The sequence below is a fragment of the Lagenorhynchus albirostris genome, chromosome 2 (assembly GCF_949774975.1).
Source record: "Lagenorhynchus albirostris chromosome 2, mLagAlb1.1, whole genome shotgun sequence".
Taxonomy (NCBI): Eukaryota; Metazoa; Chordata; class Mammalia; order Artiodactyla; family Delphinidae; genus Lagenorhynchus; species Lagenorhynchus albirostris.
Window position 1 is genome coordinate 91,101,023 of NC_083096.1, and position 144,179 is coordinate 91,245,201.

Consider the following 144,179-nt stretch of genomic DNA (forward strand, 5'->3'; position numbering starts at 1 on the left):
AGTTAGGAGGTTCATCAACGGCTCTATTACACCACAATGAACAAGGTATACGATCTGCTCAACTGTTCCGCCACGTGTATAGATGATCACAGCCCATACAGCTTCCTTCTGTGCCTTAAAGTCTGCCTTAGAGAGAACGCCAACAAGGAACGGGACTAATCTATGATGTACAGCTTGTTGTATTTGGTCCTGGCGGCCAGCCATGATGTTTGACATTGTCCACGTAGCTTCCTTCTGAGTATTGGTTTTGGAGTTTGTTCGCAGGCTGGGCAAGATGGCAAGTGCTCCTGCATCTGTTACAACTTGAGTCTGTTCATCTGTCCCAGTGACGATATTGTCTATGGCTCTTTGCGCGGGAGTCACGATTGGCAATTCCGTAGCTCCTAAAAGCTTCACAAGTTGGGGTACAACCCCGGTTTTCACAACCATTTCAATCTGTTCATTTGGACCATCGGTAAGGTAGGAAACAGACCAGCAGGTATCAGCTAAAACTTCTGGATCATCATGATGCAGGAGACGAACTAAAGTAGGAAGAACTTGCTCAACAGCGTCTAAGGGGGGTGGTGCAGGATTCTTGTTAGGACGAAGATTTGAAAGTGTCCAGGTGAGATTACGTAAGTAACCACGTGCTAAAGATGACAAATCAGGAACCTCCAGGAGTGCCAACAGCGGGTCAACTGCACCATACTTGATAACCAAGTCTTGGAAAACCAAGCCATCACCTGCAATGTTTCCTAGAGCCCATAGAGCTTGTTCACTGATGTGAGCGTGGGGAGATGCCAACAGAGAAATGAATGCTGGGATAGCACCTCCATCTACCACAGCCTTGGTCTGTTCTGATGTCCCGGAAGCAATGTTAGTGAGGGCCCAAGAAGATTCAAACTGAATGGGACTACAGTCAGTTCTGCCCAAGCAGGACACAAATTTTGGCATCAAACCCGCCCGGATTATGTTGTCTATGGGGGGCTGTTTTTCCCTAGAAAGCAGTTTCCTAGCAGCTTGAGTAGCTTGGAGCTGGCTTTCCAAGTTGTTGCTACTTATGCCTTTGACAGTGTCATCAACAGACCAATTTACAGTGCCCTGGTTGTTGTGGTTTTCCTGCCGTGGAGAAGCAGCATCATCTGGAAAAGAGCTGACATTTCTCCTTTTCAGCATCTGATCACCCTTCTTAGCTTTCCTGAGCCCCACATTAACTTCTATTCGGCGCTGCCTCATTTCTGTACTGTCTTTCCCCTTGTTCTTGAATCTGTTAAGGCGGGCGGCTGGTGAATTAGCATTCTCATTGGTGGACATGGTTATGAGACAAAGGGAGAAAGCTACACAGCCAGTTCAAGCTTCCACAAGAGGCAGCTCGGCTGCCCTCAAAGCATCCACCACAGTCAGCCCTACATCTCCTTTTTAATAAAACGGTAATAGTAATTCAAGTTCATGCTAAAAACCCAGACTGCTCATAAGGATGTAAAGAAGAAATTAAATCTCCCTCAACAGTTTGCCCCCAACCCTTCCATTTCACTTCCTAGAAAGCTATTAAAGGTTTCTCGTTCCCAGTTAAGTACAAGTAAATTCCAATTTTGCAAGAACTAGTGGCCTTTTGGGGGGCAGGCTGTTCCATTTTTTTGGAAAACCACCTGAATGGGCCACAGTTTTGTAACTATAAAGGCCTTACGAATAGCGAACTTTGCTCCAAGGAGTTAAAGTGCACTGTATGATGATGAAAAATGTGGTTCTGTAAGGGGGAAGAGTTTTATCTGCAGATTTTTGTGGGAAAATTACCACCACTGGCACCACCATGGCCCACCCACCAGAGCAGGTTGAAATTTGTGTTGCCAGGTATTAGGTGGAACTTCCCTCCCCCTTGTTCTGAGTAAGATTTGCCTGTAATTCCTATTTCCACGGTCTGGGCAATTCCAAAACCCCTTTAAGAATTTCTGAGAAGCTCACAGGACTTCGCTGGTGGCACAGTGGTTAAGAATCCACCTGCCAGTGCAGGGGACACGGGTTCGAGCTCTGGTCCGGGAAGATCCCACATGCCGTGGAGCAACTAAACCCATGTGCCACAACTACGGAGCCTGTGCTCTAGAGCCCATGAGACACAACTACTGAGCCTGCGTGCTGCAACTACTGAAACCCATGTGCCCAGAGCCTGTGCTCTGCAATGAGAAGCTACCACAACGAGGAGCCTGTGCACCACAATGAAGAAAGCCCGAAGACCCAACACAGCCAAAAATAAATAAATATAAAAAAAGAATTTCTGAGAAGCTCACAGCACTACTTCTGGTGCAATTGCCACACAACTGAGATGTGAAATCCCTTCAGTGTCTCCGCAAGACTCACGGAGCACTTCTACACAGCACCAGTCTCCACATCCTTCCCTTAGCTTCTCACCTCCCCACCCTCTCTTGCCTTTCTAACCCTCCTGTCTACAGCATACCCAGCAGTTCAGCTCTCTTTAATTGCTCTCAAGCCCCTGGGGCTCATTTCTGTCAGGAAATTATTCCAAATGAAATTAACGCCCTCAGCTAGAGTTTAGGTGCCAACCAAATCACCTCATTACAGCTGGTACTGTGGAGACTGAGCTGAGCAGCTGTAGACTGGAGGTCAGGGACTAAGCACTGCCAGCAGTGCCACGGTGGAATCTTGATTATATGTTCACGGGAGATGCAGGTGTTAACTATGGTCACCATGATTTATCATTGAATACGGTGCACATCTTTGGGGATATCCTGAAATAGGGAACATTTAAGAGTATTGGTGAGATCTAGCAAGCCAGCTTGTAGGAGCTGGAAGTCAAGTTGGTACAGTAAATGTTAATTTCACCTCTTTTGTGACTAGTTTTTGAAGCCAGGGGAAGGCTAGTTATACACCTGTCTTTTGAAAGTTAACTGTCAAGGGCCTCTGCCCATTTATCTGTTGGTTTCTAAGTTCCTGTCAAACTGTATGTACCCTGTGCCAGCATGGCTGCAGCTATTGGTACCTACTCCATTTCATCCTGTATGCTGTGACCCTACCTGGAACTAGTCAAATTAAACTCTGGTCATTCTATTCTTACCTGGAAACACCGCATTGCTCCCTACTTTCACACCTCATCCTTGACTCAGATACTTTGCTTTCATTGAATAGGCTGTGTTTTCCCATTGCTATGTCTTTGTCCAGCCCTGCCCCTCTGTCTGGAATCCCTTTATCATGCTGATCACCCAGTCTCTTCTGGGAGGAATCATCATATCACTGAACTTACAGCATCTTTCATTAATCCCATACTAAAAACAATTTTGCCTTATTTAAGCAAAGTATGCAATGCTTTAAAATCTTTTTAAGTATTTCAAAGTTTTAAAATTTAGTACTGAAAAAATATAAAATATGTTTTTCCTTTAGTCTTAATTCCAAAGAATATAAGCGAAAGAAGAGCCAGACACAGGATCATGTGGGAGAGGTAGATTTGAACTGAATCATTGAAGTTCAGTACCAGAAGGTGGCACACTTTTCCCACTTAAATGCATTCCTTTACTTTGAGGACTCCCTGATATAAATAAGATGCAAAAAAAAAAAAAAAAAAAAAATCCTAGTTGGGCTTCCCTGGTGGCACAGTGGTTGAGAGTCTGCCTGCCGATGCAGGGGATGCGGGTTCGTGCCCCAGTCCGGGAAGATCCCACGTGCCGCGGAGCAGCTGGGCCCATGAGCCATAGCCGCTGAGCCTGCGCTTCCGGAGCCTGTGCTCTGCAACGGGAGAGGCCACAGCAGTGACAGGCCCGCGTACCACAAAAAAAAAAAAAAAAAAAAAAAAAAAAAAAATCCTAGTTATGCCCATTTTCTTTAGCGGTTTGAAACTCTTTGCCAAGCATACGCAGGAAACTCACTGCTGAAATGGTTTAAAGATCTAGCGGTGAAGTCAATTTCTTAAGAGAAATGACTAAGGAGATATCTCAACCTAGCTGAGCTGTAATTGCATAGGAATGGGGTCTAAACTAATTCATACAGGATGGTCTCAGACGTTTCCTTATTAGGTTTGAGATCACTGACTCAGGAAATGTCTAAATTTAAGGCTTTTCTGTATGTTTCCTAAATTTGTGTTACATTTTGTGTAATGTGTGATGGATTAGCTCCATCAAAGATTTCATATCATGCAAATGGAAAGAAAGGTTTCATTTCCTTAAATGTGTGGCAACCAGGTATGTGCTATGTATGTTCAGGAAGGAAAAGGTAAACTAAGGTAAAGGAAGGGAGAGGATGTAGGGAGGAAGGGAGAAAAAACACTAGGTGTTGAAGAAAGATGGGTTAAGTCATGAGAAGGCTGGGCCTGGGAACCTCATGCCTGAGATGTGGGCAAGGTCTGAGGGGACAGGACACAAACATATGGATTGGAATAATATTGTTAAAATTACCACACTACACAAGGCAATCTTCAGACCCAATGCAATTCCTATCAAAATACCAAGGACAGGGACTTCCCTGTGGTCCAGTGGTTAAGACTCTGTGCTTCCACTACAGGGGGCATGGGTTTGATCCCTGGTCAGGGAACTAAGATCCTGCATGCCATGTGGCACCACCAAAACAAAACAAAACAAAACAAAACAACAACCTCCCTCAAAAAAAACCCCAACCAACCAACCAAGGACATTAGTCACAGAACTAGAACAAAAATGTAAAAATTTGTATGGAAACACAAAAGACCCAGAATTGCCAAAACAATCCTGAGGAAAAAGAGCAAAGCTGGAGGCATAACCTTTCCAGACTTCAGACTATACTACAAAGCTACAGTAATCAAAATAGTGTGATACTGTCATGAAAACACACAAACAGATTAAGGGAACAGAATACAGAGTCCAGAGATAAACCCACACACCTATGCTCAATTAACCTATGACAAAGGAGGTAAGAATATATGATGGAGAAAAGACAGTCTCTTCAACAAGTGGTGGTGTGAAAGCTGGACAGCTTATCTATCAACCAATGAAATTAGAACTCCCTCACACCATGTACAAAGATAAACTCAAAATGGTTTAAGGATCTAAATATAAGAAACGATGCCATAAAACTCCTAGAAGAGAACATAGGTAAAACATTCTCTGACATAAATCATAGCAATGTTTTCTTAGGTCAGTCTACCAAGGCAATAGAAATAAAAGCAAAAATAAACAAATGGGACCTAATCAAATGTAAAAGCTTATGCACAGCAGAGGAAACCATCAATGAAAGGACAACCTACGAATGGGAGAAAATATTTGCAAATGATATGACTGATAAGGGGTTAATATCCAACATATATAAAGAGCTCATAAAACTCAACATCAAAAAAACCCCAAACAACCTGATTAAAAAATGGACAGAAGACCTGAATAGATGTTTTTCCAAAGAAGATATACAGATGGCCAAGAGGCACATGAAAAGGTGCTCAACGTTGCTAATCATCAGAGAAATGCAAATCAAAACCACAATGAGATACCACCTCACACTTGTCAGAATGGCTATCATCAAGAACACAAATAACAAATACTGGAGGGAATGTATAAAAGGGAACCCTCGTACACTATTGGTGGGAATGTAAATTAGTGCAGCCACAGTGGGAAACAGTATGACAGTTTCTCAAAAAACTAAAAATAGAACTACCATACGACCCAGCAATTCCACTCTTGGGTATATATATATATGAAAAAAATGAAAACACTAATTTGAAAAGATAAATGCACCCCAATGTTCAAAGCAGCATTATTTACAGTTGCCAAGATATGGAAACAGCCCAAGTGCCCATCAACAGATGAATGGATAAAAAAGACATGGTATATATATATATATATATATATATATATATATATATATATATACAATGGAATACTACTCAGCCATAAAAAATGAAATCTTGCCATTTGCAACAACATGGATGGACTTGGAGGGTATCATGCTAAGTGAAGTAAGTCAGACAGAGAAAGACAAATACTGTATGATATGACTTATATGTGGAATCTAAACAATAAACTAGTGAATATAACAAAGAAACAAACTTACAGAGAACAGACTAGTGGTTACCAGAGGGGAGAGGAAGGGGGGAGGGGCAAGACAGGGGTAGGGGATTAAAATGTACAAACTATTAAGTATAAAATAAACTACAAGGATATATTGTACAACATAGGGAATATAGCCAATATTTTATAATAACTATAAATGGAGTATAAGCTTTAAAAACTGTGAATCACTATGTTGTACACCTGTAACTTACGTAATATTGTACATCAACTATATTGAAAAGTCTGAGGGGACAGATCAGAGGCTCCTGCTAGGTTCTGCTGTGATCGGCACAAAGTTGTCCCAGATGATCCCGTACAATCCTGTGTACTGGGGAGGAGGTTTGAGGGTTTCCCCTAGAGTGGCCATAACCCCACCCTGCTTCTGCCAGCAAGTGGGGTACTTTCTCCTTAACTTATGTAACCTTTCTTAATCTGCACTGTCCAGGGAAATCATGACAATCTACATAGAAAGATCAGGTTCAAACTCATATTGAACCATAGTTCTTTATTAACTTGAAGTTGCTGCTGTAATTTGAATATCAGCAGAGAGAATTTGTTGGCATTGTTTTTCCGCTCTGTGAGGACATTCTAGTCAAAAGGAAAAGCAGTCTGTACAAGGGTGTGGTGATTATGAATATCATTTAAGTCATGATTTTAACCTCTAATAGTGCCACATTTATTGACCATCTTCCATATGTCTAACACTAGAATTAAGGTATGTATGTAGATGCTACACAAAGACAAATTTTTGGCTTGATCAAACACTGAGTGCCTATGGCATATTCCTTACATTAGCTTTTGTGTTCTTCATCACAACCCAAAAGAGTTGGTGGTATTATCACCATCTTAGATTAGAAAACAGGTTCAGAGATGAGTTTGAATTCAGACTCAGGTCTGTCTTACTCCAAAGTCCATGCCCACAGGATGGCAGGGGCTGCCTCAGGTCTCAGAGAAAAGTCTTTCACTGGAGGCGTTCAAGCCTGTAAACTGGCTATACTACCTGGTCATAAATAAAGGGAAGCCCTCAGGGAGGACTTACACGCTGGTCTTTTCCCTTCGGTTTTCTTTCCTTGGCAAGCAACTGACAGATTTCTGACAGAATCTTAACTGAATTTTTTTTTTTTTTCGGTACGTGGGCCTCTCACTGTTGTGGCCTCTCCCGTTGCGAAGCACAGGCTCCGGACGCGCAGGCTCGGCAGCCATGGCTCATGGGCCCAGCTGCTCCGCGGCATGTGGGATCCTCCCGGACCGGGGCACGAACCCGTGTTCCCCACAGCGGCAGGTGGACTCCCAACCACTGCGCCACCAGAGAAGCCCCTTAACTGAAAATTTAAAGTATAAACAACATTCTAAAGTTAAAGATATGATTTTTATTGAACATGTATAAGATTCACCTTTACATTACTCAAATATTTTACAATAAAAAAATTTGGCAAAGAAAAGGAAAAAATTTCCTGGATTAATAGCTGGGAGGTTAAAATAAAGAAATATATAAATATGAAGGTCATTCTCCATGTATTAGAGATTAGAATACTAATGGAATCACTTCAATAAAAAATTTTTCATAAACATTTACATGATTACCCACAACTGTATCAATTTCCAGAGGACCAAATAAATGCCTAAGAGGAAGGTGATCCCCCAAGTAAGATGTATTTCCAAAAAAACAAACTGAATATACCGTAAATGTCTTCCTGTATGTGGGATTTGGTCAATGAATATCAGCAAGAGAATTCATTGTTATATGCATAAAAGGAACATAAACATTTGTAAATGTGGAGTTTGTTGTCCCCATAAATAAAAAATTTTGCCAGTTTTGTCATATGGAGAGTAGCTAGAGACCACCCACATGACCATTTAAAATATACTGTGTATATACTATCTTCTGAAAAGTCACATATATAAGGGAATAAGGCCTTTATATCTAAAGCAGTCTTAAAACAGGTTAATATAGGCATGTTTCATCCTTTGTATTTTTAGACTTCATCTTCTTTAACATCTCAGCTATTAAGACTATGTACAGTACCTAAGCCAACACATGGGTAACGGCACAACACAATTTCAACTACAGTACTAGGTTACATTAACATGACATACCATCCAAGAGAACTGACCAAGCATAATTTCTGAACTGCCCCAGTTAAAGGTCTGTTAAAATAAAATGCAACCCTGTCATATAAGCCCAGTATCTTTTAGAGCATTATCATATATAATGGAAGCCTAACACTTCAGAGAACTTCAACGAAGTATTTAATAATACCATCAGCTTGAACTTGTAAGGTAGTCTAGTTAGCATGGAAATCTTAAATTCTAAAAATACTTCTGGATGTTTTAATATATTAAAACTCATTGATACCTGAATGTGTGGGTGACTGGAGGCTAGTAGGAGATTTTTTTCCCTTCTAGCAACAAATGGGCTAAGTGGTGGACCTCTGTGGCTCACGGTTTCCATTTAAAAAACCAAAAAGCACATATACAGAAGAATCTAGTTAGGACATCATTACTCTGATAGTATTTTGCTGAAATGGGTTGGTGGACTTTAGGATTCTTGGCCAAGACTTTCTCAGATTATAAGTACCAGTCCAAATTAGTTGTCTGTATACAGAAGCCTTCACCACCACCATCGCAAAGGGGGAGTCAACCATCAGAGTGTAAATTAATGGCCCAGGGCCTTCTCTGCCCTCTGCTACCCTTCACATCCTCTCTAGTCTTGGTCACCAGCACAAGTCACAGGAAGTGGGCTCCTGACTGGTCTCTGTGTTTCCCCCAAACAAGGTATTTAAGACACTTCATTATCTGATCAGAAATACTTAGCTTTAAAAATACCATCAATCTTTTTCTCTAGGGTAAGATTAGAAAAAGAAAATGTTATATATCTGCAAATTCTCCAGGACTAGGTGATTTAAAATTCGACTTTAATATTAAAAAAATAAAATATTTAATATTTAAAAGTTGAAAATTTATTAAGATTTAATTTTTCAGATTTATTTTTGAAACTCAAAATGGAACCAAAAGTAGACTTGGTATTTAATAAGCAGATTTTTTTCAATAGCTATATGGTTAAGATATTACTAGTATATACTCTAAGAAAAACTAGAAAGTAAGACACTTAGGTCCTTTAACAAATATTTTCAAGGACTGTAATGAAATCTGATTGCAAAGTATTATGATAGAACACAAAATAGAATAAAATAAATCCAGACTTTCACTGAAGAAAGCGGACACTGTCATCTTTTTTCTTCCTAATGTTTCTACTTATCAAAACATATGTTATACTTACTAGTACCTTAAGCAAGATGTATCTGGTGGCTGCTCAAATTGTAAAGGCACGATTTTCAAAATCTCTCCACATTTTGTTCTTAAAAAATAATGCTATATCATCTTAAATACCAAGAGCCAGTCTTGTATAAAGGTATTGGGCCAAGGGCAGCCAAGGATGAGTAAGATGTGGGCAGTGCCCTAATCACAGCATCTTTTACATATCTGAAAAATGTCCTCACTGAACCTAACTTACAATCTAGTTTTTATTATCACTTTCAAAACTGCAAAATCATCTGCAGAAGTGCCAATAAAAAACATAGCCTAGAAATAATACTTTGAAAATAGAAAAATATGTTTTTAAGACGTCATAATAAATATCTCTCTAAACAATATCTTCACATCTCTATTAAAAACTTTCTTTGATTGTTTTTTTCTTCCCATGATATATAACGAATGGATCAATTCACCTGTTTATTCGCAGATGGCATGTCTTTACCATTAAGGTAATATTTTCCTTGGTTAGACTAAAATGTTCAGGTCAATTTTTTTTCTTCAAAACAAATCTTAAAAAATAAAAAAGCATGACTAATGAGTCAGAAAATCCTATCTTCCGACAGTCAAGATATTCTAAAACGGGGTGTTATCTCTTTAAAAAAATATCAGAATCTATTTATAAAAGTAGTATTGAATTAATTTGGAATACCCAATCCTTGAAATATTAAAAAAAAAACCCTAACATGAACTATTCAAAAATTTTCAAACCTCTAAATCTGGATATTAAAAATAAATTAAAAAAAATAATATATTTTTCCTTCTGACTTTGCCAACATGGAAATATTAGACCAAAGTAATTCTAACACAGCACATTTTTGGACATGGTTTTGAAAGTAAGGACTGGGAATGACTGGTTCTACAGAATCAATATTTTTCTTCAGTGACTGAGTGATTCCAAGAAAATTAAGATCTTTCCATACAGACACTGTCATGTAAGACCAGAAAAACTCTTAAGGTTTATCTGCTGTGCTATTTAACTGGATCCAGATCAGATATTCTTATTTTAAAAGCTCTATTTGATGTATGTTATATTCTATTCTTGCCTCAAAATAACTAATTTCTGATACAGTAAAGAAGAAAACAGAAAACCATGGGTCCACGTCAGTGATGTCAAGTGGCTGTCCCCTGTCCTTTATCCACTACCTCCTTGGAATAATTTTCAGTTTCATGTAAGCCTGAACTTACAGAGAAAAGGCAGCTCTGTTTCTGACCATATCACAATTTTCCTCCTGTTGTTCTAAATTTTGACTCCTGAAACCATCAGATATTATTCTGTTAACAGAGCTCTTACATTAGGGTGTCTTATGGTAGCCTAACAATATGGAGTCTTAAACTTCGGTCTCTCATATAGTGCTAGTGGGAGTTCTGTAGCTCATCTAATATTAACAAGTAATGATACATACTGCATAATAATAGCATTATACCCATTCACATATCTCAGACTTAAATAACTCACATTTGTTATTCAATTTATGACTAATACATTTAGAATTAAGCATTTTACATGTTTAAAATGTAGTATAACACCTTCCCAAATCACGAACACCCACATTTTATATCAAATATTGCATCAAAAAGAGTGAATGAACTTAGTACAATACCGTGATAGTATAATATGGAAGATTTCCTTCACAGGAATTATATCTATTCTTGGCAAAGCTTATAGAGTTTAAATTATTTTCACTTATTGTCTCTCAAACATAAAATTAAAAAATTAGAGCCCAAATCAGTCAAGCACTTCTGTCACACGTTTTACACTTCAACATTAAAATTATACTCAGATGTATAGTGCTGTTTTTCCCACTGGATGTTTTGAAAAAAAAAAAGAAGGCTTTTCATTATTATGTGCAGTGACAACAGAAGCTGTGTACCTATAAGCACACGCAGCACACTGCCCTGATACTACCATTCCGATGTTCCCTGTGGGTGGGTGAGAAGGGAGAGTGGTGGGCACCTTCAGAGAAGAAATCAGTGTTGGCTTTCCTCTTGATAGATGAACATGCCGCATTTTTTTTAATAGGTTCACTTTCTCATAAGTGCTTGAATAAAGTGCCTTGACAGCTCAACTGACCACATCTTAAACCCCTAGGGAAGCTTCAGTTCACCAGCTTGATTTCTAGCGTTTGATCACAACTTGTTCATAAGCTCCAGACCCCACCCTAAAAGTAGGGAAAAAACAAAACAAAACTTCAAACTTGTGAGCTGTAGTGTTTGAGATTGTTCCACTTAATTTTGTCCCCAAAGAGATAGTGCATTAGGCATTTTCTACTTGATTTGATATCCACAAGGTTTATATTAGATATCACAGAGAGAAAGTACTTGAAGTATTGAATGTTTATAATTGATACACTGGGATTAGTCTAGTCCCTGATCACCTCATACTTATTCCCACAGTAATCTAGTAATGTTTCCAAATTCTTAACTATCAACACACTGTGGCAAACATGTTTATATGTAAATCCAGGAGCATATATTGACTCTAGCAGTTCAGGTCTTGCGCTGACTTAATGGATGATAGTTTTTAGTTGCATTAGTATTGTGGCGTCTTAACGTACTTAACAAGGAAGCGCAAAAATTATTTTAGTCAAATGCAAATGCCTTTATAGGTGGTCAGTATTGTAAATTATATCTATGCTAATGCAGATTAAAAGGGAAAATGATCTTGAAGAGGGCTTTATTTCTTCACGAGCATGGTTTGTCAGACTGCTGGCTGTCCTCCCACATCTACTCTCCCCTTTTCCATGGTTTTAGCTAGGGACAGCCTGCTTGGTTAAAGACCACATTTCCTGAACTCCTTTGTCTACAGGTGTGGCCTTGTGACTAAGTTTCACCCCCAGGGAACGTGAATGGAGATATGCCAACTTCTGCCTCACTTGCTTTAAAGGGACATTGCTTGCCTCGGACTGGTAGCCATTTTGATAACACAGGTAAGGAGGATGGTAAAGGACAAAATGGAGGTACCTGCACCAGTGAATCATTTCTGGGGCAAAGCTGTCCCTCCAGGCTGGCCATTTTATTTTTGGGTCTCCTTATTATAGCAGCTTAGCCTTTGCCCTAATATGCCAGGTACTAACTGACCTCTATTAATGAAATATGGAGAATACTAAAAGACTTAAAATTTGCAAGCTTTGTGAATAAAGTACTTAGAAATACTTAAATTAAGTAAAGACCTCAACAATAGGCTTTTCTTTTTTCTATTGTTGATTCACCTGGCACCTTGGCCTTACGTTATAATGGAATGAACACATGTTCCGTCTATTGTTTCTTGGTCTGGGAGGATAAGGTTTTTGTTTTTGTTTTTCTGGTGCTGAAGGAAAGTGCAGCGTTTATTGCAGTACACCACGTAAGGAGTCCAGGGCAGGTAGTGCCCCAAACATCCAAACTGGGAATTTCCTGGCACTCCAGTGGTTAGGACTCCGTGCTTTCACTGCCAAGGGCGCGGGTTCAATTTCAATCCCTGGTTGTGGAACTAATACCCTGCAAGCCTTGCAGCACGGCAAAAAAAAAACCAACCAACCAAACAAACAAAAAAAACACCAAACCAAACCAAAAAAAAACCCCGGACTCCCCTGATAAAGGTTTTCTATGAGCCTATAAACACAGTGTCTTTTTGAGGGAGCTGGATTTATTTTTGGATGAGGATCATTCTACCCTTTCACTGACCCCTCCTGAGTGATAAGGAGGAAAGCTAAAGTGGTATTGCATGGTGGGAGGGTATTACTGCTTAAAGTTATCACCAGGCGCCTATCTCCTCATTTGTCAAGATGCCAGGGACTACTACCTGACATTTCACTCTGAGTATGCCAGAGATCAGTAAGACCAGAAGCAACCACCATGACTGGTCTCTCCCCTTAATGGAATTTTAAGGGGAAATTCTAAAAAATGGAAGTAAGGTAGTAGTTACTAGTCCACCAGGACTGAATTGGAATTCTCAGTTGATTGCTCAGAGACTTCTGTTCTTAAAGATTCATTCTAAAGAAGAAATAGAAACATCCTCAACAGAATACCAGTGAACACTCTTTCACAGCTGCAGATAATCAGAATTTGAAGGAACCTTGGTGAGCACCACTGCACATAGGCTTTTAGATGCCCTAAAATGGTTCTGCTTCGGGCAGTGATGGAGTGACAGGAACCAGACTTTCGCTCCTACTTCAAATAACTAGAAAACTGGATAGACTATATGAAACAACAGTTTTCACACACTGGACAACAGGCAGCATGGGACTGGCCCTGGGATAAGGGAAAGAAAGAAAGAAAAGCCAGACAAACTGCCTCAGCTTGCTGCCTAAAGCCATCTCCTTCTGGACCCTCCCAGCCTACAGCACAGGGAGGGAGGACCCAGATACAGCTAGGTGGTCTCTGTCAGTGGAGGACTCAGGTCAGAGCTCAGGGATGCAGGAGCTACAATTTGTAAGTCCGGGGTACCAGAAGGAGTGGAGAAAAATAATGGCTGCAGAATTTCCAATTTTGATGAAAATTTTAAACCCACAGATTCAAGAAAAGCTCAATGAACCCTAAGCAGAATAAACACAAAGAAAAACACGCCAAGGCACATCATAAGCAAACTGCTAAAAACCAGAGATAAAGAGAAAAGCTTAAAAGCAGTCAGAGATGAAAGATAAATCACAGAGGAATAAAAGTAGAAATGAAAGCAGACTACTTGTCAGAAATTAAATGTCCCAAAGGCAAGCAAGGAGGTACATGCAGGGTTCTGTAAGCAGCCCTGAGCTGGCCAGGCTGTATCCACTAGACTTAAAATGGATTACTGCAAACAGTCCTCCCCAAGTCTCTATCACTTGTTGCCCTGTTCTCTTCAATCTCACAGGTTCCCTTTTGGAACTGTGGTTCTTGTGCCTCTTCTGTGCCCTAGGTAAATGATTCTGGTTTCATCCTGTGCTACTAGTTTATCTTACATAATGGATCTAACACTAACACACTAGCTTCTCTGATGAATACCCACTATTTATGGAGGGCCTATGTGTACAAGTACTTGCTGGACAGTTCAAATTAACTGCCATAAGAACTCTGAAAGACAGACCTTTAATTAGTATATATAAAGTACTTGAGTGTTTACTGCATACCAGATTTTGTCCTAAGCATTACCATGTCTTCCCTCGTTTAATTTTAACACTATTAACTCTTATGAGGTGGGTTCTATTATCATCACTATTTTACAGGTGAGGACACTGAGGCAGAGAGAAGTGAAGTAACTTACCAAAGACACACAGCTAATAAATGGTGGAGCTTGGGACTGAACACAGGCAGCCCACTCCAGAGCGTGTGTTGTTCTCCCAGGGATGCATCTGTCTTTTTGGTAGCAAGTGAGAGATGCAGTATGTCAAGATCATGGCTAAGCCGGGTAATTATGGCTAAGCCAGGAACAGAACCCATATCTGACTCCATGGCCCATCCTCCTTTCACCATGACACATTGTTTCTGACATTCTTCAGCATGTAATATGAATCTACTTCAACCCCTAATTGTCCCTTTAGGCTTTCACGTATTGGGTGATTTTTTTTAACATTCATTTGGAAGGAGGACGGGAGCCAGAATTCTTAACTACATAAATGCCCTTATATCCTAGGTTCTAGATTCTCTCTCAACTAGAAATTATCTTTCTTTTCTCCGAGTAACAACACAAATAGCTAGCATATATTGAGAACCTTTTATGTGCCAGGTACTGTGCTAAGTAACTTTACATAAGTGATCTAAACCTAACCCTCACAAAAATCCTATGAGTTACATAACTTATTTACCATTCCCATTTCACAGGTGAGGAAAATGAGGCTTACAGAGAGTTTACTAACACTGTAAAGTCAATAGTGGAAGAGCTATGACTGGACCCTGAGTAGTCTAATGAGATAGCCCATGCGTTTATTATTTTGGTTCCTTTTGGTTGGAACTGTAGCTTTTGCTGTTTCTCCACCTAAAATAATAATAGCTAGGGCTTACTGAGTATATCATGTCATTTATACTTTATAACAACTCCAGGAAGTAGGCATATGATCACATTTTTAATAGAGTTCAGTTCAACTGAAGTTAAATGATTTACTCCCAAAGTGGTCTGGTTAAGATGTGAACCTGTCTCTTTTAACTCAAAAACACATTTTCTCTACCATACATGTCATTGTCCTTATAAATGTCATTCTTCTACCTAGTTCCCTGCTACTAGTCTTTCCCTGCTCCCATCTACCCTCAAAATTATGGCCAGTTACTTTTCTAAAATGCCAATCTGATAGGTCAGTTCCCTGCTGAAGAATGACCAATGGCTCCCCAGTGTACACAAGAAGGGTAAACATTTTGTTATGGGGACGGAGGCTCTTTACAACCTGTCTTCAAGATACTTCCCAGCCTCATGTCCCACAACTCCATTTCACATGCCCCACCTCCTTAGAAAAACCTGTGTATGGGCATTCTCTAAGTAGGTGATATTATTCATAAACCAGTAAGATAAAATGATTAAGTACAATGAATGGGCTTTAGACTCAAGAGACATGGGTATGACCTTGGTTTTAACACTTACTAGCTTTAAGGCCTTCCTTGGGTAAACTTCCTTAACCTCTTTTTATCTTTGCTTCCTCTTTTAAAAAACTAATAATAGTGTTGAAAGAGGTGAGAATTGAATGAAACATACACACGGTGCTCAGCACATAACTAATAAAAGTTCAATAAGTATTGCCTATACTTATTATATATTCACTACTATATAATTATATATTATAATTATTATGCCTGTTAAGTTCCTTCTATTTGTCCCTACTACCAGGAATATCTGTCTTCCACATACCCCTTCGTAACCGCTCACTTATCTTTTATTCTCCCAAAGACCCTCTTCAAGTGTCAACTTTTCTCTGTCTGAGTAAGGTGCCACCTCAGTTTCCTCTACTCTGTGTTATAGAATTTATCATACTACTATAAAATTTAGCCTGTCTATCTCACCTGCTAGAAAGGGTCAGATAACAAATATCTTAGGAGGGCCACATAGTCTCTGTTATACTGCTCATGGCTCCTACTGTAGCACAAAGCAGCCAATTCAGACAATATGTGTAGACAATACGTAGACAGGTGGGCTGTATTCCAATAAAACTTTGTTTACAGAAATAGGCAGTGAGCCAACAGGGCCCACGGGCTGTAGTTTTCCAAACTCACATGCTAGACTATAATCTAGCTGAGGGTAAGAGCTGGGTCTTTCTTCTTTGCACCCTTAACCACAAGTTGGCCCAATAAATTGTTACTGAATTTAATAAGTGCATAAGTAGATGAAAGTTACAAAAGGTCTAAATTGTGTGACTCCTCTATCCTCCACAGCACAGTTTTATTCCCACCTATCACATCTGAAGGTAGTTAGTTGCTGATGTAGGTGTTTGCTCCTTTGTATCCTTTGGGCCCTGCAATGTGATGGACGCATAGGAGGTACTCAATAAAATGAGTATTGGTAGAAGAAATGAATTAAACATTCTTTCTGGTTTTGAGCATTAGAGAATAAAATAACTGTCTTGGACCAAGGGGGCTCCCTCCCCCTGCAACTCTGATTTAGACTGTCGTTGTGCTGGAATTCTACATAAATACTCCACAGAAATACTGGGTACTGGGTGCACAGGGATCAGGCTGTGGGGAAGCAGTGGAGTGATCAGAATTTCTAAGGTGTCCTCAGCATCTGTGCTCACTATCATCTGCTGCAGTGCTGGGAACCAGAATGCTAAGTTTGGCAGGTGCCTTTTCTTCATCTGAATCTAAATAACTACCAACATGAAAATTAGTTTTCCAAACTTATTTTTCTTAATATGTATGTTCGGCTCTAGTGGGGCGCAGAAAAGAGAGTACAGAAAAGATTAATATCAGTGTCTGCTACTGAGTGGTTGTGTAACTGCTCATAACAGATCACTGATTGAAGATATGATTTTGCTTTGCTGTAAGATATCAGACTAAGAACTCTTTTCTAAATGTCCTTTGTATACTGCAGCTTGCCCAGTGCTCTACCAGTTCTCTACTAATACATTCTAAAAATACATCTAAGGAAATCAACAAATAAACTTATAAAATACAATTTCAAACATACTCAGGATAAGGAAAACTAAGAGCTACACTAAGAGCTGTAATTCTTCTCATGGAACTACGAATATTGTGCTTTCTAGCCTCAATCTAATACAAACTTTGTAACCTTCATCTTCTACTCACGAGCATTTAAAAGAAAAAGTCAGTCTATTCTTTATTTTAGTGAGATACTCTTTGGACTACATACCTGTTTGGAAGATGATGACTGCCAAAGGTTGTACTTCCCCCAGGACCCACAAATAACCTCAGTCCTTCTTCTGCAATATACATTTACAATATTTGTTATAGGTACAATTATTAGATTGTCAAATAATATTCATATTATAATAAATTCACATTTTACATTCAGTTTTGTTAAAGAAATAAAAACTTAAAAAAAGAACTACATACATGTTTTAAAACAGGCAGTTTAAAAGATATCCTAATAGTTACTTCTTGTTAACTTTCTTAAAGCTATTTTTCTTAAAGCCCAGTAAAGAAGACAGCTGTTCCTACAAACTTCCTCAAGCAGGGTTTAATTATTTTTCTTTACAACCAGTTACATAATGAAACTAAGTCCATTGTTAACTGCTCTCTATTCACACTAGCATGAATAATTATAACTTTCAAATTGGTGGCACGTAAATTTTCAGTTTCAGTGAAAATGCTAAGGAGGGAATGAGGCATTCTGTTACTCACTATCATTTTAAGATCACCACCTAACCTTCCAAATTGCAATAGTGACTTGAGGTACTCATGCCCAGTTATGACAAAGCAGATGTAGATATCTGTCATAAGGTATATAATCATGGCAGACATTGATGCATAGTTAAAAAATACAATAAAAGCTTTCTTTAAAATTGATATTTTTAAACTAAAGTTAATTCTTTTCCAAATTTAATATCCATTAAACTAAACTATCCAAGAACTAAAAAGTTATCTTCAGATTTTTATGGGTGTGAAATTTATTTTACAAATACTGAACACTCAGTATCATAATGTACTGACTCTTTACTGCTGACCACATTGATTATACAAACCCGGGTCACATACATCCATATATACTTAATGGTTATCTACACACCTTCTGCACTGGAATCTAGGCTGAAGTCTTGACTTTGTAATATTTTCTCCACAATATCATCTGCATCCACTCTGGTGTCATCAACTCGCTTCAGCTGAGATTCTACAGAATCTTGTTTCACTGGGCATCTTTGAAAATAATTTTTAAAAATTTCCTTTTTTATTATGTTATGAAAAAAAAGTGTTTTCTTTTTCTTTTTTCCATTTAAACTGAGACCAAAATGATACCTGTTGAGTGTTTCCGAAGCTGTATCTTCTTTATCAGCTGTATCAAGACTTGGTCCAGCTATCTTTTGCTCAATTTCATCACATGGCTCTAGAATACTTTCAATTCCTGTTGATGTACTTCCCACTGAGGTATTTCTCCTGTGGCAGAACTCAGAGAAACTAGATGACCGGGAGTGGCAAGAGCTATAGCCTGTCAGAGAAAATCACTCTGGATGTAACACTAGTATCAAACACACTGCAACCAAACATTCTCCTCCCGCACCATAGCAATTCCAAGTCCCTTCAGAGCAATTCAACTTCACTCTTAGTCTCTACCTGATACTTTTGACTGCTGGCTTGCATAGCTTGATGTTCTAGAATGTCCACAGGCACCAAGTTCATCTGGAACAGAGGCACTCTTTGCTGAGAGATCTGCAATATGTCATAACATAATGTTACTATTACTGTCAACAAGTCAATGGTCAATTTGTATTCTAATCGACGTATTTTAGAAACTAAGTTCATTATCAAGTTACAGAGTGAAAGAAATCCCTTTAAATCAGTACAATGTAAACAACTGTGCTGCAAGAAATACTGTGCAAAGAACTTAAATACTTCAGTTTACTGAAGTGCTATAGTACTTTTCATAAGATTTAATAGCACTCTATCTTGAATAAAACTATTTCAGTTTTTATATTTAGTATTTCTCTTATAAAAAGGAGTCAGATGGATTTTTATAAATTCTCACAAAATTGCCAGGTTTTTGGGTGGTTTGTGAGGAAATCTTTCCCCAGATCCATCACGACAGTAGACACTTTGTTACTTTTGTGTTAGTGATGCTGGTGCTAAGGCTATAATTTGGACAAATGTCTGTGGTTTAAATCAACACAGCGTGTGATGTAGCACTGAGAATAAGGTTCTTCAGAAATTGATTATAGTATTCAGTTTCAAAGTCAATGTACAAAAAAAGCAGTGTCAAAGCTATTTCTATTATTTTCCTAATAATGTGCATATTCCAGATGCCAATTATGTATTTCCAGAACTAGGCTTTTTCCACAGAATGCAGAAGGGTGACCATTTTCATTAGGGTGAAATATTTGGAAACTAGAACTGTTTTTCACTTAGAGGCAAAAGGAAACCAACTGAGTAACACAGCAATTACAGCAGCAGTTCTATAAATGATATTGAACACAGATGGGCCAACGAATGCTGCCAAATAAGTAAGCTACTGGAGCGACCTGGCCCTTCTGCAAAGGGTTTCTCATTTCTGGACAGACTGTAAGGTACAAATCCAAACCAGCATCCCTAGTCCTGCTTGACAGTGGTCCTAAGCCCAAATGTTTGGCTACAGCAAATTCTGAACTAAAAGAGTTGGTTCATATCAAGAGTTATATACTTTACTCCTAGCATTGGCTCAGATCTTAATTCATCCATTTATTTATTGGTTTTCAAAATGTATTCATTCAATAAGTATTTATTAAGCTCTTACCAGGTCAGTGCCCAATACTGTACAAGATATAGGGGTACAAAATAAATAAGATAAAATATATGCTTCACAGTTTAGAGTAGAAGCAGTTATAATACAACGTGGCAAGTACCAAAATACAAGCACCAAAAAGAAGCTATCAAGAGCTCCAAAGGACAAATGCATTGAACACTACTTGGTAATGAAGGAACAACCTCATAGAGGAGGTTAACTCCAGGTCTTTAACAATGCATAGGAATTTCTCGGCTAGACTAGGCAGGGAAAAGCATGCCTTGCCTGTAGGAAAGCAAACAGTCTGGTAAAGTTGGCATATAGGGTAGTGGTGTAGATGACTGAAGGAAAGAGAGAGATGAGCAGATGCCTGCTAATGAAGGACCTTCTCCTATGGGTTTAAGGAAGGAAATAATTCAATGGCTTTAAGAAAGGGTGTGGCTTGACCAGACTGACATTTTGGGAAGATCACTTTGGCAGCAGGATGAACAGGGGGTGAAGGAGTGAAGATTTTCATAATAATTCAGCTGAGCTATGTTGAGCAGACACAAATGACAGTACTTAATTACTAACTAGAAGTGTGTGCCAGGATAACTGCAACAGAAAATACAGGGGGAAGAGTTAGGAAGACGACGTGCTGGGTATGTGGAATTTGAGACACCTGAGGACACCCATTCACTATTCATGGAATTTCTACTGTGTCCCTGGCCATTATGCTGTTGATACAAAGAAAAATTAAGACCTGATCACGAAGAACTTAGAAGCTTGCTGAGAAAAAAAGATAAACAGATGGGTTTCAGTCTAATGTGACATAAAGTGGACCTTTCCAAAAAGCATTTGGAAATATGTGCCTGTGGTCAGGACGGAGGCCTGGAGGCAACATGAATTTGTAAATCAAACATATTAACTCATATTTACATGATCACATTTACATTTATGTGATAGTTAAATCCCAGGTACAGATGCCATCACCCAGGGAAAGTGAGTGGAGGGAACCAAATCCTGGACAGTATCGATATTTTCACAGGAAGGTGGAAGAAGATAAAGAAGCGTCTGAGAAGCCAGAGAAAAGAGGTGGGAGCCAAGGCAAGAGAAAGCTTCCAGAAAGAATAAATGGCCAATTTATTCAGATGAGAGCAGAAAAAATGCCCACAGGATTTGACAGTCATGTTCTGGGAGACATCATCAGGAGACGGCAGAATGTAGAAGCCAGACCACACATGAGTTTAGGAATAAATGGGCAGTATATTCCTCCTAGAATTTTGGCTATAACTTGCTCCCCTGAGTCTGAGAGAAAGAGGGCGGGGGATGGTGGGGGAAGGAGAGTGCGAGCCTATGGGAGAGCAGTACATGGAGAAGGATGTAGGGCTAATGAGTGTTTGGTTTCCAACATGAGAAAGAATTCATAATATTTAAATACTGAAGACAAGGAGCTAATGCAAGAGTTAAAAGTACACAAAGGATTCACTGATCCCAAATCAGGAAATTTGAGAATCCTTATTACGCATAAGAAATCTAACCTTTGCAATCTGAAAAGTGGTGAAAATGTTAACCACATCACTACACCTTTCTTTTCATTCTTTCAAATAATAACCCTGGTCACATGGCGTGGGAGAAAAAAGGAAGCTCATAAATGCTTTTTCCCCAGCCAACTTCACATTCCCCCACCTGCTTTTAGCTCAGGGAACAGCCTATGACTGGGTGTTTGCCTGGAGAAGTGGCCCCCAAGGTGTGGCCTGGGCCCAGCAGCAGGAACAGCAGCATCACCTGGGAACTTAGTCATGCAGCTTTCAGGCCCCAACCTAGATGTACTTAATCAAAACCTCTGGCTGCAGTGTCAGCAATCTATGGTTTAACAAGCCACCAGGTGATTCTGATGTGCACTAATGTTTGCGAACCAATGAAAGAGGGTATGTGATTCATGGAAGAGAAGCACCACCTGAGAGATGACTGGCAGAAGCTGCTGGGCATGTGGAACGGGAACAATCCTGTCGTGTCCTGTCATTTCTGTGGGGAGTAGAGGCATACAATGGTGGGGGTGGGAGTGTCACTGCAATATTTAGCTTTTAATTGGTCAGAGGATAACACACCCTTTAGACAAAATGAAGCATTGGCTTAAACAAAAATTGCATAATTGAAACTGCTGATAATTATTGGCCCATTTCAAGTTATATATACCCACAGAATTTTAAATCTGGGAGGGACTTTGGGATACTTTTAGGGTAGTACTGTTTCTTACAAACTGAAAAACCAGTAAGCGACACATCCATACCTGCTATCCCAAGATGAATTTTGAGAGTCTCTCCACCTTTTCTATCTTCTTCCAGAGATTCAGATTCACCAGCAATTGGTATAGACGTTGATGTAGAAGGAGGTCTGTAAATAAACATTTCTAAGGGTCAGAACTTGATTTCTGGTGAATCTGAAAGTTCGAAATATTGTTAAGAGATTGGTTGCGTAGTTACTACACAGCCTTAGTAAGGTGCCAGGTGATGTTGCCTCCTTGAGGATGAAAGTGACAAAAATCAACAAATAATGTATGAACATCCTCAAAACCTGAATAACATTCACTGGGGAAAAATGGGTTTTTACACAACAAAAAAAGTGAGACCAGAAAGGGCACTGCTTTGGGAAAAGAGAGGAGGTATGTTCTCAGCAGTGTCGGTGGAGGGCGCTTTGTCAGCTCTACTCTCAGGCCAGGCAGGGATGTTTCTGTGAGACGGAGGTGGTGGCACAAGCCCCTTGGCAGCTGAGGCTGGAGGGAATACCTCATGCCTCCGGCTCCGGTGCCTAAGATCTCTTGTTGGCTCCATTAACTTAAATTATCCATGATTTTATCTTCTTCCTTCTTCCCGGTAAACAGTCCATCTGCCCCAGGGAGAGTCTATAAAGAGCCCCAGTTGTTTAGATTTGATATTTTGGGCTGGATTCTCTGGGAGTAGATGATGGATAGATTTTCACTGGCTCATTCAAGGCTCCCATCTCCACGTAGAAGGTGTGAAGCAGGGAGGGGCAAGATTGAGTTCTAAGAACTTCTTTTTTTTTTTTTTTTTAAGAGGACATCCTTAATCAAATTTTGAGTTGGTTACTGAGAGGAAAATCACATCTTCCTAGAGACTATCCCTTGGCCACCTGAAATAAAACAGGAAGGCGATTGAAGGGGAATCATGAAGTTGATCCATTATGCGGCAATTCTTAAAATCTTACTGTATTAGTTCAATTCAGGCTATTCAGGTCCTTGGGAATATAGACATTTAAGACTGCCATTAAACCTATTTAATTGATAGATTATTCCTATCCCAGGGTCTCCTAAATTTCAAAACTACATATCCTACTGGAATATGCAGGATATTTATCCTGCAAGTTTTTGTCCAACTAAACTCATACTCTTTCCCCAAATCTGTTTTCTTCCTATATTCCTCTTCTCTGTGAATGCCATTATAATCCAAAAGTCACCAAAACTAGAATCCTAGATATTGCCTCTGTCTCCACACAAAAACTATTAGAACAAATAAGTGAATTCAAAGGTAGCAGGATACAAGATTAATATACAGAAATCAGTTGCATTTCTTTACACTAACAATGAAATACAGGAAAGAGAAAGTGAAGAAAAATCCCGTTTAAAACTGGCTAAAAAGAAAAACAATAAAAACAACCCTAGGAATAAATTTAACCAAAGAGGTGAACGACTTACATGCTGAAAACTATAAACACTGATAAAGGAAACTGAAGATGATTCAAAGAAATGGAAAGACATCCCATGCCCCTGGATTGGAAGAATATTGTTAAGATGGCCATACTACCCAAAGCAATCTACAGATTTAAAGCAATCCCTATCAAAATACCCATGACATTTTCTTTCTTTTTTTAAATGGATTTTTTAAAAAGTTAATTAATTTTTTTGAATTTTATTTTATTTTATACAGTAGGTTCTTATTAGTTATCTATTTTATACATATTAGTGTATATATGTCAATCCCAATTTCCCATTTCATCCCACCACCACCCACCCTGCTTTTCCCGCTTGGTGTCCATATGTCTGTTCTCTACATCTGTATCTCTATTTCTGCCTTGCAAACCAGTTCATCTGTGACATTTTTCTAGATTCCACATATATGCGTTAATATATATTTGTTTTTCTCTTTCTGACTTACTTCACTCTGTATGACAGTCTCTAGGTCCATCCATGTCTCTACAAATGACCCAATTTCGTTCCTTTTTATGGCTGAGTAATATTCCACTGTATATATGTACCACATCTTTATCCATTTGTCTGTCGATGGGCATTTAGTTTGCTTCCATGACCTGGCTATTGCAAATAGCTGAAATGAACATTGGGGTGCATGTGTCTTTTTGCATTATGAGTTTCTCTGGGTATATGCCCAGTAGTGGGATTGCTGGGTCATATGGCAGTTCTATTTTTAGTTTTTTAAGGAACTTCTATACTGTTCTCCATAGTGGCTGTATCAATTTATATTCCCACCAACAGTGCAAGAGGGTTCCCTTTTCTGCATTGGGTCTTCATTGCTGTGCACAGGCTTTCTGTAGTTGTGGTGAGCAGGGGCTACTCTTTGTTGCGGTGTGCAGGCTTCTCATTGCGGTGGCTTCTCTTGTTGCAGAGCATGGGCTCTAGGTGTGTGGGCTTCAGTAGTTGTGGCACGGGCTCAGCAGTTGTGGCTCGCAGGCTCTAGAGCACAGGCTCAGTGGCTGTGCTGCATGGGCTTAGCTGCTCTGCAGCATGTGGGATATTCCTGGACCAGGGTTAGAACCTATGTCCCCTGCATTGGAAAGCAGATTCTTAACCACTGCACCACCAGGGAAGTCCCACCCATGACATTTTCCACAGAACCAGAACAAATACTCCTAAAATTTATATGGAACCACAAAGACCCAGAATTGCCAAAGTGATCCTGTGAAAAAAGAACAAAGGTGGAGGCATAACCCTTCCAGACTTCAGACTATACTACAAAGCTACAGTAATCAAAACAGTGTGTTACTGGCACAAAAACAGATATACAGATTTAATGGAACAGAATGGAGAGCCCAGAGATAAACCCACACACTTATAATCAATTAACCTATGACAAAGGAGACAACAACATATGATGGAAAAAAGGCAGTCCCTTCAACAAGTGGTGTTGGGAAAGCTGGACAGCTACATGTAATCAATGAAATTAGAATACTGCCTCACACCATACACAAAAATAAACTCAAAATGGTTTAAAGACCTAAATATAAGACGTGATGCCATAAAACTCCTAGAAGAGAACATAGGCAAAACATTCTCTGACTTAATAAGCACCCCAAAGTTCATAGCAGCACTATTCACAATAGCCAAGACATGGGAACAACCCAAGTGCCCATCAACAGATAACTGGCTTAAGAAGACGTGGTGTACATATACATATACATACATATATGTGTGTGTGTATATATATATATATATATATATATATATATATATATAATGGAAAATTACTCAGCCATAAAAATGAAATACTGCCATATGCAGCAACATGGATGAACTTGGAGAATATTACACTTAGTGAAGTAAGTCAGACAAAGACTAACATTATATCATTTAAATGTGGAGTCAAAAAAATAATATAATGAATCTATATACAAAACAGAAAGAGACTCACAGACATAGAAAACAAATTTATGGTTATCAAAGGGGAAAGGGAGGGATAAATTAGGAGTATGGGATTAACAGACACAAACTACTATACATTAAATAGATAAGCATCAAGAATTTATTGTATAGCACAGGGAATTATATACAATATCTAATAATAACCTATGATGGAAAATAATATGAAAAAATATACATAACTGAAGCACTCTGCTGTATACCTGAAACTAACACAATATTGTAAATCAATTATACTTGATAAAAAAAAAAAAGGAGTTCCCTGGTGGCCTAGTGGTTAGGATTTCACGCTTTCACTGCCATGGCCCTGCAAGCCGCATGGCATGGACCACAAAAAAAAAAAAAGTCACCAAAACTTGAATTCTAGATATTGCCTCTGTCTCCTTCCTATTCACTTTTCTTCATATCCAATCAATTTCCACACCCCGCAGATTCTCTCTTAACATTTTTTTTTTTTTTTTGCGGTACGCAGGCCTCTCACTGTTGTGGCCTCTCCCATTGTGGAGCACAGGCTCAGCGGCCATGGCTCATGGGCCCAGCCGCTCCACGGCATGTGGGATCATCCCGGACCGGGGCACGAACCCGTGTCCCCTGCATCGGCAGGCGGACTCTCAACCACTGTGCCACCAGGGAAGCCCTCTCTCTTAATATTTTTCCTATTCATGATCTCTTCTCTGCCTCCACCAATTAATTGAGTTTGGCCTTTGTACCTGGATGAGTGCAAGCGTCTCCTAGCTAGTCTGCCTACCTCTTCCATGCTACTCTTACTGTGGTCTTTCTGAATGTGCATATGAACATATTACTGTCTGATTTAAAACACTTCAATAGTAGGGGACCTTAAAGATGGCAGAGGAGTAAGACATGGAGATCACCTTCCTCACCACAAATACATCAGAAATACATCTACATGTGGAACAACTCCTACAGAACACCTACTGAAGGCTGGCAGAAGACCTCAGACCTCCCAAAAGGCAAGAAACTCCCCACGTACTGGGTAGGGCAAAAGAAAAAAGAAAAAACAGAGACAAAAGAATAGGGACGGGACCTGCACCAGTGGGAAGGAGCTGTGAAGGAAGAAAAGTTTCCACACACTAGGAAGCCCCTTCGCGGGTGGAGACTGCGGGTGGCAGAGGGGGAAAGCTTCAGCGCCACGGAGGAGAGCGCAGAAACAGGGGTGCGGAAGGCAAAGCGGAGAGATTCCCGCACAGAGGACCGGTGCCGACCAGCACTCACCAGCCTGAGAGGCTTGTCTGCTCACCTGCTGGGACGGGAGGGGGCTGGGAGCTGAGGCTTGGCTTTGGAGGTCAGATCCCAGGGAGAGGACTGGGGTTGGCTGCATGAACACAGCCTGAAGGGGACTAGTGCACCACAGCTAGCCGGGAGGGAGTCTGGGAAAAAGTCTGGACCTGCAGAAGAGGCAAGAGACCATTGTTTCAGGGTGCACGAGGAGAGGGGATTCCTTCCCTGTCTGCCCACAGAAGGCAGAGCACCGCCTAAATGAGCTTCAGAGACGGTCGTAAGCCACGGCTATCAGCTCGGACTCCAGAGACAAGCATGAAATGCTAATACTGCTGCTGCAGCCACCAAGAAGCCTGTGTGCAAGCGCAGGTCACTATCCACCCCCCCCACCCCCCCGCCCCAGGAGCCTGTGCAACACGCCACTGCCAGGAACCTGTGATCCAGGGACAAGTTCCCTGGGAGAACACAAGGCACACCTCAGGCTGCTGAAACATCATACCCGCCTCTGCCTCCACAAGCTCGCCCCGCATTCCAATTATAACTACCATAAGCCTCCCTCCCCCCAGCATGAGTGAGCCAGAGCCCCCTAATCAGCTGTTCCTTTAACCTCATCCTGTCTGGGCCGGAACAGATGCCCGAGGGCGGCCTACACACAGAGGTGGGGCCAAAACCAAAGCTGAACCCCAGGAGCTGTGTGAACAAAGAAGAGAAGGGGAAATCTCCCCCAGCAGCCTCAGAAGCAGCGGATTAAATCCCCACAATCAACTTGATGCACCCTGCATCAAACCTTAATAGACAACGAACCATCCCAAAATTGAGGCAGTGGACTTTGGGAGCAACTGTAGATTTGGGGTCTGCTGCCTGCGACTGATTTTTATGTTTATCTTACTATAGTTTTCAGTATTTGTTATCATTGGTGGATTTGTTTATTGGTTTGGTTGCTCTTTCGGTTTTTTTCATTATTATTATTTTAAAAATACTTTTATTTTAATAATTTTCTTTTTTTCTCCCTTTCTTCTGAGCCGTGTGGCTGACAGGGTCTTGGTGTTCCACCTTGGTGTCAGGCCTGAGCCTCTGAGGTGGGAGAGCCGAGTTCAGGATATTGGATCACCAGAGACCTCCCAGCCCTATGTAATATCAATCAGTGAGAGCTCTTCCAAAGATCTCTGTCTCAATGCTAAGACCCAGCTCCACCCAATGGCTGGCAAGTTCCAGTGCTGGATGTCCCATGCAAATCAACTAGCAAGACAGGAACACAACCCCACCCATTAGCAGAGAGGCTGCCTAAAATCATACTAAGTTCACAGACATCAGAAAACACACCACCAGATGTGGCCCTGCCTACCAGAAAGACAAGATACAGACCCACCTACCAGAATACAGGCACCAGACCCCTTCACCAGGAAGCTTACACAACTCACTGAATCAACCCCACCCACTGGGGGCAGAGACCAAAAACAAAAGGAACTACGAACCTGCAGCCTGCGAAAAGGAAACCCCAAACACAGTAAGGTAAAGAAAATGAGAAGACAGAAAAACACACAGCAGATGAAGGAGCAAGATAAAAACCCACCAGACCAAACAAATGAAGAGGAAATAGGCAGTCTACCTGGAAAAGAATTCAGAGTAATGATAGTAAAGATGATCCAAAATCTTGGAAATAGAATAAACACCAGAAACGTTTAACAAGGACCTAGAAGAACTAAAGAGCAAACAAACAGTGATGAACAATGCAATAAATGAAATTAAAAATTCACTAGAAGGAATCAATAGCAGAATAACTGAAGCAGCAGAACGGAAAAGTGACCTGGAAGATAAAATAGTGGAAATAACTACCGCACAGCAGAATAAAGAAAAAAGAATGAAAAGAACTGAGGACACTCTCAGAGACCACTGGGACAAATTAAATGCACCAACATTTGATTTATAGGCATCCCAGAAGAACAAGAGAAAAAGAAAGGGTCTGAGAAACTATTTGAAAAGAGTATAGTTGAAAATTTCCCTAACATAGGAAAGGAAATAGTCAATCAAGTCCAGGAAGTGCAGAGAGTTCCATACAGGATAACTGCAAGGAGAAACATGCCAAGACATATAATAATTAAACTATCAAAAATTAAAACCAAGAGAAAATATTAAAAGCAGCAATGGAAAAGCAACAAATAACATACAAGGGAATCCCCAAAAGGTTAACAGCTGATCTTTCAGCAGAAACTCTGCAAGCCAGAAGGGAGTGGCAGGACACATTTAAAGTGATGAAAGGGCACTATGAGGAACAGTATGGAGGTTCCTTAGAAATCTAACAATAAAACTACCATACGACCCAGCAATCCCACTATTGGGCATATACTCTGAGAAAATCATAATTCAAAAGGAGTCATGACCCACAATGTTCACTGCAGCTCTATTTATAATAGTCAGGACATGGAAGCAACCTAAGTGTCCATCGACAGACGAATGGATAAATCAGATGTGGCACATATATACAATGGAATATTACTCAGCCATAAAAATAAACGAAATTGAGTTATTTGTAGTGAGGTGGATGGACCTAGAGACTGTCATACAGAGTGAAGTAAGTCAGAAAGAGAAAAACAAATACCAAAGGCTAACACATATATATGGAATCTAAAAAAAAAAAGGGTTCTGAAGAACCTAGGGGCAGGACAGGAATAAAGACACAGACTTAGAGAACAGACCTGAGGACACGGGGAAGGGGAAAGGTAAGCTGGGATGAAGTGAGAGAGTGGCATGGACATATATACACTACCAAATGTAAAACAGCTAGCTAGTGGGAAGCAGCTGCATAGCACAAGGACATCAGCTCGGTTCTTTGTGTCCACCTAGAGGGGAAGAATAGGGAGGGTGGGAGGGAGACATATGAGGGAGGGGATATGGGGATATATGTATACGTACAGCTGACTCACTTTATATAGCAGAAACTAACACACCATTGTAAAGCAATTACACTTCAATAAAGATGTTAAAAAAATAAAGTGATGAAACCAAGATTACCCAGCAAGGATCTCATTCAGATTCAACAGAAAAATTAAAACCTTTACAGACAAGCAAAAGCTAAGAGAATTCAGCACCACCAAACCAGCTTTACAACAAATGCTAAAGGAACTTCTCTAGGCAGGAAACACAAGAGAAGGAAAAGACCTACAATAACAAACCCAAAACAATTAAGAAATGGATACAGGAGCATACATATTGATAACTACCTTAAATGTAAATGGATTAAATGCTCCAACCAAAAGACACAGACTGGTGGAATGGATACAAAAACAAGACCAATATATATGCTGTCTAAAAGAGTCCCACTTCAGACCTAGGGACACATACAGACTGAAAGTGAGGGGATGGAAAAAGATATTCTATGCAAATAGAAATCAAAAGAAAGCTGGAGTAGCAATTTTCATATCAGACAAAATAGACTTTAAAATAAAGACTATTACAAGAGACAAAGAAGGACACTACATAATGATCAAGGGATCAATCCAAGAAGAAGATATAACAATTGTAAATATTTATGCACCCAACACAGGAGCACCTCAATACAGAAGGCAAATGCTAACAGCCATAAAAGGGGAAATCGACAGTAACATAATAATAGTGGGAACTTTAACACCCCACTATCATCAATGGATAGAACATCAAAATGAAAATAAATAAGGAAACACAAGCTTTAAATGACACATTAAACAAGATGGACTTCACTGATATTTATAGGACATTCCATCCAAAAACAACAGAATACACTTTCTTCTCAAGTGCTCATGAACATTCTCCAGGATAGATCAAATCCTGAGTCACAAATCAAACCTCAGTAAATTTAAGAAAACTGAAATCATATCAAGTAACTTTTCCAACCACAACAATATGAGACTAGACACTAGATATCAATTACAAGAAAAAAAATGTAAAACATTACAAACACATGGAGGCTAAATAATATGCTACTAAATAACCATTAGATTACCGAAGAAATCAAAGAGGAAACCAAAAAATACCTAAAAAAAAATGACAATGGAAACACGACGACCCAAAACCTATGGGATGCAGCAATAGCAGTCCTAAGAGGGAAATTTAGAGCAAAACAATCCTACTTCAAGAAACAACAAAAATCTCAAATAAACAACCTAACCTTACACCTAAAGAAATTAGAGAAAGAAGAAAAAGAAAACTCCAATGTTAGCAGAAGGAAAGAAATCATAAAGATCAGATGAGAAATAAATGAAAAAGATATGAAGGAAACAATAGCAAACATCAATAAAACTGAAAGATTGTTCTTTGAGAAGATAGACAAAAATAATAAACCATTAGCCAGACTCATCAAGAAAAAACGGGAGAAGACTCAAATCAATAGAACTAGAAATGGAAAAGGAGAAGTAACAACTGAGACTGCAGAAATACAAAGGATCATGAGAGATTACTACAAGCAACTCTATGCCAATAAAATGGACAACCTGGAAGAAATGGACAAATTCTTAGAAAAGTCCAACCTTCCGAGACTGAACCAGGAAGAAACAGAAAATATTAAAAGACCAATCACAAGCACTGAGACTGAAACTGTGATTAAAAATCTTCCAAGAAACAAAAGCCCAGGACCAGATGGCTTCACAGGCAAATTCTATCAAACACTTAGAGAAGAGCTAACACCTTTCCTTCTCAAACTCTTCCAAAATACAGCAGAGGGAGGAACAGTCCCAAACTCATTCTATGAGACCACGATCACCCTGATACCCAAACCACACAAAGATGTCACAAAAAAAGAAAATTCCAGGCAAATATCACTGATGAACACAGATGCAAAAATCCTCAACAAAATACTAGCAAACAGAATCCAACAGCACATTAAAAGGATCATACCCCATAATCAAGTGGGGTTTATCCTAGGAATGCAAGGATTCTTCAATATATGCAAAGCAATCAATACACCATATTAACAAACTGAAGGATAAAAAACATATGATAATCTCAATTGATTCAGGAAAAGCTTTTGACAAAATTCAATACTCATTTATGATAAAAACTCTCCAGAAAGTAGGCATAGAGGGAACCTACCTCAACATAATAAAGGCCATATATGACAAACCCACAGCCAACATTGTTCTCAATCGTGAAAAACTGAAACCATTTCTTCTAAGATCAGGAACAAGACAAGGCTGCCTACTCTCACCACTATTATTCAACATGGTTTTGGAAGTTTTGGCCATAGCAATCAGAGAAGAAAAAGAAATAAAAGGAATCCAAATTGGAGAATAAGAAGTAAAACTGTCCCTGTTTGCAGATGACATAATACTATACATAGAGAATGCTGAAGATGATACCAGAAAACTACTAGAGCTAATCAATGAATTTGGTAAAGTAGCAGGATACAAAATTAATGCACAGAAATCTCTTGCATTCCTATACATGAATGATGAAAAATCTGAAAGAGAAATTAAGGAAACACTCCCATTTACCATTGCAATAAAAAGAATAAAATACCTAGGAATAAACCTACCTAAGGAGACAAAAGACCTGCATGTAGAAAACTATAAGATACTGATGAAAGAAATTAAAGATGATACAAACAGATGGAGAGATATACCATGTTCTTGGACTGGAAGAATAAACATTGTGAAAAACACTATATTACCCAAAGCAATCTAAAGATTCAATGCAATCCCTATCAAACTACCAATGGCATTTTTCACAAACTAGAACAAAAACTTGCACAATTTGTATGGAAATACTAAGGACCCCAAATAGCCAAAGCAATCCTGAGAAAGAAAAACGGAGCTGGAGGAATCAGGTTCCCTGATTTCAGACTATACTACAAAGGTACAGTAATCAAGACAGTATGGTACTGGCACAAAAACAGAAATATAGATCAGTGGAACAGAATAGAAAGCCCAGAGATAAACTCATGCACATATGGTCACCTTATCTTTGATAAATGAGGCAAGAATACACAATGGAGAAAAGACAACCTCTTCAGTACGTGGTAATGGGAAAACTGGACAGCTAAATGTAAAAGAATGAAATTAGAACACTCCCTAACACCATACACAAAAATAAACTCAAAATGGATGAAAGACCTAAATGTAAGGCCAGACACTATAAAACTGTTAGAGGAAAACATAGGCAGAACACTCTATGACATAAATCACAGCAAGATCCTTTTTGACCCACCTCTTAGAGAAATGGAAATAAAAACAAAAATAAACAACTGGGACCTAATACAACCTAAAAGCTTTTGCACAGCAAAGGAAAACATAAACAAGACGAAAAGACAACCCTCAGAATGGGAGAAAATATTTGTAAATGAAGTAACTGATAAAGTATTAATCTCCATAATATACAAGCAGCTTATCCAGCTCAATATCAAAAAACAAATAACCCAATCCAAAAATGGGCAGAAGATCTAAATAGACAGTCCTCCAAAGAAGATATACAGATTGCCAACAAACACATGAAAGCATGCTCAACATCACTGATCGTTAGAGAAATGCTAATGAAAACCACAATGCAGTATCAACTCACACCAGTCAGAATGGCCATCATCAAAAAATCTACAAACAGTAAATGCTGGAGAGGGTGTGGAGAAAAGGGAACCCTCTTGCACTGTTGGTGGGAATGTAAATCGATACAGCCACTATGGAGAAGAGTAGGGAGGTTCCTTAAAAAACTAAAAATACAACTACCATATGACCCAGCAATCCCACTAATGGGCATATACACTGAGAAAACCATAATTCAAAGAGAGACATGTACCACAATGTTCACTGCAGCACTATTTACAATAGCCAGGACATGGGAGCAACCTAAGTGTCCATCGACAGATGAATGGATAAAGAAGATGTGGCACATATATAGAATGGAATATTACTCAGCCATAAAGAGAAATGAAATTGAACTACTTGTAGTGAGGTGGATGGACCTAGAGTCTGTCATACAGAGTGAAGAAAGAAAGAGGAAAACAAATACCGTATGCTAACACATACATATGGAATCTTAAAAAAAAAAAAAAAGGTTCTGATGAACCTAGGGGCAGGACAGGAATAAAGACGCAGACTTAAGAGAATGGACCTGAGGACACAGGGATGGGGAAGGGTAAGCTGGGACGAAGTGAGAGAGTGGCATGGACATATATATACACTACCACATGTAAAACAGATAGCTAGTGGGAAGCAGCCGCATAGCACAGGGAGATCAGCTCGGTGCTTTGTGACTACCTAGAGGGGAGGGATAGGGAGGGTGGGAGGGAAACACAAGAGGTAGGGGATATGGGGATATATGTATACATATAGCTGATTTACTTTGTTATATAGCAGAAACTAACACAACATTGTAAAGAAATTATGCTCCAATAAAGATGTCAACAAACAAACAAACAAACAAACAAATGCTTCAATAGCTTCCTATGGGATAAAGCTCAAAGTCCTCAGAATGGCAATACAAGGTCCTTTTCAGTCTGGCCTAGACCTACCTCTTCAATTACCAAAATGCATATTTTTAAACAATGTCAAACAGCTTGGTGAAAAACCTCCTGCATTCAATATTCTATAAGAAATACTAACATGTAAAGGAAATACACTTACAAAGAATGGAGTCTGTAGTCACCGTCACTAATCACTGATGGCGATGCATTCCTGCCTGTCTAAATTCTTATTTTTACTTTTTTGGCCATGCCGCATGGCTTGTGGGATCTTAGTTCCGTGACTGGGGATTGAAGCCGGGGCCACAGTAGTGAAAGCACCCAGTTCTAACCACTGGACGGCCAGGGAACCTCCCTACTTATCTTTCTAATGCCACTACCTTTTGTTTTTCCTTTCACAGCTGGCCTGATTACAGTGTCTCCAACCATCTACCTCTTAGACCTGTTTTCCAGCCCTTCAGAACTCCCCCCGTGTGGCCTCTTCCCTTTCTCCCTCTCCATCAGTCTCCCTCTGGCTCCGCTCTTCCCTGTCCAGCCTGACTTCACAGCCATATCACTTTGAGCAATACCTTCAGTTTGGAGCTACTCATTCTGCAGTCTCAAAAAATCTGAAGAACCCCAACCCTTGGTAATTTCAACCATCTGTACAAACTGATCTAACACTGGGGCAACTAAGCATTATGGAGAAAATTCATTAACCACAGGGACTGATATTAAGGCGAATTTAGGATCTAAAATTTCAGCAAATTTAGAATTTGAAATCTCCTAACATCTATTAGGAAATATCTCCTAACAGCTATTAGGAGAAATCTTGTAATCTCCTAACAGCTATTAGGAGAAATCTCCTAACAGCTACGAGGAGAATTTCAAATTGTTGAATAAATAATCACTGAGTGCCTATCACGTGCCACTTTTTTATTCTATTATCCTTTTTGTTCTGAAAATGTTTTTATATCTCTTATCAGAAATTGTTTAATGTAGTTCAATTTCAGAATGAAAGGGATGGGATTATTTTAATTTCATGTAATGTTAAGAGTATGTGAAAAATGACCTCCTAAAATGACACTACTACCTACTTGGTATTTCATAAATAGTCTCTCCATGCTCTGTAACAATGCTATAAACTTGTGCAAGCTGTTTTCTCTTCCTGGAATGTCTCTACCCACCTCCCCTGCTTAGTGATTTCCTATTCATCCTTTAAAACTTAGCTCAGTGTCACCCCCTCAGTGAAGACTTTCCTGGCTTTCAAGGAAGAGTAGTTAAGGACTCTCTTCTATGCCTCAATAACATCATATGTTGTGCCTCTGTCTCCCATATAAATAGTGAATCCTTCAGAGCAGGGGGTTGGTCTTATTGAGTTTGGTAAATGTTAGCAAAGGGTAGGCGATCTATGCACATGTACTGAATGAGAGAATACTGGGGAGTTGGACAAATTAGTTCTGTAACCTCTGAGCCTCAATGTTCTCACACCACAGAGTTGTTTCAAGAATTAAATTGGGACACAGTAATATTCATTAAATCATTTTGACAAGTGGTAATTTCCTCCTTTCTAGAATATGAACGCTCCAGAATCCTAGCTATTCAAGAGAGTATATCATCCCTAGATCTGCTTTACCACAAAATCATTAACCGCCAGTACATATAATTTCTCCTTTAAAATATCCTTTTCATAGGCATTAGTGGTTGGCTTTCTCTTCAGAGTCAGCTTCATTCTTTTTGAGAGCTGCTGGGTATTTGACAAATTGTAGAGAACTATAAAGCGGAGTTTAGGGCAAGTGGTTAGAGGCTGACTTACCAGCTGTCTTCTTCATAAGTACGGGCTTTAGTATAAAATTTGTGTTTCTGAAAAATTGTTCGATCTAAGTCACAGATTTGTTCATAGAATATCAAAACTAGAATTTAACTCAGAGTGCTAAGAATCTGCTACACTCTTGTCTGTTTCTCTGGAAGGTTTTTGAAAACTTGTATCATGAAAAATTAAAAGACAGACAAAAGCAGAGAGAAGAGTACAATGACCCTCTCCAGCAGTTATTTACATCTTTGTCTTACAGACAAATACTCAGTCAAGTCCCTCAATTGCTCTGTGCTTTAGGGTCCTCATCAGTAAAAAGTGAACTTGCATTATACCCATACCTTAAAAACTGGCTTCATGAAGCTCCCTTAGGGACTTCAGGGGTAGTAGGGTACTACACCTTTTTTCTCCCTCAATAGACAAATATTATATACAGGATTCATAATGTATTTGTGCAAAGGGATTCTGTGGCTAAATATTCTGGGAAGGAAAGTCACCAGACTAGACAACTTCCAACTTTCAGCTCTTAAGTACCGTGATTTTTTTTTTTTGGGCCACGCCACTCGGCTTGCAGGATCTTAGCTCTCTGACCAGTGATCAAACCTGGGCCCTTGGCAGTGAAAGCATGGAGTTCTAACCACTGGACCGCCAGGGAATTCCCAAGTACTGTGATTTTACATATCTGATATACACTGAAATACAACCTGGTAAAAAGAATTTACTTTTCACATCAGCAGTTCAAACAGTTTTCTATTCAATCCATACTCAGTAAGTACATGGATGTTAGAGCTGTCCCTTTTCTACTGACAGTTGCACAATTTCAGATACTCAAAGAAAAGAGAAAACAAATATTGGGAGTTTGATTCTCCTGAGAAATACTTTCACGTTTCTGGGGATGAGGTAAAGTTCGTTTATTTTAATGAGTTATGAAAGTCTTTCTCTAGCCAGCCCGCTGTGTGTGAATGGGTTGCGCCGGGGATTCTTAGCTCTGATGCAGAGGATTTGCTTATTCCTTTGAGCCCCCTAAGGAGAGGTGACATGGAGAGCAGATAATCAGCATGCAGCACTGAGATGAGCTGCATATGGGATAGATGATAAAACGGCACAGGACAGACCTTCAAGATGGCGCAGGAGTAAGACGTGGAGATCACCCTCCTCCCACAAATACATCAGAAATACATCTACATGTGGAACAACTCCTACAGAACACCTACTGAACGCTGGCAGAAGACCTCAGACTTCCCAAAAGGCAAGAAACTCCCCACGTACCTGGGTAGGGCAAAAGTAAAAATAATAAACAGAGACAAAAGGATAGGGACGGGACCTGCACCAGTGGGAGGGAGCTGTGAAGGAGGAAAGGTTTCCACACGTTAGGAAGCCCCTTCGCGGGCGGAGACTGCGGGTGGCGGAGGGGGGAAGCTTCAGAGCCGCGGAGGAGAGTGCAGCAACAGGGGTGCGGAGGGCAAAGCAGAGAGATTCCCGCACAGAGGATCGGTGCCGACCGGCACTCACCGGCCCGAGAGGCTTGTCTGCTCACCCGCTGGGGCGGGCGGGGCTGGGAGCTGAGGCTCGGGCTTCGGAGGTTGGATCCCAGGGAGAGGACTGGGGTTGGCAGCGTGAACACAGCCTGACGGGGGCTAGTGCGCCACAGCTAGCCCGGAGGGAGTACGGGAAAAAGTCTGGAGCTGCCAAAGAGGCAAGAGACCATTGTTTCGGGGTGCACGAGGAGAGGGGATTCAGAGCACTGTCTAAATGAGCTCTATAGATGGGCACAAGCCACGGCTATCAGCGCGGCCACCAGAGACAGGCATGAGACGCTAAGGCTGCTGCTGCAGTCACCAAGAAGCCTGAGTGCAAGCACAGGTCACTATCTACACCTCTCCTCCCGGGAGCCTGTTCAGCCTGCCACTGCCAGGGTCCCGTGATCCAGGGACAACTTTCCTGGGAGAACACATGGTGCACCTAAGGCTGGTGCAACGTCACACTGATCTCTGCCGCCACAGGCTCACCCCGCATTCCGTACCCCTCCCTCCACTCTGGCCTGAGGGAGCCAGAGCCCCCTAATCAGCTGCTCCTTTAACCCCATCCTGTCTGAGTGAAGAACAGACGCCCACAGGTGACCTACACGCAGAGGCAGGGCCAAATCCAAAGCGGAATCCCAGGAGCTGTGCGAACAAAGAAGAAAAAGTGAAATCTCTCCTAGCAGCCTCAGGAACAGAGGATTAAATCTCCACAATCAACGTGATGTACCCTGCATCTGCGGAATACCTGAATAGACAACGAGTCATCCCCAAATAGAGGCAGTGGACTTTGGGAGCAACGATATATATATTTTTTTCCCTTTTTCTCTTTTTGGGAGTGTGTATGTGTATGCTTCTTTGTGTGTTGTCTGTATAGCTTTGCTTTTACCATTTGTCCTAGGGTTCTGTCTTTCCTTTTTTTTTTTTTTTAAGTATAGTTTTTAGCGCTTGTTATCATTGATGGATTTGTTTTTTGGTTTGGTTGCTCTCTTCTTTCATTATTTTCTTTATTACTTTAAAATTATTTTTAAATAAATTTTTATTTTTTTATTTTAATAACTTTATTTTATTTTATTTTTTTCTTTCTTTCTTTCTTTTTTCTCCCTTGTCTTCTGAGCGATGCGGCTGACAGGGTCTTGGTGCTCTGGCTGGGTGTCTGGCCTGTGTCTCTTGAGGTGGGAGAGCCAAGTTCAGGACATTGGTCCACCAGAGACCTCTCAGCTCCACATAATATCAAATGGCGAAAGCTCTCCCAGAGATCTCCATATCAACGCTAAGACCCAGCTCCACTCAATGGCCAGCAAGCTACAGTGCTGGACACCCTATGCCAAACAACTAGCAAGACAGGAACACAACCCCACGCATCAGCAGAGAGGCTGCCTAAAAGCATAATAAGGTAACAGACACCCCAAAACACACCACTGGATGTGGTCCTGCCCACCAGAAAGACAAGATCTAGCCTCATCCACCAGAACACAGGCACTAGTCCTCTCCCCCAGGAAGCCTACACAACCCACTGAACCAACCTTAGCCACTGGGGGCAGACACCAAAAAAAACGGGAACTACGAACCTGCAGCCTGCAAAAAGGAGACCCCAAACACAGTAAGTTAAGCAAAATGAGAGATGGAGAAACACAGAGCAGATGAAGGAGAAAGGTAAAAACCCACCAGACCTAACAAATGAAGAGGAAATAGGCAGTCTACCTGGAAAAGAAATCAGAGTAATGATAGTAAAGATGATCCAAAATCTTGGAAAAAGAATAGAGAAAATACAAGAAACGTTTAACAAGGACCTAGAAGAACTAAACAGCAAACAAACAATGATGAACAACACAATAAATGAAATATAAAATTCTCTAGAAGGGATCAATAGCAGAATAACTGAGGCAGAAGAACAGATAAGTGACCTGGAAGATAAAATAGTGGAAGAAACTACCACAGAGCAGAATAAAGAGAATGAAAAGAATTGAGGACAGTCTCAGAGACCTCTGGGACAAAATTAAACACACGAACATTTGAATTAAAGGGGTCCCAGAAGAAGAAGAGAAAAACAAAGGGACTGAGAAAATATTTGAAGAGATTATAGTTGAAAACTTCCCTAATATGGGAAAGGAAATAGTCAATCAAGTCCAGGAAGCGTAGAGAGTCCCATACAGGATAAATCCAAGGAGAATCACACCAAGACAAGTATTAATCAAACTATCAAAAATTAAATACAAAGAAAAACTATTAAAAGCAGCAAGGTAAAAGCAACAAATAACATACAAGGGAATGCCCATAAGGTTAACAGCTGATCTTTCAGCAGAAACTCTGCAAGCCAGAAAGGAATGGCAGGACATATTTAAAATGATGAAAGGGAAAAACCTACAACTAAGATTACTCTACACAGCAAGGATCTCATTCAGATTTGATGGAGAAATTAAAACCTTCACCGACAAGCAAAAGCTAAGAGAATTCAGCACCACCAAACCAGCTTTACAACAAATGCTAAAGGAACTTCTCTAGGCAGGAAACACAAGAGAAGGAAAAGACCTACAATAACAAACCCAAAGCAATTAAGAAAAAGGATATAGGAACATACATATTGATAACTACCTTAAATGTAAATGGATTAAATGCTCCAACCAAAAGACACAGACTGGCTGAATGGATACAAAAACAAGGCCCATATATATGCTGTCTAAAAGAGACCCACTTCAGACCTAGGGACACATACAGACTGAAAGTGAGGGGATGGAAAAAGATATTCCATGCAAATGGAAATCAAAAGAAAGCTGGAGTAGCAATTCTCGTATCAGACAAAATAGACTTTAAAATAAAGACAAGAGACAAAGAAGGACACTACATAATGATCAAGGGATCAATCCAAGAAGAAGATATAACAATTGTTAATATTTACGTACCCAACATTGGAGCACCTCAACACATAAGGCAAATGCTAACAGCCATAAAAGGGGAAAACAACAGTCACACAATAATAGTAGGGGACTTAAACACCCCACTTTCACCAATGGACAGATCATCCAAAAGGAAAATAAATAAGGAAATACAAGCTTTAAATGACACATTAAACAAGATGGACTTCATTGATATTTATAGGACATTCCATCCAAAAACAACAGAATATACTTTCTTCTCAAGTGCTCATGGAGCATTCTCCAGGACAGATCTTTTCTTGGGTCACAAATCAAGCCGTGGTAAATTTCAGAAAACTGAAATGGTATCAAGTATGTTTTCCAACCACAACGCTATGAGACTAGATATCAATTATAGGAAAAAAATCTGTAAAAAATACAAACACATGGAGGCTAAACAATACACTACTAAATAACCAAGAGATCACTGAAGAAATCAAAGAGGAAATCAGAAAATACCTAGAAACAAAAGACAATGAAAACATGACAACCCAAAACCTAATGGATGCAGCAAAAAGTTCTAAGAGGGTAGTTTATAGCAATACAATCCTACCTCAGGAAATAAGAAACACCTCAAATAAACAACCTAACCTTATATCTAAAGCAATCAGAGAAAGAAGAACAAGAAAACCCCAAAGTTAGCAGAAGGAAAGAAATCATAAAGAGCAGATCAGAAATAAATGAAAAAGAAATGAAGGAAACAATAGCAAAGATCAGTAAAACTAAAAGCTGGTTCTCTGAGAAGATAAACAAAATTGATAAAGCATTAGCAGACTCATCAAGAAAAAAAGGGAGAAGACTCAAATCAATAGAACTAGAATTGAAAAAGGAGAAGTAACAACTGAGACTGCAGAAATACAAAGGATCATGAGAGATTACTACAAGCAACTCTATGCCAATAAAATGGACAACCTGGAAGAAACGGACAAATTCTTAGAAAAGTACAACCTTCTGAGACTGAACCAGGAAGAAATAGAAAATATAAACAGACCAATCACAAGCACTGAAATTGAAACTGTGATTAAAAATCTTCCAACAAACAAAAGCCCAGGACCAGATGGCTTCACAGGCGATTTCTATCAAACATTTAGGGAAGAGCTAATACCTATCCTTCTCAAATTCTTCCAAAATACAGCAGAGGGAGGACACTCCCAAACTCATTCCACGAGGCCACCATCACCCTGATACGAAAACCAGACAAAGATGTCACAAAAAAGAAATCTCCAGGCCAATATCACTGATGAACATAGATGAAAAAATCCTCAACAAAATACTAGCAAACAGAATCCAACAGCACATTAAAAGGATCATACACCATGAACAAGTGGTGTTTATCCCAGGAATGCAAGGATCATTCAATATATGCAAATCAATCAATGTGATAAACCATATTAAAAAACTGAAGGAGATATTCTCAATAGAGAATATCTCAATATGATATTCTCAATAGATGCAGAAAAAGCTTTTGACAAAATTCAACATCCATTTATGATAAAAAACCTCCAGAAAGTAGGCACAGAGGGAACCTACCTCAACATAATAAAGGCCATGTACTACAAACCCACAGCCAACATCGTTCTCAATGGTGAAAAACTGAAACCATTTCCTCTAAGATCAGGAACAAGACAAGGTTGCCCACTCTCACCACTATTATTTAACATAGTTTTGTAAGTTTTAGCCACAGGAATCAGAGAAGAAAAAGAAATAAAAGGAATCCAAATCGGAAAAGAAGAAGTAAAACTGTCACTGTTTGCAGATGACATGATACTATATATAGAGAATCCTAAAGATGGTACCAGAAAACTACTAGAGCTAATCAATGAATTTGGTAAAGTAGCAGGATAAAATATTAATGCACAGAAATCTCTTGCACTCCTATACCCTAAGGATGAAAAATCTGAAAGAGAAAAAATTAAGGAAACACTCCCATTTACCATTGCAACAAAAGGAATAAAATACCTAGGAATAAACCTACCTAAGGAGACAAAAGACCTATATGCAGAGAACTATAAGACACTGATGAAAGAAATTAAAGATGATTCAAACAGATGGAGAGATATACCATGTTCTTGGATTGGAAGAATCAATATTGTGAAAATGACTATACTAGCCAAGCAAACTACAGATTCAATGCAATCCCTATCAAACTACCAAAGGCATTTTTCACAAACTAGAACAAAAAATTTCAAAATTTGTATGGAAACACAAAAGACCCCGAATAGCCAAAGCAATCTTGAGAAAGAAAAAAGGAGCTGGAGGAATCAAGCTCCCTGACTTCAGACTATACTACAAAGCTACAATAATCAAGACAGTATGGTACTGGCACAAAAACAGAAAGATAGATCAATGGAACAGAATAGAAAGCCCAAAGATAAACCCACGCACATATGGTCACCTTATCTTTGATAAAGGAGGCAGGAATGTACAGTGGAGAAAGGACAGCCTCTTCAATAAGTGGTGCTGGGAAAACTGGACAGGTACATGTAAAAGTATGAGATTAGATCATTCCCTAACACCATACACAAAAATAAGCTCAAAATGGATTAAAGACCTAAATGTAAGGTCAGAAACTATCAAACTCTTAGAGGAAAACATAGGCAGAACACTCTATGACATAAATCACAGCAAGATCCTTTTTGACCCACCTCCTAGACAAATGGAAATAAAAACAAAAATAAACAAATGGGACCTAATGAAACTTCAAAGCTTTTGCACAGCAAAGGAAACCATAAAGACGACCACAAGACAGCCCTCAGAATGGGAGAAAATATTTGCAAATGAAGCGACTGACAAAGGATTAATCTCCAAAATTTATAAGCAGCTCATGCAGCTCAATAACAAAAAAACAAAGAACCCAATCCAAAAACGGGCAGAAGACCTAAATAGACATTGCTCCAAAGAAGATATACAGACTGCCAACAAACACATGAAAGAATGCTCAACATCATTAATCATTAGAGAAATGCAAATCAAAACTACAATGAGATATCATCTCACACCAGTCAGAATGGCCATCATCAAAAAATGTAGAAACAATAAATGCTGGAGAGGGTGTGGAGAAAAGGGAACCCTCTTGCACTGTTGGTGGGAATGTAAATTGATACAGCCACTGTGGAGAACAGTATGGAGGTTCCTTAAAAAACTAAAAATAGAACTACCATATGACTCAGCAATCCCACTACTGGGCATATACCCTGAGAAAACCATAATTCAAAAAGAGTCATGTACCACAATATTCACTGTAGCTCTATTTACAATAGCCAGGACATGGAAGCAACCCAAGTGTCCATCAACAGATGAACGGATAAAGAAGATGTAGCACATATACAGAATGTAATACTACTCAGCCATAAAAAGCAATAAAATTGAGATATTTTTAGTGAGGTGGATGTACCTAGGGTCTGTCATACAGAGTGAAGTAAGTCAGAAAGAGAAAAACAAATATCATATGCTAACACATATATATCGAATGTAAAAAAAAAAAGAAAAAGAAAATGGTTCTGAAGAACCTAGGGGCAGGACAGGAATAAAGACATATATGTAGAGAATGGACCTGAGGGCATGGGGAGGGGGAAGGGTAAGCTGCGACGAAGTGAGAGAGTGGCATGGACATATATATACTACCAAATGTTAAATAGATAGCTAGTTGGAAGCACCCACATAGCACAGGGAGATCAGCTCAGTGCTTTGTGACCGCCTAGAGGGGTGGGATAGGGAGGGTGAGAGGGCGACGCAAGAGGGAGGAGATATGGGGATATATGTATATGTATAGCTGATTCACTTTGTTATAAAGCAGAAACTAACACCATTGTAAAGCAGTTATACTCCAATAAAGATGTTTAAAAAAAAACCCCCAAAACGGCACAGTCCTAAAGGAAAGGAAGGGATGGGTAATATGTTATATGAAGATATTCTGATATATGTGCATGTCTAGGAAAGGAAAAGGCTAATATGTGATATCCTGTTTGTTAAAAGTAATAAAAATAGCAAAGTTTACCCAAAAAAAGTCTTTCTCTATAACTATAATCTCTAAATTATCAGAATTACATTTGTGGAGATAATACAGGACATAAGAGAATCTACTTTTTGAGCTCTTCAGTATTTGAGTTTCACAGATAGAGAGAGAAAATGGCAGAGAAAAGGCCAGAAAGCGAACATTCATAAAAAGCTCCTAAGAAGGAATGATGAATACATTTTCTTCTACTAAATTTTAATGCTCATTTTCTCATTTCACCCTAAACATATTCCACTAGGAAAACATACTGTTACCTAAGAAACCAAAAATTGTTTACTCTCAAAAGAGCAGGAAATAAAGAAAGCAGCCAGGAAATTATGGTTTGAGAGAAAACAGCACAGGAAGGCTAAGTTTTATGAAAATGCATAATTTTAATCAAGAATTGATTTGTGTTAAATATATATATTTTCATCTTTATAAAGTAGTATGTAAATAGAGAACTACATGGATGTTGCCACATGGAAGTTGATGCTTAGGGAATTAATTGTTTTCTTTTCTAGATGTATTTTTTTCTCAGATATTTAAATGATATCTGATTAACTATTTTTTGGTATAAACTTATTTATTTTTGGCTGCGTTGGGTCTTCGTTGTTGCGCATGGGCTTTCTCTAGTTGTGGTGAGAGGGGGCTACTCTTCTTTGCGGTGCGTGGGCTTCTCATTGCTGTGGCTTCTCTTGTTGCGGATCACGGGCTCTAGGTGCACGGACTTCAGTAGTTGTGGCACGCAGGCTCAGTAGCTGTGGCTCGCGGGCTCTAGAGCACAGGCTCAGTAGTTGTGGCGCACGGGCTTAGTTGCTCCGTGGCATGTGGGATATTCCCGGACCTAACCCGTGTCCCCTGCACTGGCAGGCGGATTCTTAACCACTGTGCCAACAGGGAAGTCCCTAACTTTCATTTTTAACTATTAAGTGTCTTCAAGATTGCTGACAGGCATCCTATTGCCTTTTCCCATTCAGCTCACTCTCTTGCTCTCTGAGAAGACTTTTACACATTTTTTCCTCTTTGCTCAAACCCCCACCTCCATCTTTCCCATCCTCGCTCTTCAATGATTAGCTCATTTCCTGTATCACTAAGAAAAGGAGCAATTTGAAAATAACTTCTATATGTTTCCACTTCGCATATATATGCATCTGTATCCACACTCTGTCTTCATCCCTCTTGACAATCCAAGGACACTGTTCTAGCAATTGGCCCTTTTGTCTTCTGCACCACATTTCTCCTTGTCTACTGGACCATTCATATCAGGATACAAGTAAGCTGTGCTAGCTACCATTTAAAAAAAAAAAGATAAAATCTGCCCTTAACCCCACATCCTCTTTATGACCCCGTTTTTCTGTTCCTTTTTTGTAGCAAAATTCCTCCTAAGAATTGTTTACACTCACTGTCTCCAATTTTTCTCCTCCAAAACTTTCTTTAATCCACTCCAATGTGGCCGTAGTCTAAAAGCATTCCACCAGTGCTTGTCAGAGTCACCAATGGTCTCTATACCGCAAAATCCATAGGTCAATTCTCAGCCCACGTCTTCCGTGACCTAATTCCGTAGTGTGTGGCACAGCTGATTACTCCGTCCTTTTTGAAACACACTCTTTACCTGGTTTCAGGACAGTAGTCTCCTTTGGTTCCTTCCTCCTATCTCACTGATCGCTCCTTTGCTGGTTCTTCCCTATCTCACCGACCTCTAACATGCAGGAGTGTCCCACACCTCAGTCTGTGGTCCTTTTCTTTATTTATACTCATTCCCTGTAGGTCATTTAATCAAAGCTCATGGCTTTAACCAGTACCTATGTGCTGATGATGTCATGATTTCCAAATTTGTATCTCCAGTCTGGGCCTCCCCACTGAACCCTACAGTGCTATATCCAGCTGCCTACTCAAAATGCCTGGCTGGGTGTTAAACAGACATCTCAAACTTAACATGTCTGATACGCAAGCTCCCAACCTGTTCCTCTTGTAGGCTCTCTCATTTCAATAAATTTACACCATTCTTTACTCAGGCCCAAAACCTTGGATTACAAAACAGCCTCCTAACTCATCTACCTATTTCTGCCCTTGGCCCCTTCATTGCTCCCACAAATTGTCTATTCTCTACCTAGCAGCCAGAAGTTTGATAATCTTACATTTCACTCCTCTGTTTTAAAGCCTCCAGTAGCATGTTTTTTTTTTTTTTGGCTGCGCCGTGCAGCACACGGGATCTTAGTTCCCTGACCCGGGATCCAAGCCAGGCCCTGGCAGTGGAAGCATGGAGTCCTAACCACTGGGCTGTCAGGGAATTCCCAACACTCCAGTAGCTTTTTATCTCACTCAGATTATAAGTGGCCTATGAGACTATTACTATGATGGCCTACAAGATCCTTTATCATCTGGTCTCATCTCTTATCACCCTCCTCCTCACCCACTCTGCTCTAGACACACTGGTCTCCTGGCAGTTACTTGAATATGCCAAACACCCACCTCTCTCAAGGCCTTTGTCCTTGTTACCGCTGTCTCAAATGCTCTTTCCCCAAATATCTGCATGGCTTGCTTCCTACCTCCCTCAGGTCTCTGCTCAAATATCACCTTTACCAGGAAGGACTTCCTTGACTATATAAAATAGCAACACTTCTCGCACCATGCCTCTCCTACCCTGCTTTATTTTTCTCCAAAGCATTCATAACTATCTCTATAGTATATATTTACTTGTTAGCTTGTTGTTCGTTTTCCTCTTAGAGTACAAACTCCAAGATGTCAGGGACTTGATCTATTTTTTTCACTGCTGTTTCTCTAGTGCAGCGGTCCCCTACCTTTTTGGCACCAGGGACCTGTTTCCCGGAAGACAATTTTTCCATGGACGGGGGTGGGAGGGTGGGGGGTTCAGGCGGTAATGCAAGTGATGGGGAGCGATGGGGAGCGGCAGATGAAGTTTCGCTGGCTTGTCTGCCGCTCACCTCCTGCTGTGCAGCCCAGTTCCTAACAGGCTGCTGACTGGTACCGGTCCGCGGCCCGGGGGTTGCGGACCCCTGCTCTAGTGTCTATAGATTAGGGCCTAGCACATGGCACTTAATAGGTATTTATTGAAGAAATGACAGATCTACAGAGATCAAATTAAAAAGTTAAATTTGTATAATTTCACCCAAAACCTGAAGATGACAAAAGACCCATGGCTTAAATAATTTAGAGCATGGAGAGTTTGTTTGGTAATAAGTAATAGTAACTTCTGTAAGGGTCAGGTCAGTCTCCTAAAAGAGGAACTATTCCTTCACTGGTATCAGCCTACAAACACTACATAATATGAATGTGAAAATTTAAACAAATAAATCACTATTAAACTTTCAGACAAATAAGTCATTTACTGAGCATCAACTTACGTTTTAAAACATGGGTCACCAGACATCAGTTGCATACTGATTAAAACCTAAACATAAGAAAAAGAAATATTGTAATTATAAAAATCTTGAGAGGAAAAGCCATATTCTGCTAATCTATGCACCTTCCACATCACCTAGTCCAGTATTTCCTATTTATAAATAAAATGATTACTGAATTGGGTTATATCCAATATTGAATTGCTGCTTTATACAGACATAGGTTAAAAATCATTTTCAACATTAACAACTTTGTCACTGCAAAAATAAGAGTGGAAAAGATGGAAACAAAAAGCAAGGGCTTCATCAGTAACAATCTTCTGGGTGTGTGCTGTTCTGGTCTATTTTATCTGTCTTTCCTCCCAGACTCCTGTGGTGTTTAAGTATCTGGAATGTTTTCCTCCAACATGTTTCCCATAATGATGCTTTCAGGGGTGCCTGCTGGTGGCCTGTAAGAGTAGAATGCTTCTGGCCTTTGCTCTAGCTTTGGACAAGAATGAATGAATGTAGTTTTTAATCATTCATGATTTTATTCATTCATGAAGCAATTATAATATTTTGTAAAGATCAGGCTTAGAAATATCTGATCTTCCTGACACCCGAGCTATTCAAGACCTTTCACCCACAGTAAGAGGCATTTCCTCTGGAGGATCTCTATATGTGTTTATCCTGAAGACTAAATGCTTAATTCAAGTCTCCACATACCTATTAGCAGCATCTGAAATATGAAATGCACAGGGTTATCTCTGCAGTTCCCCATTCTAAGAAGCTAAAGAATAAAAGGACCCGATATTTGGAGAAATGTGAACTCTCATACACTCTGCTAATGGGAATGTAAAATGTTTCAGCCACTTGAAAACCAGTCCGGTAGCTCTGCAAAAGGTTAAAAGCAGAGTTACCATGTGACCCAAGAATTCTGCTCCTAGAGTACTTACTCTTGGATACATGCCCAAGAGAAAAGAAAATATATGCCCACAAAGAAACTTGTATATGAATGTCCATAGCAGCATTGTTCATAATAGCTAAAAAGTGAAAACAACAAGCCAAATGACCATTAACGGATGAATAAATAAAATGTGGTATAGCCATACAATGGAATATTACTTAGCCACAAAAAGGAGTGTAGTACTGACACATGCTACACCATGGATGAACCTTGAGAACATTATGCTAAGTTTAGAGAAGCCAGACACAAAACATTACATATTCTATAATCCCATTTATATGAAATGTGCGGAATAGGTAAATCCACAGACAGAGTAGATTAGTGGTTGTTTAGGCTGGGGGGAAGGGAGGAGAGTTGGGGCAAAGTGGGAAGTGACTGCTATTGGGCACATACGAGGTTTCTTTTTTGGGGTGATGAAGATGTTCTAAAATTGATTATGGCAACAGTCGGACACACCTATGAATATACTAAAAACCATTCAACTGTGTACTTTGAGTGAAATGTATAGTAAGTGAATCATAGCTCAATAAAGCTATAAAAAATTTAGAAGTACTCAATGTCCTTCTCTACCTACCAAATGCATCAGCTTCTCTCTCAAGGTACTTACTATGTGACTTTAATGTTCTTGCCACCTTCTAGAAAGAAGGAGTTAGCATCTGTAGAATATCCACCCTGCCCCAGAGTATACTAGGCTCTGTGAGGACACTACTGCAAACACATTCTGGGAAACCTATCAGGCCAAGACCTTTTAGAGAAGGTCTCTGGAAACAGCCTCCCCTGCCTCCCAGATTCTGCTGACGTCATCACAAGCCAATGCCACTTAGCAGCTGAAGTTCTAGGGAGGGCAGGGAAGCTGTGAGTAACCACAGGAAGTTGGTCTACAGACAGAATGATAATGCAGAGAGGCAAGAACAGTCCCTGAGAGGCCTAGAAAGCTCCTTTAGCTCCTGGGAGTTCAGGTCTGGTTGTCACTTCCCACCCTAGGGCTCTATGAAACGTCCTTGTGTTTGAACTAAAGTTCTCTTCTACATGAGCTAACCTGAGGGATTTCTATTCCATCCAACTAGTGTTGGCAAAATCACATACAGTAACTCATTTAGGCCTCAAGAACAGGTCCCTGGGGTAAGTACTGCAACTCCCCTTTTACAGAGGAGGAAACAGTTGGGCTGAGGTGAAGTGCTTACACAGGGCTCCAGAGATCTAAGAACAAACACAGAGCCCTGATGCCATAATCCACGCTCCTGCCACGTGGCTGGGGTTATGCTCCTTAAGCTCCCTAAACCTCTGGCTACTCAAAAAATTCTGGTTGAATGAATGAATGAATACTTAGAGTACTATTATTCAGAAATGGTATATTTTTGTTGGACCAGAATTTAAAGCTTTGCGAATGCTTTCTGAGATGCTGCTATTCTCTAGGTACTGATTGCCTTTTAAGAACCAGCCATAGGATCTTATTGTGTTCTGGGAATAATAATGATAATGGTAATAGTAACAAAAACCTTAACAGTAGTCATGAATTAAGAATCTATTAAGTGCCAGGCATAAACTAAGTGGGTTTGAAAACTGTTAGATATAGGGTAATTCTTTTGTCCACTAACTTCTGACCATTCAGTTTTTATTCAGGATTATTTTCCTTTCTTATCATGAGATAACTTACCATAATGGGGTAAGCCTAACTAAAACACAGCAAAAGGTTTATCCAGTGAGTTTTACCAGATGCAAGGTACCTTACAAACATTTTCTCTACTGGTTTCATTTAATACTCCAGCTCTCTGAAGTGTGTATTCCCTCTGGGTTCACCAGAATACATGGCTCCTGAAGGTACTTGGAAACAGTAGGGCAGATGCCCAAAGTGAGTTTCACTTGTTGCGAGAGAACCCAGTGACTTCTATGTGCCCACCACAGCTGCTTTGGAAATCACCTCTTGGGAGCTATAAGCATATTGTAAGGTATTCATTTACGATGCTCCTTCCCTTCCACTCATCGAGCCCTTATGCTGTAGTGGTTGTGTGTACTCTTCCCTGAACGTTTACAGCACCATGTGATCATGAAGGTGAACATTTGTTACTTTTCAGTGCTTCTGTGATTTGGAAAGTTTTTTCTTCTACATGGTGAGTATTTCAGTGGTATGTTCAGCTCATGATTTCAATACTGATTCCCATCTTGCCCTTGACAGTATATACCTATGATTATTTAAAGGCAGAGAATCTCATTTGTTGACATGTAAATCTAGAAACGTGCTTACTTTAAGAATGGAATTATCCTGTCTTGTATTTTTGGTATCATAGCCTTCCAGTAAACAGCGACGAGTGGTATTTCCTGATCCAGCAAACTCTGCCAGGTTTAGATCTGCAAAGCCCAGCTATGAAAAGAAAGATAATTATATTAATAGAATATCTACTAGGCTTCTATGATATTATCTTTAAAATAAACATTCAATCCATGCTCTAGCCAAGTGGTCTCAAACTTCAGTTATTTGCAGTTTTTGCCAACTTAACAACACCTGTTCTATTCTTTGCTTAATATTGGGTTGGCCAAAAAGTTTCTTCGATTAATGAATACGTTGTTCAATCAAGTTCTTGGTGAAAATGAAAAATGTGCCTTTTTACTTAAAACCGAACGAACTTTTTGGCCACCCCAAATGTTTGTTAAAAAATTGGCTCCCTTTTTACAAAAATGTACCACCTATTCTACTCTTGTCTTAAGCAATATGATCTCTGAAATCACATATTTGATTGCTAAATGTATTTTTCTGCACACATTAAAATATATAACTTAATGTAAAAATAATGCATATTAAACAACTGAAATCACTGCAGGTTAGCAGTGGTGCTCACACCGCTCTATGGGAAATACTAGCAGACCAATCATGGTCATTTGCACACACACAGAGAAAACCAATCAGACTCTCCTCTCCCTGTTCTGGTCTGGCTCTATTCCCAGTTAACCACTGGTGACTGCAGATAGTTAGTTGCAGGTTACTAAGTTCTCACTGCCCACCCAAGAGCGAAATGATTTAAGTGTATCACATACTTCCTTTGGTACAAGCTCCTCCTCCTTTACCACCTTCCACAACAATTGTCTTGCTGGTCCCCCATGAGCTGAATCTCTCTTTATGAAGCCTTCTTCCTTCCTTCCCCACACCAACCTTCTCTGCTGTTACCCAGAAGCTCAGCTCAAACGCATTCCTCCCTCTTATTACTACTCGGGTTTGGTCCCCATTTTCTGCAGCTACCAAAGATTACCCTATGGTTTTCCTCTGATGCTGCTCAACCCTATTTCTCATTTCCAAGTGGTACAAAAAATCACTCCTTTATACCATTATTTTTTGAACACTCTATTCTATATGACTAAGTGTATACAGTCTTTTATTAACAAAAAAATGTGTTGAGCTTGCAAGTACATCTCCTTGAATATATAATAAAAAGTATTATACACGTCAAACCCTGCTTGATTTTAAGTTGAGTGCTGTGATTTTAAGTTGCCTGCTTTAATGCTTTAAAACATGCAGTGAAGAACATATGAATGGCATTTAAGATGAAGATTTTTATTGTAGGATGGAGCATTATTTTAGTGGTTTTTAATTGGTATAAGAAGAATGAAGAATAAGAACTTAAGAGACCAGCTGAAGGACCACAAGCTCCAAAAGCAGTAAGTCAGGAACATATCAAGCCACAGGTAATATCTACCTAATCTTCACATGATTACTCCGGTCTTACTGCCTTTTTTAGGGGTCCAAGAGATCAGCAAAAAGCCTGGATATGTCCAGGGCAAAGCCACATCCAAATGAACATGGGAAGACTCCTGTGGCTGTGTGATCACACGTCATCCACATGCCTTATTTCATACATTATCCTTTCTCTTTGAACCTCCAATACCTTTTCCATCCACACTCTTTGCTGATGCCTTGCTTCCTATTTCACTCAGAAATAAAAGCAATCAACAGAGCATTCAACTTCCACAAGCTCTTATCACCAGCCACATCTACTCGCCTACCTGAATCTGTGCCCACATGTTTACCTTCCCACTTACTGTAAGTGAGCTGGCTGCGCTCCCATCCAAGGCCAACCACTCTCCTCTCGCCTATTCAAGTTCATCGCTTCAGGGATTCTTCCCTCTCTATGGATCATTCCCAGAACACAAACATGCTGGATTTTCTCCCATCTTAATGAACAAAAGAAAACAAAACCTCATGCCATACCTCTCTCCAGTCTACTGTAATATTCTTCTGCTCCCCTTTGGAGCAAGACTCCTTGAAAGACTTGTCTATATTGACTGTCTCTGATTCCTCTGTCCATGGCCACCTCGTCTACTTCATTTCCCCCTCTCCTCCTCATCCACTCTTCCAGCCACAAGGTCCTCTTCCTTGAAAAATGCCAAGATCACCTCAAGGCCTTTAGCACTTACTGTTCTTTTGCCTGATACATTCTCTCTCAGATCTCACAGCTTTCTTCCTCACTGCATTAGGGTCTATGTTCAAATGTCATCTCTCTAAAGGGGCCTCCCCTGACCATTCTAGAACATGCCTGACTCCCCCCTCCCCTCCCCTGTAGCTGTCACTACAGCTTATCTGCTTTATTTTTCTTAGTAGCTATCATCACAGCATGTATATACACATTTCATATTTATTTTATTGTCTGTCCGCCTCCCTCAATCCCCCATTAGAATGTAAGCTCCCCAAAGTCAGGGATTTTTGTCTGTTTTGTTTACTGCTGTATCTCTAATACTTAAAATAGTGGCAGGAACAATGCTTGGCACATGGTAAGCAGTTAACATGTATTTTTTGAATAAAAAACAGCCCTTTGGCTCACGATCCACTGTTGGAATGCTGGTATTACAGTCACTAAGCATAAAGCAAGTTTTTTTAAAAAAAGAATCTGGTCAGTCCCCATTAAGAAAGCATGCTAAGGTCAACATTTACTGAGCACTTTTTATGTGCCAGGCCCTGCTTTAAATACTGGAAAACAGTGATGAACAGGACAGATAAGAACCGTCTTGCAAGAGCTTACATTGTAATGAGGTACAAGAGTCCATATTTCCTTATGATTTTCTCTTTGGTTTCACTGAGATAACTGTCTCAGTAAAATGGCATATATATATATAATATAAATTGTAGGTATAACTGTGGTAGAGCTTCCTTCAATTGGCAAATAATTTTGAGCATCTTCATTCCAGATAATGTTAGGTATTAGGAATGTATATTATTCCTATTCTCAAGGAACTCATAGTTTAATAAGGGAAGATAGAAAAGGAAATAAATTCCTATAAAAAAGTATAAGTGCTGTGATAAAGGAAGGCACAATTACAAGAAAGAGAGGAAAAGAAAATTTCTCAGTGGGGAGGGATGACTAAGTTGAGTTTTTAATGATACATGAGTGTACAGAAGCACATGCATGGCAGGGAAAACATCAAGTCACAAGGCAAAAAGGCTAAAACAGCACGGCACACTCCAGGAATGTTCTCTGGGCAGTATGTCTGAAGCATAAGGATGACTGAGTGAGTGGGTGAGTATGCAGATAGATGATTTGCAAACCAAGATGGGTCCAATATGCTAGGTTAAAGACTTTTCATTTCATTTTCCTTTACAGGCAATAGAGAGCTGCTGAAGGACTAAAAGTGGGGGAAGGATATGATCATCTTTGAATTTCAGAACAATCCCTCTGGCAATAATATAGAGGATGAACTGGTGGGAGATGACAGAGGCACAGAAAAGATAGGAGGCCAATGCAGGTTTTAAATAAGAAATAATGAAGGCATAACCTAGGGCAGTGGTCTTGGGACTGGAGAGAAGAGATGGTTTCAAAAGCTTTTTAGAAGGGAGAAATCAAGATCTGTCAGTCAAAGCAGACTGTTTTTTGCCTACCCATCATTCAATGCCCTGATATTCCTTGCTAGCAAGTCCTGATTTTATTCAAGTGTCCACTCTTAGCTCATCCATGTACACAAGGAAAGTAACCCAACCTCTAGCTGACTGTAAAATTGTGATTAGTCTAAGCTAACCATGGCAATCCATTCCTACTGCCCACGACTAGTTGAGGAGTGGGCATATGATCCAGTTGTGTACAATCAAAGGTACAGGGAAATCCTCTGGGAGCCATGTAGGAAAAGTTTTCTCACTTGAAAAAGTCATAAATGGGGAAACAGCTGAGCTCTGTCATATGTGAATGTGTTGACTAAAACTTGAGCAGCTAGCCACCTCCTGACCATGAAGGGAGCTAGCCAAGGACAAAGCCATCACATAGAGAATGTAAGAAAAAAAGAGAAAAGTAACATGGATTCTTGATGATGTTCTTTAGTCAGTGGATTAACCAATTCTGGAGCAGCTCTATCTCACATCTATAGCTCTATCTCATATCTACCTGTTTTGTGAGATTAAAAAAATCTCTAGGTGAGGAGGGTTTTCTGTTACTTGTACCAAAGAGCATCCTAACTGATATTGCAGCCAACTAGTTTTAGAGGGGTAGGTAGATTTGATAGTTGAAACTAGTGCCCTGGTTCTTGGCTCAGATGCTTAGATGACTAGACTGATGGAGCTACCATCACAGAGAAATACAAGAGGAGTATGTGGGGAGTTCCCTGGTGGCCTAGTGGTTAGGATTCCGGGCTTTCACTACCGTGGCCCAGGTTCAGTCCCTGGTCAGGGAACTGAGATCCTGCAAGTGACACAGCGTGGCCAAAAAAAAAAAAAAAAAAAAGTGGTTTAGAGATTAAAGAGGTTTAGAAATAAAAGAGTTGGGTTTCTGGTAGTATTATTAATTACTAATTCCTTCTATGCAGCAAGAAAGTCAGCACATTCATTAGTAATTCCATACAGCTAGTAAAAGTATAAAGGACAGTAGTGATCATGTATACAGAGTGCTAAGAGAGCACAGAGGGGGAGTCTTATTCCACTGGGGGTTGGGTGGGACTGAGAATACTTCCCAAGGGAACCTGAATTAACAGTTGCAATTGTTTAATGCAAACCAGAGACTGTCTCCTAGTAAGGAAACTGAAACTTAAGAATAACATCCCATAATCAACATTTAGAAAGAATATGCCTATAATTTAATGTTGGATCCAACTATTCAATCTCTGAGTTGCTTTATTTAAAAACAGCCAAGCTTAAACAGCAATTGGAAAAGCAAACCATTTAATTTTTAAGCTTATAAATAGCAATGAATGATATTACAAATTCCAAAGGTGTTAAAGAACACCAACTTACCTTTGCATAAGCTTTTCCACCTTTTAATTCCTGCCAAAGATAAAAAACACTATAAGGATATCATATGACTAAAGATTTAAAATTAAATATATGTCAAATAATTTTGAGGTAGATATTTACAGGCTAGCAAATACAGAGTAAAATTCTGATGATCTTAAATCCAACTGTTTGGATGTCCCCTGCCCCCCTGAAAATAACCAGAATTTTTATTTAGAATTTAATTTAAATCTGAAGGAGACAAATGGTGAGAAGACAAGCTAATATTTAATCTATTTGCTGAAGAAGAAACTGCCAAAAATGTCCTGGACACATTGCAAGAACATGAGTCACCAAAGAAAGGTTAAATTAATTACTGACTTAAGCATATTAATAATATACCGTACAAAGATTTCAACAAGAGTTGAAACCCCCACCCCAGAGACACCACTGTTATGAATTTTTAGGAACTGTCCGAAAGATGTGTATATACATTTCTGCTTTACTCAAATGATAGCACACTACATATACTGTTCTATACCTTACTTTTTTCCACTTAATATATATGGCATTGTTCTATGGTAATACAGTAGAAACTCCCTTATCTAATTCTTATCTAAGTGAAGGAGACTGGCAAAAGTGAAAAGTAAAAATATATATATATATATATATATATCTTAGCATTTTAGTTTAAAATATGTAACTACATTAATTTGCCAAATCCCTCAATTTAGGACATCACACAGATGCAAGAATTAAGTGTAAAACACTTAGAACACTGCTTAGCGCACAGTATAGGTACTCTGTATTATGTGTTTGCCATTAAAATTAGGGCCAAATTCTCCTCTCCTCACTCACTTTTTTTTTTCTTGTGGGTTTTTTTTCCTTTAAGTTTACAAAATACATGCTTATAGAAAATTAAAACATTATAGAAATATATAAAGCCAATCATGAAAGTTCTCCCATAATCCCACTCTCACAAAGCCACTGATAACAATGTGGTGTTACTTTTCCATTATTCTTTAGAGCATTAACAAGTTACTCTTCCAAAAAAAAAAAATGCTTGCACAGCTTCCTTTTTTATATAAGAGTAAAATTTGGACATGTTATTCCAGAGATATTTCTCACTCTTAATGGAGAGAAACTACATGAAGATACCATAATCTATTATACCAGTCCCTTATTGTTAGGACATCTGGGCTAGTTTTAATTAAAGACAAAGATGAAATAAACTTGCTGTGTAGAGTTGTCAGATTATTCCCATTAGGCAGTTTCCTAGTAATTTCATTTTTAATGAAGAGTTAGCCAAAGATTCCAAGCATCTTCAGTATATTCTGGAAAACTACCCTCCTAAAGGTTGTAACAACTACACTCCCACCTACAGCATGCAAGATGGGATATGTATATTTGGAAATGCTTATTCAAAATTACGGTATAATTTCTTAATTTGAAACAAATTTTAAACTGATTGTTCCTGTAATTTTGTTTTCTAACTATAGAAAGTGAAGTGTGACAAATTTTCTTTCCTGATAGGGAATCAGGATGCTAAGGACAGGGTTTGTAAAACTCAGTATATGCCAGAAAGAGGCACAGGCATCAGAAACTTAAGTAACACTTTTCTATGAAGTCTTCACAGAAGACTGCAGCCCTTGCTATAGCTTCAAATAAGTCCATTGGTATCTCCAGTTATTTCTCCAGGTTATTACTTCCAGTAATAATTTGTGGTTATGCAGCTTGACACCTCACTGCAGCCACCGCATTAGTATGTCCAGATAACGTGTGTACGCTGGCTTTAGTTCTCACATCCCAAATCCGTGCTGTTGAGTCTCGGCTACAGGTCACCAGCACGTTGATTGTTGGGTGCAGATCCAAACCATATACTGTACTCAGGTGTCCATGACAGTGCCTTATAACCTTATTATACTCAAGATCCCAGCAGTTGACTTGTTTGTCTTCTCCACAGGAGAACAGGTATGCGCTCCTTGGGTTCACTATCACACCACGCACAGTACTGATGTGCGTTTTAACTTGCCACTAGCCAGTTAATGACAGTTATAACTTGCCACTAGCCAAGTCCCAGATCTTTATAGTTCTGTCAGCAGATCCAGTAACAAACCACTGATTTCCAGGTTCCACAGCAATACATCAAACCCAGGCAAGATGCCCACTGATCACTCTGTAGAGTTTCCACGGTGGGTGCCACTGAAGTTTTGGCATTGTAGGGGCTTTTTTAGCCATCAGTGTGGAGGTCTTGGCATTGTCACCGTCCATAACAACTGCCCCTGCAGGCTGTGACTTGGTCAGAAGCCCCAGGGTGTCGGTATTCACCTCCAGCAGGTGCACTATGGTTTGCATCGACCCTGGCTTGGGAAGTAGGTAATGCCACAGCTAAGGACTGTGCAGCTGATTCATTCAGCATTCTGTCCGCTGTCAGAGCAACCCCAGGTCCTGGTGGATATGGATGTGTACCCGTCACCAAACATTGAACTTCCTGCCCTTAATTGGCAGGATACTGTTTGTGTCCATATGAATCTGATACATTCTGAGGGTCTTTCTCTTTAAGATTTTCTTTTGAGGTAGGCATATGCAACACAGGACCATACTCATTATGCAGCTTGATTGCCATTTCTCGTTTGTGACTGTTCATCCAAAGGCACAGGTTTTCCATTATCAGCCACAAACATGACATGGGTTCTCTTCAACAACCTGAACACAAGTGTGCACAGAATGTTTCTGTACCTCCTCGACCATGATGCCATGGTGTGTGTAGTCGCTCCGGCAGGGAAGAAACACTCATCAACAGGATGGAAACTGCCGCCACAGCTCTCCCTCACTCACTTTTAAAAATGTGTTTGCTGAATGGAGCTGTCTCTTATCTAAACCAGATACACAACACATTATCTACCATTTCCATCTTTAAAGAGGCAAATTGAAATAAGCTGAAGAGTAATCTATGGTAAATTCTATTGTTCGTGAATATGTGTTATCCCTCCCCTTCCCTGCCCGTTTAGTGAGGCTGCGGCCATGCCACCAGATCTACTCCATTATGAATTACCAAATTTTCCTTCTTCATTAGGTCACTGTCATATCATTAGTAGTGCCTTTCATCAAACAAAGCAAAACAAAACTTTCTCCAGGTGATCCGTGTCTCTACTGGCTAATTCTTTTCTTTGCTCCCCTTTACAGCCAAACTCTTCAAAAGATTTACCCAAATATGCTGTATCCCACTCTCTATTCAATCTACTCTAATTGGGCTTTTGCCCTCATTTTTCCCTCTGCAGTGGCTCTAAGGATTGCCAATGATCTCCATTTTTATCAAAGCCAAAGGCTTTGTCTTATCTTACTTAATTTCACAACAGTATTTGACAGGCTTGGCCACTCTGCCTCCTTCCTTATACCATTTTGCTCTTTAAATTTCCAAGTGGCAACATTGCCTAGTTTTACTCCTACCTCTCTGGCTTCTCCTCACTCTCCTTGGCAAGACATATTCCTTTATTCAACCTCTGTGGAAAGAATGCTAGTTGTATCCCAACTATCCATTCTCCCCCTCTCCATAATAATAGAATCCTCTATTTTTAGTTGGGCATTGGCTACCCAAAATAAAGTAACTGACTACATTTTCCACTTGCTTTTTGTACTATGGCAGTGTAACTAAGATCTGGCCAAAAGTATACAAGAAGTGATATATATGAATTCTTCCTCCTTTCTTGTACCTGCTAAGTACTTTTATACTACCTCTAAGTGTTTGGTCTAGGCCTCTTGTCTTCTCTATCTACACTTTCTCCCTGGTTTATACCATTCAGGTCTATGGCTTTAAATAAAAATTGTATGCTGATGACTCTCAAATCTTTATCTCTATTCTGAACTTCTCCCGAGAGTAGTATTTTAAATGCCTACATGACATGTCCACTTGATGTCACACAGACACCTCAAATTTAACATGGCCAAGATTGGCCTACTGATCTCTATTTATCTGCCCCCCAAATTGCTCCACTTTGAGTTTTTGCCATTTCAATAAATAGCACAATCATCGACCCATATGCTCAGGCAAAAGGTCTAAGAGTTATTCTCAATTCAGTTTCCCTCATTCACTATATCCAATCCATTAGTGGTGGTCTACCTCCAAAATACATCCTGAATCATACCACCTCCACTGTTATAACTCCATGCCAAAACATAAGCATTCCTCACCTGAACTATTCCAATCAGTTAAGTGGTCTCTGTAATTCATCCTTCATCTTAAAAGATCACAAAGTGATCAGCAAAAGTGATCTTAAAGGATCATGTCTCTCCTTATTAAAATCCTCAAATTGATTCCAAATCTAATTGGAATAAAATCTAAACACCTATAAGGCTCTACCTGATCCAGTGTTTCCAACCTCTTCATCAAGGACTTCCCTTTCCATGTTTTCCATGTTCCAGCTAGGCTGGTCTTCTATCTTTAAACATGTCATATTTGTTGTTTATCCTGCATGAGGTTCACGGTACTTTTGAATCTGTGGCTCAGTATCTTTCATCAGTTTTAGAAGATCCTCAGTCACAATTTCTCACATCTCCTTCTAGGGCTCCAATTTTATGTGTGTGTGTGTGTGTGTGTGTGTGTGTGTGTGTGTGTGTGTGTGTGTGTGTTTGTGTGTGAGAAACCTTTACACTGTTTCCCATGTCTTACACTCTGTTATGTGTATCCCACCCTTTTTCTCTCCATGATTTAGTCTGGATATTTTACTTTGTCTTATTTTCCAAGGTTTTCTTCAGTTGTGACAAACCTGCTGTTAAATACATCTGTTGAGATTTAGTTTCATCTACTTAGCTTTGAATATCAGTTATTGTATTTTTCAGTTCTAGAATTCAATTTGATTTTTTAAATAGTTTTAAGTTCTCTGATTTCCTGTATTGATGACTAATTACACTTATTGTAAAAAGTCTGTCTTAGATCTTCTCCAAATCTGTATCTTCCATGGGTCTGTTTTTATTATCTATTTTTCCTTTTGATTTTGGTCATGTAGTCATGTCTTTTAGTATGCTTGGTAATCTGTGTGTGTGTGACAACTTGAAGAAATAATTTTAGGCTCAGAGTAATGTTATTCTCCTCCAGAGAAAATATATTGATACATTTGCTTCTGGCAAGTAGTAAGGTCAGGGATTGAGTTAACCTTCATCCAAGCAGCAACTGAGCTGATTGGAAGCTGAATTTCAGTTTTTGTAAGGGTTGATCTATAGCCACTATACTCCTTCTTCTAGGCTGAAACTCTTAGAGAGTCTTAGACTAAAAGCTAAGAGAGTCCCAAATTAAAGCTTAGAGAGTCCCAACTAAAAGCTTGGGGTATTTACCAAGGCTCCTTCTGCTGGTGGGCCCTGGACTCCATTTTTGTCCCCTTAGTCCTGTAAAATTGCCAGAATCTTAGCTCAGCTTCTTAGCCTCTCCATCACTGCTTTTGGCTCAGCTCCTTAGCTACTGCTTACAAATGAGAAAATGCTTTGAGGGTAAAAGCAATGCCAAATGTCAGGCTCATCTCTTTAAGCTTCCCTGGTCTATGATTCTAAGCCTCTTAAATCCTTACTGAAGCAGCTTCTGATGTCTTCAAGCAGCTATTTTTAATATTTTGTCTAGCTTTTCTGGTTGTTCTCAGAGGGAAGGGTGGCCTGTAACAAGCCAGTCCATTAATTTCAGAAGTATAAATCCCCAGGTTTATTATAATCTTAGTGCCTGTTATGGAGTGAATTGTGCTCCCCACAAAAATATGTTGACATCTTAACCCACAGTACCTCAGAATATGACCCTATTTGGAAACAGAGGAGTCTTTACATAGGTAATCAAGTTAAAATGAAGTCCTAATCCAATATTAGGTGTCTTAATAAAAAATGGGAAATCTGAACATAGACATGCACTGGACCTAGACAGCTACAAGTCAAGGAAAGCCTTGTCTTCAGAGGGAGCATGGCCCTGCTGACACCTTGAGTTTGGACTTCTGGCCTCCAGAACTGTAAGATAATAAATTGTGTTAAGCCACCCAGGTTGTGGTGCTTTGTTACAGCAGCCCTAGTGATCTAACAAAGGGCTTTTTAACTTTCAGGTCTGTGACAGTTAATTTTATGTGTCAACTTGACTGGGTGCCCAGATATTTGGTTAAATATTATATCTTAAGGTATTTTTTGCAATGCAGAAAGTATGTATACAGTTGACTTTACTAAATTTTCTTTATGGGTTCTCACTTTTACATAATAATTAGATAGGATAGGTAGAGTAAGTTCAGTAAATATTTCCATTTACCAAGCATGGTAAGAGAATGCTAGTGGTTCACCAATATCTCTTCTCTCCTTCTTTAGTGTTGGGATCTGACAGCCACTCGGTTAGAGACTACATTCACAGCTTTTCTTCCAGTTTGTCACGATCACATAGCTAAGTTCTAACCAGTAGGACATGAGCAAAAGCCATTAGCACCACTTTTGAGTCACGCACTAAAAAGGAATACATTTGTTCTCATGTGGCTTTTTCTTCATTCTCACTGGTGGAGAGATAACAAGACTAGAGCAACTTCCTTGGATCTAAAAATGGGCACCATAGAGTGAAGATGGCAGAGCTGCTCTACCAGCTCTGGATCCCTTGGCTACTACCCTAGAGAGACATACACTTCTATTTTGTTTAAGTTATTGCATATTTGGGTCTCTGTTTTAGCAACTTATCATATATGCCTTAACTAATACACCAAACCATTATAGTCTGAAGAACTGGTTTATTTCAGTTGAATAAGCCCTACCTTAAGTAGCAAAATAAAAAGAAAAGTTAAAAAAGGAATTCTGAGTTATCCTCTACCATAAATTGGTTACATATTTTCCTTTTCTTAAAATTCAAAGACAGATCATCTTTCAAAAATCATGATTTGAACTCCATTTAGAAAAGGTTTCTAAAAAACTAAAGATAGAACTACCATATGACCCAGCAATCCCACTACTGGGCATATACCCTGAGAAAACCATAATTCAAAAGGACACATGTACCCCAATGTTCACTGCAGCACTATTTACAATAGCCAGGACATGGAAACAACCTAAATGTCCAACAATAGATGAACAGATAAAGAAGATGCGGTACATATATACAATGGAATATTACTCAGCCATAAAAAGGAATGAAACTGGGTCATTTGTAGAGATGTGGATGGACCTAGAGTCTGTCATACAGAGTGAAGTAAGATAGAAAGAGAAAAACAAATATCGTATATTAACACATGTATGTGGAATCTAGAAAAATGGTACAGATGAACCTATTTGTAGGGCAGGAATAGAGACGTAGACGTACAGAATGAACATGTGGACATGGGGGGAAGGGGAGGGTGGGACGAATTGGGAGATTAGGTTTGACATAAATACACTACCATGTGTAAAATAGACAGCTAGTGGGAACCTGCTGTATAGCACAGGAAGCTCAGCTCGGTGCTCTGTGATGACCTAGATGGGTGGGATGGTAGGGGTGGGAGGGAGGTCCAAGAGGGAGGGGATATATGTATACATATAGCTGATGCACTTCATTGTACAGCAGAAACTAACACAATATTGCAAAGCAATTTTACTACAATAAAAAAAAAAGAAAAAAAGAAAAAGTTTCAAAGTAAGGGTCACAGCAGGAATTAAGGTAGCAAGGGAAGAAGGTAGAATGATTTACTTATATCTTGGTTAATCCTAATAACTCAATGAGGAAGTTATTATACCCTTATTTGGATGAGGAAAACTGATTCTTAAAAGTCAGGAGAGAGCTTCCCTGGTGGCACAGTGGTTGAGAGTCCACATGCCAATGCAGGGGACACAGGTTCGTGCCCTGGTCCGGGAAGATCCCACATGCTGCAGAGTGGCTAGGCCCGTGAGCCATGGCCGCTGAGCCTGCGCTCCACAACGGGAAAGGCCACAGCAGTAAGAGGCCCGCGTACCGCAAAAAAAAAAAAAAAAAAAAAAAAAAGTCAGGAGAACTGCTTAAGGTTTCACAGTTAATAGATGATATATCTGGGATTCAAACCCAGGTCAATATGATGCCATACACACTTTCACAGCACCATCCTTCCCTTTAAAAAGCCTCCATTCAACTATTGCTGCTCCAAATGACTATTTTAGAGGTCTATTTTCATTAAAGGCTTAAAAGCTATAAAACGTATGTATGTGCTTGTGATATATTTTAACTGAGTAAATTAAGCAGTATAAGAGAAATTAAAATACAATCATATACATCATAGTGCTATCAGTCCACTCAAAAAACAGAATAAAAAAGCTAAAAACACAACTTTTTATCCGATACAGAAGGATGCAAAACTGGAGCGGAAAAGAATGAGGCAAGGGACTCTTGCTTTTCATTCTAAATAGTTCTCTATTTAATTTCTGAACATGTATATGTTATTACTTTGGCTATTTAAAAAAATGTATATAAAATGTAAAACATGAACTTTACATTTTAAAGCAAGTAGTTTAATTCACCAGTAGTGGCTTCCTAATGGATTTCTCTTTTTCACCCAAAAGAGGTAGGATATATATATGATATATATTAAGTTGAAACAATCTGAGATTGCAATTTTTTTAGATTATTGGTAATATGCTGTCACTTAATAAGTGGAAAAGGAACTATATAAAAAAGAAAACATGGACTTAGAATCAGAAAGATTTGTGCTTGAGTTCCTACTTTGTCAGTTATTAGCTAAGTGAATTTGGGCAAGTAACAACCTCTCTGAGCCTTGGTTTTCCTGAAAATGGAAAAAATAACCCATATCTTCAGGGTTGTTATTAGACACAAAATACGTAAAGTCCCTAAAACCAGTGCCTAATAAAGAAGAGAGACTTAATGAATGGCAGGATAGAGACATTTACAGTCCCCAAACTAATACAAATAATTATATGTACAGTGATGATGAGATGAAGGTTCTTGAATAATATTTTAATTTATAACTCCAGATTCCTCATATTTGTCATAGTAATTTAAATTATGCTGCAAATGTGAAGTGAAATTACATATAACAGTTCTAACAATAAAGTACAGCTAAATAAAGTGAGTCAGTGACTATGGAACTTATCATGGTTTCTGAAAGGGGAGAAGTACTAGGCTGTTTTTATACCTTCCTCACAGATACTCTGTAGATACAAGGGTCTAGGATGCCTGTGGTGGCACTTGCACTCATTTTGCACATAAATGAGAACTTCTTTCTCCAGTGAACACAGTTTGCTTGCACCACCTCCCTGAGGAAAAAAAAAAAAAGAACCAGTTAATTAACTAGTATTGATGACATGTTAAAAAATAAAAAGCACACACACTCTTTCACTCAAGTCTATAATGCAAACATGACATATTAAAAACCAGTATTTGGAAATAATGAAACTTGAAGAAAACAAATTCCTAACAATGTGATCCGAAAATCTTTAGAAAGTTTTATTATCCACAGGAAACTGAAAAAAAAGTGAATTTACTTATCAATTTAATCAATATAAACTGATGCTTCACTATTCATTCATTCAACACACACTACACATTTGTTTGTATTAGATGTGATGAGTATGTGCTAGGTGATTAAAATACGAAGATCAGAATGACAGTGTTTCTAACGTTATATGGCTTATAGTTTAGTTAGTGTAAGAGACAGAAATATGAACAATACTTATTCTAAAATGAGCTACTGTCACAGTTTCACTCCTATTCCAGCCATAAGAGCAACAGCAGCTACCATTTATGGACAGTTTACCACATGCTATTTAATCTCACAACAACCCTAGGAGGTAGGTGGCATTATCCTCACTTTACAGGTAAGGAAACTGAAGCACAAGGAGAGAAGATAACTCTAGGTCATTTAGGTAGGAAGTAGCATAACTAGCATTTAAACTAGGCTCATTTAACTCAACAGTCCACTTGTCTATTTTGTCCAACAACTCTGCTCTTTCAAGTTTCCAGGCCTCTGTACATGCTGTTCCCTCTACCATTCCCTTAGAAAGGAAGGATAATTATTCCTCTAACATCAGAAGAAAAGAAAGGCAGTGGGCAAAAATAAAGACAAAGCTGGAGAAAGCAAAAAGGAAAGGCAAGAGAGCCCAGGTTAGTTTTCATCTTCTTAGGAAAGTAATAGATGAGGTTACTTCTACAGGATGATTGATAGTAGCTGATGGGCGAGCTGTAAGTTTAGATAAAGGCTGAGGATGGTGAATGGGACAGGGAGTCAACTTAGTAGCTGCCTCAGTGCATAAAATGAGTTTGTATTGGGACAAATCAATTTGGTTTTATGGATTTCTCCATCAATGCACAGAAATCCAAGAACAAGAAGTGCAAAAACAAATATAATTTAAAAACCAAGTATGTGCTTGTGTGTGGTACGTGCACGTATGTTTACTTATATACATGTAAACAGACATGCAAACAGAGAGGAGGGTGTGTGTTTTATCATAGGTTTAACTGTCATAACTTTAGGTTTTTTTTTTTCATTAGGAAGCTTTAGGTGATTTAATGAATTATGATATGACGAGAATGTATATGTGTTTTTAGGGGAGTTTCCCTAGCAATCCAGCAGGGGTGCAATTTATCTGTATGGTCACAACACAGGCAGATTGAGAGTTGTTTGGCAAAGGACAGATCTGAAGGTGTTTGTCAGGCAACCTAAGGCATCCACAGTAAGATGAGAAGTAGCTAACCTGTATACTCAAAAATAGTGAATTAAAAAAAATCATTGAATAATAATGAAAATAACAAGCAAGAAAAAATAAAACCAGAATTTTTAAATTTTTGTTTCTCTCTCTTGGCCTCAAGACTTGGGTCAAGACATCAGCCGTGGCCTCTGAAGCTTCCCAAAAAAGGTATGCAGATATAACAATGTCCCAGTACTTCTGGACCCTTCAAGAGTATGCTGAGCTTCAAGGCACTTTGCTGTTCCTGTTACTGAGACCACCGATATAATGATCAAGAATCAGAGATAACAGTAAAAAAAAAAACACCTGTTATTTTACTTTTCTGATAAAATTACATTAAAACTTCTGGTTAAGGATGGCAGTTTGGGTACCTGTATTAGCCTCTGCTCCCTCCCCAAAATCTTCTAAATTAAAAAAAAAAAAAATTTGAAGTCACCATCACCAAGGACAAAGAGAACCAGACAGGAGACAAAAAGAAGTGGACAGGGACAGACAAGTGATAACTGATTAAGCAAACTGAAGAAAGCTGAACCTTAAGCTGGTAATAATGAAAGCCATGAGAAGGAATCTAAAATTGGTCTTGAAGTAGAATGAAGGAAGCCCAAAAGGCAGAAGGATTGATTGAAAACTGTTTTAGAAACAGAACCTCAGATCCTGTGACTCCTGCAGAAGACTGAGATCATTCTCCTGACAAGGTAAGACAAAGGGATCTCTGAAACACCTGACTTGAGGGCAAGGTATTGAAAATGGCATGATAGCATGACCGTATTCGGGGAGGTGGATTAAAGATGACTCACTGAATGCTGAAGCCTCCAATCTTCTCCCTTAACCTGCCTCCTCAGAATGCTGGAGCCAGGGTATATTCTTCATGATGTGGAAAGAATATTCCCTGGGGAAGCCAATCAGCCCCAAAGAAAATGAGACGGATGTTGAGGGTTCCCAACAAAACAATCTACAGTGAAAATCTGAATCAATGAGCACCCGTCATATGCACAAAGCTAATTAACTTTTAGTGCTTCGTAGTAAATGAGCAGACACTTATCTTAATATGAAAGACAGAGATAAAAAAAAGAGCAAAAAGCAACTTGAAGAAAACAAAGTCTATGCTGGAAGAAGAAAAGATTCTCAGAGAGAAAGAAAGTACATCTACCATACAGGAATAGGATGCTGTTAAATTTTAAAAAAGGAACATACAGGAAACTAAAAAGTACTCATGGAAATCAAAACTACTGGGCTTGATATTCTGTTTGTGATTCCAGATCCACTCTGCCCTTTGCTGTGGTCCAGGAGGCTGGCTTTTATGGACTATATCAACCAGGCTCCCCTACCCTCTGCCTCTGCATGTGCTAAAGGGACAAACAACGCAAAGATGGAGCGCAGGAGGAGAGAGAAGTTGGTGTATTTTTCTCCTGCTCCTTCCCTGTCAGGCCACGTGAAAAACAGGGAAGTGGATGGGGACTGCAATTTTCCACAATATACCTTGTAGAACTTAGACTCTAAACTATATACGTTTAGGGACTATCCTGGAGGTCCAGTGGTTAAGACTCCATGTTCCCAATGCAGGGGGCATGGGTTCTATCCCTAGTTGGGGAACTACGGTCCTGAATGCCGCATGGCGTGGCCAGAAAAAAGCCAAACAAAAAATAAACTATATGTATTTATAACTTGGTTAAAATAAAAACCAAATTTAAAAAGTTGTCTAGTATTGAATAATCTGAAAATGGGAACAAAAGTATGTAACATTGCAAGCCATTTTTTTCTAACTGCTTAAAAAAAAAAAACCCAAGAACCTTCTTTATTGGCTAATACATGAAAATTAAATGGTATCTTAAAATGTTTTCCAGCCAATTATTCTAGAAATTATGTCATAAGTATTAAAAAATCCATTAATACTCAGTGCAAAACCCTAAAACTTTGCTTTATATTCTGCTACTTTTCATTACTTTCTGAAACAATTCCTCAGCAATTTAATTACAGAAATACATCTGTAGATTTTTACCTAGTTTAAAACGCCCTTATAATGTAGCAGCCTTTACATACCAAATGGTATATGCTATCACAAATGGAGAGCAGCTTTGGCCTGAGTAATAAAAATAAGAGAAATCAAGCAAACTTCATATGTGGGTGTTTTTCTTTAAAAAACACATAAGTAGGGCTTCCCTGGTGGTGCAGTGGTTGAGAGTCCACCTGCCGATGCAGGGGACACGGGTTCGTGCCCCGGTCCGGGAAGATTCCACATGCCACGGAGCGGCTGGGCCCGTGAGCCATGGCTGCTGAGCCTGCGCGTCCGGAGCCTGTGCTCCGCAACGGAAGAGGCCATGACAGTGAGAGGCCCGTGTACCGCAAGAAAAAAAAACCAAAAAACAAACAAACAAACAAAAAACACATAAGTAGGAAAGGAGTATCTACAGAAACATTGGTCTAGTTTGGCTAGAGAGTGGAGGAAGGCAACATTAAGTCTGGTAGACTTGGGAAGAAACAAGAGATTAAAAAACTTTACCATTACAAATACAGGTAAGATAATTGATATCATAGTATAGAATAGAGGTAAAGAATAAGTTTTCATAAAGGATATAATGTTAAATCTTAAGGGAAAAGAGTACGCTTCTATAACCCTATGTGTTCCCATCTACTTACTACCATCCTCTTTCCCTTCAGATCCAAGCTCTTTGAAGATAATAACGACAACAATGACAGCATTTATTGAGTGCTTATTATACAACAGGCATTGTTGTAAATACTTCACATGTATTAACTCATTGAGACCTCAAACCAACTTTATGAGGAAGGTACTATTAGCTCCATTTTATAGATAAAAGAAAAGGAGAAAGTCAGTGACTTGTTTGGAACTGGAATTTGAAGACCTTCTACAGTGTAGACATTTTCCTTCCATTTCCTCACCTCTTAGTTACTTTTCCATGCCCTCAATCAGGCTCCTGTCCTCCACCACTCCCCTGAAACTGCTCACCAGTGAACAATTAAGTGCCAAATTCAATGAGTTCTTTTTTATTATCGTAGTTGACTCCTCTTATATGTTCTGGAAATACTCTAGTCCCTTTCTACTTCTGTGACTAGTTCTTCTCAGCTTCTTCTATCACCTGAAAATGCTGATGTCCACCACTTAAAATGTTGATGTCTCTATCTCTAGCTTTCTTTTCTTTTTACTTTTATGGCCTTAACTACTATGTATACACTGAGAATATATAAATTTGAAGTCTTCTACTTTAGTCATTGGATTAATATATCCACCAATTTACTAGCAATCTCCACCTAGAACTCTTAGTCTCTAGGAAAGGCTTTAGGCCTCTGACCGCTGTCCATAATGGTACTCACCAGTAGGCTGGTTACCCACCAGCTTAACTAGTTAGCTAAACTAGTCAATGGATTGCCCAGGTGCATATGTGATAGAGATTGCCAGTTGCTTATCCAATATCCAGTCTTGTCTCTTCTTTAAAAACAGAAACCTGGGACTTCCCTGGCGGTCCAGTGGTTAAGACTTTGCCTTCCAGTGCAGGGGGTATGGGTTCGATCCCTGGTCAGGGAGCTAGGATCCTACATGCCTCATGGCCAAAAAAACCAAAGCATAAGACAGAAGCAATATTGTAGCAAATTCAATAAAGACTCAAAAAAAAAATCGTCCACATTAAAAAAAAAAATCTAAAAGAAACAAAACCCAAAACAAACAGAAACCTGATTTTATTCAGAATGGCAATGTGTCCAGTTAAAAGACTGCATTTTCCCATTCTTCCTTGCAGCTTGGGGTAGCCATGGGATTGAGTACAAGCCAATGATATAAATGGAAGTTACTGGGTATAACTTCTAGAAAGACACAAGAAAAGAAATATAGTTAAGATATGTCCTTTTATCTTTCCTCTTTACTTCCTTCCTCTACCTAGAAAACTGTAATGACAACAGTTAGAGTGTCAATAGCCATCTTGGACCATAAGGTTACCTTGAGGAAAAGCAATGTGATGATAGTGCACAGAGACAGAAGAAAGATGGGTCCCAATAATCACGCAGCCCTGTCTCCCTCCAAACTTACACCTTATTATTTAAAATGTTTATTTGGGGTTTTGTTATATGCAGCTTAACCAAATCCTAATTGATATAGCCTAAGACTGATCATTCCCAAATAAAGGAATCTGTAAAATTCAAATGTTATCTCATCATGGTAGGTGCTCCAGGAATCCCAGAGTTCTGTTCTCCTCATTTAAAATTACTGTATGAAGCAAGACAGAGTAAGAGGTTCCTAGCCCTCATCCTCTTACAGAAAAAACTATTTGGCAGATATCCACAAACAAAAGTGGCTTTGTGGGAACCTTGGGGTCCAGGTAGGAGGCTGTGACACTCTGATGGAGCCCACATACTAAGGAGGGCTGCTTTGAGAAGGCAGGCCTGCACTGCAGTTGGTACTAGATTTATTAATTTCCTTTGGTGATATCATGTTTACCTGACTCTTCGTGATCCGTGTAGTCTTGCATGGTGTCTGTGTGTTTGAAAGAGAAGACACCTCTTCCAGTCTTTACAGACTGGTTTTGGCAGGTAAAGACCTTCTCCTGCCAGAAGACTTCAATATCTCACTCACTATAATGGATCGATCATCCAGACAGAAAATCAGTAAGGAAACAGAACTGGACAACACTATGGGACCAATGGACTTAACAGATATATACAGAACTTTCAATCTATCAGCAGAAGAATACACGTTTTTCTCAAGTGCACACCGAACATTCTTCAGGATCAATCACAAGTTAGGTCAAAAGAAGTCAACAGATTTAACGAGATCTAAATCACTCCAAGTATCTTTTCTAGCCACAGTGGAATGAAACTAGATACCAATAACAGTAAGAAGATGGGGAAATTCATAAATATGTTGAAACTAAACAACATACTCTTGAACAACCATTGGTTCAAAGAATAAATCAAAAGGGAATTAAAAAAAATCTCAAGACAAATAAAAACAAAACCACAACATACCAAAACTTATGGATTGTAGCAAAAGCATACTAAGTTTACAGCAATAAACACTTCCATTAAAAAAGAAAGATCTCAAATAAACCTAGCTTTATACCTCAAAACCTGAAGAAGAAGAAACTAAGCATAAAGTTAGAAGACTGAAGGAAATAATAAAGATTACAGAGGACATAAATCAAATAGAAAAGCAATAGAAAAAATCAACAAAAATAAGAGTTGCCTATATAAAAAGTAAAGAAAATCAACAAACTCTTGGCTAGATAAATTTGAAAAAAGAGAGAAGACTCCAATAAAACCAGAAATGAAAGTGGAGATACTACAACAGATGCTTCAGAAATAAAAAGGACCATAAGGGGCTATTATGAACAATTACATGCCAACATATTGGATGACCCAGAAGAAATCAATAAATTCCTAGAAATACACAACTTATCAAAACAATCAAGAAGAAAAAGAAAACCTGAACAGACCAATAAAAAATAAGGAGATTGAGTCAGTAATCAAAAACCTCTCTACAAAAAAAAACCCAGGACCAGCTAGCTTCATGGATGAATTTTACCAAATACTCAAAGAGGAATACCAATCCTTCTTAAACTTTTCCAAAAAACAGAAAAGAGAGAACACTTTGAAACTCATTTTATAAGCAGCAGCATCCTGATACCAAAGCCAGACAAAAACATTACAAGAAAATAAAACTACAGGCCAATATCCCTGATAAAGATAGATGCAAAAATCCTCAGTAAGAGTGGGCACCACGGAGTTGATATTCAAGTAAGAAGAGCTCTCCCGGCCGTCGGTTCTGGATGCCCTCCGCCCGCACGGCTGCCAGCCTGTGTCCACCCTCAGGGCAATGACCACGCTCTCTCCATCTGCGATCCTGACCCGCTTCAGCTCCTAGAGCTGCTCCAACGGGTCGCGGTTCTGGCGCATGGCGGACAGGGAGGAGGCCACAAGGCGTGTGTCACCAGCACGTGCAGAGGACTCGCCATCGCAGTGTTCACTTGGAGGAGACTGGCGCCACCCAAGGAGGCTGAAATCAAAGGACTCCAGAAAGCATAGTCACAAGAGAAAGGAGGGCGAATACCTGGAAGCATCACTCAGAGGAGAGCCACGTAAGAGAGCTGTCCCATGAAGACAGCTGAATCGACTTTTGTGTGAAATGAAGGCGTGAAGATTTAGAGGCACCTCCAGTGTGAGGGCTTTTAAACTGCCACACCTCTCCTGAGCCCTCTGGAAGGAAAAGTCAGCCCAGCTGGCGGGGGGGGGGGAGTCAAGGAAAAGCCTCTGGACTTGAGTACATCGCATCCTTGGCTTTGGAGTTTAAGAACAAGAGAGAGTTAACCGCGTTGCAAGAGAATCCATTGGAGAATGTTTCAAGATGTAGAACCCTTATATGTGAAGTGTCCCTAATGAAGTTGGAGCATCCACATTGAAATTTCCTCGTGTTGTGGAACTGAAGACTGCCACTGGAAAGCTGCATCATGAGCTGCTTGGGCTTCTAAAGTGTCCAGTGAATTTTTAATTACATAAACCGTGTGGATGAAAGGCTCTTGGTGCTGCAGCCAGGAGTCAGTGCTGTGCCTCTGAGGTGGGAGAGCCAACTTCAGGACACTGGTCCACAAGAGACCTCCCAGCTCCATGTAATATCAAACGGCGAAAATCTCCCAGAGATCTCCAACTCAACACCAATACCCAGCTTCACTCAACGACCAGCAAGCTACAGTGCAGGACACCCTATGCCAAACAGCTAGCAAGACAGGAACACAACCCCACCCATTAGCAGAGAGGCTGCCTAAAATCATAATAAGACCACAGACACCCCAAAACACACCACCAGACGTGGACCTGCCCACCAGAAAGACAAGATCCAGCCTTATCCACCAAAACACAGGCACTAGTCCCCTCCACCAGGAAGCCTACACAACCCACTGAACCAACCTTAGCCACTGGAGACAGAAACCAAAAACAGCAGGAACTACGAACATGCAGCCTGCAAAAAGGAGACCCCAAACACAGGAAGATAAGCAAAATGAGAAGACAGAAAAACACACAGCACATGAAGGAGCAAGATAAAAACCCACCAGACCTAACAAATGAAGGGGAATAGGCAGTCTACCTGAAAAAGAATTCAGAATAATGATAGTAAAGATGATCCAAAATCTTGGAAATAGAATAGACAAAATGCAAGAACATTTAACAAGGACCTAAAAGAACTAAAGATGAAACAAACAACGATGAACAACACAATAAATGAAATTAAAAATACTCTAGATGGGATCAATAGCAGAATAACTGAGGCAGAAGAATGGATAAGTGACCTGGAACATAAAATAGTGGAAATAACTACTGCAGAGCAGAATAAAGAAAAAAAGAATGAAAAGAACTGAGGAAAGTCTCAGAGACCTGTGGGACAACATTAAACACATCAACAAGCGAATTATAGGGGATCCAGAAGAAGAAGAGAAAAAGAAAGGGACTGAGAACACATTTGAAGAGACTATAGTTGAAAACTTCCCTGATATGGGCAAGGAAATAGTTAATCAAGTCCAGGAAGCACAGAGAGTCCTATACATGATAAATCCAAGGAGAAATACACCAAGACACACATTAATCAAACTGTCAAAAATTAAATAGAAAGAAAACATATTAAAAGCAGCAAGGGAAAAACAACAAATAACACACAAGGGAATCCCCATAAGGTTAACAGCTGATCTTTCAGCAGAAACTCTGCAAGCCAGAAGGGACTGGCAGGACATACTGAAAGTGATGAAGGAGAAAAACCTGCAGCCAAGACTCCTCTACCCAGCAAGGATCTCATTCAGATTTGATGGAGAAATTAAAACCTTTACAGACAAGCAAAAACGGAGAGAGTTCAGCACCACCAAACCAGCTTTACAACAAATGCTAAAGGAACTTCTCCAGGCAAGACACAAGAGAAGGAAACGACCTACAATAAAGAACCCAAAACAATTAAGAAAATGGGAATAGGAATATACATATCGATAATTACCTTAAATGTATATGGACTAAATGCTCCCACCAAAAGACACAGATTGGCTGAATGGATACAAAAACAAGACCCATATATATGCTGTCTACAAGAGACCCACTTCAGACCTAGAGACACATACAGACTGAAAGTAAGGGGATCGAAAAAGATATTCCATGCAAATGGAAACCAAAAGAAAGTTGGAGTAGCAATTCTCATATCAGACAAAATAGACTTTAAAATAAAGACTATTACAAGAGACAAAGAAGGACACTACATAATGATCAAGGGATCGATCCAAGAAGAAGATATAACAATTGTAAATATTTATGCACCCAACATAGGAGCACCTCAATACATAAGGCAAATACTAACAGCCACAAAAGGGGAAATCGACAGTAACACATTCATAGTAGGGGACTTTAACACCCCACTTTCACCCATGGACAGATCATCCAAAAGGAAAATAAATAAGGAAACACAAGCTTTAAATGATACATTAAACAAGATGGACTTAATTGATATTTATAGGACATTCCATCCAAAAACAACAGAATACACCTTTTTCTCAAGTGCTCATGGAACATTCTCCAGGATAGATCATATCTTGGGTCACAAATCAAGCCTTGGTAAATTTAAGAAAATTGAAATTGTATCAAGTATCTTTTCCGACCACAACGCTATGAGACTAGATATCAATTATAGGAAAAGATCTGTAGAAAATACAAACACATGGAGGCTAAACAATACACTACTTAATAACGAAGTGATCACTGAAGAAAACAAAGAGGAAATTAAAAAATACCTAGAAACAAATGACAATGGAGACACGACGACCCAAAACCTATGGGATGCAGCAAAAGCAGTTCTAAGAGGGAAGTTTATAGCAATACAATCCTATCTTAAGAAACAGGAAACATCTCGAATAAACAACCTAACCTTGCACCTAAAGAAATTAGGGAAAGAAGAACAAAAAAACCCTAAAGTTAGCAGAAGGAAAGAAATCATAAAAATCAGATAAGAAATAAATTTAAAAGAAATGAAGGAAATGATAGCAAAGATCAATAAAACTAAAAGCTGGTTCTTTGAGAAAATAAACAAAATTGCTAAACCATTAGCCAGACTCATCAAGAAAAAAAGGGAGAACACTCAAATCAATAGAATTAGAAATGAAAAAGGAGAAGTAACAACTAACATTGCAGAAATACAAAAGATCACGAGAGATTACTACAAGCAACTCTATGCCAATAAAATGGACAACCTGGAAGAAATGGACAAATTCTTAGAAATGCACAACCTGCCAAGACTGAATCAGGAAGAAATAGAAAATATGAACAGACCAATCACAAGCACTGAAATTGAAACTGTGATAAAAAAATCTTCCAAGAAACAAAAGCCCAGGACCAGATGGCTTCACAGGCGAATTCTATCAAACATTTAGAGAAGAGCTAACACCTATCCTTCTCAAACTCTTCCAAAATATAGCAGAGGGAGGAACACTCCCAAACTGATTCTATGAGGCCACCATCACCCTGATACCAAAACCAGACAAGGATGTCACAAAGAAAGAAAACTATAGGCCAATATCACTGAGGAACACAGATGCAAAAATCCTCGACAAAATACTAGCAAACAGAATCCAACAGCACATTTAAAGGATCATACACCACGATCAAGGCTGCTTTATTCCAGGAATGCAAGGATTCTTCAATATACGTAAATCAATCAACGTGATACACCATATTAACAAATTGAAGGAGAAAAACCATATGGTCATCTCAATACATTCAGAGAAAGCTTTCGACAAAATTCAACACCCATTTATGATAAAAGCTCTGCAAAAAGTAGGCATAGAGGGAACTTTCCTCAACATAGTAAAGGCCATATATGACAAACCCACAGCCAACATTGTTCTCAATGGTGAAAAACTGAAAGCATTTCCACTAAGATCAGTAACAAGACAAGGCTGCCCACTCTCACCACTCTTATCCAACTGAGGATTGGAAGTTTTAGCCACAGCAATCAGGGAAGAAAAGGAAATAAAAGGAATCGAAATCAGAAAAGAAGAAGTAAAGCTGTCACTGTTTGCAGATGACATGATACTATACATAGAGAATCCTAAGATGCTACCAGAAAACTACTAGAGCTAATCAATGAATTTGGTAAAGTAGCAGGATACAAAATTAATGCACAGAAATCTCTGGCATTCCTATACACTAATGATGAAAAATGTGAAAGTGAAATCAAGAAAACACTCCCATTTACAATTGTAACAAAAAGAATAAAATATCTAGGAATAAACCTACCTAAGGAGACAAAAGACCTGTATGCAGAAAACTATAAGACACTGATGAAAGAAATTAATGATGATACAAGTAGATGGAGAGATATACCATGTTCTTGGATTGGAAGAATCAACATTGTGAAAATGACTCTACTACACAAAGAAATCTACAGATTCCATGCAATCCCTATCAAACTACCACTGGCATTTTTTCACAGAACTAGAACAAAAAATTTAACAATTTGTATGGAAACAAAATAGACCCCGAATAGCCAAAGCAATCTTGAGAACGAAAAACGGAGCTGGAGCAATCAGGCTCCCTGACTTCAGACTATACTACAAAGCTACAGTCATCAAGACAGTATGGTACTGGCACAAAAACAGAAATACAGGTCAATGGAACAGCATAGAAAACCCAGAGATAAACCCACGCACATATGGTCACCTTATCTTTGATAAAGGAGGCAGGAATGTACAGTGGAGAAAGGACAGCCTCTTCAATAAGTGGTGCTGGGAAAACTGGACAGGTGCATGTAAAAGTATGAGATTAGATCACTCCCTAACACCATACACAAAAATAAGCTCAAAATGGATTAAAGACCTAAATGTAAGGCCAGAAACTATCAAACTCTTAGAGGAAAACATAGGCAGAACACTCTATGACATAAATCACAGCAAGATCCTTTCTGACCCACCTCCTAGAGTAATGGAAATAAAAACAAAAATAAACAAATGGGACCTAATGAAACTTCAAAGCTTTTGCACAGCAAAGGAAACCATAAACAAGATGAAAAGACAACCCTCAGAATGGGAGAAAAGATTTGCAAATGAAGCATCTGACAAAGGATTAATCTCCAAAATTTACAAGAAGTTCATGCAGCTCAATAACAAAAAAACAAACAACCCAATCCAAAAATGGGCAGAAGACCTAAATAGACATTTCTCCCAAGAAGATATACAGACTGCCAACAAACACATGAAAGAATACTCAACATCATTAATCATTAGAGAAATGCAAATCAAAACTACAATGAGATATCATCTCACACCGGTCAGAATGGCCATCATCAAAAGGTCTAGAAACAATAAATGCTGGAGAGGGTGTGGAGAAAAGAGAACACTCTTGCACTGCTAGTGGGAATGTGAATTGGTACAGCCACTATGGAGAACAGTATGGAGGTTCCTTAAAAAACTACAAATAGAACTACCATATGACCCAGCAATCCCACTACTGGGCATATACCCTGAGAAAACCATCATTCAGAAAGAGTCATGTACCAAAATGTTCACTGCAGCTCTATTTACAATAGCCAGGAGATGAAAACAACCTAAGTGTCCATCATTGGATAAATGGATAAAGAAGATGTGGCACATATATGCAGTGGAATATTACTCAGCCATAAAGAGAAACGAAATTGAGATATTTGTAATGAGGTGAATGGACCTAGAGTCTGTCATACAGAGTGAAGTAAGTCAGAAAGAGAAAGACAAATACCGTATGCTAACACATATATATGGAATTTAAGAAAAAAATGTCATGAAGAACCAAGGGGTGGGACGAGAATAAAGACACAGACCTACTGGATAGTCGACTTGGGGATATGGGGAGGGGGAGGGGGAGGCTGTGACAGAGTGAGAGAGTGGCATTGACATATATACACTACCAAATGTAAAATAGATAGCTAGTGGGAAGCAGCCGCATAGCACAGGGAGATCAGCTCGGTGTTTTGTGACCGCCTGGAGGGGTGGGATAGGGAGGGTGGGAGGGAGGGAGACGCAAGAGGGAGGAGATATGGGAACATGTGTGTATGTATGGCTGATTCGCTTTGTTGTGAAGTAGAAACTAACACACTATTGTGGAGCAATTATACTCCAATAAAGATGTAAAAAAAAAATCTATTGGCAAGAAATTGTTATTTGTCATGTTTACAGAGAAAAAAATCAAAGCGGTTAAAATTTCACCGGATAGAATGTGGACCAGAAGTGTTTCTGCTTCCTGCTATTTTTTCCCTTATGGGTTTATGTTTATTATTTTCCTGATTTATTTTGTTCAGATTTCAGGTTGAAGTGGAATTAACTATGAGGGTTCAGTCTGCCAACTGTAACCAGAGGCTCCAACCACTCCTCCTTTTTTTTACTGAAGTATAGTTGATTTACAATGTTATGTTAGTTTCTGGTGTACAGCAGAGTGATTATATATATATCTTGTTTTTCATATTCTTTTCCATTATGGTTCATTACAGGATATTGAATATAGTTCCCTGCGCTCTACAGTAAAAAAAAAAAAAAAAAAAAAAAAAAAAAAAAACTCAGTTAAATAGTAGCAAACCGAATTTAACAAAATATTAAAAGGATAAACATATGCAAAATCAATGTAATATATATACCAGAGTAACAGAATAAAAGATAAAAAAACACATGACGGGCTTCCCTGGTGGCGCAGTGATTGAGGGTCCACCTGCCGATGCAGGGGACACGGGTTCGTGCCCTGCTCCAGGAAGATCCCACATGCCGCGGAGAGGCTGGGCCCGTGAGCCACGGCCACTGAGCCTGCGCGTCCGGAGCCTGTGCTCCACAACGGGAGAGGCCACAGCAGTCAGAGGCCCGCGTACCGCAAAAAAAAAAAAAAAACAAAAAAAAACACATGACCATCTCAATAGGTGCAGAAAAAGCATTTGACAAAATTCAACATCCATTTATGATAAAGACTCTCATCAAAAGAGGTGCAGCAGGAGCTTACCTGAACACAATATGGACCATATGTGAAAAGCCCACAGCTAATACCATAATCAATGGGGAAAAACTGAAAGCTTTTCCTCTAAGTTCTAGTACAAGGTCAGAAAGCTCAGTCTCACCACTTCTCTTCAACATTGTACTGGAAATCCTAGCCAGAGCAGTTAGATAAGAAAAAGAAATAAAAGGCATCCAAATTAGAAAAAAGAAGTAAAATAATCTTTATCTGCATGTGACATTATCATATATGTAGAAAACCCTAAAGACTCACCAACAACAAAAAAGATTAGAACAAATAAATGGATTCAGTGAAGCTGTAGGATACAAAAATCAACATTAAAAAAAATCAGGGTATTTTCTAGACACAAGCAATGAACTGCCCAAAAAGGAAATTAAGGAAACAATCTTATTCACAATAACAACAAAAAGAATAAACTACTTAGGAATAAACTTAACCAAAGAAGTAAAAAACTTGTAAACTGAAAATTATAAAACATTGATGAAAGTTAATGAAGACACAATGGAAAGATATCCTGTGTTAATAGATTGGAAAAATGAATATTCTTAAAATGTCTGTACTTCCAAAAGTGATCTACAGATTCAATGCAATCTCTACAAAAATCCCAAAGGCATCCTTTACAGAAATAGAAAAAACAATCTTAAAACTCACATGTAACCACAAAAGACCCTGAATAGCCAAAGCTATTTTGAGGAAGAAGAACAAAGCTGGAGGCATCATATTTCCTGATTTCAAAATGTATTACAAAGCCACAATAATCAAAACGGTATGGTATTGGCATACAAACAAATATAGACCAATGGAACAGAATAGAGAGCCCAGAAATAAATCCACCTATGTACACTCAACTGATTTTTGACAAGGGTGCCAAGAACACACAGTGGAGAAAGCAGACTGGTGCTGGCAAAACTGGTTATCCAATGCAGAAGAATGAAATTGGATCTGTAATTACCTCACACCATAAAAAAAAAAAAAGTCAACTCAAAATGGATTAAAGACTTAAACACAGTACCTGAAACAGTAAAACTATTAGAAGAAAACAGAAAAAAAGCTTCTTGACATTGGTCTGGGCAATGATTTTTTGGATATGGTATCAAAAGCACAGGCAACAAAAGTAAAAATAGACAAATGTGATTGCATCAAACTAAGAAGCTTCTGTACTGCAAAGGAAACAATCAGCAGAGTGAAAAGCAGCCTATGGAATGGAAGAAAACACTTGCAAACCATATTATGTGATAAGGGGTTAATATCCAAAATATACAAGGAATCAAACAACTCAATAGCAAAAAACCCAAATAATCTAACTAAAAAATGGGCAAAGGACTTGAAGGGACATTTCTCAAGTGAATATATACCAAAGGCCAACAGATATATGAAAAGATGCTCAACATTGCTAATCATCAGGGAAATGCAAATCACCACAATGAGGTATCACCTCACACCTCTTAGAATGGCTATTATCAAAAAGACAAAAGATAAATGTCAGCAAGACTGTGGAGGAAAGGAAACCTTTGTACACTGCTGGTGGAAACATAAATTGGTAAAGCCAGTATAGAAAATACTGTGAAGGGTCCTTAAAAATTAAAAATAGAATTATCAGGGGATATATGTATATGTATAGCTAATTCATTTTGCTGTACAGTAGAAACTAACACAACATTGTAAAGCAACTATACACCAATAAAAAAATTAATTAAAAAAATAGAATTATCATATGATCCAGCAATCTCACTTTTGGGTATACATGCAAAGGAAATGGAATCAGTATCTTGAAGAGATAGATGTATTCCCATGTTTACTGCAGCATTATTCACAACAGCCAAGATATAGAAACAACCTAAGTGTTTGTCAGTGGATGAATGGATAAAGAAACATATATATATAAATATTATTCCACCACAAAAAAGGGAATGCAGTAACATGTATGGACCTGGAGGGCATTATACAAAGTGAAATAAGCTAGACATAGAAGGTCAAACACTGCATGATCTCATTTACACGTGGTATCTAAAATAGTCAAACTCACAGAAGCACAGAGAATGGTGGTTGCCAGGGTTGGGAAGTGGGGGAAATGGGGAAATGTTGGTCAAAGCATATAGAATTCAGTTAGGCAAGATAAGTAAGTTCTAGAGATCTAATGTACAGCATGGTGACTATAGTTAACACTACTGCATTGTATACTTGAAATCTGCTAAGAGAGTAGATCGTATCGGTGAGGTGATGGATATGTTAATTAGCTTGATTATGGCAGTCATTCCACAATGTATATGTATATCAAAACATCAAGTTGTACACCTTAAATATAAACAATTTAAATTTGTCAATTATACCTCAATAAAGCTAAAAAGAGTTACTGTTTGAATGAAATGCTTTGGAACCTATCCATATTTTTCATGACTTGTATAGCCTCACCTCATGAAGTCACAGATAAACTCAGGCCCACTTGCTAGGGATTAAGACACTATCTAGACACATGAATATAGCCTCCCAAGCAGCAGACTGACATGTGAGCTAGGACTTTGGAAGAGATTCTTATGTGACAGTAAGAAAGTCTAAGGAGCCAAGAGATCAGGCTGGGATGAATTGGGCTATGAAAAGTATACTAATCTATTAATTAACTCACAATGTGGCACAGTAAAGAATCCTTACTGGAGGAGAAACCCAAAAATGATGAAGGCAGAGCATAATATTCTTGACAATACACTGCCAACCACAGTAAACAATAAATATTTGTGAACTGAACACATAAATGTCATTCATGGGCTACAAATGAACAGTCCCAGCTACCAATTCCTGCCTGTATTACTTCACACCTATTCCTAAATCAACCTCTTTCATGTGTCTAGCCCTACTACCCTAATTCCATCCCTCAATAGTTCTTCCCTGAAATACGGCAAAGGTTTCCTAAATGGCCCCCATTCAAACCTACCTTCCTCATGCTACCAGAGAGCTTCTTCTAAGATACAAATTTGGTAATGTCGTTCCTCTGTTTAAAATTCCTCACAGCTTCCCCATCTCAGATTAGGTCCAACCTCCTTCACATGGCATCTGCATGATTAGGCCCCTGACTATCTTTAGTCTCATGGCTTGATGCTTTCTGTCTCATACTAATTGTAATTTTCCATTTACTTCACACTATTTCTCATCTGTATGCCTTTGTTCATGATGTTTTCTTTCCCTCGTACTCTATCTACTCTCCCTTTCAACTACTACATTCACCAGTTTAATTTTAACTCATTTAGATTAGTTATTACCCACTCTAGGAATCTTTCCCTGACTCAGCCTCCAGGTGAAAGCCTGGTGTCCTGTATGACCTGGCCTGCCTTGGTCCCCTGAATACCTCAGCGTCCACCATTCCCTGTCCTAGAGCACTGCCATCCAGGGGAGCGGCTGACAGGAACTGGCTGAGTTGGCCTCCTCCATCATTACATTCAGTCCTCATCCCCCAGGATGTGGTCCTAATTTCCTTTATCCTTGCCTTGTTTCTGGCAGATTCTCCTATGATTATATATTTCAAATGAACCAATATTGTAAATAAAAAAATTTATAAGCCTAAGATATTCCTGACTATGCTCTTTCTTAACAGGAACTCAAGTAGAAATAAATATGTTAATTTAAATAATCTTTTAGATTTTGTACTATCAAAATAATAGCCTTGGAGTTTGAAACAATTTATCCAAATAAAAAAATTTTTGTGTGCTTAAGGCAATTACTCAGAATTATTTTTTGTGGTAATCTTTAATGCATACACACACACACACACACACACACACACACACACACAAACAGCTGGCAGAAAGCTGTCCAGACAACACAAACAAACAAAGTGGCCAAGTTAGTTTGTGACAGTTTGTTATACTGATGGGTTACCATGGAAACAAACTCAGACTACTTGGCAACCGAGACAAAAGTCACATTAGTAAATGCTTTCCATTTTGTGACTCATTCATTTCCTATGAGTCTTATATGGTTGCTTAACCATTTTCAAGCAACAAAGGAACAGAATATGATTCGTGTTGATACTGTGGAAAGCCAAGTATTTGTAAGATAAAATGATAAAGCTGCTGATTGTGAAGTATGTAAGCAGGGAACTTAACAGAAGATAAATGTTGCTATTGCCATTGTTTATACTTCAAAGAGTCAAAGAAAATCTAAAAAGTCTTAAAAAAATAAAAATAATATAAAATGAAATGAAAATTATGGATCTATTTTTTATGACTGCTTAGTTACTGTACCAGCGAACTGCATTACTTAATATTCTAAGAATAACTTGCACATGTATACTCTAGGCATAAAATTATGCCATATCTTGGTAACGCAAAGCAATTTTTTTTCTGGACTTTTTTCTTTCTATTTAATATTTTTTAAACTAATTTTTATTGGAGTATAGTTACTTTACAATGTTGTGCTAGTTAAAGCATTTTTAACTTATTAAAAACAGTGATAAAAAACTGCTATGAGGAATGCAAGCTGTTTTGCCAGACAGCATTATTGCACGCATGTTAAGAGCTTGTATCCAGAGCCAGTCTGCCTGCGTTCAAATCCTGCTTCTGCTACTTGCCGGTTGTCACTCTGGACACAGTCCTTAAACTCTCTGCATTTCCGTTTCCTCCTCTGTGAAACAGGGATGGTAATAGTACTTATACCTCATGGGAATTTTGGAAAACCAAGTGAATTATTACACTTGGTATTTGAAATAATGCCTGGTTTATAATGGACCTCAATAATAAATGCTAGAAATTGTTACTATCAAGGATATAAGTAGTTCTAAGTCCATTTACATTTGCCCTCCACAGAGAAATAATGGTTAAATTTATGAGAATTTTCTTCAGCATTAATGGAGATTTCTATTTTATGAAAGATATATAGATTCCTGAAAAAATGAACCTTTGGAAACTGAGGCAAAAACAATATTTTGAGACTCCAAGGATAAATTAGATCTATAGAGTTGTGACTTTAAAATACAACACTAAGGATTAATAAATCTCTCATACCCCAGAGGTTATTTTTGGCTTGAGGAACTCAGAGGACAGTACCACCGTTCAGTGGAAAAAACTGAACACAAGATTTTTTTTCATTCATTCATTCACTCAGTTGTACATTCATTCATTTTGCTGGTAGTGTTAGTGAGAAAAATTATAATCCAGTTTTGGACATCTTGAGGTTGAGGAACCTGAGAGTCCCTGTGATACTGTAACTTATCAGAAATATATATTTGTTCACTCAGATAACCAAAATATACTTCTCATTTATATTTGGTCTTCATCCATTATTCCTGGCTCACAGCTCCCCAAACCCTTGGAATGTCCTATGCTGATATTGATAAAGGTGTCTTTTGTTATGTGAATGATGTGACTTTTGGATTTCGAGGGAGGTTGGGGGCTGGTAGCCAGGAGAACTGACCATGTGATTAGAGGATTGGAACTTTCGGTCCCACCCCCTGATTTCTGTGGAGGGGAGAGAGGCTTTAAGGTTGAATCAATAGCCATTGACCAATGATTTAGACAATCCAGACTATATAATGAAGGCTTCATAAAAACCCAGACGGATAGCGTTTTGGTCCTTTTCCTGAGAGCTTCCACATCAGGGAACCAGAATGTTTCCATGTGCCACCATGCTAGAGTCTGGAACTCTATGGAACACTGACACATAAGATATAGGAGAAGAAGGGGGCAGGCAAAGGAGATTCAAGTGTAACAGAGAGAAACAAAGGAGATCATGTTATCACCAAAAGGTTTTTAAGAAGGAATTGCTCAACAAAATCAAATGTGGCAGAGAGATCAAGTAAGATAAAGATTAAAAAGAAGCAACAATGAAGTCACTGATAACAATGACAAATGCAGTGTCGGTGAAAAGGTGGGGGTGAAGGCAGATTACTATGGGAAGTAGAGACAGAGAACACAGACAATTGATTTCAAATATTTTAGTGATAAAGTGGAAAAAATTAGGGTAGAAGCCAGATGAGGATATGGGGTAGAGTGAGGATTTCATTTTAACATGCTTTAGTGTTATAGGAGAGAACCAGGAAAGAGACAAAGTCAAGGATCTGAGAGGATATGAATGATGGAGCCAGAGGGGACTCACTGCTGTGAATGTCAGACGGGATGGGATTCAGACAATAGCTGGGGGGACTGGCCCTGGACAGAAGGGGCTCCTCTTGCATCATGAGGAGGGGAAGAGAAAGGACCAAGCTCCAAAGCAGGTGAGTTTGTCAACAGATCACTGTTCATTGCTCAGAACTGTTCTAATGAGAAATTTCATATAAAAAACAGTATTGCTTGGTATATAGTAGGTCCTCAAATAAATGTTTGCTGAATACTTGCTTGTTAATAATCTGCTGTACGTAACAAAAAAATGTTTGAAAGACTGCTGTTCAGTGACTTGGCAGATGTCCTAATGAAAAATTTCATTTTTAAAAAAGTATGTAAAATTATGCCCATATTTATAGTATGATAATTGACTAGTTAATAACTGTTTTTATGAGTAAAAATGTTTAAACTCAAATATGAATTTATGTTTACCTAAAGAGACATGTATTCTTTAAGTTCCCTCATATATACTCACAGATCACTCTTTCTATAAACTTTTGGATCACATTTCTAAACATTTAATACAATTAGAATAATATAAAAAAGGAAGACTAGCACCCAGGTCAGTTTACATATAGTTTAGTTTCTTTCTTTTTTTTAATAGAAGTATAGTTGATTTACTGTACTTGTGTTAGTATCTGGTGTACAGCAAAGTGATTCAATTATATATATACTTTTTCATATTCTTTTCCATTATGGTTTATTATAGGATATTGAATATAGTTCCCTGTGCTATACAATAGGACGTTGTTATTTATCCATCCTATATACAATAGTTTGCGTCTGCTAGTCCCAATCTCCTAATCCTCTGCACCCCCGCCCCACCGGCAACCACAAGTCTGTCCTCTAATACATAGTTTCCTATTCATAACTTTTCAGCCTATCAGCCAGTCAAAAGAAAAGCAGGATGGCATAATGGAAAGAGAAAAGGACAGAGAATCAAGATGTTTTCTAGTATAAACTATATAAGTGACTTTGGACAAGTCATTTAACCTGTTGGGACCTCAATTTCCTCATCGAGTAACAAGTGTTGAATTAGGAGCTATGTAGAATCAAAATGAATTTTTTTTTTTTTTTTTTTTTTTTTGCGGTACGCGGGCTTCTCACTGTTGTGGCCTCTCCGGTTGCGGAGCACAGGCTCCGGACCCACAGGCTCAGCGGCCATGGCTCACGGGCCCAGCCGCTCCGCGGCATGTGGGATCTTCCCGGACCGGGGCATGAACCCGTGTCCCCTGCGTCGGCAGGCAGACTCTCAACCACTGCGCCACCAGGGAAGCCCCCAAAATGAATATTTTTGACAAATATTTTATCATACATGAAAATTATTTTTCTGTAACTATACACATTCTACATAGCATCACTTCTTTAGTTTCTAGAAAGGACAGTACAGATGAAAACGTCACAATAAAACATGAAATAACAGGAAAAAATATCCTAATCTAAGAAAAGACCCATACTAAAAATTTAAGAATACTATTATAGTCTAGGAAATTTTAATGAAAAGAAAACTACACAAAGCTTCCCAACTTTCATCAGATAAAAGTCCTTCAATATATCGAAAATTAAAATCAGGTTATATACATAGGAATGAAAATATGTCCTCCACAACCCTTAAAAACAAAGGGACAAGGGACTAACTACAGAACTCAGAAGCAGATGTGAACTATGGATTCTGTATGTAGCCAAAAAATGTATTGTGTATGAAGGAAAAAGAAATATTTTGTGAGGTATGCAAGGACTAAACTAAACAAAACAAAGCAAAAAACTATTGCAAAAAACTATCACAGGTACCCTTTCTGAATAAGACATTTAAAGAATTGTGCAAGAACAAGAAAAATGAATTACAAGTTAGAGCTTAAGAATCAAAAAAAGGCAAGAAACCAATTCAGTAGGTTACCTGTTCTCTAAAAAGTATTTTACTTTTGAACAAGAGGACTTTTTTTTCCTTTCCTTTCCTTTCTGAATTGTCTAAAGGCATGTGTGAAAATAACAGCTGTAAACAGTTTCTTCAATCACGTATTCAATCAGCCAGTTTCCAGATCAAGAAATGAATGGCCCCTTTTTTGTCTGAAGACTAAAGGCCAAATTCTTCAACTACACATTTACTCCTCCAAGGTCTGCCCTCAGCCTCTCAAATTTGACCCCCTCTGACTACCTTCGGTGACTTCACCAAACTGAATTATCCATTACTCCCTACCCAGACTCTGCACACCTGCCTGCATGCTGTTCTTTTCCTTTAGGATGCTTTCTAGCCTTTTCCTATGATCCAACCTCATCCACATGATATAGGAAAGGAAACAAATCTTAAGACTCAGAGTACCTGTGCTCAAGTCTAATTTCAACACTGAATGATGTTGCACAAATTACTTTCCTTTGCATAAGTTTCCTCTTTTATGAAATGCTTTGAATTGAGCTAAATGTATTAATATAAATTACATGTATAGATACTTATATACCATATAAATTGGTAAACATGTTGCCTGAATCTATAAAAACTTACTGCAAAGGGTAATTTAGAGACACAAAGGATGCAGGCACACAGAGAAAAGACACAACAAGAAGGCAGGGATCTGCAAACCAGAACCAGACTCAACCACACCTTGATCTTGAACATCCAGCCTCCAGAATCCATTGTTTTAGTCACTCAAAAAAAGGGTAATTTGAAATTAAAAATATATACGTATGTACAAACATACATATATAACTGTGTAAATATCTATATATATCTATATAACTGTGTAAACTACAAAGAGTTACGAATCAAGACTTCACTCAAAAGCTTTTTCTATGATGCGTTTCCTGAGCCCCTGGGCAAAATTATTCTCTTGTTCCTATAAACTCCTGGGACATTTTACTTGCACATCTGGAGCTGCCTTGCAAATGAAAGATACTGGGAGCAAGAGAAATAGGACTTCACAAAGTTTTGCTGTGTGTCAAAAAAGTACTCCTATGCACAATTAGGGCACCTACCAGGAACTGGTGGGGAACCACGGACACCTAAGGGGACGACTGGGTAGGATGTGGGGCGTGGGGAGAGTGAAGGGGGAGGAGAAGTGGAGGCCGGACGGGACTGGCGCCCCTGAGGGGCGGCTGGGGGAGACGAAGGGATCCCACACCCAAAGGGGGAAATTGGGGAACCACTGGGAGGGCAGAGCATCAAAAGGCATAGTGGCCAGGTTTCCCTGCCCACTTGGGCTCCCAGGGACCTGTTGAGATCCCAGGTCTGATCCTCTGCCCATCAAGGCCCCCCTCCAGTGACGTGGGTTCTGAGGGAGCGGGAGGGAGGGAAGGGGGAGCAAAAGTAAAGGCCGGACCTCCGGGACCGGCACCCCTGAGGGGTGGCTGGGGGAGGGAAGGAATTCCTACACCCAGTGGGACCCACCCACGGTTAGGGGGAGACCCTGGGGGAGACGATGGGGGAGGGGCACAAAGGAACAGAACCGGGCCAGTGCCTTCCCTGTGAACTGAGGCACCAAGAAGACTGTTGGGCTCCCAGACCTAATCCTCTGCCCTCGGAGCCTCCCTCCTGCCGCACAGAGGCCAAGCCCTGCCCCTACGCCCCCACCCAGGGCCCTACCTCTACACTCGGAGACCCCCTCTGAGACCCCCTCCAAGGAGCTGGGCCTAAACCCCACCCACACACCCTCACTCAGCGCGCCCTACCTCCAAACTCCGAACTCCACACACCAGAGGCTCTCCTTTCCAGATGCTGCCTTTCCCCTTCTGCACAGGTCCTAAGCAGAGGCCCTGCCCCACACTTGAACATCGCCCCATCCAAAACCCTGCCTCTGCCTAAGTTCCACCCCCTGCCTAAACTCCACCCCTACAGCCAAGGCTTGTTTTTTCTTTTCTTTTTTCCTCTTTTAGATTGGGGTTCTGTTATACCTTGTTGATTCACTGCTGTTGATTCTTTTATATTTTTATTTTTCCTAATAAATCTTTTTTTTTTCTAACTTTATTTTATTCTTTATACTTTGTTAGTGATCTCTCCTTTTGGCTTGTTCCACCCCCCACCACTTTTTATTTTTTTCTGTTGAGGTTTTATTTTACTTTGCTGCAGTTGTTTCAATTATAGTTTTATTTTTCCAAATACAATTTTTATCTTTCTAATTTTATTTTGTTTTTTTATTCTTTGATACTGTACTGCTCCCTTTTCCTTTCCTTCTTCTTTTTTTTTTTTTTTGTTTTTACTATGCCACAAAGATTGCGGGATCTCGGTTCCCAGGCCGGAGGTCTGGCCTGAGCTCCTGTGGTGGGAGCTCCAAGTCCAAACCACTGGACTAACAGAGAACCTCAGACCCCGGGGAATATCAATTGGAGTGAGGCCTCCCGCAGGTCCTCATCTCGGCACCAAGACCCAGCTCTATCCAACAGCCTGAAAACTCCAGTGCTGGATGTCTCAGGCCAAAAACCAGTAAGACAGGAATACAGCACCACCCATCAAAAAAAAAAAAAAAACAATGAAATGACAAAAAAATTTCCTACAAACGAAGGAGCAAGGTAAAAACCTACAAGACCAAATAAAAGAAGATGAAACAGGCAACATACCTGAAAAAGAATTCATAGTAATGATAGTAAAGACGATCCAAAATCTCGGACACAGAATGGAGAAAATACAAGAAACATTTAAAAAGGATCTAGAAGAACTAAGGAGGAAACAAACAGTGATGAACAACACAATTACTGAAATTAAAAATACTCTAGAAGGAATCAATAACAGAATAACTGACACATAAGAACGGAGAAGTGAGCTGGAAGGTAAAATGGTGGAAATAACTGCCAGGGAGAAGAATACAGAAAAAAGAATGAAAAGAAGTGAGGACAGTCTCAGAGACCTCTGGGGAAACATTAAACGCAGCAACATTCGAATTACAGGAGTCCCAGAGGAAGAAGGGAAAAAAAGGGTCTGAGAAAATATTTGAAGAGATTATAGTTGAAAACTTCCCTAACATGGGAAAGGAAATAGTCGATCAAGTCCAGGAAGCACAGAGAGTCCTATACAGGATAAATCCAAGAGAAACACGCTGAGACACATATTAATCAAACTTTCAAAAATTAAATACAAATAAAAAGTACTGAAAGCAAGGGAAAAGCAACAAATAACATACAAGGGAATCCCCATAAGGTTAACAGCTGATCTTTCAGCAGAAACTCTGCCAGCCAGAAGGGAATAGCAGGACATATTTAAAGTGATGAAAGGGAAAAACCTACCCAGCAAGGATCTGGGTTACTCTACTCAGCAAGGATCTCATTCAGATTCGATGGAGAAATGAAAACCTTCACAGATAAGCAAAAGTTAAGAGAATTCAGCACCACCAAACCAGCTTTACAACAAATGCTAAAGGAACTTCTCTAGGCAGGAAACACAAGAGAAGGAAAAGACCTACAATAACAAACGCAAAACAATTAGGAAAATGGTAATAGGAACATACATATCGGTAATTACCTTAAATGTAAATGGATTAAATGCCCCAGCCAAAAGATATAGACTGGCTGAATGAATAAAAACAAGACCCGTACATATGCTGTCTACAACAGACTCACTTCAGACCTAGGGACACATACAGACTGAAAGTGAGGGGATGGAAAAAGATATTCCATGCAAATGGAAATCAAAGGAAAGCTGGAGTAGAAATTCTCATATCAGACAAAATAGATTTTAAAATAAAGACTATTACAAGACACAAAGAAGGACACTACATAATGATCAAGGGATCAATCCAAGAAGAAGATATAACAATTGTAAATATTTATGCACCCAACACAGGAGCACCTCAATACAGAAGGCAAATGCTAACAGCCACAAAAGGGGAAACTGACAGTAACCCAATAATAGTAAAGGACTTTAACACCTCACTTTCACCAATGGACAGATCATCCAAAATGAAAATAAATAAGGAAACACAAGCTTTAAATGACACACTAAACAAGATGGACTTCACTGATATTTATAGGACATTCCATCCAAAAACAACAGAATACACTTTCTTCTCAAGTGCTCATGGAACATTCTCCAGGACAGACCACATCTTGGGTCACAAATCAAGCCTTGGTAAATTTAAGAAAATTGAAATCATATCAAGTATCTTTTCTGAACACAACGCTAGGAGACTAGATATCAATTACAGGAAAAAAAGTGTAAAAAATACAAACACATGGAGGCTAAACAATACACTACTTAATAACCAAGAGATCACTGAAGAAATCAAAGAGGAAATCAAAAAATACCTAGAAACAAATGACAATGAAAACACGACAACCCAAAACCTATGGGATACACCAAAAAGCAGTTCTAAGAGAAAGTTTATAGCAATACAATCCTACTACAAGAAACATCTCAAATAAACAACCTAACCGTACACCCAAAGCAATTAGAGAACGAAGAACAAAAAAACCCCAAAGTTAGCAGAAGAAAAGAAATCATAAAGATCAGAGCAGAAATAAATGAAATAGAAACAAAACAGTAGCAAAGATCAATAAAACTAAAAGCTGGTTCTTTGAGAAGATAAACAAAATTGATAAAGCATTAGCCTCATTAAGACTCATCAAGAAAAAAAGGGAGAAGACTGAAATCAACAGAATTAGAAATGAAAAAAGACAAGTAACAACTGACACTGCAGAAATACAAAGGATCATGAGAGACTACTACAAGCAACTATCTGCCAATAAAATGGACAACCTGGAAGAAATGGACAAATTCTTAGAAAAGCACAACCTTCCGAGACTGAACCAGGAAGAAACAGAAAATATGCACAGACCAATCACAAGCACTGAAATTGAAAATGTAGTTAAAAATCTATGAAGAAATGAAAGCCCAAGACCAGATGGCTTCACAGGCGAATTCTATCAAACATTTACAGAAGAGCTAACACCTATCCTCAAATTCTTCCAAAATATAGCAGAGGGAGGAACACTCCCAAACTCATTCTACGAGGCCACCATCACTGTGACACCAAAACCAGACAAAGATGTCACAAAAAACGAAAACTACAGGCCAATAGCACTGATGAACATAGATGCAAAAATCCTCAACAAAATACTAGCAAACAGAATCCAACAGCACATTAAAAGGATCATACACCACAAACAAGTGGGGTTTATCTCAAGAATGCAAGGATTCTTCAATATATGCAAATCAATGTGATACACGATATTAACAAATTGAAAGATAAAAACCATATGAACATCTCAATAGATGCAGAAAAAGCTTCTGACAAAATTCAACACTCATTTATGATAAAAACTCTCCAGAGTGTAGGCATAGAGGGACGCTACCTCAACATAATAAAGGCCATATATGACAAACCCACAGCCAACATCGTTCTCAATGGTGAAAAACTGAAACCACTTCCTCTAAGATCAGGAACAAGACACTCTCACCACTCTCACCACTATTAATCAACATAGTTTTGGAAGTTTTAGCCACAGCAATCAGAGAAGAAAAAGAAATAAAATGGAATCCAAATCAGAAAAGAAGAAGTAAAACTGTCATTGTTTGCAGATGACATGATACTATACATAGAGAATCCTAAAGATGCTACCAGAAAACTACTAGAGCTAATCAATACATTTGGTAGAGTAGCAGGACACAAAATTAATACACAGAAATCTCTTGCATTCCTATACACTAATGATGAAAAACCAGAAAAAGCAATTAAGGAAACACGTGCATTTACCGTTACAGCAAAAAGAATAAAATACCTAGGAATAAACCTACCTAAGGAGACAAAAGACCTGTATGCAGAAAACTGTAAGACACGGATGAAAGAAATTAAAGATGATACAAATAGATGGAGAGATATACCATGTTCTTGGATTGGAAGAATCAACATTGTGAAAATGACTCTACTACCCAAAGCAATCTAAAGATTCAATGCAATCCCTATCAAACTACCAATGGCATTTTTCACAGAACTAGAACAAAAAATTGCACAATTTGTATGGAAACACAAAAGACCCTGAATAACCAAAGCAATCTTGAGAAAGAAAAACAGAGCTGGAGGAATCAGGCTCCCAGACTTCAGACTATACTACAAAGCTACAGTCATCAAGACAGTATGGTACTGGCACAAAAACAGAAATATAGGTCAATGGAACAGCATAGAAAGCCCAGAGATAAACCCACGCACATATAGTCACCTTATTTTTGATAAAGGAGGCAAGAATATACAATGGAGAAAAGACAGCCTCTTCAATAAGTGGTGCTGGGAAAACTGGACAGCTACATGTCAAAGAATGAAATTAGAACACTCCCGAACACCATACACAAAAAGAAACTCAAAATGGATCAAAGACCTAATTGTAAGGCCAGACACTAAAAAACTCTTAGAGGAAAACATAGGCAGAACACTCTATGACATAAATCACAGCAAGATCCTTTTTGACCCACCTCCTAGAGAAACGGAAACAAAACCAAAAATAAACAAATGGGACCTACTGAAACGTAAAAGCTTTTGCACAGTAAAGGAAACCATAAACAAGATGAAAGACAACCCTCAGAATGGAGAAAATATTTGCCAATGAAGCAACTGATGAAGAATTAATCTCCAAAATTTACAAGCAGCTCATGCAGCTCAATATCAAACAATCCAATCCAAAAATGGGCAGAAGACCTAAATAGACATTTCTCCAAAGAAGATATACAGATTGCCAACAAACACAAGAAAGGATGCTCAACATCACTGATCATTAGAGAAATGCAAATCAAAACTACAATGAGGTATCACATCATACCTCAGAATGGCCAGATACCTCAGAATGGCCATCATCAAAAAATCTACAAACAATAAATGCTGGAGAGGGTGTGGAGAAAAGAGAACACTCTTGCACTGTTGATGGGAATGTAAACTGATACAGCCACTGTGGAGAACAGTATGGAGGTTCCTTAAAGAACTAAAAACAGAACTAACATACGACCCAGCAATCCCACTACTGGGCATATACCCTGAGAAAACCATCATTCAGAAAGAGTCATGTACCACAATATTCATTGCAACACTATTTACAACAGCCAGGACATGGAAGCAACCTAAGTGTCCATCGACAGATGAATGGATAAAGAAGATGTGGCACATATATACAATGGAATATTACTCAGCCATAAAAGGAAACAAAATTGAGTTATTTGTAGTGAGGTGGATGGACTAGAGTCTGTCATACAGAGTGAAGTAAGTCAGAAAGAGAAAAACAAATACCACATGTTAACACATATATATGGAATCTAAAAAAAAAAAAAAAAGGTTCTCATGAACCTAGGGGCAATACGGGAATAAAGACGCAGACATAGAGAATGGACTTGACGACACGGGGAGGGGGAAGGGTAAGCTGGGATGAAGTAAGAGTAACATTGACATACATATACTACCAAATGTAAAATAGCTAGCTAGTGGGAAGCAGCCGCATAGCACAGGGAGATCAGCTCGGTGCTTTGTGACCACCTAGAGGGGTGGGATAGGGAGGGTGTGAGGGAGGCAGACGCAAGAGGGAAGAGATACGGGGATATAGGTATACGTATAGCTGATTCACTTTGTTATACAGCCAAGACTAACACAACACTGTAAAGCAATTATGCTCCAATAAAGATGTTAAAAAAAAAAAAGTACTCCTTTGGTATTTTCACAAGTATAATTATTGAAAGGGAACTCTACAGTAGGGGTCCCCAAACCCCAGGCTTCGGACTGTTACCTGTCAGTCCTTGGCCTGTTAGGAACTGGGCCACACAGCAGGAGGTGAGCGGCGGGCAAACTTCATCTGCTGCTCCCATGCTCCCATTGCTCCCATTACTGCCTGAACCCCCCCTCCCCCACCAACCCCCGTGGAAAAACTGTGTTCCATGAAACCAGTCTCTGGTGCCAAAAAGTTGGGGACCACTGCTCTATAGTATCAGAGGAGGTTTTCTGGCAGAGTAATATTAAATAGTGAATTCCAAAGGCCATGCATAGGTCATGAAGATCTATTTGGAGATATAAATAAGGAGAAGAAAACTGCAGAATGTTTACATTCTTGAGATCCAGTGTGAAATGAGCCAGTAACACAGCTGCAATATGACAAAATAGCACAAACTAATATTAAAAATGCACTATGAAGGCTCTACTCTGGCTGTCTTGGTTATCTGTAAAATAATGATAATGATACAATAATGAGGAAAAACTCACGCAAGTGAAGTAAATTAAAATCAAAGGCACAGCAACACAGTCTAGATAACTCTACTTGAAGGGAGGTCTGGGGAATAGACTGGAAGAGATCTGTGCAGCAACGGAAAAATGAGACTACAAGGAGGTTGTATATAAAAGGACTGTACTGAGAATACGGTGGGATGTTTCTTGAGTAGCACAGACCCGCTGAGGTAACTCCTGCTGACTCTGACCACAATCAGTGTAAACTTCATGTTTATGCATCACATTGCATTACTTGACATGTCTGATACCATTCCTCACATGGAAGGAAACCCCAGTGGCAGCAGAGTAGGTGAGTTAGAGAAACTGCAATAAATATTTTACATAGCTTCTCAATTATTTTGTGTGCTGGTTTTATAAGGGTTAACCTTAGCAGATTCTTGACTTACTATCAGTTGGTTCTAATTTACAGTTTCTCAAATTAGGAAATAGCCAGTGCTAATACTGCAGTTATTACTGAGTTCCTGATTGCTTCAGGAAGACTTACTTAATTAGTATAATGAGAGAGTTTACAGTTCTCAACTGCATATAATTACAAGTGCATATTACATTACAAATTATAATTATATTATAGTATAATTATAATCACATTATATTATTATATGATTATAATTACAAATGCATATTAGCATTGCATTAAAAATGCAATGATTGTTTATTTTTTCCATTAATAGAAATGCATTAACAGAAATTATTAAGGTAACTTATGGTTGCTTATAAAACGTTGTTTACTGATGCAGCCTACAAGCAATTTTGGAAACAATAACCTTCTTCTGCAAGGAGACAATCTTTTCTAACTACCTTCCTGGACAATCTTTTCTAACTACCTTCCTGGACAATCTTTTCTAACTACCTTCCTGGGGCTGTTATTTCTAAAACTTTTTCTGCCTTGTACATAGAGTAAATAGTAATGTCCACAGGACAGTTCAAGTAAGATACTCATTTGAACTTTCTGGAAGTCAATCCTTAAGCATAAGGAATGACCAAAATGGGGAGACCTTCATGTCGAGATGGTACCCAGAGGAAACACTAAAAAACAAACAAACCAACCAAAAAACCTTAAGGGACTCTGAATTGGCCTCAAAAGATAACCATAGGAGATAAAATGTTAATAACTTTATGTTTAAACACCAGCAGTAGAGAATTCCCAGAAATTGCTATTGAAATGTGGCTGCAGTCTCTGAACAAGGAAATATATAAAACTGTAACTAGAAAGAAAATGTCACTAAATGAGTTCACTCTAATGCTATGTTAGTGATGATCCACTATGATGAAATGAAGCAAACATGTAAAGTCCAAAATCAGTACTATGGGTAGTTCATTATTTCATTAAGATAAAATAAGTCTTGGGTGTAAGCTAGTTTCTAAGCCACAGTGCTTGGAAATAGCATTTGATTAGGAAAAGCCTAAGAATTTCTTCTGAAACCAGTAAACAGGTTTCAGGTCAGAACAAAATATTTTTCTTTAAGACAAAAGAAAGACTTTCAATCATGGGTTTGTTTTTAATATTTGTGTCCCTGTTTTCTCTTACACTATTCCTTTGCCCCGACCTATAATCATGTTCAAATCTCTATCCTAAAAATAAAAACATAAAATAAAATTGTTTGTTCCTGATTTCCCCGTTTTAACTAATTCTCCTTTTCTCCTTCTCTTCATTAACAAACTTTGCAAAAGAACAATTACACACAATGCTTCTGCTGCTTTACCACCTGCTCACTCCCTAACCCCTTGGAACCTGGTTTCTACTCCTATGACTCCAATGAAACTACTCTCTCAAGTTCATCACTGGACAGTCACATGCAAAAGAATGAAACTGGACCACTATCTTAAACCATACACAAAAATTAACTCAAATTGAATTAAACTGAATGTAAGATCTGAATCCATAAAACTTACTGAGGAAAACATAGGTGGTAAGCCCCTTGTCATTGGTCTTGCCCCTGATTTTTTGTATTTAACACGGAAAGCAAAGGCAACAAAAGCAAAAATAAGCAAGTGGGACTACATCAAACTAAAGATCTTCTGCATATCAAAGGGAACCATCAACAAAATGAAAGAGGAACCTACTGAATGGGAGAAAATATTTACAAATCATATATCTGATAAGAGGTTGATACCTAAAATATATTAAGAAGTCATACAACTCAACAGCAAAAAACAAACAATCCAATTAAAAAATGGGCAGAGTATCTCAATGGACATTCTTCCAAAGACATACAGATGGCCAATAGGTACACAAAAAGGTGCTCAACATCACTATTCATCAGGGAAATGCAAATCAAAACCACAATGAGCTATCACCTTACACCTGTTAGAATGGCTATCATCAAAAAGACAAGAAATAAGTGTTGGTGAGGATGTTGAAAAGGAGAACCCTTGTGCACTGTTGGTGAGAATGTAAATTGGTGGAGCCACTATGGAAAATAGTGAGGATGTTCTTCAAAAAATCAAAAACAGAACTACCATATGATTCAGCAATTCCATTTCTGGGTGTTTATCTGGGGAGGGGGAAGAAAAGGAAACACTAACTCTAGAAGATACCTGCATCCCCCACCCTCCATGTTCACTGCAGCATTATTTACAATAGCCAAGATATGGAAGCAACCTATGTGTCCATCAATGGATGAATGGACAAAGAAAATGTGAGATACCTACACACACACACCCCCACACACAATGGAATATTATTCAGTCATGAATAAGAATATTGCCATTTTCGACAACACGGATGGACCTTAAGAGCATTATGTTAAGTGAAACAAGTCAGAGACATATGGACAAATAGTGCATGATCTCACTGATATGTGGGTGGGTGAAATGGGTAGAGGGGGTCAAAAGGTACAAACTTCCAGTTATAAAATAAATGTCATGAGGTCATGGTGACTACAGTTAATAATACTGTATTGCATATTTGAAAGCTACTAAGAGAGCAGATCTTAAAAGTTCTTACCCCAAGAAAAAAAAAGTTTTTTGTAACTATGTATGGTGATGGATGTTAACTAGACTGATTGTGGTGATCATCTCGCAGCATATAAAGATATTGAATTATTATGTTGTACATCTAAAACTAATATAATGCTGTATGTCAATTATGCCTCAATAATTAAAAAAAAAAGTTCACCAAAGACTTGCCAATTGTCAAATAAAGAGAGCAGTTCTCACACCATTCCACCTTTCCACTCTATGGCAGGGCTGAACACCCTACACCCCCGTCAAGTTTTTTTCTTGTTTAGCTTCTGTGATGCCAAATTCTCTCCAATGTTTTGGTCTCATTTTTCTTAATTATGACTTCTTCACCAAGGTTCTATCCTCTGACCCTTGCATTTTGTTCTATCCTCTGACCCTTGCATTTTGTTCTATATGCTATCCTGGGCTTTAATTATCTTGTCCATGTGGATTATTTTAAGATCTAGGTATGAAAGAAATCCTGACTACCATGCTCAGTTTAAGATATAAACTCTTGGGGGCTTCCCTGGTGGCGCAGTGGTTGAGAGTCCGCCTGCCGATGCAGGGGACACGGGTTCGTGTCCCGGTCCAGGAAGATCCCACATGCCGCGGAGCGACTGGGCCCGTGAGCCATGGCCGCTGAACCCGCGCGTCCGGAGCCTGTGCTCCACGACGGGAGAGACCACAACAGTGAGAGGCCTGCGTACCACAAAAAAAAAAAAAGATATAAACTCTGAGCTGCCTACCACACATCATCACAGACCCTGCTTGCACCTCACATTCAAATATTCACAGGAAAGAGCTCAGTATTGGCAAGAGAAGGAATAAATTGAAAAAATAGGAATATCTAAAACAGAAGAATTATTACTTAACTTATAGTACATTCATGAAAGAATATTACATATGGCATTATCAGAATAATATGCTGAAGTGTTTAATAACATGGAAAATGCGTACATTATAATGTTCAGTAAAAGAAAAAAGCAGGATAAAAATGGATTGGAAGAAACTGGAAGGGAATATTTCAAAATTTTAACAGTAATTGTCTCTGATAGGTAACATTTTCTTCTTTGTAATTTTATGTATTTTCCAAATGTTCTACAGTGATCTTGAATTAATTTTAGAATCAGAAAATAAGAGGGATTCAAGGTCATATTGCCTACAAAATAAAACCTGGTCTTCACCAGTGGCATCCAAGGCCTGCCAAAATCTGGCCCCCAGTGCAGTCTTGTCCTTAACTATAGGCCCCGAACAGTCTCTGTTCCGCTCCACCACCTAGCCACCAAGTGCTCAACACCGTCCACTTTTATGGTTCTGTATTCCTGTTTATCAGGTCTGTTCTTCTCCTACCCCAAAGCAGGACATATTGACCCTGAACATCTTTGATCCCTAAACCATAATATAGAGCGGGAGGCAATGCTCAAAATTTTCTGTTGGATTAGCTAAAAAACAACAATTCTACAAGTCTTTTATCCAGCTCATAATGAATATTAATGGTACCAATAATAAACATAAAATTAGCTAAAACAACTCACTGGTTAAGATATCACACGATAAAGACTGCTATTGACTATAAATTGTCACAAAAATTAAGAATTCTTAACAGAATTTAGATAATGTCGAATCTGATCCTGAAAATTTGGACTTTATAAAAATAATAGCCACTATACAGATTAGGTTACACTTGTTTTATAACTCATGTTCATTCTAAAATATACAGAGAAGAGAATAAACACCAAGGAAAATAATTTCATAAAATAAAGACTGAAGTGGAGACTTCCCTGGTGGCACAGTGGTTGAGGATCCGCCTGCCAATGCAAGGGACACGGGTTCAAGCCCTGGTCCGGTAAGATCCCACATGCCGTGTAGCAACTAAGCCCGTGTGCCACAACTACTGAGCCTGTGCTCTAGAGCCCGTGAGCCACAACTACTGAAGCCCACGAGCACAACTACTGAAGCCCACACGCCTAGAGCCCGTGCTCCGCAACAAGAGAAGCCACTGCAATGAAAAGCCCGCGCACCACAATGAAGAGCAGCCCCCTCCTGCAGCAACTAGAGAAAGCCTGTGTGCAACAACGAAGACCCAACATAGCCTAAATAAATAAATTTATTTAAAAAAAAAAAAAGGCCTGAACTGAAAAATAATAGAAATAGTTCAAATGCCTGGAACAGTGCCTGGCACATAGTAGACACTCAACAGATATTTGTTAAATAAAAGAATAAACTGGTATAGAAAATTATCCAAGGAGTTAATTAGATTGGCTTAATGGAGTTTTGTCAGAAAATGCTTAGCCTTATTGAAATATAATTCACATACTATACAATTCTCCCATTTAAAATTTACAGCTCAATGGTTTTTAATATATTCACAGAGTGCGAAACCACCACCACAATCAATTTTAGAACATCTTCATCACCTCCAAAAAAAAGCTCATACCATGAGTAGTCACTCCCCATTTCCCTCCAACCTCCCAATCCTAGGCAACCACTAATCTATTTTCTGTCTCTGTAGACTTTGCCTATTCTGGACATTTCACATAAATGGAATCATAAAATATGTGGTCTTTTGTGACTGGCTTCTTTCACTTAGCATGAAGTTTTAAAGTTTCATCCATGTTGTAGCATGTATCAGTACTTTCTTTCTTTGTATTGCCAAAATATTCCACTGTATGGATTTTATTTACCCATTCCTCAGCTGACAGACAATGCGGTTGTCTCGGATTTTTGGTTATTATAAATAATGCTATGAAAATTCATGTACAGTTTGAACAACATGGTTTTGAACCACACGGGTCCACTAATACACAGATTTTTTTTCAATAGTAAATACTACAGTACTACCCAATCCATGGCTGGTTGAATCCTGGAATGTGGAACCACAGATACTGAATTTCTGATAAGCAGGGCCGACTAAGATAAGTTGACTTGACTGCATGGAGAGTCAGCGTGTAATAGGGAAGAACAAATCTGACTCATTAGATTTATTCCTTTTGCTTTAAACTTTGTGCTTTGTTGCCTGTGCTTAGTCATGCTGGCTCTGAACCTTTTGTAAAAGAATGTTGCCTATAGTCTGAAATATACAGGATAGCCTATTCTCAGGGCTCTGACCTCTAAGAGTCCATTCATACAGAGATAAAAAGTTGTAGAACAGAGAATAATATTTGTTTTGTTGCACACAGGAAGATCATGACCTGACCTACCCGGACAGCTGCAAGAACAAAGGATTCCTTCACCAAGAAGTTTGCAACAACTAACCACGCTTCTCCCTCACTTTGCCTTTAAATGGTCCTGCAATAAACCTTTCTCTGCTCCAAACGCTCCGAAGTCTGACTTTTCAGTTTGTTTGGCCTCATTGTGCGTCAGGCAAGTGCTCCGACCCCCTACCCCTGTGTTGTTCAAGTGTTAATTGAACAAGTTTTTGTGTTGATATGTTTTCATGTCTTTTGGGGTATATTAGTGGAATTGCCAGATCATATGGTAACTGTTTAACATGTGAGGAATTGCCAGTCTGTTTTCTAAAGCGTTGCACTAGAAAATGCTTTCTGATGAAGATACAGTATTGATGTACCACTCTTAAAAATAGTTTTTGATAATAAACACAAGTCAAAACATTATCAGAGTCAAAATGTCTGACATTTTCATCCCATTTCCCCCCTACTGGTTAAATCCTACTAATCTTTCAAAGCTCAGCTTGCAGGCCACCTCTTCTAAGGAGTCTTCCCTACTTTCTCAGAATTAATAGCTCCATTCCTCCTTTCAACTGCCGTAAGAATTTTATTTGTACACTTACTATATACAGCCTTTGTCACTCTGCCCTATATTGCATTTAACAATATGTCAGTATCTCCCAATAAAGTGCAGGCTCCTGGATGGTAAAAATTATATTTTATACCAATGTTTACAGTAATGATTATTGTGAAGAATATATCATTTGAGATGATGAAAAGAGCTCATGCAAAAGACGTAAGTAAGCATCATACACACTATTTTCACAGAACAAACTTATCTTCAAGGTACTATAATTAATAAAAGATAAACTAGAGATAATTTTATCAATAAATGCTGACATTTGTTGATGAGCAACAAATAACATATATCTCAAGACATATAATGAGCAAAAATAATGACTTAAATAAGCAGAAACACAAGTAGGGGGAAAAAAAGAGGGACTTTCTTAAAACTGTTGAATAAAAATTAATTACCAAATAAGCCAATATGTCTGTATTTTGTTAAATCATATTAGTTGGTAGAATGACTGATCGGACTCATCAATGCTCATTTTGCCCTGAATTTTCTGCAAATTCAGGGCAAAATGTCTCTAAATTGCGAAGTTAAAAAAAAAAAGAAAACTTTCAGGACTTCCTTGGTGGCACAGTGGTTAAGAATCCACCTGCCAATGCAGGGAACACGGGCTCGAGCCCTGGTCCGGGAAGATCCCACATGCTGCGGAGCAACTAAGCCCGTGCACCACAACTACTGAGCCTGCGCTCCAGAGCCCGCAAGCCACAACTACTGAGCCCCCGTGCCACAATTACTGAAGCCTGTGTGCCTAGAGCCCATGCTCTGCAACAAGAGAAGCCACAGCAATGAGAAGCCCTCGCACTGCAATGAAGAGTAGTCCCTGCTCACCGCAACTAGGGAAAGTCTGCGCACAGCAACGAGGACGCAATGCAGCCAAAAATAAAATAAATAAAATAAATTAATTTTTAAAAAAAGAGAGAGAAAACTTTCTAATACTAGTTCACTTTACTCGAATATATTAACATGTAAATAACTGGCTTGGCCTAATAAAAATTGGGGGAAGAGTGTAAGATATTTATTCATTTTTAATAATTGTGGAAAAATATAACAAAATTTACTATCTTAGCCATTTTCAAGTGCACAGTTCAACAGCTTCAAGTACATTCATATTGTTGTGCCCCAAATCTCCAAGAACCCCTTTCATATTGTAACACTGAAACTCTGTACCCACTGAACAACAACTCCCCAATGCTCCCTCCCCTCAGCCCCTGGCAACCATCATTTTACTTTCTATCTCTGTGAATTTGACCACTCTAGGTAGCACATATAAGTGGAATCACACAGTGAATGGTAGGTGAATGGATAAAGTATGGTACATCCAGATAAGAGAATATTATTCAGTGTGAAAAAGAAACGAGCTATCAAGCCATGAAGACATGGGAGAAATCTAAACGTATATTACTAAGTGACACTAAATTATTTTATATCCATATTAGAAATCTTAAGGCCATTCAGTTGTATGTATACTTTTCACCCCTGTAATCCACAGGAAAAGACCATAGTGCAAGTCCTGGTCACCTATTCTCCCTAAATCCCCAGACTGCTCTTTCCTACAGTTCTTTTCTTTCTCACCCTGATTCATTCTTCTGTTGCTGCTCTCTTTCCCAACTCATTCTACCACACCACCTGAAACCCTGGTTCCAGGGTTGAACAAACTCTACATTCTCAACCTCTTCACCTAACAGTCTACTCACTGCCTAAGTGAAACCTGGCTAGCTGTGAGCACACTACTTGTGTTGAAGCTCTATAGGGGGTAGTGTTCTCCAATTCCATCTTCCACAAGAGGCAGCAATAGCATTTTCCAAACTCCTCAGTGCCACTTACAGGCTGTTACCTCTTTTCCTTTCAGCTTGAGGCACATGACATATGGCTATGTCACACTCTTCTTTTCCTAGTTAATGTCACACAGAAGTACCTTTCCCTCTCTCTCTCTCTCTTCACTCCAACACCTGCAATCATACTGGCTATTTTAACACTGTGCAAATAACCTAACACCCTAGACCCAGAGTTCTTTGCCCTATGCCTATCCTCATACCATTTCAGTAACACCTATACCCTGGACCTTGCCTACTCTCTAGACTTTCTCTAGAGAAAGATGCAGGAACATGCATGTTGCCATCACTAAAATTCATGTTCTAAATTTCAGTTAGGCCTTATCTTTGGTCAGCTGCTTCTCTCATTCCTTATAGAAGCTTTTCTGATTTTTTATCATTATCCTCATATCCCTCACTTCATCTTTTTTGGCTCCTACTGAGAAAGCTAAGGTCATCAGATGAGAATTCTCTTAAATTCCAGCCCTACCTAAGCTAACCTACTAACTTTGCATAAGTCACTCCTTTGCTCTTGGTTCCCTAGATGCTTGAGTGTCTAAGCAAGCCCAGACTCCGTGAAATGACCACTCTCTCCTGCTCTTTATGTGGCAGCAGTAATACACCACTATACTCACAGTACTTCCAGCACACACCATGCCGCTGTTCCTTGCCGCTGTGTGTACTGTTCCTTCTACTGTTTCATCTCCTTCTCCAGCTAGACTTTTTTCGAAACCCTGCTAAAAAATTATCTTCCATGACACTTCCCCTGACCCACCCCCTCCAAAAAAGAAAAAAAAAAAACCAGTTAAACACTTCTTCCTACCTTTTCTTGTATTTCTACTACTGTAAATTTTACACTGCATGGAAAATTTTTATAGGTAATTAAAAGAACAAATTTGGGTGAAATGAATGGTAGAAACAAGAAGTACAGGAATTGAGTAAGAGGTGAAATCATAGTAGGGACGATGAAAAAAGATTTCGTTCATTCAACAAACAACGAATATTTATTAAGGACATAGTATATGAAGTAAGTGTTGGAGGAAAGCAGTGGGTGGATTGTAGGCTGGGACAGATGTGGGCATAAAGCTGATGAGACATTTGCTCTAGATCTTGAAGAATGCTTGGAATTTCAATCAACTAAAAGAATGGTAAAGAAGAGGTGGAAATAGGAGAGAGTACCAAGGAGACAGAAATGCACACATATTTGGCTAATATAAACTGACCGGTCTTGGCTAAAATGGGAGGTTTAGAAAGAGCAGTATTAGGAAATAAAATTGAAAGCTTAATCATAGAAAACCTAGAGTTAGCAAGGGCCTTAAGAATCACCTAGGTCACCCATCCTTCTAATGAAGGATAACATTCCTGACAAATGGACAAGGTAGCCAATTCACTAACTACCGTCTTCTTTTAAATGTTACAGATTATCTTTTCTGTTATTATATTGAATAGAAACATGCCATCTTCAACATTTCCCCACTGGTCCTGTTCTCTCCTCTGATGTACCCAGCATAAGTCTATTCCCTCTTTATGGGACAGTCTTTCAAATATCTTTCATTTAATCGACATGTGATCTTGAACAAATTGTGTTGCTTTTCTGCAGATCAACTTTCTCTTCTCTAAAAGAGAGGAGTGGCAGAGGCTGTCCTCTGATAACCATCTTCCCCTTCTCTTTATTGTAACTGACTCTTTTGCTGGGCACATGGACACCCAGCAAAGACAGCATTTCTTATCCTTCCTTGGGGCTGGATGTGTCCTTGTGCTCAAGTTCTGGTCAACAGGCTGTGAGCAAAAAGGATCTCCCATTCCCCTTTCCTCCTTCCCAGTGGCTGGAATTCAGATGCGGGGTGAGCCAACTTAGTCCCTGGGGATGAGAACAATATCTGGTTGGGTATAACAGAGCAACCAGATAAAGAGTCAGGGCCCCTGATAATCTGATGGGTCAGAGCCACCACATCAGCTTGGGCTTTTTATATGTGAGAGAAATAAATTTATACCTAGTTTAAGCCACTTGTTATTTTTCAAATATATGTGTTACAGAACTTGATCTATATCTTAACCCAACAGGAGGTAACACATCTATAAAAAGGATTTTGTAATACATAAAATTAGGAATGTAAAATATACATGTACACATGCTCAATTTTTAGTATTTGAACACAATCATCTTCCCTTGAGACTCACCCCAGTCTCCTGTTATGAACACAGTTCGGGATTCCTCAGAATCTTAATACAGTTCCCTGATCTCTACTTGATAATATCCCTCAAAGGCTGACACCCCAAATTGAACATTAATTCTTTATAAGCTGTGTACATAGGACAGCATATACTTCCCCATATGACTTCCCCATGTATTTAATTTGGGAATCTCTGTGTATTTGTCATTCTTAGCAAAGCTACAACAGATCCTTTCTCCAAATATCTGCATTGTTTCAATAAATATTTATAAACTGCCTAGTGTGCAAGGCTTAGACATACAATAGTGACTATTAACTTACTAGTGGAAAATAGCATTAATAACAGTTTTACAAGGTACAACAATCCAGTAATGAAACAATTTTGAGGACTTACAACTGGAAAGTCACACCTTGAAAAAAACAGTACGTGCACGAGTACTATGTTTCTCATCTTTCATATACAATAACTTTGGACAAATCTAAAGGGGCCAGGTCTAATGACTTGTTTAGTGGTGTCACACACTGGAACCAGTTTTCTGAGACTAGCATTCAGAAAAAGTCATACTATATATATTTATCTACTGTTTTGTTAAAACATAAGAATGAGAAAACATGTAACATAAAATTTGAGAGGCAACAGAGTGTTGTGATTAAGAGCATACCCTGGAGCCAGACTGCCTCCCTGCCCTGCCACTTACTAGCTGTGTTAACTTTCAGCACCTCTTTGGGCTTGTTTCCTCAGGTATAAAATGAGAGTAATAGCGGTAGTAATAATAGTGATAATGTAGTAATAGTACCTTCCTCCTAGGATTATTTTGAGGCTGTAAAGGCTTAGAAAAGTTCCTGACACATGGGCAAAGTGCTAGCTACTTTTGAAAAAGTACTAGCTCAATTAAGCGTCAGCTACCATTTTTATAGCTATTATAATAATGTGAATAGATGACCTCATTTCTGGTCAGGGTATAAATAATTTTGTGCCATATGGTCAAACAGCATTATTGTTTGTATTTGTTACTTATTATTAAATTTTTCATCTTAAAAAAAGTCAATTTAATGTATCAAAGGGCAAGTTAATAATATACATATATCAAAAGTCTTAAAACTGCCCTTTGACTCAATAATTCCATTTCTAAGTGTGAATCCTAAAAAAAATAACAATGATGTGCACATCTTTAAGGATGCTCAATTTAGTGTGTTTATAAAAATGTTAATAAAAAAGAAAGCAAAGAAGACTATTTCAAAAGGGGCTTTGTCCAGCAAACCATGGAAATCCATACAATGGAATGGTATGCATCTATTAAAAATAAGTCTGTAATTGAATACTTAATGATATGGGAAGATATATTAAATGAAAAAAAAATAAGTATAGTATGATCCCACTTTGTTTTTTAAAAAAAAAGTATGGGATAAGTGTGTGTGGAGGGTGTGTGTGTATATATATATGTGTGTGTACGGATCAATAAAGTCTCCAAGGTTATACATCAAAATAATAAGTGATTATCTCTAGCTGGTTCCTTTATATGCAATTTCTGTTCTTTTTGCTTTTCTATTTTGTAAGTTTTCCACATGAATATGTGTTATTTTTGAAATAAGGAAAGAAGTTACTAAAAAGAAGTACACAATGTGCAGTGAACTAAAATCTTGAAAACATGAAGATACTCTGGCCAAAGAGAAAAAAACGCCTTCACTTGTTTACAAAGTAAAAGATCCCACACAGATATGCTCATAAACTTCCCAGACACTCCCTGAATTCACATGTGGTTTTCTGCCACAAGCTCATGTGAAACTTAGAAAAGTATTTAGCTATGAGCACAAAAAAAGATGAAAAAAATAAAGCAAACTTGGAAATCCTAAAAAAATACAGGAAAATTTTCTCATATTTCTTTATTAAAGCAGACCAGAAATTATTTAACTTGTTCTGATAGTCTTAGTAAACCTCTAAAGTGATGTGAATGCTTTTACAAAGGAAGAGTGCTCTGAAAAGGTTTTAATGTAACATTCTGTCTTTTTGAAAGGTCTTCAAAAATATTTTATTAGGCAATGATTTGGCTTCAGTTTATTAGATTATTATAATCATACAATGTATTTTCTGAGTGTTTTATTAACTATCATATGTAAAAATCTGACCTTTTTTAATAACATGTATTACATATAAATACCTTTTTTTAACATCTTTATTGAAGTATAACTACTTTACATCGTTGTGTTAGTTTCTGCTGTATAACAAAGTGAATCAGCTATATGTATACATATATTCCCATATCCCCTCCCTCTTGCGTCTCCCTCCCACTCTCGCTATCCCATGGCTCTAGGTGGTCACAAAGCACCAAGCTGGTCTCCCTGTGCTATTCGGTTGCTTCCCACTAGCTATTTTACATTTGGTAGCGTATATATGTCAATGCCACCCTCTCCCTTTGTCCCAGCTTACACTTCCCCCTCCCCGTGTCCTCAAATCCATTCTCTACGTCTGCGTCTTTATTCCTGTCCTGCCCCTAAGTTCTTCAGAACCATTTTTTTTTTAAATTCCATATATATGTGTTAGCATACGGTATACAAATAAGTACCTTTTAAGTCTTTATTTTTTTTTTCTAACATCTTCACTGGATACACCTTCCCAGGAGAAACTGGATCCTTCTAAGATTAATTTTCATTAATAATCTTTAAAAGGGCAAAACAGTGTAAGGAAATTTTAGATGAAAAATCCAGTATGCAGGCTTACTTACAATAGACCAGAGCTAAGAAATCCACAGTAAATATGTCTCCAACTGCTTATCAGGCTGCCACTAAGTGTAGTATGTTAAACATATAACTGACCTCCTCGTATCTCCCCAACGATATGTATATTCCCCTTGCAAAATAAAACAAAGATTCTTCCTGACTTCTTTACTCTGTCATGTCATCAAGGCATCTGTCATAGCATTTTCATTTCATCACTTACTTCCATGAGAAGCCTCCAAGTTCAGGTTCTTATTCACTTCTGCCTGGGTTATTTTAATAGACTCCTAATTTGTCTCCTCATTTCTAATCTATCCCCATTTGAATCCAGAGCATCAGCCCACCAGCCAGCTTAAACATCACTTTAATTACATTACAACCTAGTGCAAGAATCTTAGATTGACTTTTTTTTAACATCTTTATTGGAGTAATTAGATTGACTTTTATCCTATAAGCAGTGGAAAGTAAATTCTTTATAATTGCATTCAATGACTCTATCTTCTGCTAGAAGTTTAATGTGAACTCTCTCAGCAGTCAGGCTGATCTATCACCAACTGCTATTGCCAACTTGCTCAATCAGTCCTCCCACCCACACTTCCATGTCAACGCCACTTCATCCTTCCAGCATGCACAACTGAAAAGGTGATGTGGTTTTCAGTAACCTTTACAGCTGTAAACAAACTCTTTACCTTCAGAATTTCAACAACACTCACATTGTGTGACCCACTGATTAGGCACTAAATCATACTGTCTCCTATCACCAAGCAATTATCCATGTATGATCTAATTTCATTAAGTAGAGGTAATTGCCTTATAGGCCTTTATATTTGTTGTACTTATATTTGTTGCCCTTGACAGGCAGCTAGAAACTTGGTAAATGCTCAATTAATATTTGGTAAACAATGAATGATCTTCATCTTTAGTTTTCGCACAAAACAAAATATATTTAAATATATTTATTATTTGCTATGTACCTCCAAGGCTTTTCTTTAACAAAATGAATTATTCTTTTACGTAGGTTCATGCATCAGGGGTCCCCACAACCACCCCCAGGTTCAGTAATCCATTAGGAGGACTCACAGGACTCAGCATATAGTCATACCCATGTCTAAGATATATCGTACATGTACTACAGCAAAATGATACAAGGCAGAATCAGCAAAGGAGAAAGGGGCACAGAGCAAAGTCCTCAGAAACCAAGTGCAAGCTTCCAAGAGTTCTTTCTCAGTGGAGTCATCCAGAACACAATTTCTCCAACATCAAATTGTGACAACACATGTGTCTACCAAGGAAACTCATTAGAAATGCAGTACCTAAGGGTACCCTCCCCCCACATAGGCACCTCCGGGTTGGTCACGTAGGCACCCTCTGCCTAGAACAGGTCAAAATTCCAGACTCCCAGAAAGTATTCAGCACAAATCACACTGTAGTCTAGGCACAATGAGCCACTCCAAAGTTTGATTCACTGTAGGCAACTGCTGAACATTCAGGTTCCCAGATGCCAGCAAAAACACTGTAAACAGGCCTTTCTCAGGAAAGCAGTCTTGGGCCTGCTAAGTTAACCCTTTTCTGTGTAGTTCATTGCATATTTTTATGGGAGAAATTTTAAGTGTTAACTATATTTGATTTTTGAGAGGTACAGGTGATTTTTAAAAAAATTAAAATCTAGCATTTATTTAGAAATGCACTGCCTAGACTGGTTCCCAAGAATGAAAAGTTATGACAATTTTTTTTTTAACACTTAAAACTTAAATGCCTTTAAAAAATTTTTTTCTATTGGGGTATAGTTGCTTTATTTTTTTACTTTTTTAAAGATTTAATTTTATTTATTTTTGGCTGTGTTGGGTCTTCGTTGCTGCACGCGGGCTTTCTCTAGTTGCGGCGAGCGGGGGCTACTCTTTGTTGAGGTTCATGGGCTTCTCACCGCGGTGGCTTCTCTTGTTGCGGAGCACGGGCTCTAGGTATGTGGGCTTCAGTAGTTGCGGCACGCAGGCTCAGTAGTTGTGGCTCGTGGGCTCTAAAGTGCAGGCTCAGTAGTTGTGGCCCACGGGCTTAGTTGCTCCGCGGCATGTGGGATATTCCCGGACCAGGGATAGAACCTGTGTCCCCTGCAATGGCAGGTGGATTCTTATCCACTGCGCCACTGGGGAAGTCCCAGAATAGTTTCTTTACAAAGTTGTGTTAGTTTCTGTACAGCGAAGTGAATCAGCTATATGTATACATATATCCCCTCGCTTTTGGATTTCCTTCCCCTTTAGGTCAACACAGAGCACTAAGTAGAGTTCCCTGGGTTATACAGTAGGTTCTCATTAGTTATCTATTTTATACATATTAGTGTATATATGTCAATCCCAATCTCCCAATTCATCCCACCTCCCCTTTCCCCCCTTGGTGTCCATACGTTTGTTCTCTACATTTCTGCCTTAAGTTATGCAATTTTTAAATAATTCACATCCTTAAGTATTTCTGGTTTTCTTTCTTTTTTCTTCTAAAATGAGGTAGCTTTTTGAAATCAATACTTGCATAGTTGCCAGGAGAAAAAAATTAAGTATAACATGTAAAGGAAACAAACCCTTTCAGACAAGCTCCTTGTCTTCTTTTTAAATGTCAGTTGGTGCCAGAGCACTGTGGTAGCTGTGTTAGGTGCATCGTCTTACTAAATCCTCACAACACCCCCATAAGCGAGTGATGGTTTCTATTTTATAGATGGAAGCTTGGAGAGGCTAAGTAACCAACCCAGGTTTGCCATTGTGGAGCTAGGATTTAGGTTCAGATCCACCTCATTCCAAAATCTTGGTCTTAGCTTTACACCAACTACCTGTACCTAACAAGGAACACGCTCCTTCTTATGAATCACTTCCCTCCAAACTATATGGGTGTTGTTTGGTTGGTTATACAGAGCACTACTCTTAACTTGACTTTGATTAAAGTCACAGTTTAGTTGGAAGAAAAAGGGGTAAATTTAATACAGGATACTCTGCTTTTTCCTTTCCAATCTTGCAAATTCCAAATCAAATTACACCCCTTGCTTGTTAAAACCATTGGGAAACTCCATCTTCAGCACAACACACAATTTCCTCCTTTACATGGCATCAATCTGCTTGAAATTAGAGAGACCTGTATTATAATTCTGGCTTTTCACCTACCAGATGTGGGGACCTTGGGAAAGTTAGTTATGCTGAATCTCAGTTTATTCATCTAAAAAATGGGGATCCCTACCTCATAGGCTTGCTGTGAGAATTAAATATGATATTTAAAAGGTTTAGCCTATACCTATTTGCTGAATAAATGACTGTCTGCAATACCAGAATAACTGATTTACAAGCAAGCCAAACCAATAATCTGAGGGAGCAGGGAAGTACCCTGACCACCAGGTGTCACCACTGGCCCAGAAGAGCTGGTCTAACTGCCAGAGTGGTGGGTGGGACTTTGCCACAGAACGGGGTAAGATTCTCATTTGCACCTACAGAACATTCAAGAATTGGCTTTGGACTTCAGCACCTTAAGAGCTGGTACAATATTTGCTCAACCATTCTGAGTTACAGTGTTCTCTTACCAATGTGTTAAAAATGACTGTGTAGATGTGTCACCGTAGTTTAATCTAAAAAACTACCCTCAGCTGATTTTTTTTTTTTTTTAATTCTGAGAATCAGTATTGCTTCATAAGTCCTTTGCTTTGGCCAACTAGACATTTACATTTTTTGGCTTTCATAGGCTTCAATATTGCCACTGCGGACAATTTTCTGGTCCCAATTCCACAACCCATGGACATTATTTCCTTTACATTATTAATAGGGGTGACAGATAAAAGTAAAGCAGAATATTTTTTAGGGTAAAAATAAAGTCCATGAACAGCACATCTAAGCAAAATAAGCATTAACTATGAGCCTTATTCCTTGATCTCAGGAACTTAAAGGTTCATTTTTAAAAATTCCGCAAATTTTCTCTTTTCTTAAGGAACATTTACCCTAGGAGAGATCTGTCAAGCTACAAATATCCCTGAAATGACTCAAGGAACACTACCACTCCTGACTTGATTCTGTAACCTGCCAACGACACTCCCTGGGAGTGCCCAGGGGCTCATTTCAAAATGAGAGCAGGGCATTGGCTCTCCTTCTGGTTCTAATTCCTCCCCACTGAGAGCCATTAGCGGTCGCCTCAAGACGGGCAATTCAGTGCGTGTTAGCGCGTAACTGGACACGCAGCTCTGAGATGAGGCACAAACTGTTGTCCTGTCTGTGCCAGGGAACACTTGACTCAAGCCTGACCAGGCCTACCCCGGCCTCATCCTGGACTCCAGCGCCCCCAGTAACCAACACGGAGAAGAAGAAAGGCTAAAAGCACAGGCTTCGGTTTAGAGCGGGCGCTCTTGGAACTCGAGCAGTTTGGGTTATTTTTGTTTTAACAACAGCTCAAGTTCCACTTTGCATCTCACAAATATGGAAAGGTCTAAAGAGAAACCAGAAGCATCCTCTCCCTTCTGACCATCGCTCCCATTCCAAGAGAATTTAGGAGGGAAGAACAGATACCAGGAACCATCTGGAATCACGAGCACAGGTGGCTTACCCCAGCCGAGAACCCATTTGCAAAGCACTTTCGCAGATCGATGCATTCCCGACAGATCTCAGACGGGTCCCTAGAGAAAGAAGAGCTCACGAGGCTGGCCGCCCTCCTGGAGCAAATGGGACACGGAAAGAGATGCTGCCCATCCAACAAGCCCCTGCGGGGCAGGCGAGGGCGCAGCTGCTCGGGAGCAGCGGCCGGCGCGTTACCTGGGGGACTCGGCGGTGAAGCTGCCGCCGTCCAGCAGCCGCATCTTGCAGAAGAGGACCCCGTTGACGAAGGGCACCGAGGAGAGCTCCTCGAGCTCGAAGTCCACCTTAAACTTAAACTTCTTCTTCTTCATCATCATGAGAGACAGACGCCGGCGAGCGGGGTGCGGGGGCGGCCCCAAGGGGCGCGCGGGCCGGCGCCGCCGCTTCAACTCGGCTGAGCCGCGGGCCCGCCCAGCCCCATGGCCGGGGCTGCGAGCTGCGCGTGGAGGCGCTGCCGGGGCCGGTGCCGCCGCCGCCGCCGCTGCCGCCTCTAGCGGCAGCCCCGGCCGGAGCGCGGCGGCGGCCGTTGCGCGGACCCCGCCCACCCACGGGGAGCGGTCGTGCTGCAGCTCGTCTGAGCGGTGGGCGCCCTTTCGGTGTGCAGCTTGCAGCCGGCGCCGCCGCCCGTCTGGGAGGAGGGGAGGCAAAGCTCCGAGAACCGCCGCTGCCGCTGCCTCCTCAGCGCCTCAGAGTCGGAGGCGCCCCTAGCGGCAGCGTCCAGCAGCGCACTGCCGGGCGGAAGAGGGAGGGCGGGTGTGGAGGTTCTGGGCGTTAGAGCGTCACCCCTCTCAGGGGTTAAAAAAGACAAATCCTACCATAAACGAACTTCCTTCTACAGCTTCCTCTCTGCCTTTCTTTCAGTTTTTGCTCCGCCCCCTTCCCCTCCACTGATATATTTTTCCCTTGGGTTGGAGAGTCATGGGTTAATAGGGTTAATCAGAATCTCCACGACGTTGTTTTCGTCAAATTAAAATCCTAAAACTAAAATTTCTTTTAGGTACTCTAAATTCATGTGCCTCCTAATATAAAACGAGGAAGAACAAGGAAAGGATTAAAGTGTGTTGAGGACTCAGGCACCGTACTGCTACAGGCGTATTCTCCTGTTTCTTCTTTAATTCCTGTCATCCCGGATAAAAGAGTACAGACGGGATGAAAATAGTACCTTCCTTTCTAAAATTTGTCTGTCTATACCGGGAACTGAAAAGCCTAAAAATAAAGTCTCCATAGATGCATAGCAATTACCTGCCCTCTATAGGCAGGTAGGTGTATGTTGTTACAATGTATATTGCCTACTTGGTTACATAATCGTGGTTTCAGTCTGAGTTATAACCCTCTCCGTAATCTCTCTGAAAGGCTACCATAGAAGAGATTCTCGTTCCCAGTTCACTCATTTATTCATGCATTCATTCACATAAAATTTTTTTAATCGCCTAAAATATTAGTCACTGTCTAGACCCAATGATTTATTTTAAAAAACCGCAAAAAACTGAAAAACCCTGACCTCAAGAGTTTTACGATTTAGTGAGAGACATACAAATCTGTCGTTAAAAAACAAACCTAGCATGTGTGTTTAGAATGAAGAAGCAGTTTGTCTCGAACTCAGAAGCAGCAGCAATTAATTGAAGTTAACCAGTGTTCTAAATTTCAAAGAATGAATAGGATTTGGGACAAGGTGGGGTGTGGGAGGAGGGGAGGTGTTCCAGGTGGAGGAAATGAAGGTAAAGACCCAGGGACAGAGTTTAGGAGTTTGGAGCTGGGGGGTTGGTAGTGAACATAGCTGGTTGGCCAGCAGGACAAGGGTAAGAGGAAGTGAGAAGAGTTAAACGGGACTTTGAGGTTTGTAACTTGGAAAACTAGTTGGATGGCCGGAAGCAGGAGGAAGGCAGGTTGGAACTGGAAGCGATAATGAACATTTATTTGAACTGGGAGACATCCAGGGAGAGAAGGGCAGCCTTAGCTCAGGGGAGAGGTTAAGCCTGAATATATGCATTTGGGATTTAGAGCATTTTCCCTGATGGCTGAAGTCCCAAGAATGGATAAAAATGAGTTACTCTGAAGAATATTTAATGGGTAGATGGAGGAAGAGGAGCTTGTGAAGGCGCCTGAGAACAAACAGAGAAAGAGGAGATCAAGGAAGATAAATGGCCTGGGAGCCAAGAAAGAGTTTTAATCATTTAACATTCATATTTATTAATACCTACTGTGTGCCAGGCACTGTGCTGGGGACTAGAGATACAAATGAACAAGACACACAGGGGCTTATAATACAGATACGCAAGCAGATCAATTAGAGAGGGGGGGAGAGAGGTAGGTCTATGATCTATGGAGAGTAGAGGAGGGTAGTCTGTATTCCTGTGGAGCAATCCTGGAGGATTTGGACTGAAAAGAAGCTATTAAATTGAAGTACTAGGAGGTCATTGGTAATCTTGGCAAGAGAAGCCTCCATAAAAGGTGATGGCAAAGTAAGATTAAAATGGTCTTGTAAGCAGATAGGGTAGGGGGGTCCCTGGAGAAAAAAAGAACCAGGCATGGTTTTCTTAACATAAGAGAAGCGGTTTTTGGCCTAAGCCATTTTGGGATCTAAGCCTGGAGACAATAATTGCCCTTGAACAGGTGTCAGTAATTAATGATCTTAAGGGAAGTGAGGGAATGCAGGACAAAGGGAAAGCAGTCAAGTAACAATAGTTCAGCAATAAAACAGAGTCCCAGTTCCTCCTCAAGGGATATACATTACAATCTGATACTTATTTTTGAGTTCTGCAGGAACTAAGGCCCCTCACCCAGGTGGAGGATGGTAACTACATGCTGAGACCCCAGACTGATCAGAACCTAAGGAATGATGACTTTTTCTGGCTTCGACCAACTAAAGCCTGGGCTCTGTCCACCTTTGCCCCAATTCTATGCTGAATTCTCCTCTGTTCAAGCCCCTTCATGAATACGCATGTACCCTTAGCTTAAAATTTCCCCAGTTTTGCTGTTGGGGAGATACTGCTTTGGGAAAGATCCCCAGTATTCTCCTTACTTGTTGCAAGTAATAAATCCTTCCTTCTCTTTGTGTCTTTTGGCTCAACACCCACCAAGAGGCAAACCCAGTTTTTGGGTAACAATCTGGGAAGTGAATGGTAGGTAGTCATGTGGGGTAGGTGACTTAATGTTTTTTTCTGATTTTTGTCAGTGAATGAAAAGAGAAAGGACAGTAGCTAGAGCAGGAGGGTTCAAGCTTTTTCAACGACATTCAGGAACTATCCAAGATTTACTGAGTGCTTAATATGTGCCAAGCACCTTGATAAGTCCTAGAGATCTAAGATGCAGTCTCTGTGCGGAATCTTAGGGTCTATCGGAGGACACAGGTAAGTAAGCAGGCAGTTGTGGTACAGTGTAACATTGAATTCTATCTTTACATGACAGTGGGTTAACAGAGACTGCTGGGGGAATACAGTACATTGAACTAGGATAAGTAGGGTTGTGGAAAACTTTCTGGGCTTATGTCTGAATGGCGAGAGTGGGGGTGGAGAGCAGTCTCCAGGAAGAAGGTACTGCGTGTGCAAAGGCTCAGAGGAAGAGAGACCATGCTGCAGGAGGAACTGAAAGTAGTTCAGTCTGGCTGCAACTTGGAGTGGTGTGTGGTGCCGCGAATATAATAGGGAGCCATTGAAGTTTTAAAACAGGAATGATCTACTCAGATTTGAAGTATATAAAGATCTCCAGCTTCAGTAAAACTGAAGGAAGGGAGTCTAGTATTCTTTTTTTAGACTCGTGGTTTGATTATTAAACAGCGTGTATGAGTCAAGGTCCAGGCAAGAAACAGACATCATACTCAAAGTGTTTAAATGAGGAAATTTTAATGAAAGGATTCTTTACAGAACTGCAGAGTAAGGAACCCATAGTCTGGTGGGGAGTTGAAAGGAGGGGGGATAAACATCCTGACCTCTCTCACCTCCTGCTTTCTGATCTCCTGCTGGTACCTCGCATGATCTAAAACCAACCAAAGCGAGAGGGCAAAGGAACCTGGAAGATGCAGCTGGTAGAGGATAGCCTCCTGAGGCACAGAAGGGTGGAGAGTGATGGAGTTTAGGGGACAGAAGGCTACCAGTGCACACCTGATTCAGCCAGGGTTCCCTGTAGAAACCTGAAACAAAGGGATATCAGTCAGGCAATTCAGTGCTTCTGAAACCTTTGGAAGGGCTGGTGGAGTAGAAGTCAACAGACTGTTGAATTCAAGTCACATCATTTGTGGCAAACATTATCAGATGCCACTAATATCTGGTCCTTCTTTACTTCTTGGGCATATGGGAGCTTACATTTGCCAATCCCCTTGCAGTTCAGTAGGGCCATGTGACTAGCTCTAGCCAATAAAATGTGAGAAGTAATATGTCATTTCCAGGATGAGACAGTGACAAGCTTTTGAGCAGTTCTCTAGACTTTCTCTTCCCTGCTACAATTATCATGGAGGAGACCTTGTGTTAAGATGTGGTAGCCACAAGATTGAAGCAGCCCAGATCACTGAGTCAGCCCCTGGAGAACAACTGCCCACAGCAGCAATAAACTTTTGTCCCCCAGTTTTAATGAGATATAATCAACACGTAACATTGTATTAGTCCAGGATGTACAACATAATGATTTGATATAGGTATACATTGTGAAATGATTACCATAATAAGTTTAGTTAACATCAATCACCTCACATGGTTACAAATTCTGTGTTTTCGTGTTGAGAACTTTTAAGATCTACTTTCTTAGCAACTTTCAAATACACAATACAGTAAATCTATAGTCATCATACTGTACATTACATCCCCAGAACTTATTTCTCTTATAAGTGGAAGTTTGTACCTCTTGACCCCCCTTCACCCATTTTGCCTAGCCCTCCATCCCCTGCCTCTGTCATCTACCAATCTGTTCTCTGTATCTGTGTCTTTTTTTTTTTAGTTTTCACATATAAGTGAGATCATATGGTATATGTCTTTCTCTGTCTGACTTATTTCACTTAGCATAATGCCCTCAGTGTTCATCCATGTTGCTGCAAATAGCAAAATGCCCTTTTATATGGTCGAATTATATCTATATATAACATTTTCTTTATCCGTTCATCCATTGGTGGACACTTAGTTTCTTTCTATGTGTTGGCTATTATAAATAATGCCGCAATGAACACATGAGTGCAGATATCTCTTGAGGATGGTGATTTTCTTTCCTTCAAGTATATACCCAGAAGTGGGCTTTCTGGATCATACGGTAGATCTATTTTTAATTTTTTGAGGAAACTCCATACTGTTTTCTGAAGTGGCTGTGTCAATTTACATTCCCACCAACTGTGTACAACGGTTCCCTTTTCTCTACATCCTCGCCAGCACTTGTTATTTCTTTTCTTATTGATAATAGCCATTCTAATAAGTGTGAGGTGATATTTCAGTGTGGTTTTGATTTGCATTTCCCTGATGATTAGTGATGATGAGCACCTTTTCATGTACCTGTCGGCCATGTGTATGTCTTCTTTGGAAAAATGTCTATTTGATTCCTCTGCCCACTGTTTTTTTTGGCCGTGCCTCACATCTTGCAAGATCTTAGTTCCCCGACCAGGGATTGAACCCAGTCCCCAGCAGTGAAAGCACCGAGTCCTAACCACTGGACTGCCAGGGAATTCTCCCTCTGCCCATTTTAAAATTGGATTTTTGTTGTTGTTTGCTATTGAGTTGTATGAATTCTTTATATATTTTGGATATTGACACCTTATCAGATATATGATTTGCAAATATTTTCTCCCATTCCATAGGTTGCCTTTTCATTTTGTTGATGGTTTCCTTTGCTGTGCATGCAGTTAACTTTTGTCAGTGAGAAAGAAACTTTTGTTGTGTTAAGTCACTGAGGTTTGGGGGATTGCTTGTTACTAAAGCATTAGGCTAGCCTATTCTGACTAATTTACAATGTAGCTGGGATGAGAAACTGACAATAGGACACTGCTGCTGCTGTTGCCACCACCATGGAGCCCATATGAAGGGTCTAGATGCCACAAACATGTCATCACACCTTGCTTGCAGGGTGCTCTGTACTTCAAAGAAAAGGAAATAAGATTGAAAAAGCTTTTGAGCACCCACTTGCCACAGCAGCTGGAAGATAGCCTGAATTTCACTTGCACCTATTTTTTTCATAAGTGCATCTATTTGGCTGACCTTATTTGCATCTAGAATTCAAGTGGCAAGGGAGTCTGAGGAATATAATTTTTAGCTTTCCAACTTCTTCAAATAGAATAATGGAATGGAAATTGAGGCAGCAGATCTAAATATCTACCCCAATACCTATAATAAACTTCCTCAAAGGCAGGGATGGTTTGCTAATCATCTTTGTATCTCTTGTATCTAGCCCAATACCTGGCATTAGTGGGTATTCAATAAGTGTTTCTTGAAATGATATGAATTTATGGACCAATCCTAAGTGCTTTACTTCTCAGGTAAAACGATAAAGGTGCTAGTCATGTGCTAAGACTACTTGTATCAGAGATTTGACAGATCTTATAGTACCCTCTACTGTGAGAAGGAAGTATAAGTGGTCTCCAACTAAGAGGAGTGGGCAGAAGAAAAAGTAACCGTACCGAACAGTTAGAGAATAGTTATGCAAGTTAAAGTTAGATTCAGCTCCAGATAAAAGAAAACTCAAAACAACAGTGGCCTAAATATGACAGAAGCTCATTTCTTTCTTAATTGAGTAAAGACAGGAGGTACAGAGTCCAGAGCTGGTAGGAGAGCTCCATGATCATCAGGAACCCAAGCTCTGTTGCTCCATCATCCTTAACATGTGGTTTTTACCCTGTGGTCTAAGACGGCTGCTCTAGCTCCAGCCATTTCTCAATTCCAACCAGCAAGAAGATGCAAGGCATGCTCAGAAGGAAGAAAGGTATGCTCCCTCCCTTTAAGAACACTTCCCGGAATATGCACGCCCTACTTTTACTTACATCCCATTGGCCAATGGAATGTGATCAGAAGTGATGGCACCAATTCCAGGCCTGGCCCATAAAACCTCCCACAGGTGGTCCTCCCTCTTTTCTGGCATCTACTGTTTGGAATTTGATGTCAAGGGAAACTTTTTTTTTCCGGCACACGGACCTCTCACCGACGTGGCCTCTCCCATTGCGGGGCACAGGCTCCGGACGCGCAGGCTCAGCGGCCATGGCTCACGGGCCCAGCCGCTCCGCGGCATGTGGGATCTTCCCAGATCGGGGCACGAACCCGCGTCCCCTGCATCGGCAGGCGGACTCTCAACCACTGCGCCACCAGAGACGCCCCAAGGGAAACTTTTGAAGTTACATGTTGAAGATGACAGAGCCTGTATAAGCCTGGGTCCCTAGGTGACTGTATGGCAAAGGGTTATTCTCTCACTCCTCCACCCCTAACCAGGAACACTAGTATTGAACTGTTATGTGACCAAGAAACAAACTTTCACTGTGACTTTTTGAGGTATGTTTGTCACAACAGCTAGCTTTATTTTACCTTAATTCAGAAATTGTTACAGAGGTAGAGTGCTATTGTAGAAATCTAAAACTAGTCAGACAGGCAGTGGGCAACAAGGAAACTTATTAGGAGCCGGAAAATGGAAACCCATGGCAAGACATTTGGTGAAAGAGTTGCCTGTGATAATTCAGAAGGCAAATAAGGTGCCTACAAAGCTCATAGCTCTAGAAGAGGTTGGAAGTTATGTCTACTGGCTGCATTTAGCAAGATATTAGAAAATGAGATGAGCTCATGCAATAATGAGTAGGTTTGCAAGCATAAATGAAGAGGAATATAGAGAGTACAGCAATTTGGAGACTCAAGGGATGGAAAAACCTACTGCTCTGTACTTCAAAGAATAAGAAATAAGATTGAAAAAGCTTTTGGGCAACAAGGGCCCATTAAAACTCAGCCATGCAGCAAAGATTAGATTCAGGGTGTGGCCTTCACATTTAAGTCTGATGGACTTTTAAGTTGAGAGGAAGAGAAGCATGGGGTGAAAAAGCAAAGAAATAAATTAGGATCAAGAATTATCTCTAGGAAAAACTTTAGTGTTATTGGCATTATGGAACTGACTGGATGCAGATAGATCAGAAGTCTTTCAACTTTTGAGGGACTGTATTGCTAAAGAAATCAGGAGCCTGTATTAAAAGCTATACTTTCCTCAAGGAAGTCATGATTCCCAACACCCACTTCACATGTGGGCCTAGAGGAAAAACTCCCAGAGGGAGAGTCAGTGACCACAGAGGACAATGTACAAGGGAAAGGGGGCTCCTTGCAGAAAAGAGTAATATGGTCTAGCCTAGGAGCTTCTGCCACTGCCAGTTCAGGGCCATCACAAAGCCTCCATGCAGAATTTCATCTTTGCAGTGGGCCAGTGTCTCCCTTTCTCCTCTGTCCCACCTGGAAGTATCTACTGCAGTACATTTGTTCCATCATTATATACTGGGTGTGACTGGGGAAGATATCTTATTAGTCCACAGGTCACATTGAGTTTCTCATCCTTGACACTATCGACGTGTTGGACCAGACAATTCTTTGGGGTGGGGGTGGGTCTGTCCTGTGCATTGTACAACGTTTAGCAGCATCCCTGGCCTCTACCCACTAGATGCCAGTAGCATCTTCCTCCTTCCCAGCTGTGACAATCAAAAATGTCTCTAGAACTTGCCTACTGTTTCCTGGGGGACAAAAATCACCTGTGGTTGAGAATCACTAGGTCACAAGATGATGTGGAATTATATCCAGACCTGATGGAGAAGCCCATGCGGTTACCTGGAGATCCTGTACTTTGAACTTGATGAAGTAACTGAGTGAGATTTTAGATTCTCTCTCTTGGGGATTATCTATTTGGGGAAAAAGGGTGAAATGGATATCTTATGACCAAATGGTGGGACTATGGCATAGAGTGCTAGGTCACCACCAAACCCAAACCTGTTTTCTCTTCTTCCTGAGTACACAGATAATATTTTCCAGTCTCCTTTGCAATTAGGTGCTGCTGCAAGCCTGAGTTCCAGCCAATGAAATGCATGCATCTTCCAGGCCTAGTCCAGATAAAACTCCCACGTATGATTCTTTCACTCTTCCCCCATCTGATGGCTGAATGTTGATGTTAAGATCTCCTTGGAAGCCAAGTGCTGAAGGTGAGAAAGGCTCTATCAGCCTGGGTGTTTCTATTAGCAGCTTATAGCAGAGTCCCTCACTCACTCTCCCAAACCCACTGACCAAGGTATTGGTCTGTGAAGTGAGTGAGAAATTAGCATTTAATTTTTTGTGTGATTTTAAAAATTATTTTAAAAAATTGTGGTAAAATACATATAACATACCATTTACCATCTTAACCATTTTAAAGTGTACAGTTCAGTGATATGAAGTATATTCACACTGTTGTACAACCATCACCACCATTCACCTACAGAACTTTTCTGTCATCACAAACTGAAACTCTTTGCCCATTAAATAATATCTCCCTATGTTCCCGTTCCCCAGCCTCTGGCCACCACCATTCTACTTTCTGTATCTATGAATTTGACTATTCTAGGTACCTCATAGGAATGGAATCATACAGTATTTGTCCTTTGGTGAGTGGCTTATTTCACTGCACTTAGTTTTTAAAACCACTTAAATTTGGGGTGTGTTTGTGGTACCAGCTAGTATTGTATACTCTATGCCTGGAACAAAGTATATCCTCAAATAAATATTTGATGAATGAATGAATATTCAACTATTGTCGTTAATTTGAGACATTTGTTTAGAATATTATGATACATTTAATTTGTAAATTGTACTGTTTTAGAGTTATATAAAAGTTATAAGATCTAATTTGATGTTTAAAATACATTTATGAAATCTTTTTTTTTTTTTTTTTTGCGGTACGCGGGCCTCTCACTGTTGTGGTCTCTCCCGTTGCGGAGCACAGGCTCCAGACGCGCAGGCTCAGCGGCCATGGCTCACGGGCCCAGCCGCTCCGCGGCATGTGGGATCTTCCCGGACCGGGGCACGAACCCGTGTCCCTTGCATCGGCAGGCGGACTCTCAACCACTGCACCACCAGGGAAGCCCCATTTATGAAATCTTATAATAATTTAAATTAACATTGGGAGTTCATGGCTTTTTTTCCTATATGTTATTCATTTTTGGGAAGCACTCCTATACTGGGTTGTTTGCAAAAGCATACATTCTAAGAATGGTAAATCAAATACTTGCCTTAATTTTCCATTGTCTAAAACCGAACTATACTAGCTTTATTGAGGAATGATTATAGGAGAATGACACAGGAGTTTGAATAATAACATTCCCAGCCAAGCAAAATCTTTTTAATTTCACATCAAAGGAAATATGGCAATAAAAACACATCTTCCTTTTTTGGTTCTGTAGTTAAATAAGAACGTTATTGATACCTAAGTACTGACATTTACTTGTCTTGAATACTAGTCTGCCTGGATAAAAGGATAAAAGCTTTCAGTGAAAGAAACAGATTACTTTCTGAGGTGCCTCCTTTAATTCTGAAACTTGATCTCTTCAGTACTTCTTTTTACCTTTTTTCAAATTTCTGTGGAAAGATAGCAGATTGCCTTTGTGATTCTTAAAAACAAACACTAGATTGTACACTTTTCTATCAGAAACCACAATGTTTATTCAACAACTTCTTTCCAGTCGGGACATAACTAGAGTGGATTCAGAAGTGTTCTTTCACTGGGCGAGTGTGATAGCCTAAGTGCCCTAGACTGATAGCACTTGGGGGATCCTTAAATTTTGATTTGGTCCTTCCTTTCCATGTCTCCTTCATAGTCTAATATAAGGGTAGCCATGGGAATGATTACTTCCTTACCTCTTTATAATTATTCCTATTGGGCAGAACCAGATTTCTCTTTCCAGAGAACACTAAATACTAATTTCATAAACAAATAGATTATGGAAGTTGTAGAAAATGAGGCTCTTTCTCTAAGAGCATTTTAGAAATTACTGAAGCTCTCAAAAGCAGGTGAGAAAATCTTCTAAGAATTCAAACCAAATCAACCTTGAATCTCAAATCTGAACAAACCTTATTAATTTGTTGATTTAGATCCAAGTAATTTTTATAAGTTAGTAAACCAAAGAGGAATGCTTTAAAGAAATGAAACCAAAAAGCAACCATTAAACCAGAACCTATTCTATGCATTTTCTAATTAAATTGGCACAATAGAATATTATGATATTTTGTGTAGCTAGGCACCTGGAAAGCATTTTTAAAACTAGTGTTATTTTCTCCTTTACGCCAGAGGTACAGAGAACTTCTTGTTTATAACACCTGCAAATTGATCAATTACAATGCAAAAGTTAAATAGCTTCTATGGCAATCATAAGATAAAGACCACGCTTCTCATAATATCACTAGCCCTAAGTTAGAATGAATCAGAGTTGCGACTTAACAACAATGAACACTGACTTATGAGTTCCAGGTTTTAATCCCAGTTCTGCTTCTGATGGTTTAATTTTGAGCAGGTGACAACTTCCATTAGCTCATTTTGTTCTGCAAAATGAGGGAAATAGTCTAGACCAGCACAGTCCAATAGAACTTTCTGCAATGATGGAAATATTCTCTGTTCTGTTCAATATGGCAGTCACTAGCCACATGTGGTTACTGAACACTTGACATATGGCTGGTATGATTAAGGAATTGAATTTTAAATTTTATTTAATTATAAGTAACTTAAATACCTGCATGTGGCTAATGGCTGCCATATTGGGTGTCAGAGGTCTAGACCAGCTCTCACTCACTCAGCAAGCATTTGAGCGCCTACAATCTGCCAGACATCAGGCTACCTGGGGAAGGTGGGTCATCACAATGTCTTTGCCTTCAAGGAGTTAACATGGAGAAAAGCTAAATAAATACTTGCTAATACTGTGCTTCAATAAACATATGCAAAAGCACTGTGTAAAGATTGAGGAAAGAGAAATTAACAGAAGGCAAATCATCTCTAAGATCCTCTCCAGCTCTAAAATTATATTAATTAAATTCAACAAATATTTACTGAGCACCTATTTTCTGTCCAGCTCATTATTGGCTTGATTTCTGAGTACAGCACTATTACTCAGAGTTAGTTGCTGACAAATTCTATCAGCACTCTTATTTTGTAGATTCATTCATTCAATATTTAGTGACTGTTTCTCTATGTACTAAGCTCTTTGCTGGGCATGTGTGAAAAAAATGAATTTGATGATGTTTTAAAGGTGATCTCAAAAGTTTAGAGTAAAACGAAAACAGACTTTGACTCTATTTTTCAGGAAATAAATCACCAGGTGATGGGTTTGGTTATATTTGGATTGATGGTGTTTCAATTCAATTCAATTTTATATTTGTTGGCCTGAATATGAACTGATGATGTTTCAAATGTTATTTCAACTACCTAGAGCCAAATCAGCAGCACCAGCTAGTATTAATAATAAAGAAAGTAGAAATGAAAGGATTAGGCATGTTTGTCCATTAAAAACTCCTCATAAAATTTTGCATCAGTTAGAATAAATACTCTGAGAAGATATTTCTCAGAAAATATTATTTTATATTATTACCTAGATATAAATATTTATTCATTTCCAATGTTCTTTTTTTTAACTGGTGTCTAGCTATAATATCGTTCAGTATTTTTCTGTGCATTAGATCATGTCTTCTTTTACATGAAATTCGTATTTGCCTTAAATGCCTCTTGTTTATTGGATTTATTTATTTATTTATTCAAGTCTTATTTGTTTAGTTGACCAAAATGCAAATATTCGATTCAAGGATACAAGAGCAAATAAGAATTGGATCTTCTCAAGGAGTTGAGAGTAGGGAAAATTAAACAGAAGAAAGTTGAGAAAGAGGCATTTACATAACTACCAGTGTACCTCAGAAGAAGCAGTTACTTCCAGAGGAGACATTAAGAGAAGGCTTTGTGGAGGATGTGGCATCAGGCTGGACCTTGAGCCTTGAAGGAAGCGTAGGATCTGCAAATGCAGAGGAGGAAGGAAAGGCATTTCCGCCTTGAGCCTACAGAGAGAGGCAGGAAAGCACGAAGTTAGGGAGGAGAAGAGTCTGAGTTGAAACAAAGGAAAAAATAGCTATGAAAAGGAGTAGAAAAAAACAGGTTGGAAACATAGACTGCGGCCAGAACCTGGTTTTAAATGCTAGGCTGGGTAGTCTAGACTTTATTTTGTAGATTGTGAAGTATTTGAGCAAGGGAATGAAAAATCAGAGTTGTTCATTAGGAACGTTAACCTGACAGGCGTGTTTAAGATAGATTGGGCTAGGGAGAGGCTAATGCAAGGGCCAGTTAGAAGGCTAGTTATTACAGCAGTGCAGACAATAGGTTATGAGGCTCTGAGTTAGGATATTAGCAGAGCCGTTAGAAAAGAGAAGACTCATGAGAGGTTATTGTAAAGCTGGAATCAATAGGCCCTGGCAACTCATTGCATATGGTGGTGGAATAAGGAAAGAAGTTAAAAAAAAAAAAAAGACTCCAATATTATAAACCTCCATGACAGAGAGGATGGTGGTACTTCAAGCAATTTTAGGGAAGGAGGGATTAAGATTGATACAGAAAGTATGCTCTTGTAGGGAAGAAATATATTTATATTATATTCTTGAAATTTATATATTCATTTCACTTTAACTGATGCCAGTGATGAAAATGTGAAGTGTGCTAGGGGACACCTTGAATTTTGCACTATGGTAATAATGAGTGTCCAGGTTACTTATATTCAATGTTGTTTCCTTTATTACTTGCAGGTTACTTATATTCAATGTTGTTTCCTTTATTACTTGAGTATATTTATGGTTTAAAACTGAGAAGTTGGAGAAGTGCCTCTTGTAACCTTAACCTGACCTTCTTGTTTAGCCCAGTGTCTGAGACATATAGATTTTTCACTGTGTTCAAAATCTTTAACCAAGGAGATTCTTAAAATAGCAAAAAGATCTTTTCTTTAACAACAAAAAAAGCATCCATCCATGGATGAACTGGATTTAAACTTTTAGCTTACATATTCTTTGAACACTTAAACTCAGGGGCTTTCTAGTTTAAATCTGATGCAGTTAATATATTTCAAATAAATAGCCCATAGACAATTACTGTCATTATCATGACTAATGCAATCCAATATAATTTCACAGTTGGAAAGTATAATTTTTATAATCTTTCTAACAAGGAATATTTAGGTTTCAGTAGAATTGGTTAAGATTAAAAAACATTTTTAAGGGTTTAACAATTGTTTTACCAGAGTACTTCCTAAATAAGTGGATAGGGAAGATCTGTTACGAAAAGTGAGTCCATTTATAACACAAATTGTTCTAAGCAGAACCTTAGTCCATATCTGTGGTTTTTCACTTTCAAACTGAAAAGAATTACAGTAGTAATATGGGGTGGGCCCATTTAGTCTGATATTTTAATGCTACATTTAATTTTACTCGTGTAAAGTTATCCTTTAAATCCTAAGAGCTATCTTTATAAAAATGCTTTTTTTTTTTTTTTTTGAGGTAGAGTGGGGTCAAGACTTAAGGTATGTCGAGACAGCCAGTATCATTTCCCTTCTTTGGCACGCTTCAAAATACTAGGTAAGAAAAGATGGGAAGTTGCTCTGCGGGAACAAGAAGACCACTACGTGTGTGGCAAGTCAGTTTGGCCAAAGGAGATTGTGTCAAAATCTCACCCTGATGGTTTTACTATGAAGCAAAACAAACAAAAACAAAACCACAAAAAACAAAACAAAAAAACCCCCGAAACAATAATAATGTGGATGATAAAAAATAAAGGAAAAAAATCTTTTTCCAATAACACGTAAGAAAGGAAACTGAGGTAAATGCACAAGCAACAGATTTAAAAGCAAGTTTATCAAAGTTATCCAGTGACTTGCTTCAAGTTTGGGTTTTATCTTTAGAGAAGACTTGATTCTTAACACATATCTTAGCTACTCAAGCACCTGCAGTTGTGGAAACTCTTTTTTTTCGGCCAAATATATTGGCCTTGCACTAGTTTGATAAGCCTGGGCTACAGTATAAGTGATGTTGCTGATTCCCAGATAGAAGTCGTCAGTAAAAGGGGGATATGGTGGTTATGCGATGTAGAAGGGGCAGGGGCAGGAGGAAAGGGCTCCCATCTGTCTTTGCTGATTAGGTGGGTGTTTGGTATTGAAAAATACAGATGTGCTTTAACTTTACACTGATGTGTTCTTGAAAAGTGGTATATAAACTGATTTTTTTGGTTTTTAATCAAATCTGAATGGCTATGTTATCTACTCAGAATTTCTTTACTCTTATTGCTGATTGATCTTTAATTGGCAGAAGTTTCTAAGCCTTTAATTCTAAATTTCTCTGCTACTTCTTACCTCACACATAGTCAAGTCCTGCTCTGTTCATCCTAATACATGTTTATTGGTTATGATTTTAAAAATTCCTTTATAATGTGAAAAAGGTCTGTTTTCTTTACCTTATCAATTTAAGCCTTGCAAATCTGTATTTCTCTTATTTCATATGTTTGCTGATATCATTAGTTATTCCATAATAATAAAATTCCATTATAACAATATTATCAGCATTTATTGAGCACTTACTATGTACTAGCCATTGTTCTAGTCTAAGCACCTTCATTTATTCATTTATTTAAACCTCACCCTTCAGTGAGGTAGATATTATTCTTCTACTTTACAGATGAAGAAAGTGAGGAACAGGGAGATTAAGCAACTTTCTCAAGGTCACACAGTCAGTAAGTGGCAGAACCCCTGTCCCCTGGGGTTTCCTAGATGAGGTTCACAATGGTAATTGAGTCAAACTTGGAAGGCTTTCATACCTGGAAGTGGTCTTTTTCTGCCTCCATTCCAGTGGCTAGAACTCGTCATGTGGCTGCCTCTAAACTGCAGGGAGGCTGCGAAATGCAGTCCAATCGTATGCCCTGGAGGAAAATGGAAATTCTTGGTAAATAGGTAAGCAGTCTGTGGCCATATGGCCACAAACTAGTAAAGACACAATTATATAACTTGTGATAAATGCTGTAAAGTAAAATAGTATATATAAGAGAGAATAATGGATTGGGGGTGGGAAGCTATTTCAGGAAAGTCGTTTGTAATGAGGTAATAATTAAACTGAGACCTGAAAAATGAGAAGACAAAGAATGGTAGGAGAAAGACCATTCCAGGCATTTTTGAAGGCTGTGAGGTAGGAAAGGCTTAGAGAATCTAAGGACCTGCAAGCCCAGTGTGATTGAGCCCAGGGAAGAGTGACAGGAGACAAGGCTGGAGAGGCAAGCAGGGGCCACATCACGCAGCCCTCCACAGAACATGTTAAGGAGTTGGCATTTACTCCTAATAGCCATGGACAGACATAATATTTTAGTATTTCTAACCAGATGTTAAAACAGGACTCTTTCTAACTTACTTTCAGCTGAGGGCCCCACTTATCCCCATATTCCAGAGTTCAGCGTTAGAATCAGATCATCAATGCCAGAATTACAAAGAAGGTCTAAAAACCAGTTCTGTGGATCCTTACTCCCCTGCCTATCTTAAGGCTATACGAGGGCTAAAACTGAAGGGGCTGAGGAGCTAGTTGAGATTTGGAAGATTCTCATGGAAAGAATCTTCAATGTGTCGCGCGTCTTGCCTGCACCCCTGGGAGACTGGTGGGACAGGTGTTTTTACTTTGCCTCAGGCCTAGTAAGGAAGGCTTTAGGGAGACAACATGGAGAATTTGACTTGTATCCTCTGGATTCCATGGGACACAGAAATACTTGGGAAAGTTTGCTGGCATTAGAATAAGGAACTGTATTGGAAAGTAACTTTAACCCTTTCCTTGGCATCTTAAAGGTATGAAAGGTATGAAACCCTTGGCATCTTAAAGGTATGAAACCCTTAGTAGGGGTCATTTAAAAAGAATCATGCCCAAGAAGCCTTCTGCCTAAACCAGTCAGCCTTAGCACAAAGAAGGGGGAGATGTGCCATCAGAGTCAGAGGCTGAAGGTGAGGCTGGGGGCCGGGTGGGGGTAGAAGTGTCCAGCTAAGGTGGAGGTCTTGCCTGCTGCAAGGAAGCTGTGGTCAGAGGAGCCCCCAGGGGAATATCCAAGGTGCTCATAAAAACAACCCTGAGAACAAGAGTCAGTTTGAAATACCTGCCACAGCCGGAGTGTACCAATGCTAGGTTACATCTGTGCCTGTCGAACAAGAACTTTCCTTATCTCTCTTCCTTCTCTGGCTCCTCCACCCGTGGCTGGCCCAAGGCCAGCTGAGAGAATGAAGAGGAAAAGGGCAAGAAGAGAGGAGCTGATCCCCACCACCAAGGCCTCCAGCCCAAGCAGTTTGAGTGGGCGGTGGGAGGAAGCATTAACTGTAATGAAATGCAGGTTTTGACAAACACACTGGACTGGGCATTTTTATTATTGAAATGGGACTACTTTGTGACTAAAAAGAAGAATTTTTATTAACTGAGAGCACCAAAAAAGTCAAGGGACTTCTCTTAGGTACTAGGAAAGAACCTGGCCTGCAGAGCTGGTTTGATCAGGTTTTTTGGGAAGAAAAGAATAAAGCTGTTTTCTGTTCTCACCTTATGAGAGTTTCTGGTTCTGGTGAGAGTTAAGTGTTTCAGACAATCACACTGGCTGCTGATTGGACATCCGATCAGAGGGTGACAGGTGTGAATGTGGAGTGTAAGAGGTGATTGCTGGCTTCTCCACATCGCAGATGTGTGACTTTGGGCAAGTCACTTAACTTCCCTGTGCATACTTCCTCATCCTAAAGTGGTGGTGTACTAGAGCACCTTAGAGGGTTGTGAGAGGAATAAATGAGCTAATATATGTAAAGTGCTTAGAGGGGTACCTGACCCATAGTACGTATTATGAAGTGTTTGTTACCATTTTCACTTCAAAAATTATTATTGTAGCAGCCCAATTGAGAGATAGTGATGAGGAGGAATATGTTTAATTAGAGAGCATGAGAAGGTTCAAGATGTATTTTAGAATTATAGTCTAGGACTTTGTAGGGGGTGATTGGATAGGGAGAATAAGGGAGAGGGAGCGGGCAAGAATTGCTCCCAGGGCTCTAGTTTGGACATCTGGTTGGCATTGAGATCACTGAGACTGAGGACAGGAATTGCACATATGCTTAGTAGAGATTCCTGGTTACTGATGCTTTAAAAGTCTACGTTTTAACAGCATTGAAAGATTTGGGCATCACAGGAATTTTTTTTTTCTGAAATTTAAAGTACTTAAAAGCAGAGTCACCTTCTGATCTTTTGTCCCACTATTTGAGAAAATGGGGGGGGGGTAAGTAATTATGTGATAATATGGTTTTTCTTTCAAGAACCAAGACTGACCTCAACTGACAATCAATCCTTGTATAATAAACATTGTTAGGGAAAAAAATGGCATAATATTAACACTTCTAAAACAAACATTGTCATCTTTGATAGATGTCCTCCAAAATTTAATTGTCCTAAGTGTAATAAACTTAATAAACTACATAATAAATTTACCCAATGGGGGCTGCAATATAGTCTTCAGACCTTTTCTCAAAAGCACACACACAGATGCACAGATACAATTTTAGCACTTACTGGTTTAAATGCCTTGAATGGCTTGTCAACTAACCTTTGCTGTAGTAAGTTGATCTTTAACCAGGGTAACAGCAAGATTGCCATCCTAAAGATAAACTGTGGAGATAAAGGAACACTTTGTTCTTTGGTATTAACTCCTTGTGTCCTCCCCACACCTTCCCCCTAACCCCACCCTCTGGTGACACAATCAGTGTTGAGAACCAGAATTTCTCTTTTGCCTGAGGTCTGGCCAGGAGCTATCTTTATCACTCCCTCCAGTCTTGCTAGGGATTGGGAGAATATTGGTATCCTACTAGGGCTGACCATAACGGCCATTTTTAGTTTCAGCCCTTGAGTTTTGCAGAACTCTGTGTAGATGTGTATATCCCCTCATCATCAGAACCTTCCTCGCAGTTCTCCTTCTTGACAGCACTGCAGAAGGAGAGGCTGCATCCTTCAGGGCTTTGTGAGAATGGGAAGAAGCAGGCTGTTTGTTCCCTGAGACCTTGAGGTCTAAGGTTACACCATCACTGAGACTGGGCCTCGTCTTTGTTTAATGATTACAGTATTTCTGTCTAACAAACATTCTTTTAGGTAAAAGTAAGAAATCTCCTGCTGTTTAGTAACAAATGTTTGGTCTGGCGTGTTACTTTTTTTTTTTTTTTTTTGCGGTACGCGGGCCGCTCACTGCTGCGGCCTCTTCCGTCGCGGAGCACAGGCTCCGGACGCACAGGCTCAGCGGCCACGGCCCACGGGCCCAGCCGCTCTGCGACACGCAGGACCCTCCTGCACCGGGGCACGAACCCGTGTCCCCTGCATCGACAGGCGGACCCCCAACCACTGCGCCACCAGGGAAGCCCTGGGCGTGTTACTTTTGCTTTCGGCAAACCCACAAAGAGGCAAAGCCAACCCCTATGATCCAGAAAGAAGAAAATAAGGTCAAATGCTAAAATACTGGACTAATTTCTCTAGCAGCTGACAGGTGGATACGAGAGGAGGCCTTTGCTTTCAAATAGAGACAATTTTAGATAATAGATGAACATTTTGAAATCCATACAGGTATATATCAGAAAGTTAAAGTGCTTAAAACCAAATGTTTAGTGTTATTTCATCTCATTTTATTTTTTATAACCATGGTGATCAATTGGTAACACTCACTTTGAAAATTTCCGAGCCAACATCATCTTGGCCATGATGGTATTTGGGGAATCTATTGGGTATTTGTTTTATGTGCTAGAGTGAACCTAGACCTGTTTATTCTTTTCCTTTTTTTAAAAAAATTAATTTCCTCTTTCAATTTTAGCACAGTAATACATGTACATGGTAAAAATAAAATATTATTGAAGAATTTATACTGAAAAACAACAGTTCTTTGCCCCACTTCTCAGTCCCACTTTCCAGAGGCAATGATCTCCTTTGTTTGGTAAAAGGATTAAAATCATTATAATTACTGATTTTTACCCTTTTATTCCTTTTTATTTTATACCCCTTTATGTCCTGAGAATTTACAATGGCAGGTAATCTTGTGCGTATCCTTCAAGTCTTTGCTTCTATGTTTACACCAGACATATATATACACACATGGAGGTAGCAGCCACTTCTGAGTAACTTTTTCTTTTTAGTATGCTAGTGATCATCTCCAAGCTTTCAGTTATATGCTGTTGCTGCCACTTCTTAGTTTCTCAATTTAAAAGCCATTATCTATTCACTGCCTATAATAAAAATAAGAATTTAGCTATCCCCTCTGGATTTTGATAGTTATTATTATAGTTTTATTTTCCGTTTTTTTATATTTCTAAATAATATACTTAAAGCTTTAGGTTTTGTCCCATCAGCCTTATATAATCTCTTGACTCCTAAGCTATATTTATTCATTTAATGATTACTTACGGAACACCTGCTATGGTGATAGGCACTATTCTAAGTGCTCAGTGAGCGGAAAAAAAAAAAGATCCCAGCCTCATTGGCACTTACATTCAAGTGAGAGGAGGGATGTTGAGATATTTACATTATACTGTAGACCAGCGGTCCCCAACCTTTTTCGCACAGGGACCCGTTTCGCGGAAGACAATTTTTCCAGAGGGGCGGGGCAGGGGGATGGTTCAGGCAGTAATGGGAGCGATGGGGAGCGGCAGATGCAGCTTCTCCCTAGCCCGCTGCTCACCTCCTGCTGTGCAGCTGGGTTCCTAACAGGCCACGGACTTGGGGGTTGTGGACCCCTGCTGTAGGCGTTGATACGTTCAAGGAAAAAGAAAAGTAGAACAAGGTAAAAAGGGATCTGGAGTCAGGGAGGTGGGAGTAACAATTTTAAACAGTGTGGTCAGATTTGGCCTCATTGAGAACTGACATCTGAGCAAAGACTTAAAGGCAGGGAGGAAGTTATCCACATGAAATATTTTAGGGAAGAGAGTTCCAGGCATATGAAATTAACAAAAGCCCCAAAGCTGGAATGGGCCTGGCACATTCAAGGATTGCAATGGAGGCTAGTATGGCTGGAATGGAGTGAGCAAAGGGCCTTGTGGTGGGCAATGAGATCTGAGAGATGACAGAGGGTGAGATGATGTAGGGCCATATGGACCAATATAAGGACTTTCTCTGTACTCTGGGTGAAATGGGAAGCCATTGCAAGGTTTTGAGCAGAGATATAACATGGTCTGACTTGTATTTAGGAGGATTTGCATAGCTTTTATGTTGAGAATAAGTGTAGGAAGTGTAGGAAGGCATTGGTGGAAGTAGGCAGGCTAGCTAGGAGGCTATTGCAGTAAACCAGACAGAGATGATGGGAGTTCTGAGCAGGGAGTGCTCATGGAATTGGTGAGAAGCAGTTATATTCTGGATATACTTTGATGAGACTAGTAGCTCCTTTTTTCCACCTTCCACTCTTCTAGGTGCCATATTCTGTCAACTATACTTTTGTTTTTACATTTTCAAGGTTAATGCTAAAATCAGTTTTTTTTTAGATTAAAAAAATTTATTTATATTTTATTTATTTATTTTTGGCTGCATTGGGTCTTCCTTGCTGGGCACGGGATTCCTCTAGTTGCTGGGAGCGGGGGCTACTTTTCGCTGCAGTGTGTGTGCTATAACCCACCTTTCATGTAGTGTTTATAGGTTGATTTTGAAAGTTAAAAATCAACCTTTTCCCCAATTTATATTATTATGATTATTTAATTATTGTTCATTGCAGAGCCAAATAATGTTCACAAATTGTTTCTCTTTTTTAGAGGTCCAAGATCATGAGCTCTGGGCTCCTTAAAGAATGTTCTAGTGTCCAAATTACGTTCTTTTATAATTTCATAAATTGCTTAAAATTATGCCACATTTTAGCTGACTTCATATTTGTATCATGAGTTTTTAGAATGCAATTCTTGTTTGTCTCTCCTGGAATTGCCAATTGTCTTTTATCTTGTTGAAAAAAAATGTTTTCTTTACCATATCGCTGATATCATCCAGTTCCATAATCATTCTATCTTTTGCAAAGACTAAGTTTCATTTTTCTTCTTGAAGACATTGTACTTGAGGCCCACTGACTTCTTATTCTGATTTAGATTGTTTTATAAACCCAATGCACAGCCTCACCCTGGAATTGTTTTTCATTAGACTCCAGGGTTAATTACACTCTTTTTTATATTGCATATCTTCCTCTTTGTTCATTTGCACCTCATTTCTCTAGAAAATATTTTTAAAAACCTGCATCATGAAAAACAGATGGGAGATGAAATTTCTGAGTACTTGTAAATCTGAAAATGTCTTTAGTATGCCTTCACGTCAATTTATAGTTTGGCAGAGCATGGAATTCTATATTCAAACATTTTTCCCCTCAGAACTGTGAAGGTATTGCTCCACTATCTTCTAGCACAGAGAATTACTGATAAGAAGTTAGACGCTAGTTTATTATTGTTCCTTGATTAGTGAACTTTTTTTCTCTTCCTCTCTAAAGGCTTTAAAAAAACCTTCTCTTCTCACGTTCATTGCAGCATTATTCACAATAGCCAAGATTTGGAAAGAACCTAAGTGTCCATTGATGGATTCATGGATTAAAAAAATAATACAGGGCTTCCCTGGTGGTGCAGTGGTTGAGAGTCCGCCTGCCAATGTAGGGGACACGGGTTCGTGCCCCGGTCCGGGAAGATCCCACATGCCGTGGAGCGGCTGGGCCCGTGAGCCATGGCCATTGAGCCTGAGCGTCCAGAACCTGTGCTCCGCAACGGGAGAGGCCACGACAGTGAGAGGCCCGCGTACCGCAAAATAATAATAATAATAAAAAAGTAAAAAGTAAAAAAATATATTACAATGGAATATTATTTGGCCCTAAAAAAGAAGGAAATCCTGCCATATGTAACAACATGAATGAACCTTGAGACATCATGTTATGGGAAATAAGCCAGTCACAAAAGGACAAGTGCTGCATGATTCCACTTATATTAGGTATCTAAAATAGACAAACTCATAGAAGCAGAGAGTAGGATGGTGGTTACCAGGGGCTGGAGGGAGGGGAAAATGGGGGGTTGCTCTTCAATGGGTATAAAGTTTCAGTTATGTAAGATGAATGAATTCTAGAGATCTGCTCTACAACAGCGTATCTATAAGTTAACAATTTGCTAAGAAGGTAGATCTTGTGTTCTTACCACAGTAAAAACCATTAATTAATTAAAAAAATCTCAGTACTTGGTGTTCTAAAATTTCATGATGTTGTGTCTAGATGGTTTTTTTCATTCATTTTTCTTGGCACTCATTTATCTCCTTTACTAGGAATACTTATGATCTTATGATTTTATTTAACTCTAGAGGATATATATATATATATATATATATATGGAAGCAAAACTTTAATTTTACACAACATATGCTATGATGAGCTAAGAAAATTTAAGGACTACTTGTTTTCTATTTTTTTTTCCTTAACAAAATGGAATTCACTGTGTTGAAGACTTGATACTATGTGATTATCTAAACATTAAAAAAAATTAGAATGAAATCTAGTGTGATCATCGTTATTGAATGGATTTGTTTGGAAAGTTACATTTTATTTTTATTTTTAAAAAATCAGGGTAATTATGAACTTGACTGGTTTATTCAACTTTTCTTTGTATTGTTTTGTTCTTAGCTATAATAAAAATTGTGACCCATGGAGAATTACATTGACTAACATGATAAATGCCCAGTGCATTTTATTTCCGGGTGAATTGTATAAACTTTATTTTTATTGAAGATTGTATGTTAAATCAACATTATATCCTCATACCACTTCTTGAGAAGGAAGTTCCTATTTGAAATTGTATCATTGCCTTTAAATGAAGGGCAGTTCTTAGTTAAATAAAAGATTGATGACATCTTTTAAACCATTTCCTCTTTACTGTGTCTTATTAAAATAAAATCTGTTAAGTTCTTTTGAAAAACTCTGTGAGGGGTTCCAATAAACCATATATTAAAGTTAACTGAATTAATATATTTTTTCTACTTGTATATCTTTCCCTGCCATTTTTGATCCAAATCCAAGCTACTCAGCCTAACTGCAATTATTTCTCAGAAAGTTAGTATGTATCATCTTTACGTTGCTCAGTAAACATTTTAATAAGTTCATTCAGTGACTGAAAGCCCTCCTTGCATTTACTGTGTGAGAATTAATCATCCATTGCTTTTAGGCAAATATATATTTATTTATTAATGAATATATATATATATATATATATTCATTCTTCCCTGTTTTTTTTTTTTTGAACTTCTGTTTGCCAGATATTGGACCTTCTGGATTTTGTTTCATCTTTTCTTCCTCTAAAGTTTTCTCGCATCTTATCTTTTGCTTTATGTTCTATGAGAGATCCTAGACTTTTTCAACTCCTACTGATTTTTAAAATTTCAGCAATCGTGTGCATAATTTCCAAGAAGTCTTTCTCCTTTCCGATTTTTACTTTGGTGTGTAGGGGAGATCAGGGTGAGAGGTAGGAGCATCCGATTCTAACTTTGTGGAAGCAATATCTTTTCAAATCTCTCTGATAATGCTAATTTTTAAAATTTAAAGTTTCTTTGTCTATTCTGTAGATAATCTGTGCCTTTCCCCTAAGATCACTACTATTTATTTTGGTCTCTCTCTTTTAATGTTGCTTGTTTTCTTTGTTGTGATCTTATGATCTTTAGTTGCCCATCATATTTACGAATGGGACTGTTCTAGATAGCTTTTAGGAGCTTCTTTCTGTTGTATATATAGGTCTGTCTTCCTGTGGGATAGCTCTGTGCATACAGAAGGGACAATTGATTATTGGATTACCCAATAACCGTTATTGGGTTACCCAAACAAACCTCCAGATTGCAATGGCTTTCTGGAATAGATGTTTGTTTCTCATCTGTCACAGTCCAATGCAAGTTTTTCTGATTGGCAGGTGGCTTTCTTTCATGTGGTGATTCAGAGCCCCAGGCTCCTTCCACTGGTACTTTCAGCATCACCTTGGGTCTTGGTGCCTTCTGCTTCCCGCTGCCAGAGATTAAACAAACTGAAAAGGCACACCAGCTTTCTCCAAAGCTCTGGTCAGGAAGTGACACATATCAATCACTTTTACCCGCGTTTACTAGTTAGGTGACTATGCCGGAGTGCCAGAGAGGCTGAAAAATGAAGTCCCTGGCTGGGCAGTCACTACCCCAAAGAAGCATCACACTAAGGAATGAGGAGCACAAATTCTTGGTAGACAGCCAGCCGCTGCTTCTATAAATAGAATTATCCACTGGTTGCCTTCATTTTAGGGTAAGAATGCTAGAGACTTTTAGTTTTTGTGGGGGAGATTTGGCACTCCAAAATGCAAGAATGGGGAGAGCTTTACTTGGGGCACTAGCATCCAGCCTTAGCAGTCCTACTTCTCTGCAGTCAGTTTATTCAATTTTTCAAGATAAGAAAACCTTTTGTTTTTTTGGTTGGAGGGCAGCAGAAGTCAAATGCTAGTTGGTATTCCAGGTATTTAGGAACGGGAGGAGAGGGTAGGGAGTGTAGGCAGGTGTCTGGTGCAGTCAGGTGCTGTGTACTAGACACATTTTCAAACATCCCTCTAGTGTAGCCTCCCCTCTGCCTCCTGCCCCCCGAGGTACCTGCTCACTCCATGTAAAGCTCCTGCGGGTTTCTGCCGTGGAGACTGACCTTCTCTTCCACTGATATTCCCTTCCTGCCTATTCTGAGCTACCCATTCTTTCTTATCTAACCACGGGTTTCTTGTTTTTTTTCCATCTTCCACAAATTTGTTTTAATCCCTCACCCACTGGCAACTCTCCTGTTCTCTCTATCGTTTTGGGTTTGTTCCTGTGTTATCGTTAGGTCTCAGAAGGTAGGGAAGTACAGAAGGTAAAAGTTTTCCCTGGGTTTACTGTGTTGAATTTGAAGCCCCCAGAACTGTTTCTTGAGGAAAATCCTGAGTTTCCTTGCAGGAACCATTGGAGTATTTGTCCTGTTTTCTACATAGATTCTTTAATTTTCTTAAGAAATGTAACTTTACTATCTGCTCACTTGTTTTTAAACCATGTATAGATCTAGCAGCTCAGAATATTAGCTTCCTGGATTCTCATCAGTCAGCATAAGCTGGGAGGCTCTGCCATCCCGTACCAACCTAAATGCCAAGTGGGAGGGTGGTATTTGGGGAAGCATGTTTGAAGGATATTTGTTTCAGTTACTCTCCCAGTAACACTAACCTCTATCCTTAGAATATGCTGGAACAACCAACCGCTGTGATTGTGTTATCTTAGCCCTTCACAAGTGCCTTGGCTGCGTTGTGTTTCAGCATTTTGGCCTCCACTGTAACAAAACAATTGACAAGAAGCAGACTTTCCTGTTATTGCAATTACTTTAGGAGTTTCCAAAGGACATTCTTTTCTCCCTTCATTTACTCAGTGGGACATTTTTAAAAACAATTCACTGCTACAAAAAACTTGGGTTCTCCAGAGGAGCTGATGTGTTTTCTCCTTTCTGATAATGAGAATGGTGCAAGGGACCATATTTCCCTTTATCATCTGTGTTTTAGCATTATCTGGTCTTGATTTTCTATCTTAAAAATGTGACAATGTCTCTGAGATAATGTGAATTCAGATACAACTCAATTGTCAATTCATTCCCATCCTCCACCTGGCTGCAATTCTCAACGAGGGATCAATTAAAGGTAGTATCTTCTGCAGAGTAATGGGTCAGAAAATGACTACTTTGTGATTATTTGGGGCTTTCTCAGTTCAGTATATGGTGTACATTTTCTAATAATTGGTTTATTTCTTACACATCTCATAAATGAAGACAAATAAGTTAAAACACATAGTAACTGGAAAACTAATTGAGAAGAGATGTTTAACATTGCAACGTGAGCATGAATTTCATGGGATGGAAATTTTTGGATTCCATGTATAGAGAGGGTTTTTCTGTATCTTCCTTTATTGCTAAATCTCTAGTTCTACTGGGTTTCAGTAAAACGTGTACACTGTTTATTAACAGTGAACCACATATATTTTATGTTGTGCACATTACTATCTAAATGTTATTATAAGGCAGCTCAAAACCATTACAGAACAAGACAAGGTATAAATACATGAACATGAAAATAAAGTAAAAAATAATAAAATTAAAACATTCGGTTGAGTGGATTTTGGGATATGTCTATTTTGAATATAGTATATTCAGTTTCCATATTATTTCTGTAACAGAAAACCATATTATTTTTTTCTCTTTTAAGACTTGTTTGAAGATATACAAGATAGCGTTACTACTTGTACTGGGTTGAATAGTGCCCCCCCAAATTCATGTCTACTCAGAATCTCAGAATGTGATCTTATTGGGAGTAGGGTCTTTGCAGATGTACTTATTTAAGATGAGGTCATAGTTGATTAGGGCGGGCCCTAAATCCGATGACTGGTATCTTTATAAGAAGCCCATGTGAAGACACAGAGACACGCAGAGGAGAAGGTCACGTGAAGGTGGAGGCAGACATTGGAGCAATATAGCTACAAGCAAAGGACTGCTGGCAACCTCCAGAAACTAGGAGAGAGGCAGGGAAAGGATTTTTCCTCAGAGCCTCCAGAGGAAGCCAACCTTGTTTACACCTTGAGTTCAGACTTCTGGTCTCCTGAATTGTGAGAGAGTGAATTTCTGTTCTTTAAGCCACTCAGTTTTTGGTAATTTGTTATGGCACATAAATTGAGCAGCTAATGGGTGCTCCATAAATAATTGCCAACTGGTATCCTTCAAAAGGGAGAATCAAATTTTATAATAATCCAAACAAGAGAGACACTTCCACAATAATTTTAAACAAAACACATTCTGATGAAGAAATCTTTGTTTTGGTAGAAAACACACTGGTTTAACATAAAATGCTTTACTATAGTTGCATTTTGAAAAGTTTCAATCTCATTAATATATGAATCATAGCCAAAGACACTGACTTAAACGAGGGGAATCAAATTTCATGCTTTAAAATATTACTCACAGGGGCTTCCCTGGTGGTGCAGTGGTTACGAATCTGCTTGCCAATGCAGGGGACATGGGTTTGAGCCCAGGTCTGGGAAGATAAAATAAATAAAATAAATTAAAAAAAAATTACTCACAGATAATATAAAGGTTTATTTTTGGCTGCATTGGGTCTTTGTTGCTGTGTGCGGGCTTTCTCTAGTTGCTGTGAATGGGGGCTGATCTTCGTTGCAGTACGTGGGCTTCTCATTGCAGTGGCTTCTCTTGTGGAGCACGGGCTGTAGCCACACAGTCTTCAGTAGTTGGGGCACGTGGGCTCAGTAGTTGTGGCTCGTGGGCTCTAGCGCACGGGCTCAGTAGTTGAGGCGCACGGGCTTAGTTGCTCCGCGGCATGTGGGATCTTCCCGGACCAGGGCTCGAACCCGTGTCCCCTGCATTGGCATTGGCAGGAGGATTCTTAACCACTGCGCCACCAGGGAAGTCCTAAAGATTTTTATCATTTATCTTCTGTCAACAGCCACAGCTGGCTCGGTGTTCCCATTGCATTGGGTTTCATTAACTTGGCCATTCTTGGAAAGATACTAAGACAGATAAACTATATTTGCAACACTTATGAGAAAAAAAACCTGCTACAATGTATTTCTTCAGTTGATAAGCTTTCATGATATTGTAGGACACAGAAGAAAAAAGTTTAAAAAAGAATGAAAACTGAAACATGAATAAGTGAAATTTGTTATTTATTTCACTGTACTTTTTCCAAATCATAAATGTATTTTATTCAGAGTGAATTTATTTGCTTTGTATGTTCATAGCGAAATATGTCAACGAGTCTGGGAAATGGTATTAATTGAATAAATTATAGAAAAATGCCTACAACCTGGTCCATAAAGGCATTCTTAAGCTGTCATTCTGATGTTCTATCACCCTCTATTGGTCAGCGAGCCAAATTACATTTAGCTTTCTCCCCCACTCCAAAGTGGATCTCTTCTTAAAAGACGAAAAAAAATTTTTGTTTATTGCTAAATCTACAAAATCTGTTCATTAACTTTAAAAAATATATTGAAACTAAGTATATCAAATATCATCTGTTTATGTCTCTATCATTAGTCTGTAAGCTCCTTAAGGGAAGTCAGAGACTCTTTCATTTATCTTCATATTCCTAGTAGTTAGCATACTGCTTAGCATAGTATATACACTCAGTAAATGTTGGATAACTGGTATGTTGAGGCAATTTGTGCAATTATAGCAACCTTCATGTCTCATTATTTTATAAGTTTGTTTCATAAATATCATTACATAGATTTACATAAAATTAGTAAAACATTTTTGCAACACATTGATTTCATTTAAAATGCTAAAGTTATTTTAATTTCAATATATTTTAACAGTTTTAAACCTATGTTCATTGTCATTTAGATTGTGATTTAACCTGGGCATTTTTCTGGTTACCTGTTATTCTGATTAGTTGTGTATTATTAATAGAGGATTTTTTTGGTTAGAATTAGGATCAGCTGTGGGGCAGAAGGGCTGAAATTATGATGGCTGAAGGGCTGAGTTTATTTCTGTTTCACATAAATATAGGCAGTCCAGGGCTGATATGAAGGCTCCAGGATCCTGGCTTCTTTTGTCTTACTGCTCCATCATGCATAAGCATGAATAAGCTGTGTATATTAAGTGGAATAAATAGGTGCAGAGCCTTTGGGAGAGTAGACTAGAATAAACTCCATGGCATGGCAGAGTGGAGGTTGGTATGTTAGTAGTTCTGAACAAAGGTGCCGATGTAATGCGCTGGGTCCGTTACAACTATAACGAGACTGGTGCCCAGGTCTGGGCTTCATGATATGCACAGTAAATTTCACAAATGATATTCCATAAATTCATGGCTACAAATTGGTACCCAAAATGCCCCCAAATCTGACCCAGTTTCTCTTGTAACATAGCCTTCCCACTCTCTATAACAATGATGCTATCCCTTCTTCCTTCACTTCAAACTTCTGACCCTCACATCCTCTTTTTCTGACCATCTCTCCCTCATATCTTAACATCCTCATTTTCACCATTTCTTCATTCATTCATTGAAGAACTGGAAGCCATCCTTCAAAGAGCCTGGGCCCCCTTCATCTTTCCACCATTGTATCTCCAAACTCTCAACAGAATT

At 39.2% G+C, this 144,179-nt stretch overlaps 2 protein-coding genes and 1 pseudogene across 4 annotated transcripts in view; all 3 read right to left on the reverse strand.

Moving 5' to 3' along the window:
- The window catches only part of LOC132514570 (importin subunit alpha-1-like), a 2,865-nt gene extending 509 nt beyond the window's left edge, over nt 1–2,356 (reverse strand). The window contains exon 1 of the mRNA XM_060139476.1: nt 1–2,356. This exon is cut by the window's left edge and continues 509 nt beyond it. Within this exon, the coding sequence (XP_059995459.1) occupies nt 1–1,293 (1,293 nt within the window). The 5' untranslated portion in view covers nt 1,294–2,356.
- A 4,128-nt stretch (nt 2,357–6,484) lies between these two features.
- On the reverse strand, nt 6,485–114,514 carry EEIG2 (EEIG family member 2). Of its 3 annotated transcripts, XR_009538855.1 has the most exons (12): nt 114,263–114,514; nt 65,229–65,349; nt 56,158–56,187; nt 51,202–51,318; nt 48,014–48,060; nt 22,388–22,491; nt 18,975–19,070; nt 18,660–18,849; nt 18,433–18,560; nt 17,557–17,626; nt 11,269–11,473; nt 6,485–7,321 (listed from the first exon to the last, which is right to left on the reverse strand). XR_009538855.1 is itself a non-coding variant. In XM_060139478.1 (11 exons), the coding sequence occupies exons 1-11, from the start codon at nt 114,400–114,402 to the stop codon at nt 7,318–7,320; spliced, it is 1,047 nt and encodes a 348-aa protein (XP_059995461.1). In that variant the 5' UTR covers nt 114,403–114,514; the 3' UTR covers nt 6,485–7,317. The 3 variants fall into 3 exon arrangements, 2 of the variants coding, with proteins under 2 accessions (XP_059995461.1, XP_059995460.1); XM_060139478.1 differs by lacking the exon at nt 11,269–11,473; XM_060139477.1 differs by lacking the exon at nt 6,485–7,321 and having other exon boundaries at nt 9,031–11,473.
- Nucleotides 57,820–58,884, reverse strand: LOC132516445 (pleiotropic regulator 1-like; annotated as a pseudogene).
- Nucleotides 114,515–144,179: the final 29,665 nt, after the last annotated feature.

Bases quoted from the DNA above. Each gene is read 5' to 3' on its own strand.
- EEIG2 (XM_060139477.1), bottom strand. From the start codon at position 114,402: ATGATGATGAAGAAGAAGAAGTTTAAGTTTAAGGTGGACTTCGAGCTC. The intron at 56,188-65,228 runs GTATAAAAACAG...TATCTTTGGCAG, and splicing joins ACAGAGTATCTGTGAGGAAG to GAATTAAAAGGTGGAAAAGC. The intron at 11,474-17,556 runs GTATGTAGTCCA...CCCTACTTTTAG, and splicing joins AGTCATCATCTTCCAAACAG to GGTGGGGTCTGGAGCTTATG.